Raw genomic sequence first — 141,066 nt, forward strand, 5'->3', positions numbered from 1 at the left:
ATGAGCCTCACCAGCAAGCTTGAGAGAAACACTACGGACTTGGGAGGAGATACACACAAGGGTCTCTTCTGTTACTTGTGCTTTCGAAATAATTACTCTAAAGGTAGGTATTTGAGTGGCAACATACCCCCCAAATCTGAAGACTCGACACAACTGGGTCTGTTTACAGTGGACGCTTGTCACATGACAGTCGCTTTGGACTAGGCCAAGACTGAATTTTAAAAGGTTATATATAAAGAATTGCACTTACATGAAATAATAATGGATGTCTTTATGGGTTTATCTTGAGACAGGGTCTTGCTCTGTCACCTAGGCTGAAGTGGCACAATCATAGGCTCCCTGCAGCCTTGAACTCCCAGGCCCAAGCAAGTTCTCCCTCCTCAGTCTCCCACGTAGCTGGGACGACAGGCACGGACCACCACATCCGGCTAATTTTTTTATTTTTTGTAGGGACGAGGTCTTGCTTTGTTGCCCAGTCTGGTCTCAAACTCCTGAGTGCAAGCGATCCTCCTACCTCAGCCTCCCAAAGTGCTGGGATTACAGACGTGAGCCACTGTGCCCAGGTATCTTGTATGTTTATATAAATACACATGTAAATAAAGGTATAATCTTTTAAAAATGTTTTTTACCTAAAGTGTGTATCAAAAGAGTGAAATAAGAATTTGGATTTTTCACGACAACCTGAAATAATTTAAAGGATCAGAATCTCATTTAAAAAGGCTGTTTTTAAGGAAAAAGCCGAGGATAGCCATCCGGGAAACACAGACTCCAAAGGAATGGGGTCAGTGCTCCAAAGCTAAAAAGTTAAGGTCTCTTTTATACAGGCAGAAAGCAAATTTAGTGGAATCACAGCATTTTCCGTATGAGTCTGGTTTATGAGGAACAGCGATTTGATTAGTTACAGCTTGATGTTTTTTCCTTCCAATTGAAAGACTATATTTAACATTGTGATTTAGACAGTGTAGTTGTCGTGAGGTCCTTGTGTAAGAGAAGAAAGAGGGAAATTATAATGAGGATCAACAGGCGGGAAGGGGTCCTTCCCTGCTGCCCCTGAGTTTTTTATAACATTTTACAAAACGGTGTGTCATGCGCGTCCGTGTGAAGAGATCACCAAACAGGCTTTGCGGGAGCAGTAAAGCTTTTTAATCACCTGGGTGCAGGCGGGCTGAGTCCGAAAAGAGAGTCAGTGAAGGGAGATAAGGGTGGGCCGTTTTACAGGATTTGGGTAGGTAAAGGAAGACCTTCCCACCTCTATACAGTCTGATAATGGACCGGCCTCTACTAGTCAAATCACCCAAGCAGTTTCTCAGGCTCTTGATAGTCAATGGAACCTTCATACCCCTTTACCGTCCTCAGTCTTCAGGAAAGGCAGAACGGACTAATGGTCTTTTAAAAACACACCTCACCCAGCTCAGTACCAACTTAAAAAGGACTGGACAATACTTTTACCACTTGCCCTTCTCAGAATTCAGGCCTGTCCTCGGAATGCTACAGGTTCCAGCCCGTTTGAGCTCCTGTGTGGACACTCCTTTTTATTAGGTCCCAGTCTCATTCCAGACACCAGACCAACTAGACTGCACCCCAAAAACCTTTCATCCCTACTGTCTTCTGTCTAGTCGTACTCCTATTCACCGTTCTCAACCACTCATAAATGCCCTGCTCGTGTTTACACTGTTTCTCCAAAGCCATCAGAGCTGATACACCCTGGTGCTATCCCAAACCGCCACTCTAAATTCCCTCTTAACGTAAATAATATTTGCTGGCAGGGCTATGCTGAGCCTCCTTAGGCACTCTCCAATTAGGTGTCCTAGCCCCTCCCAATTCTTAGTCCTTTAATACCTGTCTTCTTTCCTCTTATTCAGACCTTGTGGCTTCTGTTTAGTTTTTCAATTTATACAAAACCACATCCAGGCCATCACCAATCATTCTATATGACAAATGCTGCTTCTAACAACCCCACAATATCACCCCTTACCACAAAATCTTCCTTCAGCTTAATCTCTCCCACTCTAGGTTCCCACGCCGCCCCTAATCCCGCTTGAAGCAGCCCTGAGAAACATTGCCCATTATCTCTCCATACCGCCCCCCAAAATTTTCGCCACCCCAACACTTCAACACTATTTTGTTTTATGTTTCTTATTAATATAAGGCGGCAAAAATGTCAGGCCTCTGAGCCCAAGCCAAGCCATCGCATCCCCTGTGGCTTGCACGTGTAAGCCCAGATGTAACTGAAGATTCACAAAAGAAGTGAAAATGCCCTGCCCTGCCTTAACTGATGACATTCCACCACAAAAGAAGTGAAAATGGCCGGTCCTTGACTTGAGTGATGACATTACCTTGTGAAATTCCTTTTCCTGGCTCAAAAAGCTCCCCCACGGAGCACCTTGTGACCCCCACTCCTGCTCGCCAGAGAACAACCCCCATTTGACTGGAATTTTCCTTTACCTACCCAAATCCTATAAAACGGCCCCACCCTTATCTCCCTTCTCTGACTCTCTTTTCGGACTCAGCCCGCCTGCACCCAGGTGATTAAAAAGCTTTGTTGCTCACACAAAGCGTGTTTGGTGGTCTCTTCACATGGACACGCATGACACAGTGTAGGCAAAGAAAAAGGATAATCTATAATCAGAGAAACAGAGGTTACAGGTGCCTGTTGCATGACTCAGGCCTCATAATCACATTCCTTTAAGGCTGTAAATAAAATTCCAACAGCTTTGATTTTGAATTATTTTCACACATGTAAAGTGATTAAGTTATGCTATATTTGAAGGAAGATTCCTTTCTGTCACCAAATTATTAACTCTCACTGTAAAAAATACATACCCTTTAGTAATTTTGTTAGAGATGCCTTGAGTAGCCTTGTCCTAATTTTACTTGTTCCTATTTCAAAATGCTACCACAGAGTTCAATTCACCCTTAAAATATAGACCAATCCCAGAAATTAGGTCATTGCAGACGACTCAAACATTTGCTCCCACGTGGCAGGTTGGAAAAAATAAAGAACAAATGTTTAGACTGATAGTATAAAGAAATGTGACTGGGGCTAGTCCACAAAGTTTGAATGCTTTAGAAACAGGCTTCTAACCCTGACAAATGCCTATAAAAGTTGAGTAACAAAGATATTTTAGATGCTTTGCTATCTTAGCTATAGAAGCGGTAAAAGGTCATTCAAATACAAAGACTCAGATCCTAATGGCAATGTTTGGGCTGACCACTACGCTAAAGAAACAAGATCAGCCCATACGAACACTCCTGTGATCTCACCGGTCTTGAGAAATTCAGAGGCTGCTGTTAGCATCAGAACAAGCCCCTGATTTGCAAAAAGGAAATGAGGAAAGTTCTGATGCCTATTACATCTTAGGAGAGGCAGCTGATGTCATCAAAAAGGTGATAGTGGACTCTAACAAAAATTCTTTATGATATTACCCATAATGAGATGCCTGTAAAGATAAATTGGCAACAATATTAAGCCAGGTAATTTTGGAGGTATTGCCAAGAACAGTTACAAAACATCCCCCTGTGAATGAAATCCTGAGAAAACGTTTAAATGTAGACGTGAGCAGGAACTAGAGAGCTTGAAGGCCCTCAGACCCCTCCAGGTGGACTCCATACAAATGCCTTCTGTGGTGGATTATCAATACATTCTGGTTATTGTTTGTTTGTATTCACTGTGGATTGAAAATTTCCCTGCCAAGGCCGGGCGCGGTGGCTCAAGCCTGTAATCCCAGCACTTTGGGAGGCCGAGGCGGGCGGATCACGAGGTCAGGAGATCGAGACCATCCTGGCTAACATGGTGAAACCCCGTCTCTACTAAAAATACAAAAAACTAGCCGGGCGTGGTGGCGGGCGCCTGTAGTCCCAGCTACTCGGAGGCTGAGGCAGGAGAATGGCCTGAACCTGGGAGGCGGAGCTTGCAGTGAGCCGAGATCGCGCCACTGTACTCCAGCCTGGGTGACACAGCGCGAGACTCCGTCTCAAAAACAAAAAAAAAGAAAAAGAAAATTTCCCTGCCAGAGAGTGACAAAAAGGGCTTGATTTTGTTTACCAACCTGGAAAATCCCCACTTACTTCTAATGACAGAGATACTTGTTTTCCAGACCAATGCTGTGGTTGGTTTGTTTGGTCCTGCTGAGTCTCTTGTTGAACTATGATCCCCAGTGTGAAAGGTGGGGCCTGGTGGAGGGGGTAGAGCCCTCATGAATGACTTGGTGCCATTCTCACGGGAGTAAGTGCTCACCCTTAGTTCCCACAAGAACTAGTTGTTGAAAAGAGCTTGGCACCTTCCCCCACCTCCCTCTTCCTCCCTTTCTCACCGTGTGGTCTGCACAGGGCTCTCCTTCGCCTCCACCAGGAGTGCACCCGTCCTGAGGCCCTCAACAGAAGAAGATGCTACGCCATGCTTCCTGTACAGCCTGCAGAACCCCGAACCAAATCAACCTCTTCACACGCCACTCAGCCTCAGGTGTTCCTTGACAGCAACACAAAGGGACTAAAACATACTGTTATTAAGAAACACTGAAGTCGTGCCTTCAATCCAGAGATTTCACTGTCCTTGTTTTCTCCAGTCCTCTAGAAAGACAGAACTAATGGAATTTTTTTTTAGATAGCATACCTCTCAGAAACCTCCAAAATTCTACATCTTAAGAGATTACCATTAGCGTTATAAGATCAACCACCTGTAGGTCCCATGTTGCCTCCTTATGACTTCATAACATGCCACTGTATACAGCTTGAAGCTTCATCCCAGCTTAGATTCTACATGATTGTGTCAGGCCTCTGAGCCAAAGCTAAGCCATCATATCCCCTGTGACCTGCACTTACACATCCAGATGGCCGGTTCCTGCCTTAACTGATGGCATTCCACCACAAAAGAAGTGAAAATGGCCTGTTCCTGCCTTAACTGTTGTCATTACCTTATGAAACTCCTTTTCCTGGCTCATCCTGGCTCAAAAGCTCCCCCACTGAGCACCTTGTGACCCCCACCCCTGCCTGCCAGAGAACAACCCCCTTTGACTGTAATTTCCCTTTACCCACCCAAATCCTACAAAACGACCCCACCCCACCTCCCCCTTCGCTGACTCTCTTCGGACTCAGCTTGCTGCACCTAGGTGATTAAAAAGCTTTATGGCTCACACAAAGCCTGTTTGGTGGTCTCTTCACAAGGACGCGCATGAAATTTGGTGCCGTGACTCGGATGGGGGACCTCCCTTGGGAGATCAACCCCCTGTGCTCCTGCTCTTTGCTCTGTGAGAAAGATCCACCTACGACCTCTAGTCCTCAGACCGACCAGCCCAACGAACATCTCACCGATTTTAAATCGGGTAAGCGGCCTCTTTTTACTCTGTTCTTCAACCTCTCTCTCTATACCTCAACCTTTCTCATTTCAATCTTGGCGCCGCTCTTCAATCTCTCCCTTCTCTTAATTTCAATTCCTTTCATTTTCTGGTAGAGACAAAGGAGACGCATTTTATCTGTGGACCCAAAACTCCGGCGCCGGTCACGGACTCGGGAAAACATTCTTCCCTTGGTGTTTAATCATTGCGGGGACGCCTCTCTGATTATTCACCCACGTTCCATTGGTGTCTGATCTCCACGGGGACGCCTGCTTTGGTTGCTCACCCCGCCTTTCTCCGTGTCTCTCCCTTCTCTTTAAACTTCCCTCCTTCACTATGGGCAACTTTTCACCCTCCATTCCTCCCTCTTCTCCCTGAGCCTGTGTTCTCCAGAACTGAAAACCTCTTCAACTCTCGCCTGACCTAAAATCTAAGTGTCTTATTTTCTTCTCAATGCCGCTTGGCCCCAGTACAAACTCGACAGGGGTTCTAAACAGCCAGAAAACGGCACTTTCAATTTTTCCATCCTACAAGATCTAGATAATTCTTGTCGTAAAATGGGCAAACGGTCTGAGGTGCCCGAGGTCCCGGCATTCTTTTACACGTTGTTCCTTGTTCCCAATGCGACTCCTCCCAAGTCCTCCTTCTTTCCCGCACGCCTGTTCTCTCTGTCCCAACCCCAAGCGTCGCTGAGTCTTTCTAGTCTTCCTTTTCTACAGACCCGTCTGACCTCTCCCCTTCTCCCCAGGCTGCTCCTCGCCAGGCCCAGCCAGGCCCCGGTTCTGCCTCAGCCTCTGCTCCCCCACCCTATAATCTTTGTATCACCTCCTCTCCTCACACCCAGTCTGGTTTCCGTGACTAGCCCTCCCCAACCTGCCCAACAATTTCCTCTTAAAGAGGCGGCTGGAGCTAAAGGCATAGTCAAGGTTAATGCTCCTCTTTTCTTTATCCGACCTCTCCCACATCAGCTGGCATTTAGGCTCTTTTTCATCAAATATAAAAACCCAGCCCAGTTCATGGCCCGCTTCGCAGCAACCCTTAGACGCTTTACCGCCCTAGACCCAGAGGGGCCCGAAGGCCGCCTTATTCTTAATATGCATTTTATCACCCAGTCAGCTCCCAACATTAGGAAAAGCTCCAAAAATTAGATTCCGGCCCTCAAACCCCACAACAGGACTTAATTAACCTCGCCTTCAAGGTGTACAGTAATAGAGTGGAGGCAGCCAAGTAGCAATGTATTTCTGAGTTGAAGTTCCTTGCCTCCACTGTGAGACAAACCCCAGCCACACTCCAGCACACAAGAACTTCCAAACACCTGAACCGCCGCTGCCAGGGCTTCCTCCAGGACCTCCTCCCCCAGGAGCTTGTTTCAAGTGTCGGAAATCTGGCCACGGGGCCAAGGAATGCCCGCAGCCCAGGATTCCTCCTAAGCCGTGTGCCATCTGTGCGGGACCCCACTGAAAACTGGACTATCCAACTGGCCCAAGGCTCTGACTGACTCCTTCCCAGATCTTCTCGGCTTAGCAGCTGAAGACTGACGCTGCCGGATCGCCTCGGAAGCCTCCTGGACCATCAGGGACGCTTTAGGTAACTCTCACAGTGGAGGATAAGTCCGTCCCCTTCTTAATACGGAGGCCGCCCACTCCACATTACCTTCTTCTCAAAGGCCTGTTTCCTTTGCCTCCATAACTGTTGTGGGTATTGACGGCCAGGCTTCCAAACCTCTTAAAACTCCCCAACTCTGTTGCCCAGTTAGACAACACTCTTTTATGCACTCCTTTTTAGTTATCCCACCTGCCTAGCTCCCTTATCAGGCCAAGACATTTTAACTAAATTATCTGCTTCCCTGACTATTCCTAGGCTACAGCCACAGCTCATTGCTGCCTTTTCCACCTGTTCAAAGCCTCCTTCACATCCTCCCCTCGTATCCCCCCACCTTAACCCACAAGTATGGGACACCTCTACCCCTCCTTGGCGACCGATCAATCACCCCTTACCATCCCATTAAAACCTAATCACCCTTACCCCGCTCAACACCAATATCCCATCCCACAGCACAGTTTAAAAGGATTAAAGCCTGTTATCACTTGCCTGCTACAGCATGGCCTTTTAAAGCCTGTAAACTCCCCTTACAATTCCCCCATTTTACCTGTCCTTGAACCAGACAAGGCTTACAGGTTAGTTCAGGATCTGCGCCTTATCAACTAAATTGTCTTGCCTACCCACCCCGTGGTGCCAAACCCATATACTCTCCTATCCTCAATTCCTCCCTCCACAACCCATTATTCTGTTCTGGATCTCAAACATACTTTCTTTATTATTCCTTTGCACCCTTCATCCCAGCCTCTCTTCGCTTTCACTTGGACTGACCCTGACACCCATCAGGCTCAGCAAATTACCTGGGCTGTATGGCCACAAGGCTTCACGGACAGGCCCCACTACTTCAGTCAAGCCCAAATTTCTTCCTCATCTGTTACCTATCTCGGCATAATTCTCATAAATACACACGTGGTCTCCCTGCTGATCGTATCCGGCTAATCTCCCAAACCCCAATCCCTTCTACAAAACAACAACTCTTTTCCTTACTAGGCATGGTTAGTGCAGTCAGAATTCTTACACAAGAGCCAGGACCGCGACCTGTAGCCTTTTTGTCCAAACAACTTGACCTTACTGTTTTAGCCCAGCCCTCATGTCTGCATGCAGCGGCTGCCGCTGCTTTAATACTTTCAGAGGGCCTAAAAATTGCAAACTATGCTCAACTCACTCTCTACAGTTCTCTTAACTTCCAAAATCTATTTTCTTCCTCCCACCTGACACATATACTTTCTGTTCCCCGGCTCCTTCAGCTATACTCACTCTTTGTTGAATCTCCCACAACTACCATTGTTCCTGGCCTGGACTTCAATCTGGCCTCCCACATTATTCCAGATACCACACCTGACCCCCATGACTGTATCTCTCTGAAACACCTGACATTCACCCCATTTCCCCATATTCTTTCGTGTTCCTCACCCTGATCACACTTGGTTTATTGATGGCAGTTCCACCAGGCCTAATCACCACTCACCAGCAAAGGCAGGCTGTGCTATAGTATCTTCCACATCTATCATTGAGGCTACCGCTCTGCCCCCCTCCACTACCTCTCAGCAAGCCGAACTAGTTGCCTTAACTCAGGCCCTCACTCTTGTGAAAGGATTACGTGTCAATATTTATACTGACTCTAAATACGCCTTCCATATCCTGCACCACCATGTTGTTATATGGGCTGAAAGAAGTGTCCTCACTACACAGGTGTCCTCCATCATCATTGCCTCTTTAATAAAAATGCTTCTCAAAGCCGCTTTACTGCCAAAGGAAGCTGGAGTCATTCACTGCAAAGGCCATCAAAAGGCATCAGATCCCATCACTCAAGACAACACTTACGCTGATAACGAAGCTAAAAAAGCAGCTAGTGTTCCAACTTCTATCCCTCACGGCACTTCCTCCTTCTCATCCAGTCACTCCCACCTACTCCCCCACTGAAACTTCCACCTATCAGTCTCTTCCCACACAAGGGGAATGGTTCTTAGACCAAGGAAAATATCTCCTTCCAGCCTCACAGGCCCATTCTATTCTGTCGTCATTTCATAACCTCTTCCATGTAAGTTACAAGCCGCTAGCCCTCCTCTTAAAACCTCTCATTTCCTTTCCATCATGGAAATCTATCCTCAAGGAAATCACTTCTCAGTGTTCCATCTGCTATTCTACTACTCTTCAGGGATTGTTCAGGCCCCTCCCTTTCCTACACATCAAGCTCAAGGATTTGCCCCTGCCCAGGACTGACAAATTGACTTTACTCACATGCCCCGAGTCAGAAAACTAAAATGCCTCTTGGTCTGGGTAGACACTTTCACTGGATGGGTAGAGGGTCTGAGAAGGCCACCGCGGTCATTTCTTCCCTTCTGTCAGACATAATTCCTCGGTTTGGCCTTCCCACCTCTATACAGTCTGATAATGGACCAGTCTTTACTAGTTACATCACCCAAGCAGTTTCTCAGGCTCTTAGTATTCAGTGAAACCTTCATACCCCTTACGGTCCTCAATCTTCGAGAAAAGTAGAATAGAGTAATAGTCTTTTAAAAACACACCTCACCAAGCTCAGCCACCAACTTAAAAAGGACTGGACGATACTTTTACCACTTGCCCTTCTCAGAATTCAGGCCTGTCCGCGGAATGCTACAGGGTACAGCCCATTTGAGCTCCTGTGTAGACGCTCCTTTTTATTAAGCCCCAGTCTCATTCCAGACACCAGACCAACTTGGACTGTGCCCAAAAAAACTAGTCATCCCTACTGTCTTCTATCTAGTCATACTCCTAGTCACTGTTCTCAACTACTCATAAATGCCCTGCTCGTGTTTACACTGCCGGTTTACACTGTGTCTCCAAGCCATCACAGCTGATAGCTCCTGGTGCTATCCCCAAACCGCCACTCTTAACTCCCTCTTAAAGTAAATAAATAATCTTTGCTGGCAATGCTATGCTGAACCTCCTTAGGCGCTCCTAGATGTCCTAGGTCCTCCCAGTTCTTAGTCCTTTAACACCTGTTTTCTCTCCTTCTCTTATTCAGATCTTGTCTCTTCCGTTTAGTTTTTCAATTCATACGAAACTGCATCCAGGCCATCACCAATCATTCTATATGACAAATGCTCCTTCTAATATCCCCACAATATCGCCTCTTACCACAAAATCTTCCTTCAGCCTAATCTCTCTCACTCTAGGTTCCCACGTCGCCCCTAATCCCGCCTGAAGCAGCCCTGAGAAACATCGCCCATTATCTCTCCATACCGCCCCCCAAAAATTTTAGCCACCCCAACACTTCAACACTATTTTATTTTTCCTATTAATATAAGAAGACAGGAATGTCAGGCCTCTGAGCCAAAGCTAAGCCATCACATCCCCTGTGACCTGTGTGTACACATCCAGATGGCCGGTTCCTGCCTTAACTGATGACGTTACCTTGTGAAATTCCTTTTCCTGGCTCATCCTGGCTCAAAAGCTCCCCCACTGAGCACCTTGTGACCCCCCCACCCCTGCCCGCCAGAGAACAACCCCCTTTGACTGTAATTTTCCTTTACCCACCCAAATGCTATAAAACAGCCCCACCCCTATCTCCCTTTGCTGACTCTCTTTTCAAACTCAGCCCGCCTGCACCCAGGTGAAATAAATAGCCTTGTTGCTCACACAAAGCCTGTTTGGTGGTCTCTTCACACGGACGCGCATGACAGATTACATTTTATTTCCAGCTTTATCTCAACATGAACATGAACTGTACAGTGTATCCAAAACACACCCGCCTCTACATGATCTGCAGCTTCTATACAAAAGGCACACAAAGACACGAAATGTATTCCTGTTACAATAATAGGCTCCCCACACACTCCGCACATCAGCGGGACACTACGTCTTATCAGTCCATGTCAGGCTTATATTGGTCTGCCACACGCTCACATATATTCAGAGTGGTTAGATATGTTCAGATATTTACAACAACCACGTATCCAGTAATCCATTCGTTGAAAGAGTACCCAGCGATCCAGCGTAAAATTATCATAGATGAGGGCCGGGCGCGGTGGCTCAAGCCTGTAATCCCAGCACTTTGGGAGGCCGAGACGGGCGGATCGCGAGGTCAGGAGATCGAGACCATCCTAACATGGGCTAACATGGTGAAACCCCGTCTCCACTAAAAAATACAAAAAACTAGCCGGGCGAGGTGGCGGGCGCCTGTAGTCCCAGCTACTCGGGAGGCTGAGGCAGGAGAATGGCATAAGCCCGGGAGGCGGAGCTTGCAGTGAGCTGAGATCCGGCCACTGCACTCCAGCCTGGGCGACAGAGCGAGACTCCGTCTCAAAAAAAAAAAAAAAAAAAAAAAAAAAAAATTATCATAGATGATTCCAAAACCTTCCAGGAGTGATCCTTGATTTGCTCTTCAGGCATACCCTGCAAAATACAGTTCCCACCAAGGGAATAAAACGACTGGAGACAGTGTTCAAAACTCGTTGGTAATTTTAGCTAAAGCCACAAACAAGACCACTCTGCTCTGAAAGTCCAACCGACCAAGTCCATTCGTTAGAGTTATCAAGGACAGTCATATAAGCTTTATTTTATTTTCCTCTTAGCCAGCAAAGGGACAGGTCATGCCACAGCAAATACTTCTTTTTTATACCTAGAAAAACACCACAGGGGAACAGGACAGCTTTGACTATTAGTAAAAGCCCTTGACCTCTAAAGCCAACCCAGCTGGCTTCTGGAACATGCTGCATTACCTGGAGGCGCTCTAGGCCCTTGTCTTGCAGACCGGTTACGAGAACTGACAGTCACTGCGTTTCTCATAACGACCTATAAATGGTCGGCCAGCATCTGTCTGCAGTTTCAGACGCTGCCGCACAACAGTTCTTATGTCATGCGGTTCAACAACTCGCTTTACAACACAGAGGAAAAAGCTGTTAACTCTGGTGTAACTATAGACTGTGTTCAACAGACACTCTTGAACCAGCCTGTCCTCTAAAGCAAGCCCTGACTCCATAGACCCACCCCCCAAATAAGCTCATCACCAAGGCCCACATCCTACAATTGCTACTTGCTAACACCCTCTTATGAGACACCCCAGCTCGCTGTTGTGGGGGCCCCCGTTGCTGCAGGGAGCGACAAGTCCAGCTGCTTTCACTGCAGGCCGTTGCTGCTGCTCTTCCGGGAAAGACGTTGACAATTTGGGTGCACACATGGGCGAAGGGGCATGGAGGGGTGTGGCCTGCGTTCCAGACCTGGCTCTGCCATTTACTGGTCATGGCCCTTGGGCACTCTCTGCCCCTCCCAGAACCTCGGTTTCCCCATATGCAAAACAAACACCCTATCTCAGGAGGATGGTGTGAAGCATGAGGCTGAATAAATAAATGGCAGCACTTCCTATTCTTGTCTGTTACTGTGGTGTTCCAAAGATGTTTCAAGTGTTAAGCCCCTAGAAATGGCAGCTTCCTGATAGGGATGGACCTCATTTGGCAGGGGGCAGAAGGCCACCAATCTGGAGGATCCTGAGCTCCTTGCCATCTCCTGGGGCCCCTCCTCCCACACCCTCATCCATCCCACCCTCACCACTGGGTCCACCACCACCCTGGGCTGCCGTTTGCCTCAGCCCCGCCTCTCAACACACCTGTGGCAGCAACTCCAGGGACAAGGTTCTTAGAGGGACTGGATTTGGACCATTCCTCCCAGCCAGATCTTTTGCAGCAGGGAGAGGAGGATGCATCAGATTCCTATGCCCACAAAGCACCACCTCCTTTTCCAGTTAAGCCAGTGTGGGGCTGCAAGTTTGCATGCATTCAGGATCCTTCTGCAACTTAATTGCTTTGCCCTCAGTCCCCCTCCCACTTCTCCAGAATGCACGCTCCCAGCAGCTTTCACAGACCTGAGCCCTGACGGTGCCTCTTCCACCCAGAACTCCAGAGCCAGCAGGGCTTGCTGCTGCCTAGAAAGGCCTATCGCCGGCCAGGCGGGCGGATCACGAGGTCAGGAGATCGAGACCATCCTGGCTACCACGGTGAAACCCCACCGCTACTAAAAAATACAAAAAATTAGCCGGGCATGGTGGCGGGCGCCTGTAGTCCCAGCTACTCGGGAGGCTGAGGCAGGAGAATGGGGTGAACCCGGGAGGCGGAGCTTGCAGTGAACCGAAATCGTACCACTGCACTCCAGCCTGGGCAACAGAGCGAGACTCCATCTCAAAAAAAAAAAGACCTATTGCCATCATCCCCTTGTCCCTGCTCTATAAATGTCCCTTTGGGAAAAGCGCTCCCATCTCCCTCCTTTGCCACACAGAGAGCACACTGTGCATGCTCTTAGTCAGCCCCTTTTGTAAGAAACGGGAGGTGTCACATCCCCTATAAGCAATACCCCCTCTACGAATGCACTCCCGGACGAAACCATCACGGACCTAAGGAGAGCGTATGGGATCGGGGATCAGCCCCCGGCTCATGGGCTCCCACTGGAGGGGAAGCCTGTAGCTCTGCTTTCAAGAGCGATGTCATGGGAAGCTGTATAGAGAAACTAAAATTTGGCCTTACAGAGCTACGGTGCTGTATGTTTTATCAAATTAGAATCCAGTGTCTTTTAGAGGTGGTGTGAACCTTGGAGACTGCAGGCTGGGGAGGCGCCCCACTGAGCACACCCTGAGTACGAGGGAACCCCGGCCAGCTGGCGTATGGCATTGAACACGGAATGAGGAGATGGCCCAGAACCCACACCAGGCCTCACGCACCAGTCACAGCACAGAGGCCACCAGGGGTCAGTCTAGCAGCATCATACATGAGGAAGACGCTGGTTCTTCTGCTCCGTGGAGAGCACGCCTGCCGTTCACTAGCCCAGCCCATGGCCCACAGGGAAGCAGAACTGACTATTCATGGCCACCAGCCTGTTGCCTCCTCACCTGATGAAAATCAGACCAACACAAAAATTACAGAGAGAAGGAAGAGCCACGACTTCTTAAAAAAACACAGTTGGGCGTCTTCTTGATCAAAGAAAACCTGCTTTAAACTTGCCAAGTGGATTAACAGTTTTCAATCATTTGTTATAAATCCTGTACCAACACATCGATTATAAGGAACTGGTTTTCCCCCAGCCATGACTGAGCTGGGTTGAGCCCATCATCAACATTGTGAATAAATGTTCCTAACGTTGCCCTTGCCCTGTGCTCATAAACTTTCAACAGGTGAGAAACATGGCCCCAGGTGAGATATTTTACACCACACAGACGTGGAGAGTCAGGCGGAGCAGCCACTGCCTGTCACTCTCTCCTTGTGGATTGGGTACAGACCACCCAGTACTTGGGAAATTTCACTGTCAGTGTCTCCCACACTGGGGTTTTAAAATCTAGGCGCTTGGCTCCAAGATGCATTACAAGGACTCATCGTCATTAGTTCCTGGCAAGTGTCTGTATTCGAGTTGGCAGACACGTCCTGCCCAGAGCCTTCCACACTACAAAGCAGCCACCTTCACAACAGATGGCTCGGCCAGTCACCAACAGCTTTACAAAAAAAACCGCCCTCGCGCCAGGACAGGCCAGGTCCAATAGATACTCTTCTGACAGCAGGATTTTTTCACACTGAGGCAAAATTCACATCAAATACATGCACTTTAACCATTTTAGAGTATAAAGCTCACTGCTTTTTAGTATATTCACAATGTTGGGCAACCATCACCACTGTCTCATTCCAGAACATTTCATCCACACTGCCACCTCCCCCACCTCCAAAACCAACTTCCATGCCCATGGGCAGTCACTACCCACTGTCCTGCCCCCAGCCCCTGGCAACCACTATCTACCTTCTGTGTCTCTGGATTTGCCTATATTTAACACTTCATATAAATAGAATCACACAATATGTGGCTTCTTGTGTCTGGATCTGTCACCTAGGTAATGTCTTTGAGGTTAGCGGCTGCTGCGGCATGCATCACGACTTCATTCCTTCTTATGGCTGAATAAGGCTTCCTTGTATGTGTATATCCCACATCTGTCTACTCATCTGTTGATGGACATTTGAGTTACTTCCACTTTTTGGCTGCTATGAATAACGCCACTGTCTACATAATGCCTTCATGTACAAGTTTTTGTGTGAACATATGTTTTCCATTCTCCTGAGTATTACCTAGGAGTAGAATTGCTGGGTCAGATGGTTCATCTATGTTTAAATTTCTTTCTTTTTGTTTTGTTTTGTTTTTTGAGATGGAGTCTCGCTCTGTCTCCCAGGCTGGAGTGCAATGGCCAGATCTCAGCTCACTGCAAGCTCCACCTCCCAGGTTTACGCCATTCTCCTGCCTCAGCCTCCCGAGTAGCTGGGATTACAGGCGCCCGCCACCACGCCCGGCTAATTTTTTGTATTTTTAGTAGAGATGGGGTTTCACTGTGTTAGCCAGGATGGTCTCGATCTCCTGACCTCATGATCCGCCCATCTCGGCCTCCCAAAGTGCTGGGATTATAGGTGTGAGCCACCACGACCAGCCCATCTATGTTTAAATTTCTAAAGAAGTGCCAACCTGTTTTACAAAGCAGCTGCACTTTGTGACATCCCCACCAGTGATGCATGAGTGATCTGATTTCTCCACATCCTCTCCCACACTTGTTTCTGCCCATTTTTCCTTTACCTTTTTTTTCTTTTGAAGTACTATCTCATTTGCTTTTCCCTAGTGATTCATAATGTTGAGAATCTTTTCATGCACTCATTAGTCATTGGTATGTCTTAAAGAAATGTTTGTTCATATCCTTTGTCCATTTTTTACTTAGATTGTCTTTTTATTGTTGATTTACACAAAGGTCTTTATACAGTTTGGATGTTAGATTCTTACGCAATATATGGTTTGCAAGTACTCGGCCCATTCTGTGAGTTCTCTTTTCAATTTCTTGATACACTTTTCTTGTACAAAGAGTTTCAGTTTCATGAAGTCCACCTTCTCTGTTGTTTTCTTTTGTTGCTGGTGCTCTTGTGTCTTAGTCTGTGTGTGCTGCTGTAACAAAATGCCTTAGACTGGGTCATTCATCAACAACAGAAATGCATTGCTCCCAGCTCTGGAGGCTGGAAAAACCAAGATCAAGGCTGCTCCTGTCCGGGTGTGTCACCAGCAAAATCTGCCAAGCCCTTAACCTCCTCTGAAAGTTCTGTTCACCTCCTTGCTGAAGCCAAAACACAAAAACACAGGTCTATAAATTGTGGCATAGACAACGTTGGGTGTGCTTGAGCAAGAGACCTTCTGCTGTATCTTAATCCTCACTGGACTTACAGAGAGTAACTGTATATTTTGTGGCGGTGGTGGGCTTTTTAAGCTATTTTTTAAATTGTAGTAAAACATATTTAACAATATTTGTCATTTTAACTCTTTTTAGGTACACAACCCAGTGTCATCAATTACATTCACAGTGTTGTGCAACCATCACCCCATCTATTTCCGAAATTTTTCCATCACCCCCAATAGAAACTCTGTAAACGTCAATCAATGATTCCTCATTGCCTACTCCCCCCAGCTCCTGGTAACCTCTATCTGCTTCCTGTCTCTATGAATTTGCCTGTTCTAGATATTTCCTGTAAGTGGAATCATACAATATTTGTCCTTTTGTGTCTAGCTTCTTTCACTAGCATATTTTCAAAGTTCCTCCGCGTTGTAGAAAGCAACAGTTTCCCTCTTGTTTCAGCTGGATAATGTTCCATGGAACGTATACGCCTCATTTTGTTCATCCGTTCATCATTTGATGGACATTTGGGTTGTTTCAACCTTTTGGCTATTGTGAACGATGCTGCAATGAACATTGGCTTACTATTCTCTGAGACCTTGTTTGCAATTTGTTGGCGTGTATACTTAAAAGTGGAAGTGCCGGGTCGGATGGTCGGCCCATGTTTAGCCTTGTGGGGAAACATCAAACTGCCTTCCACTGAGGCTGCGCCATCTCACATCCCCGCCCACAGCCTACGAGGGTTCCAACTTCGCCACACCCTCAGCAGCTATAGTTACGGTGTGTGCACTGCACACGGCCATCCTAGGAGGTGTGAGGTGTGACTTGTCACTGCGGTTTTTATTTTCATTTCTCTTACGATTAGTGAGGTTTGCATTTCGTGTGTTTGTTAACCATTTGTATAGCTTCTGTGGAGAAATATTTGTTCGAGTCTTTTGCCCAGTTAATTGGGTTGAATATCTTTTTGCTGTTGGATTGTAGGAATTCTTTGTACATTCTACACTTTAAATCCTTACCAGATAAATGATTTGCAAACATTTTTCCCATTCTCTGGGCTACCCTTTGATGATGTCCTTTAATCTAAAAATTAAAAGGTTTTTTGGCCAGGCACAGTGGCTCATGCCTATAATCCCAGAACTTTGGGAGGTCGAGGCAGGCGGATCACCTGACATCAGGAGTTCGAGACCAGCCTGGCCAACATGGTGAAACCCCATCTCTACTAACAATATGAAAATTAGCTGGTCATGGTGATGGGCGCCTGCAATCCCAGCTACTCAGGAGGCTGAGGCAGGAGAATTGCTTGAGCCTGGGAGGCAGAGGTTGGAGTGAGCCGAAATCACACCACTGCACCCCAGCCTAGGGGACAGAGCGAGACTCCATCTCAAAAAAACAATTAAATAAATAAAAATTAAAAATTAAAATTAAAAGATTTTTATATTGGTCAAGTTCAGTTTATCTATTTTTCTTTTATTGCTTGTGCTTTGAGTGTCATACCTGAGAATCCACTGTGAAATCCAAGAATATTTACCCCTTTGTTTTAAGAGTTTTATGGTTTCGGTTCTTATATTTAATATTTAGGTCATTGATCCACTTTGGTTGGTTTTTGTGTATGTGTGAGGTAGAAGTCTTTTTGTTTGTTTTGTTTATGGAAATCCTTATGCACCATTTGTTGAAGTGATTATTCTTCCCCCCAGTGAACAGACTTAGCAGCTGTGTTGCCTTCCCTGGATCCTTCCACGTTATTCCCTGTCCTCCTTTTCAGACCATGGAAAAGCTCTCCTCCCTGTGGCCCATGAAACCTTTCAGGAATTTGATGGATCAGCTATCACATTCTCCTGGTCCCATCCCCAGTTTGCTTTCCTCCATGGAAAGAAGGAATATTTAATGAGCAGCTACTAAGTGTTAGACGAATGCATTTTTTCACTTCATATCACTACCCAGAAAAGTAAATACAATTATTATCACCATGTGATAAATGAGAAAAATGAGGCTCCCCAAGGTTAAGTAACCTCCCTGAGGTCACACAGCCAGACTGCAGAGTCCAGGGCCTTGTCCATATACCGAGTTAACCTGCCAGTTTTGGTTTTTTTCACTTCCTCCACCAGGACAAAATTTTGAGTTGTTTAGCATGTCTGCAGGGTAGAGGCCATTCTCCCAGCTCACTGAGGAAGAAGGTGTCCAGGGAACGCAGAGCTAGCAATGAGTCAGAGCTGAGGGGAGCACCAGGCCGGGGCCTGCCAAGGAGCAGGAGTGGATAGGGTTTCATTGGGTTCAAATTCTCCCTCCTAGCTGTGTGCACTGGGGCAAGTCAGGCCACCTCCCTGAACTTCCCATGCCTCATCTGTGAAATGTTTACAGATGGTGAAACTGGACTTTCATTCAAGATGGCAGACCAAATACACACAGAAACCATTCTTCAAACACTTAGCAATGACAGGAAAACACCAGGTGCACAAGAGACCACTGCAGAGGTGCCCAGAGACAAGGGTTGAAGCTCCCCACCCCCCACCCATTAGGAGGCTAGTACCAACGCAGAGCCCCCTAATGCATGAAGCCAAGAGCACAGGCTCTCACATACGGCCCTGACCAGGTACACATGCAACAAATATTCTGAAGAGACAGTGGATTCACAACCACTTCATGAAATTTCCACAAACTCCCCAACTGGAAGAATTTACATCTGAGGAAATAGAGAGTAATAGTGCAACCTTAAAAGGACTTTGCAAGAAACATATTAAAAACTCAAACAGAAAAAGAAGGGAATAACAGCCATAAACAAGCAAAGAAGGCTGGGTGCAGTGGCTCATGCCTGTAATCTCAACAATTTGGGAGGCTGAGGCTGGTAAATCACCTGAGGTCAGAAGTTCAAGACCAGCCTGACCAATATGGTGAAACCCCATTCTACTAAAAATACAAAACTTAGCTGGGCATGGTGGTGGGTGCCTGTAATCCCAGCTACCTGGGAGGCTGAGGCAGGAGAATTGCTTGAACCCGGGAGGTGAAGATAGCAGTGAGCCGAGATAGCACCACTGCACTCCAGCCTGGGCAACGAGAGCAAAACTTTATCTCAAAGCAAAAAAATAACAGGAGACTATGAGACAAAAGCAGGCAGATATAAAAAAGAACCAGGAGCTTAGGTGTGAAAAGTATCGTTGCTAGAATTAAACTCCACAGAAGGGAAACTAGAGAGCCAGAGGTGGGAGGGATTTAACAAGGCCACGTAGAATTTTAGTGGCAGCCTTGGAGCCAGAACCAAGGCCTAATTCAGGAGTTTGGTTCCGAGGAGGATGAATGTATGTGGTTTCTTCTCCCTTATGTTTCTTTTCCATTTCTCTCACTGAAATATAAGGTTGGTGCTGAGCTGAACACCACAGCCCCTTCCTAGATGAGAAACAGGCTTCCATGCCTTGATTGGGCAGGGCGGGACAAAGGGTTTCACCTCAAGATGGAGAGCTAACAACCTCACTCCTCTAGAACGTGAATTAAACAGAACCTTAATGTCTACAGAAGAGTTTGTTAAATGAAGCCCAGAAAAGCTGCCAGTAGAGTTGCCTCTTACATAGTGGCCATGGGATAGTGATAGTAGGCATGCTGGGTTTGTAACTTAAGTCCTCAGAGCCTCGGTTTCCTCAACTGTAAAATGGGCTCCAGAGTCCCCACCCCAGGCAGATGTTTTGAGAATTAAACAGGAAGTTGTGTGTTCGAGGCACACAGCACATCAGAGTTGCCCCCCACAAATACCTTCCTGGGGCTTCACAGCCCTCTAATCTGAGCTCAGAGATACCCTCGACAAGGACAAAGCTATGGGCACGTGGGACCCCAGCCTCCAACAGAGAAGAGAGAAATTTGAAACCCTGAAGGGACAAAAGGTGATGGAAGCAGAACAGGAAACTGATTCACCACGTCCTCACCCATGTGGCCACAGGGCAGCCCACGCCCTTGGCCTTTTGCTCAGAGCAGAGGATGGGGCCTGAGAAGAGGCGAGCTCTGTCCTGGGTGTGAGGACAGCAAGAGGTGGCATCTGTCAAGCCGGCGCACATCTGAAAACTGTTCAACTTCGCCACTCACAAGAGAAATGCTAATTTGTCTTCATTTACACAATGAGATATTGTTCCCACCTAAAATTCAAAAATGTTTTTAAAATGGTAAAACTCAATGCTAGAAAGCCATGGACCTGGTAGATGGGGATGTTAGTTGCTTCCTGGCCAAGCAATCAGGAAATATGAACCAAAGAGGATGTGACTCGCCTCCCATCTTGATCACCGCACCAGGCCTCCTGTTTTCCTCCCATGTCCAAACTCAGCCTTCCAGCCCCACAAAACCTCTGTTTCCAGAAGGACATTCTCTCCCACTACACACCATTCCTGCTCCCTGGGATACTTTCCTTACCTCGTCCCCAACCAGTGTCACTCACCCTTCAGAACTCAGCTAAGGCGTGCCCTCCTACAGGAAGCCCACCAGATTGGCCCCTCTCAGCTGGCTCAGGAGCTTCTCTGGACCTCCAGGGCCCAGTGGGCTGCCACCATGCCAGTGGTTATCACCCTGGGCCCGTGGGCCTCATAACACACGCGTCTGGAATAGGCACATGATTGATAGAGGAGGAGTGAGGTATCTGGAGGAAGGGGTATGGTCTTGGAATGGTGAAGGGAATGGGGGTCCAGGTTGGTGTCAACAGTTGGAACACCTTTCTGAGAATTGTAACTCACTTACCAGCCCAGGCTGTCTTGAGAGGTAATGGATGAGCTGCCCATCACAGGAGGTGTGCAAGCAGTGATCAGAAACTGCGTCCCTCAGTCCCTCTCCTTCGTACCCCGGGAGCCTGGGCGGGGAGGTTTCCCAGCGGACATCAGCCAGCAGGACAGGAAGTTTCCTAGTGGATATCACCGGAGGGGACGGGAGCTTTCCTAGAGCACATCACCCGGGGTGGCGGGGAGGGGAGGACGGGGAACTTTCTAGGCAGCGGCAGCAGTGAATGCAGAGGCCCAGAGGGAGGGCGAAGGGGCTTGGTCAGAGCCGCCAGGAGAAAAGATCCTGCAAGCACCTTGCAGGGGAGTGCTGGGAGGGAAACTGAAGTAGGGCTTGCAGGACTGAAATAATGTCCTCTGGAATGTGTCTAGACTTGCTGGCTCCTTGCTTCTAGCCCTCCTAGGCTCCTAGATCGATTGTATTCCCATTATCTCAAGTAGCAGAACATGTTCCCTATAAATGCTAAACCATCACAGCTGTAAATCATGCGCTGAATGCAACGTGTCCTTTTGACCTCCACATTCTCACCACCTGTTTCTTTGTGGGATTATCAATAATACCGTGGGCTCCCAGAGCGCAGGGCCTTGGCAGCCTCCAGGATCGCGACGGCCCCCTGGTGTCCTATCTTTATCTCTCAGGCTTTTTCTCAATTCTTTGACTCTGCCAGACTTTGTCACCCTCACGACCTGGCGTTGGGTCTGCTCACCCCAACAGGGGACAGGAATGGGGACCTGGAGGTGAGGGCCTGAGGTCGTGCTGCTGGCAGAAAAGGAGCTGTCCAGAGGTGAGGCAGGAGGTGAGGGCAGGATTGACCCGAGCTGGCCCCGGCCTGGGGGAACATCGCCTTCTGGAGGGTGCTTGGCGGAACTGCACCCTCTTTCATTGGTTCCTCACCAGACATTTCTGGGGGGTCCGTTAGCGTCCCCAGTGTACTTGACACCTAGAGGACCATTTTTTAATGCCTCCTTCTTATAAAATAAAATTACTTTCAGCAAGAATGATGACATGAAACAAATAATAATGATGACCATAAAAGAAAGTCACAATTTATTTGCCGTCCGATATATTTTACATAATAATGTAAGTCATTGTTCAGCGACTCACGAGTGAATTTTAATAAAACGGAACTGTCTGCAAACCAGATGATTTAAGCAACCACTAAATTAACTGATGTAATTTTTCTTCATTCATTATTTTTTAAAACAATTTTAAAAGAATGTTTGCATTTTGGTATTTTTCAAATTCAGTAATAGTTTATGTGGGAGCTAATACGTGCATCTACCAAGGAAAAACGGTATCTCTCAGGATTTGCGAGGCACCCCTGGGGTGGTGAAGACCCCATCTGGATGGGGGAGGGGGGTTAGCATCGGTTAAAATCGCTCCAGGTGATCCGAACGTGCACCTGGCATGGAGCACACCCGTCTCCACACAGGCAGGGGAGCTGGGCTCAGCCGGGCACGCAGCCCTTGGGCCCACACCCACCTGGCCTCAGGTTCCCCACTCCACCCCAGCCCCTCACTCACATGAAGGTGCCCCTAGGGTGGAGAGTGGGACCCAGCTCCGTCTTCCCGGGGGTCCCTTCCAGGCTCAGTCCACACAAGAACAGTCACCTCCCTGCACTGTTCATAACCCACTTCTCCCCTGGCACCTACCCTCACCCCGGAAAAGATGACGGCACTCAGACAAGAGGGAAGTTGAGTTTATTCTGGTTATCTACACCTGACCACCGAGGACACCCAGGCTCCAGGGTCAGGGCCCAGAGGAAGGCATCCGTGTAAGCAACACCCTCAGCTCAGGGCCCTCCGGGAGCCACCAGCCCAGGCTGCACGGCCCCACCCGCCTGGGCCTCCCTGCTCCGCAGCCAGAGAGGACAGGGGCCAGGCAGGGGATACAAGGCCAGCACGGCCTGAGACGCCCCTACCACAGCCCAGCTGTGTGTGGAGACAACCAAGCAGGGCTCAGCCGGGCTGCAGGGCCTGGGGTGGGGCTGAGGCAGAGGAAGAGCCGGCGTGGAGGGCTGCAGGCCCTGGGCGGTGGGAGCTCAGGCACAGGCAGCCTCGGCCTTCTGTGCGCAGCCCGGGGACCCCTCTGCTTTACTGGCCAGGCTGTAGTAACAGGCCCGCATGCGCTGCTCCACGGTCAGGAAGTCGGGGCGATCCTCCCACCTGTGGGGGTGGGGTACATCCAGGCTGCTGACCACACCCCCAGGACCCAGCTTCACTACAGGGTGGCCATGCACAGTGCTTGGCTGAGGTAGACTTTCGGGGCTCAGAGAGTCAGCAGGGCTGTTGGGGTGGTGGGACGTTGGGTGGTGGAGAGGCCTCTGGGGTGTGAGAGCATTGGGCGATGCCACACAGCCTAAGAGGCAGAGCTGCCCACACACAGGGTGCTGGGATGACCCTCTACTGAGCGTTAACCAGTGACGACTCAGGGGACTGAGTGGACTTGGTGTCAGAGTGGCAGCTATTGACCATGGGGACCTGGGATACAGAAAGCTAATGCTTTGCGCGTGCACCCAGGGCCAGGGTATCAGTGGGCTGGGCGAGGGCTTAGACGAGAGGGAGTGTGAGGCTGGTGAGCAGCAGAAGCCTGGAGCATGGCAGTGGGTCTGGCCAGTGGGGAGCTGCAGTATTAAGGGTACTGAGCATGGGGTATCCATGGACTGTGTTGGGGTGCTAGGTGCTAGCCTCTTTGGCTACTGGGGTGTGGTACCCTGGGTGTTTCCTGATGGAGGTCGAATTAACACGTGTCACAGGAGGGTAGACCGGCCAGAGAGGGTGTTTATCTGTTGGGCTGCTTGGGTATTTGGGTGTCAGTGTCCTAAGTGCTGGCCAGTGGGGAGTCATGCATTAGAGTGTCCACACGTTGCACGGGCAGTCTAGGGCGTCTGCTTGTTTGGGTGTGTGTTGCCTGTTGTCTGATGGGAAGTTGGGATATTGATGGTGTTAGGAGTTGAGATGTTTGAAGGTTGGGCTTCCACCAGGCAGAGGTAGGGGCTGGAACAGATGAGAATTTGGTACCTGAGTGCTCGCCTGTCTAGTAGCTGGGTGCTGCATGCTGGCTGGTGGGGACTGGAGTGGTGGGTACTGGAGAACCGTCTCATGCCCCGAGTGTCAGTGTCATAGGTTGAGTAGCAGAGTATGGATGTGTTTGTGTGTTGCAGGGTCCATGTGTTGAGTGATGACTGAGGTTTTAGATGCTGAGGCACAGGCCCACAGGTGGGGTGGCAGGGCAGGGCACACTGGAGCAGGACAGCAAACCCCGGTGTGTCAGAGAGCTGGGTGGGGGGTTGGGGGTGGCTGCAAGGGCCATGAACTGGGTGAAGGGCTTTGGGTGGGATGGCATTATGTCGACATCAACTCATCCGGCACCAGGACGTCCCAGGGGTCAGCCCAGCCGGGTCCCCACCCCACCGGCACTCACTTGTAGATCCAGCAGTCGCTCATGAGTTCGTACAGTTCAGGCGGACACTCTGATGGGCACTCCATCCGCTTGCCCTGCTCGATGAAGGCCATGACCTCCGGCCCTTTCATCTTCTGCTCAAACCAGGGCCGACACACCTGTGAGTGACCAGGGTCCTCCTCCTCCTCCCCCTCCCCACCGCACCGCCCACCCGCCTCTGCCCGCGCCTGCCTTGTAGGGCTTCTGGCCGTAGGACAAGGCCTCCCACATGGTGACCCCATAGCTCCAGACGTCGCTGCGGCTGGAGAACTTGCGGAAGTTGATGCACTCGGGTGCGTACCACTTGAGCGGCCACTTCCCTGCTGAGCGGGCCTGGGGAGGGGGAGATGCTGCCGGGTCAGGGCTCGGGGACCCTCTACCCACCCAGCCTGTCCACGCAGGCATCACAGGGCAGAGGCTCACGGTGTAATAACTGTCATCGGCGCCCAGTGCTTTGGAGAGGCCGAAATCGCTGATCTTGGCGTAGTGCCGGTTAACCAGCAGGACGTTGCGGGCCGCCAGGTCACGGTGCACGAAGTTCTTCTCCTCCAGGTACTTCATCCCCATGGACACCTGGTGCAGCAGCTCGGCCACATTGCTCACGGGGATCTCCTCCCTGGGGTGGCGGGGAAGGCGGGGTCAGCTGGGAGACCAGCCAAGTTCCCAGGGGCAAAGCACGCTTCTCTGACCCAGCTGGGCATGAGCCAGGTGACCATGTGTTCAAAAACGCTTATTGAGTACCCGCTGGGGACACAGCGGTGAACAAAACAGGCAAAAACTCTGCCTTCATCCAGTCTCGAGGTTTTAGGGATCACCCACACGCCATGACTCCCAAGTCTAGACCTCTGCCTGCACCCCTGACGTGCTGAGGTCTCACGGGCATCTCAAAGATAATGTGGCCTGATTGTCCCCGTCCCCACGTGCACACCCACGTGGCTCCTCCACTGTCCCCTCCAGCAGCTCCTCTTTCTCTCACACCCAATCTGTCAGCAAACCCTGGCAGTTCTGCCATCAGGATCTCCCCAAAACCCACCGCACTCCTCGCCTCTGCCTCTGCCACCAGGAGGCAGCCACGGCACCACTCACCTGGACCCCCAGGCAGGAACCGTCAGGTCCGCCCAGGCCCTTGTTCCCTCCTCACTGTCTCCCACTGTCTCCTCCTCGCTGCCCCTGAGCCAGGTCCTTCCCACACATGCATGCGTGCGGGTGTGTGTCCACCATGCCCAGGCCGAGCCCGGGCCCCACCCACCCGATGGCTGGGCCCACCCGGTGCTGGTGCTCACTTCTTGCCGGCCAGGAACTTGTGCAGCGGCCCGCTGCCAGCCATCTCCATGACCAGCATGAGGGCCTCAGCCTGGCAGACGCCAATGAGCCGCACGATGTAGGGGTTGTCCAACTGGTGCATGATCTGTGCCTCGCGCATCATCTCCTCCGTGTCCGCCTTCTCCGTGCCCTGCTTCAGCACCTTGATGGCCACGTCAATCTGCTTCCTGCTCGACCCGGCCACGGCAGGCGTGTGGGCAAGGGGCACCGGCCCTGCTCGGCCCCACACCCCCACCCACCCATCTCCCTTCTCCCTTGAGTTGTGCGGTAGACAACTGCGGTCGCCACCCAGGTTGGGACCCAGGCGCTCAATGTCCCTGCGGCCGGGAGTGTCTGCTGAGAACAGCTCCCAGCCGGGTTGCTCGCCGGGAACGGCCCATTGCCAAAAGGAATCCAAAGTGACACCTTCCCCAGGGGCAGCCTGTCAGGGGCCAGTGGACTCACGGATCGGGGACCCCACTGCAGCTCCGCTGGGTTGGGTAACTGCAGCTCAGCCACCTCCCCCTGCCCAGGCCTACATCCCACCCCCGTCAGGTGTCCCGAGCTCTCTCAGGGAATCCTCCAGTGTGCAATGTCCTGCCCCAGAGTCTGTTTCCCAGGCAAACTGCTGTGAGACAGACATCCTGGCTCCCACCCCACAACCTGGTGAAGCCGCTCCCCTCTGTCCCCATGCGGCGGAGCCCCCACCACGGCAGGGGCAGCCATACTTGCGCATGCGGTACACGCCTTGGCGCACTGAGCCAAAGTTGCCGCAGCCAAGTTCAATGTCGGCTATGAGGAGGTTATCACGCTTCAGGAAGAGCTTCTTGTCCTTGAGCTCCTCTGGGTCGCTGTAGGGGCTCTCATACACGCTGGTGTCCATGGGCATCGGCCGCGGTTTCTCTGGGGTCGTTACGCGCGCTGGGCACACACAGCCGTACGCTCCCAGGTCAGGGGCAGGGGCGTGGGGAGCAGGGCAGCCTCAGCCCCCACAAGCACCAGCCCCAGACAAGGGTGCCGTCCCTGGAGCACGCACAGGCAGGTGGGTGCCCATGCGTGTTCCTGCACATCCACACGCAGGCACTGGCATACACTCCTGGCCACAGCTGTGGGTGCACCGTGCGGCCACAGGAGGGTGGACTCTAGGGGCAGGTGCATTGGTATCCACGTGGCACCGTTACTGTGCCAGCTGGGGTGTGCATGTGTGTGCATTCGTACGTGTACACCTATGGCCAGACCTGTCCCTGTCTGTGTATGCAGCACACAACCACATTTACAAGGCCTCCGAAGGTGAGCTTCTGGGTGTACATGTAACTATCTTCTCTGCACACACATGTTCAGGTCTGCACCCACCCATGAGACACAGGAGCACCCGCAACATTTTAGGAATATGAGCTCTGGGGTCCATCCTGGGTTCACATCCCGTCCCCACCACTGCCTCACATCCCCGTAGACAGAGCCCTCCCTCTCTCATCTGTAAAGTGAGGGTAATCACCATAGACACTTCATAAGGCATGTCAGGAGGGCTCGGTGGCTCATACACACAGTGACCTCGGAACGTGACTGACACGTAGTAGGCGCTCAACAAACGTGTGTCTGGGGAGCCCCAGGCTGGGCCAGGTATGCTCCCTGCACGTCAGTACACACTGGGACGTACCTGCGCACAGGCAGGCATGATGGGCATGCGCATGTGTGTCACAGGGGTTAACCAAGCCAACTGCCACAGCCTGGCCCGGCCCAGCCCACGGCGTCCCCGTGAAACCCCACATCCCTGACAGGGACCCTGCTGTCGGCTTGGCATGAGCCCCAACCCACACCCCACCTCTGCCCGCTCACCTGGCTCAGGGGTGTATCCATCTGAGTTGAGGGTGTCGATCCGTCTCTGAGGCTAAAGGCCACAGAGTCAGCAAGGCCTGAGCTGGGGACATCCATCCCCTCTCAGGAGACCCATGTCCACTGAGGACTCCCAGAGACAGTGGCGAGACAGCCTCTTCTGCTCCACAGGCACCCCAGCCTCCACCCCAGCCTCCCCCACAGCCACCCCCCAGCTCCATCCCCAAGGCCACACTCCAGGTGCCCCCAACTCACGTGAGTGAACGTGGATGGGTGGGCTGGGAGCGTGGGAGCAGCAGCCCCTGGGGGAGCAGAAGGGCCAGTGAGGGCTGGGGGCCAGGTCTCCTGCCGCCCCGCCCACCGCCCACCCGCCCGCTGCAGGCACCTGAGGCGCTGCTGGCGCTGCTGTTGGGACAGGCCTCCTTCAGGCAGTAGATGAGCCCGTCTGCCTTCAGCTTCAGATACTCCACCAGCTGCAGGGAGCAGGCAGCTGGCAGAGGCTCCTCTCCTCCCCAGAGCCCGGCACCCCATGGGATCACACCATCCCCCAGAACAAGCTGCACGGGCGGCCTACCTGCCAGAGCGTGTCAAACTTGGTGCCCTCGGGAATGCAGTACTTGCCCGCCTTGTCTTGGCTGATGAGGTAGTGGTACACCGTCTTCCCATAGATGAGGGACAGGGCATACGTGCCCTGCTCCTTCCGCGGCCTCAGCCTGGCAGGGGAAGGGAAGGGATGTAACCCCTAGAGCCACCTGGGGGCCTCCTACCGTGCCCCGGTTCCCCCCACACACACCCTATGGGCTCCACACCCAGGAGCCTTGCAGAGAAGCTGCAGGGATTGGGGAAGCCAGGCCAGGCCCCCATCGCCTCCAGATCTGCTGATGATGGGCTAAGCGGCAGAGGGCGGGGGAGGGGCCATGACTGTGTTCCCAGGAAAATGCACAGTCCTCCAAGAGCCAAGAGATGGCCATTCACAGGGAATACCTGACCATCTGCAGTGGACACTCAGCCATGGAGGAGGGGGACACCCATCCACTGGGGAACACCTGGTCCCCCGTGGCTGAACACTTGGCCATCCATGGCCACTTGCCATCCACAGGGAGAGAGCCATCCACAGGCACTCATTGAGGGTACACTTGGCCACACAGTCAGCCAACCATGGGGGGCACTTGGTCTTCTATGACAGACACAGAGCCTTCAACAGGTGGACCTAGCACCATTCTCCTGGGGAGAGAAAGCCTTTTCCACCTAGACCCACACAGGTACAGGTAGGTGCAGCTTCATGACCAGCTCACAGGGCACCCTGTGCAAATCAGAACAAGTCACTTTCTCATCACAAGACTGACCAGTTCCATAACAGATGGACCTTTCCTAGAATGAGACCCTCAATTGCTTTCTGCTGGAATTTTGTCACAATAAATATATAAATCTTCCATGTCTGTGATGGGAATTGAGCCCCTCAAAGGTGGTGTGCTTGTGGGGTAAGAAACTGTCCCCCCATCCCCTCCAGCCCTGGGTACACACACATCCCGCATACACACAGACCAACTTAGTATCAGACACTGGCGCCTCGCATGAAGCCCCACAGTGACACCAGTCAGCATCCCCCACAAAACAGTTTTGTCTGGGGTCACTGGCACAAGCCTCTACTGCAGGATCAAGTGTAGCTTTCCAGTGAGGAGGGAGGGCAGCTGGCCCCAGGGAAGCTGTGGAGGGCAAAAGCAGCCAACTCCTGACCTCAGGGATTGCACTGCCCTACAGAAGAGCCCTTGGGATGGCCTGTGAGCTGCACCCTCCAAGGTGCAAATTCTCAGACCGGGCCTGGCCCTGCCTGCGGGTGTTCATTCACTGGACAAGACTTTACGGACTGCGGACCACAGGCCAGGCACTGTTCTGAGTGCAGGGATACGGCAGTGAGCAAGGCAGCCGTGGGCCCACCTTGCAATGAGGCCCCTCCTTAGGAAATGTCCCCTGAGTGAAGCAGAGAGGTCCAGCTGTGACCATCCCCTCCATTCCTGGACAGCATGTTCCCCAAAGAACAGCGCAGTGAAGGGTGGGGCAGTTCCCAGGCTAGCCCACAACAGTCTGGAGACAATGTGGAGAGATGGGAAATCAAGGCAGGGGGCAATGAGGGCACACAAAAGGGCAAGGAAGAGAAACCTGCCACAAATTAGGAAACAAACGTCCCACAGAGACATGAGGCTGGGACAGCAGATGCAACGCCATCACGTGAAACCCCACAGTGACACCAGTCAACATCTCCCACAAAACATTTCTATTTTGAGTCACTGGCACAAGCTCCTGTTAAGTGCAGCTTTCCAGTGAGGAGGGAGGGCTGTTGGCCCTGGGGGTCTCGGAGCTGTGGCAGTCAGAGGCAGCTGGCAGGCTGGCCGGGAGGTGATGGTCTCCAGGGACTGTGAGAAGTGAAAACACCTCCTAAGGGTCACAACCTGAAGTTTTAAACTGACAACGAAGACTCGATGCCAAGTCACTCTCCAACAAACAGCAAACCTCCCCTCCCATCTCCCCTCCTCTGTCTCTTTCTTTGTTTTTTGTTTTTGTTTTTGTTTTTGTTTTTGGTTTGTTTGTTTGTTTTTGAGATGGAGTCTCGCTCCACCGCCTGGGCTGGAGTACCGTGGCGCGATCTCGGCTCATTGCAAGCTCTGCCTCCCAGGTTCTGAGTAGCTGGGACTACAGGCGCCTGCCACCACACCCAGCTAATTTTTTGTATTTTTAGTAGAGATGGGGTTTCACCGTGTTAGCCAGGATGGTCTTGATCTCCTGACCTCGTGATCCGCCCACCTTGGCCTCCTAAAGTGCTGGGATTACAGGCGTGAGCCACCGTGTCCGGCCCTCCGTCTGTCTCTTTCATTCTTTCTTCTGGAACTAATAATTTCCTCCCTGTTTATTTAAACTTCCGTGTGGAATATTGGAGACAAACAGCCACAATATTAGGGAGCTCTTCGCATCAATAGGTGGGGTCTCCTCCTCTGTCTCCTGAATCAGGGTTTGACCATGTGCCTTGCTAACAGGACATTAGCAAACATCACACAAGCAGAGACTTGAAAAGTAGTTGAGCATTGAGGTTGGCCTGCCCTCACTTGCTTTTCCTGGCAGCTCTCCAAACACCATGGGAATGTGTCCAAGCTAGCCTGCTAGAGAAGGCCCATGGAGGAGAACCAAGGTGCCCCACATGAGTGGCCAATAGCCATTCATGTGAGTGAGGCCATCCCAGAGACCATCCAGCTCCAGCCAATCTTCCAGCTGGCTGTGGCCACATGAGTAAGCTCAAAAACCCAGCAGAAGAGGCACCCAGCTGAACTTAGCCCAAATTACCAAGCAAACCAGCCAAATTGACATGTAAAACAAGAGTGAATAAATGACTGGTGTTCGTTTGTTTGAGACAGAGTTTTGCTCTTGTTGCCCAGGCTGGAGTGCAATGGTACGATCTTGGCTTACTGCAACCTCCACCTCCCGGATTCAAGCAATTCTCCTGCCTCAGCCTCCCGAGTAGCTGGGATCACAGGCATTCACCATCATACCCAGCTAATTTTTGCATTTTTAGTAGAGACAAGGTTTCACCATGTTGGCCAGGCTGGTCTCAAGCTCCTGACCTTAGGTGATCTGCCCGTCTCAGCCTCCCAAAGTGTTGAGATTACAGGTGTGAGCCACCACACCCAGCTGTAAATGACCATTGTTTTAAGCCACTACGTTTCAGGGTGTGAATACAGCACATTGTTACACAGGAAATGCTAACCAATACACTCTTTGGAAAGAGACACATGAGTTCATAAAGAGCAGCCGCAAATTCCCAGATAATAACCACACAGGCTAAGACATTGGTGTTATCACCACATATATTTCAGTACCATAAGTTCTACTTTATTTACCAAAAAAAAAAAAATGCTAGATAGTGGCAGTTCTTGGTTCTTGCAGTTGGAACTTGCACTTAAGCCAGAAGTACAGGCTAAAAAATCAACTTGTATCTCTGCTCTTAAAATAATACGCAGAACCTTTAAGAGCTGCATCTGTCTCTGGTTCATGATTGTAAAACAAAAGAGCTACCATTTATTTATTAAGATATTGGTTCTAAATTCTTCACATATTTGTCCTATAATCACAGCACTCCCCACAAAGTAGGTAATATTGTTATCTCCATTTTGCAGATGAAGAAACTGAGGCACAAGATTATGTATCTTGCCTAAACTGCAGAGTTGGTAAGAGGTGGGAAGTGGAGCCAGGATTCAAATGCATTTCTGACTGTGCAGTTAATTGCTACCTAGGACTAACACCCAGCTCTGTCACAGATTATCTGTGAAACCCTGAATAAACTGCTAATCCTCGCTGGGCTTCAGTTTCCTTATGTATAAAATGAGATAACTGGTCTAAATCATAACTTCTTGGCCTGAAACGGGTTCGAAGGACGAGGTTCAGGACCAACCATGATCTTGTATAACTGTCTGCAAAGTCCTTGAGGTGAATATGTTTTGGGGGATTGTGAAAGGGGCAGTCAGTAGGATTCCAAAGAGGTCTGCGCTCCAGGAGAGGATAAGAAACACTTGACAGGCCAGGCGTGGTGGCTCATGCCTGTAATCCCAGCACTTTGGGAGGCCGAGGTGGGCGGATCACCTGAGGCCAGGAGTTTGAGACCAGCCTGGCCAACATGGCAAAACCCTGTCTCTACAAAAAACACAAAAATTAGCCGGGCGTGGTGGTGCACGCCTGTGGTCCCAGCTACTCAGGTAAGCTGAGGCAGGAGAATCACTGAACCCGGGGGACAGAGGTTGCAGTGAGCTGAGATTGCACCAGTGCACTCCAGTCTGGGTGACAGAGCAAGACTCCGTCTCAAAAAAAGAAACACTGGACAGTGTACTCTCTTAAAGGCCCTTTCCAGGGCAAGTTTCTTTTCAAGTCAAATCAGCCGATTCCATAAAATGATGCCAATAACACAGAAACAGGCCAGCGTTGGCAGCGCACAGGCTTGGGTACGATTCCATCCGTTCTTCGGCAACTATGAACTGTGCTCAACGGTAAGCATGGTCCTGGTCTTCACTCCAGGCCTGAGTGGCACGTGTCTTTCTCTCACACCCTGAGCCCTGAGAAAGCTGTTATAGACTTCAGGAACCGCAAGAAGAAGCTCTCACAGTTTCTGTCCAAAGCGTGCCTTGCCTAATTTTCCAGGAGCTGGGTTCCTTGTAGCTGCTTCTGGTCTCTTGACATTTACCCAGAATGGTCACTGTCCCTCATACCACTGTGCCAGCTGTTTCTGGACCTCACTGCCAGCCATAGGCTCTATGTCATGCCCAGATGCTGGGCATCTCTCCTTCCTAGCCACACCTTCCCACCTCCAACGCTGGTCCTATTTGCCTGGGAGACTGCACGCCAGTTTGACGTGCAATGCACAGACAGCTGCTTAAAGCTGTTGACCCTGGCTCTCCTGAGACTCCTCTAATCTCAGTAGACTGGTTAACTCTAAGCCTGTCATGAGCTCTGCTGTGTTACACAAAAAGTGTTTGAACTTTTCCTTCGGGCAGTGAAACCTTTGCCACACAATACTGTATATGGAAGCCTAAGATAGCAAACTGATCAAAGCCGAGCTGCTGTTGTCATTCAAGTGGAATGGGGGCCCGAATCCCACCTGTTCAATCCTCCGCTCACTCTCCCACCCCCTAGAATCCTCTGTCACTCTCAGGAGGCTTTAGGGAATCTGGGGGAAATTTTTAAGCCATTACAGTGGCAGAATCATGACCTGTATGTGTGTGTGTGAGTGCAGGATGAAGAAGAGAGATGGGGGCGGGGAGGGAAAGAGAATAAGAAAGGAAAACTAAGAAGAGAGGCAGAGACTGCGGGGATGAAAAGCTACATTGGGGATGTAGGGGGAAACCAGAGTAGAAACTCAGATTATAAAATCAAAGACAGATGAATTTACATTTTATGAAGGAGAAAGCAGAGACGGGAGGAAAGAATCAGTTACATCAATAGGAAGGGCTTAGAGCCTTCTTTGTGTCCAGCCTGGGGAGAGCCCCTGGGCTCTCAGGCACCTGGGGTAGCATGTCTGGACGAGGGGGATATGAGCATGTGAGATGTGTGAGCTAATGTTAGTAACCTCTTGGTGAGGGTCACACCTGGGGTGGGGTGATGTAACATCTAGAGAAAGGTGGGTAACACCTGGACCAGCCATCACCATGTACTGCAAGACGGAGCCCTCCAGATGCAGCCCCTGCCCTCAGGCTGACAGTCCAAAAGAAAAGAGGGACAGCCCCCAACACCCATGTTCACAATGCCCATACCTTCATGACAACCCCCTTGGTCCAATCCTACAACCAACCTTTTGCAAAAATGGCTCCCTGCATTCCTCTCCCTTAGGGAGTCCCTTCCCTACAGTGACTTTGGTTTTGGTCGTGTGACTTGCTTTGGCCAATAAGACATCGGTGACATTACAGAAACAAAGGCTTGAACTTGCCCTCTCCTCTCTGACTGATCTTGGGAACCCTGTGCCACCACCACACGAACAAGCCCCAGCTCCTTGCTGGATGATGACTCCACTGGGCCAGCTCATCCCCATCACCCAGGTGACACTGAGCCAATGGCCAGTCGTGTGAGTGTAACCATCCCAGCCTATTCAGGACCAGCCTAGATGACCCAAACCAGAACTGCTTAGTTAGCTCACAGAATCGGGAAGAGTAATAACTGTCATTTTGAGCCAATAAATCTTAGGGATGTTTGTTACGTAGCAAAAGCTAACTGATACAAATGCAAAGGTTTCCTCTTAAACAGCCCTGTCCTGAGCTGTTCAGAAGTTGTGCCATTATCTGCAACATGTATCTAAGATAATAATCTAAGATAATACTCAAGAAGTTGAGTATTATCTGCAACATGTATCTAAGAATTCCCTCAGAAACTTTGGAAACTCCACTCCAATTTACAGCCTAAATCTGAATCTGTATGGCAGGGTAAAAAGAGTTGTTCTATCAGCCCACAACAGAATCTTGGAGAGGGAGCTGCATCTTGCGAAGAAGCCTGCAAGCAATCTACAGAAACTTCACATGGGTGAGGAAAATCAAGGGATGTGGTCATTTCCTCCAAGTGGGTTGACCTCAGGAGAGGAAACAGCCCTGGGGGAAGCAGGTGACCCGAGGGATCTGCCGGGCAGGGGCTCAGGCCAAGAAGCACTCATGAGAAGGAAGGCCCAGGAATTGTCCCCACAGATTTCTTGGGGGAAAACACTGGGCTTCCTGAGGTCATGGGAAAGAGGCAGCACCAGTTTCTCTGTATTCTGAGGCCGGAGTGACCTCAGCTGCACCTGGACACCATCTGTTATAGAAAAGATCCCGTGTCCAAACCAGAAAGCAACAGCCCCAGCAGGGCTGTTGAACACTCAGAGTTTTGAAAAGAGCTTTTGAGAGATTTTTTTCACATTAACAAATTCACAAACAGCCACACGGCCTCAGCTGCGGCTCAGACACGCACGTTCACCCACATATAAAAGCTAACATTTACCACATTTTTCCTATGTCAGTTACCATCCTCTCGCTTCACACGTACTAATTCATGTAATCCTCCTAGAGGACCCCGGGGGGAGGTACCGCTGTCAGCCACAGGACAGTTAGAGGGGGCTGCTTCATCACTCTCCCGGGGATCCCACCTCACTTGGAGGAAAAGTTGAAGTCCCTGCCTCCCCTCCACCTCCTCCCATTCTCCCCTCACTCAGGCAGCTCCAGGCACATGGCAATGTTTCCGGAACACACGAGGTAGACTCCTGCTTCCTGATCTTTGCACCAGCCATTGCTTTTCCAGGAACACCCTTCCCCCTGAAAGCTGCACAGCTCACTCCTCAGCTTCTTTCCCTTACTCAAAAGTCACCTTCTCAGGAAGGCCTTTTCCGACCACCTAATCTCAAATTGCGACCCCTCCCCACCTGCACACATGGCACTGACTACCATCTGACAGGGTCTCTATTTTACTGATTCCTTTTCTTGTCCACTTGCCCCATGAAGACAGGTACTGTGTCTGTTTGGCTCATTGCCATGTCCTCAGTGCCTGATACACAGTAGGTATGCAGTAAATATTTGTTGATTGAAGGAGGGGAAACAGGCAGACAAATAAGGTCTGCTACTTGCCCAAGGGCCACAGCCAGCAGGTGGCAGAAGCGGGATTCCAAGCCAGGCCAAGGGACCCACTCTGGAGGCTTTCCTGGTTACTGCCTCTACCTCCCCATGCGCAAGCTCCTTTGCACATCAAAAACGCACAACCCACTTGCACACGGGAGCACAGGCACACCCTCACGGCCCACCTGCACGCTCACGTCTGCCCCAGTCCCCAGGATCCCTGCCAACGAGCCCCAGTCCTCACCACACCCAAACCCCGGGCCCCACATACAGGAACTTGCCGTCGGTCTGGGTCCCAGAGTAAAGTTTGCGCTCGGCCTCCTCACGCGTCAGGCTGCTGTGGTACCAGGGCATCCGCTCGTGGGCCGTCGTAGCAATAAGTTTCTCCACCTGCGGTGCCTGGCTGATGATGGCCTGCTCCAGGGCCTCGCCCTATAAAAGGAAAGTCGAGGAGGTCTGTAGGTGCGGCCTAGTGCTCGCCACAGGAACCCCCTTCCGGGAGCCCCGTCCCAGAGGACTCCCCACCCCACCTCACCCAGGCGTCCCTAGCGCGTGTTATGAAGGTTGTCAAGGACCACTTCCTTGCCACCTCCATGGTCCCCTCCCCAGTCCAGCTAGGGAGGAACCACCCCCACCTTGCAGCACGGCCCCAGGCGTCTCTCCAGCTTGAAGATCTAATTCAGGTGGTTGTGCACGGTGGCGTCACTCAGGCTGTGCAAGACTACAGCCCATCTTCCCGGACAGCCGCCCTACCCTAAGGGCTCACCCTGGCCCCGCGCACCCTCCTCTCAGCCCCGCCCCCAGTCCAAGCCTCGCCTTCGCCCGGCCCAGTGCATCCCTCCACCTTCCCATCTGGCACAGTGGCGCACCATAGCATCGCTCAGCCTGCGGAAGGCGACCGCCACCACGGAGCCCCTACCTCTGAGGCCTCCTTTGAGATTCTTCCCCAACCAGTGCCCCACCTCTCCAGCTTCCAAAGGGGACTGAATGGGGAAGACGACCTTTTCCTCCCTCCTATCCCCCAAAACCCCGGACTGCCCCGCTCGGGCCACGCCTCTCCAGACCCCGCGCCCCAGGCCGCGCTCTCACCTCCAGCTTCCAGGTCTGGCGCACGTAGTCGCGCACCATGGCGTCGCGCAGGCAGTCGAAGACGCCCGGCTGCGGCTCCAGGCCCGACGGTCGGTTGCACGGCTTACGCAGGTTGCAGGGCAGCCCGTCGGGGTCGCGCGAGTAGAACTCGCAGAGCTCGGCCGGTCCGCAGTGAGCCTTGCCGCCCGCGATGGCGTAGGTGCCGTTGAGCTGGCGCTCGATGGGAAAGTGGTGGAAGCGCACGTCGTGCACGAGCGACAGCACATAGCCGCCCAGCGAGCGCAGGCACTGGCGCAGCAGGAAGAGCCCGTCCGCCATGCCCGCCAGCTTCAGGTGCTCCTCGGCCTCGGAGCGCGAGATGCTGCCGTAGAAGAAGGGCAGGTGCGCCGCGGGGTCTGGCATCGCCCCTGGGCCTCCCCAAACCTGCGGATTCACAGAGGGTCGGAGGCACATCAGGGCCTTCCTGAACCCGGTGCGTGGGGCCCAGAGACGGCGCAAGAGACTCCGCGTGGAGGGCATCAGTGCCGCAGGCTGAGCGCGCCAAGGGGCAGAGCCTGCTCTGTGCCCGTCAACCTGGAGAGAAGCCGCAGCCTGCTGGGCACAGCTCCAGAAGCCCCAAACCCCCCTCTGACTTTCCAGAGACATTATGTGGACACTCAGGCACGCCAGCTGGTCCCCAAGCACCAACACCGGTACCCATCCCTTCGTGTCCCAACTACGTGCTGAATTCTTGTGTTTCAGGCCCAGTGCTGGGGATATGCACGCTCGAGGCAGACAGGGTCCCACCCCGCCCTCCCGAATGCAACACTATGGAGGGAGAGCCTGAGATAAACTGAGAACGAAACAAAAACAATCATTACAGACTGAGGTCGGCATTACAAAGGAAAAAAGTGGAGTGACATTAAGAGAGAGAGGAGGTGGCTCTCGCTAGGACGGTCACCTTCTCCGAGGAGCTAGCATTTGAGTGGAGATCTGAAGGAGGAGCCAACTTTTCAAAAGGCGCGCGGGACAGCGCATCAGACAGAGGGGACGGCATGCACAGAAGCCGTGAGGCCGCACCCAGCTTTGTTCACCCAAGGGCCCTACCTCTCAGCCTCCCGTGTCCCTTCCACTGACCCTTTCCCCTCGGCCTTAGCAGGCCCCCCTCGCCTTGTCCTCTGCCTTCCTTGGCAAGTTTCTACAGAACATATGCTAATTTGAATATCCATCCCTAGGGGACTGGTTAAATACATTAGGGTTTAATCTCAAAGTGAACTTTGATACAGCTATTAAACAAAACGTGAACTTTGATACAGCTATTAAACAAACAAAACGTGTGATTGAGGGGAGGAGGAATTAAGGCTATTTAGACAGATGGACATCTGGTAAGGCAGATAACTTAAAATTGCCTGCCCTCACCTTTCTGGGGTGATGGTGACGTCCTGTATATTCACAGGGCTTGGGTTACACAAGTGTCTGATCTTGCCACAACTAAGAGAACGTACACTTAAGATGTGTTCATTTAATTGTATTTGCCTCCCTCAATTAAAAAAGAAACATAAAATATTGAACCCTAGGTAACAATCTGTGTGCAGAAATGTTTAGGAGTGATGGGAACTGAGGACTGTAATCTAGTTTGAGAGCACCCCCCAAAATAACACTGATGGACGGACACACAGAGCGAGAGGGACGGATAAAAGGTTAGACAGCCAGAGAGACACAGTTGACTCCTGTTGTTCTCCACAGTTCTGTAAAGTCAACGCAAACACTGAACTAGCAAATAGAGAACTATCCGTCCTAGGGGAAATGTAGAGTTAGATTCTTAGGAGCCTCTGTTTACATTTTCATCAACTGATCAAGACATAACCTTGTTTTTTTGCGAGTTTCTGCTTAAAGGCACCTTATTTAATATACCTGGTTGATTCACTAACATTGAACACTTAGCCAACAGCACTCTAACGATAAGCTTATCTGACATGTTTTCTCCGTAAGGCACACACAGCCTTCTGGCCCTTAGGAATGCTAGACAGCATCTCGGCACTATGGTTAGGGGCCACATGAACCAGTGAAATCACCAACAAAAAGCACAAACATTCAAAATGTGTGAGGCCGGATGCGGCGGCTCATGCCTGTCATCCAGCACTTTGGGAGGCTGAGGCGGGTGGATCACTTGAGGTCAGGAGTTCCAGACAAGCCTGGCTAACATGGTGAAACCCTGTCTCCACTAAAAATACAAAACATTAGCCAGAGGTGGTGGCGGGCACCTGTAATCCCAGCTCCTTGGGACGCTGAGGCAGGAGAACCTCTTGAACCCAGGAGGTGGAGGTTGAAATGAGCCGAGATCAGGCCACTGCACTCCAGCCTGGGCAACAAGCGCGAAACTCTGTCTTTAAAAAGATAAAATAGGCCACGCACGGAGGCTCACGCCTGTAATCCCAGCACTTTGGGAGGCCAAGGCGGGTGGATCACAAGGTCAGGCATTGGAGACCATCCTGGCCAACATAGTGAAACTCCATCTCTACTAAAAATACAAAAAATTAGCCGGGCGTGGTGGCGGGCACATGTAATCCCAGCTACTCAGGAGGCTGAAGCAGAATTGCTTGAACCTGGGAGGCAGAGGGTTGCAGTGAGCTGAGATCACGCCACTGCCACTGCACTCCAGCCCAGGCGACAGTGCGAGACTCCAATCTCAAAAAAAAAAAAAAAAAAAAAAAAAAAAACACATAAAATAAAAAAACAAAATATGTGGCACCACCAAATATAACATGAAAAAGATTAGCCAGGTGCGGTGGCTTACGCCTCTAATCCCAGCACTTTGGGAGGCCGAGGCGGGCAGATCACAAGGTCAGGAGATGGAGACCATCCTGGCTAACATGGTGAAACCCTGTCTCTAAAAATACAAAAACAGCTGTATGTGGTGGCAGGTTCTGCAGTCCCAGCTACTTGGGAGGCCGAGGCAGGAGAATGGTGGTAAACCCAGGAGGTGGAGCCTGCAGTGAGCTGAGATCACGCATTGCACTCCAGCCTGGTGATACAAGCACTGGGCCTCAAAAGAAAAAAAAAAAAGAACATGAAAAAGACACTTGTCTGCAGCATGAGAGCATTTGCCTTGTGCATCCTCAGTGGGAACATATGTATCGAGTGACTCATATTTTTGCCACTCTATGTCTGAGAATGACCACAAAAGTGCCACGTTGGTTTTAGGGTTTCAAATAATTGTTAACAAGTAGGAGAATTCACAAATAAGAACTTCACAAACAGTGTTGATCAACTGTATGTGATAAAACAATTATAGCAAATCATTAACTGTTGAATCTAGCAGGTGAGTTATTGGTGTACAGTTAATTCTATTTTCTGCATATTGGTAAGTTTTCATAGAATGTTGGGAAAAAATACCTCTCCATAGCGGTTATGAGGTGTTTCTCTACTAAGAGAGGCCCAGCAAGGCTACTCAGGCATAAGTTTGCACTGGAGAAGTGACCTTGGCCGCCCTTCTTAGTTATGCAAATGGAACCAAGGGGTAAAATGAATGCTTTTGTGAATCAGGAGAGGCTCCCTCTGCCCGGGGTGTCCAGGGATGGGCTCTGGAGCTGAAAGGAAGGTACTGGAATGGGAATCAAGTGAGGTCTGGGTCAGAGTAGCTGGAGGAGGGGCCAGGATCTGCATTGTAACACGATTAATTGTGATGGTGAGGTTGGGAGGGCCAAGCTTGAGGGGGGTCCTGGACAGGTGGGTGTTCCAGAGATTCATAAGGGACTGCATTTGTGGCTCCACCTGGAGAAACAGGTCACCATTCCACAAGAGTGTTTTTAAAAAGTCATGAAGTGGCTGGGTGAAGTGGCTCACGCTTGTAATCCCAGCACTTTGGGAGACCAAGGCAGGTGGATCACATGGGGCCAGTAGTTTGAGACCAGCCTGGCCAACATGGTGCAACCCCGTCTCCATTAAAATACAAAAATTAAGGGCTGGGCGTGGTGACTCACACCTGTAATCCCAGCACTTTGGGAGGCTGAGGCGAGCGGATCACGAGGTCAGGAGATCAAGACCATCCTGGCTAACACAGTGAAACCCTGTCTCTACTAAAAAAAAAAAAAAGAAATTAGCCAGGCGTGGTGGCGGGCGCCTGTATTCCCAGCTATTCAGGAGGCTGAGGCAGGAGAAAGGCGTTAACCCGGGAGGCAGAGCTTGCAGCCAAGATGGTGCCACTGCACTCCAGCCTGGGTGACAGAGCAAGACTCCATCTCAAATAAATAAATTAAATTAAATACAAAAATTAACCAGGCGTGGTGGCGGGCACCACGCTACTCAGGAGGTTGAGGCAGGAGAATCGCGTGAACCCAGGGGGTGGAGGTTGCAGTGAGCTGAGATCATACTACCTCACTCCGGCCTGGGCAACAGAGCAAAACTCCATCTCAAAAAAAAGAAAAAAAAAGTCATGAGGGCTCCTAGGTATTCACTCTAAAGAAATGGAAATTTGCATTCACACAAAAACCTACCCAGGAACCTTTATAGCAGTTCTAGCCACAATTGCCAAAAATTAGGAATAACTTAAATGTTTCCCAGCAGATGAATGAGATACACCGTGGGACATGCCTACCGTGGAATTCTACTGGCAGTAAGTGGAACGACATACGGAGACACACGATTCCACGGATACATCGCAAAGGCCTCTGGCTGTGTGAGAGAAGCCAGGCTCCAAGGGCTACAAACTGTGATTCCACACACAAGTGCAGGGATGGAAAACGCACCAGGGGATGCTTGGTGCTGGGGGTTGGGGAAGGAGTGATGACAGAGGGCAGGAGGGAATTCGGGGGAACAGTCTGTATCTTGATTGATGTGGTAGTCTCTGGGCTATATGCATTTGTCAAATCTCAGAATTTTTCACTAAAATGATATAAAAATTTTATTGTATGTAACTTATACCCCAAATTTTGATGAAGGGGGAAAGGAATTGGAAGATACAAACACAATGGACACTAAAAATGCTAATGAAAATAGGAAAAGTGATTGAGGGCTGTCTACACTCCCAACCCTATGTCCCTGACTCCCAGCCTTCTCAGCCAGACCCACGGTCTGCACCCACCCCCTAGGCTGTTCTCCAGCACTGATAGCACCCCTGGCAGTCTGTGTGCACCACACAAGCACTCTGTGACCTCCTCAATCCTGGGTCCCCTGAGTGGCCGACACCAATGACTCCTCCCTCCTGCCTGAGCCTCATAGACCTCTCTGGTCCTTCACAACCCCGTGGCTTGCCTCCACCCTCTGACCATCCTGCTCACTGTCCCCTTACTTGGGTCATCCTGTCAGTAGCCATACATGCTGCCACACCCACGTCTCCCGGAGCCCAGATCTCTCGCCTGACTGAGGTCGGTTGGTGCTGGCATCATTTCCTTTGATCTCCACCAACTGTTTCCATTAATACAACCAACTAAGATCCAGATGGCACGCTCATGCTGCCTGTGGCTGGCTGAACCCCACAGTCCATTTCCACAGAGCTGAGCTCCACAGTCTGCAAGTTGCTCCTTGGCAATTCTTCCCCCAGGCCTCCCTTGCTCAAGACCCTACTGTCTACTGCATTGGATCTACCCAGCCCGCTGCCCCAGCTGAACTGTGCTACTTGCTTTCCTTCAAAGGACGTTCATACTTTTGTCCACACAGCACCCTCCACCTAGTGCACCCTTCCGTCTCCCCTCCGTCTTCTCCAGCCCAGCCAGCCCTTCCTTGAAGACTCCTAGAGTCACTCCCACAAAGCATGAGGAGGACGCAGGATGAGGCAGCAAACAGGGCTTGTCCAAGGACCATGGGTGCAGGGTAGCAAAGCTGGTCTCCGGCGCCGGAAGCTGTGGCAGGAAACTGTCGCCAACACAGTTTGAGAAGCTCCTCCCCACGTGGCCACAGGTGCAGCCTGGGTAGCTGGAAGCAGGTTAGGGCAGAAGAGGAGATGAGGGAGGCTAGGCGCCCAGCCCAGGGCTGCCATCCGTGACCTGAGGCTAAGGAGTCCCAGAGGCAGGCTCTCTTCCTGTGCATCTCGGCTGCATCCCAGCGTCGCTGTCCCACGGCCCACGAGGACAACCGTAGTCACAAGCACCACCCACAGCAGGCAGGTCGGGTGGTGGCGGCTCCTCTTCCACCCCTGGGGCCTTTCTGGACTGTCCTCACTAGTAAAACATGGGGCCCAAGTTCCCAGGGACCCCATGGCCAGAGATGCTGGGGAGGCCAGAGAAGGTGGGCAGAGGTGGCAGAGATGAAAAGTCCGGGGGCAAGAGGGGAGAGCATTTGCCACGCAGTGGTTAGCCAGAGTGTCTGCTGTCAGTGAGCTGCACCGATCTACAGCTCCCCGGGATGACCCCAGACCCCAGGCAGGGGATCACATGTTTCTGTTCTCAGCTGTGTCCCTGCAGACTCGCGGCCCTCCCAGGAGACACCCACCCTGAGACTCACCCCGGCCCTCGTCCTGCCTGGGCCACCCCAACGGGCAGGACTTGGGTTAGGAGCCCCACCCTCAGTCCCCAGTGAGCCTGTTCATCCCCCAAGCCTGGCCTACGGCTCTCCCTAGGCTGACCCCAGCCAGCTTCCTCTTGAGCTCACAGTTCAGGATCCCAGCAGGATCCCAGCAGAAAGATCACAGCAGAGCAGCCACGGGGCACCTGCCCCACGCTCACAGTCCAGGCCCTGAGAGGACGATGGGAGGAAGCCTTGGAGCCTGGTCGGAAGGACCTGCCTGGAACCCCACCATTCACCCGGCCTCCTTGAGTAAAGGCCTAGAACCCCACCATTCACCTGGCCTCCTGGGGTAAAGGCCTGGAACCCCACCATTCACCGGCCTCCTGGGGCAAAGGCCTGGCACCCCCCATTCACCCGGCCTCCTGGGGTAAAGGCCTGGAACTCCACCATTCACCCGGCCTCCCGGGGTAGAGTCCTGGAACCCCCCCATTCACCTGGCCTCCTGGGGTAGAGTCCTGGACCCCCCCATTCACCTGGCCTCTGGGGTAAAGGCCTGGAACTCCCCATTCACCTGGCCTCCTGGGGTAAAGGCCTGGCACCCCACCATTCACCCGGCCTCCTGGGGTAAAGGCAGTGCTAGATTACAGCTGTTGCGGAGAGATCAGATTCCCCAAACATGCTTCAAAGGAAAAAAGAGTCAAGGGGTCAAATACAGTTTCAAATGCTGTGAAAAGCACATTAAAGGCTCCGAGAAGACCACATGGAAGGACCCCTTTCAGCGTCACTTAATTCCCACACCTATTCAACAAAGCTATGAAGGTCTACTGTCTCACAGGACATTCTCTGGGCATCAAAAGCCCCCATTACATGCCCATCGTCAGAGCAGAGCTATCACGCCGAAGCCACAGGACCTGGTGGGAGCGGGCAGGAGCAGCACGAGCTCCATATGTCCCCTCAGCCAGAGGCTCCACGTCCCGCCAGCCAGAGGCTCCGCATGTCACCCCAGCCAGAGGCTCCGTGTGTCCCCCCAGCCAGAGGCTTGACATGTCCCCACCCAAGGCACTGCTGGAACGGGGCCCCGGTCCCCTACTGCCCCCACCTCCTCCTACTGCCCCCCCACCATGCTGTTCCCACACCCACTCCTGGCTCTCTCTCTCTGAACCCCCAGTCCTTGCCTGAGACCCTAAGTCCCTCTGAAGTCGTGTTTCCTGCTCCTTAATCCCCAAGATGTGCTTGGGCTGCCTGTGCCTACCAACAGAGGCAGCATAGGCACTGGTCATCAGCAGATGCCAGCTTGGTGGCACCATGAGCCACACAGCAGCAGTTAGCCATGGCGACAGGCTCCTCCTTCATATGTCTTTCCTGACTGCAGGGATCGGATTCAAACCATGGGATCGTGGAGCCACCACATGGTCACGGTGCAGCCTGAGCAGCGAGTGAAGCTCGCCAGACCTCTGGAAAGCAGGGCCAGTGAAGGTGCCCAGCCCTGGGGCTGCAGGGACTCCCTGGGGTGAGACTTGCTGGCCCCCTGTCATGCCATCACATCCTCCTCTTCTCTGCTGGAAGCCCTCTAGGCTCCCACCTCACTTGGGGTGAAAATGCAAGTCCTCAGGGTGGCCCCCAAGGCCCTTCATGATGTCTGTCACCCCCCGTCACCCGCTCCCCTCCAGTCACACGGGCATCCTCGTGTTATTCCTTCAGGTTCCTTGGACAAACCAGGCATGGTGCAGCCTCAGGGCCTTTGTACTGTCTGTTCCCTCTGCTTGGACACTCTTCCCCCAACACCTTCCACTTTATTCAGGTCTCTGCCTAAGTCACCTCCTCCAGGAGGCCTTCCCTGACCTCCCTCTCTAAAATAGCCTCTCCTCTCTCTAGACCTGACCCAACTTTATGGTTCTTCGCCACCTAAAAGATGACATTGTATCAACTTGGTGACACAGTACCTTTGTCCCTGCCAGAATGTAAGCACCATGGGAGTGGAGACTGTCTCGTTCCCCTACCTATACCAGCACAGCACAGAGTAGGTGCTCAATATACCAGGTGCCTACAAAGGTCTGCAGTCCGCTGGGGGGGGTGGGGACGCCTCTGAACACCCGTGGAACCTGACACCTGGGGTGGTCTAGGTGCTGCAGCCTCGGAGAGTATATAGGAACTGTGGAGTCCAAAGCCCAACGCCACCCAGAGCTAGTGAGGATAATGAGGGTTTTAGCGAGACGTTTCTCCACACCTGTATGTGCCAGGCACTGCGGATACAGTCAGTCTCTTTATCCTCCCGAGAGCCCTGGGAGGGAAGCACAGAGAGATGCGGTGACTGGGAGGGAAGCACAGAGAGATGCGGTGACTGGGAGGGAAGCACTCACACAGCTGGTGAGTGGCGGAGCCAGAACGTGAAGCCAGGCCCCCAGGCTCCAGAGTGTGCACATCAACACCCCCGCCAACACTGCCAGGGCAGCGGGGCCGAGGCTGGAGGGCCGGTGAGAAGAGGGAAAGCAAGCTCCGGATTCAGCAGGAGGCACCTTCACAGGGGGCACTTTAGGAGTCCCTGACCCTGATCTGTCAGCAAAGCATTATTAAGCACCTCCTGTCTGCCTGCTGTTCTAACCAAGACGAGAATCATGAATCATCTCGAGCTGCTCCCCTCATGAACCCCTGTTCTTCCTGTCGGGGATCCTTCCTACCCGGGACACGTTTCCCAGCCTCTCGCCAACTGTCAGGAACCAAGCACCTGCCAGGTGCCCATATCTGCATGTGCATTTAACAGATGCACAAACTGAGGTCAGAGAGGCCGAGCAACTTGCCAAGAACACACAGTAGTTATGCAGAACCCAGGGTTTTGCTCTTTCTCTCCCCAGGTCTTCCTCTAACCTGAGCTCGGCTACAAGTGGCTCAAGCCTGCCCTGGACCCGTCCCAGGAATGACAGCATTCTGCCGATGGAGCTCACGGCCCTGGTGAACAGCCCCCTTATCTTCACAGGGCCTGGGGACTAGAGTGCACTTGCGCTTTCTCTGGAGCTTTCTCTGCTTCCGGGAGCCAAGGATGCAGCCAGACAGGGCCCAGCAGGAGCCCAGGAACCAAGCAGGCCTCGCTGTGTCCCCTGAACAGCCCGGCTCGGCCAAGCCTCTGGAGGGGGAGCTGCTTCCCTCAGCATGGCCACACGCCCTGTCTGCCTCCATCTCCAGCCGGTCACCATCCAGCCCAGTCCTCCAGCCCTCCTGGTCCTCCCAGCAGCCTCCTGACTCCCGGTTAATATTCTGTCCTCCTCCTCCAGACACAGCCCACCATGCAGACGGTGGCCAGGTGCCACTCCACCCAGGCACCACTTACTTGGGGTCGTACAGGTGGATGTCCAAGCAAACAGGCCACTTGTGGGGTCTCTGGTCCCAACGCCAACGGAGAGCCAGTTCTGGGTGAAGAATCAGGACTTACAAAGCCAGTCTGGATTTCCCTGCAGGCTGAGCCCCCAGCCTGAGAGGGAGGCCCTGCCGCTCACACTCTCCGCACACGCTCTGGGGGAGGACGTCACACCCCGCCAGGGTTTCTCACTCATGGATGGGGCGTTCACCCGCTGCCAGGTCTCCCAGAACCCCCTGGGGTGGCCCTGGTGGCAGGACACGGGCAGACGGCCCGAGGACAGTCACTCACCTGAATGCCCCAGCAGCAGCTCTGAGGCCCACGGTGGGCCAGGCCTGGCCGGAAGGCCTGGTGTCTGCTGAGCTCCAACAAGCAGGCTTGTCTGAAACTAACCTATTTCCTGGATGCGAAGACAGGAAAGGGGGCTGTGTTTGATGTTTACATCAAAGTCACAAAGTGCTGTGCTCAAGGAAAATCACAGGCCACGTGCGCCAGGGAGGAAGAGGGCATTTCCGGGGCCCAGCACTGCCTGCCCAGCTGCAGGATGGGACTGAGAGATGGGGATGAGGCTAAGCAAAGGCAGGGGTTCAGGAAGGACGACTCCAGCAGGACTCGTCAGACGGAAGGAAGCCTGCGTACCTGGAACGGGAGGGTAGGCAGCAGTGGTGGGAGGGAGGGGAGTCCCAGGGCTCATGGAAACTAGAATGCCCCATTTTCCCCTCAAAGGGGCGCCTCCCTGGGGCCTGCACCAGCCAGACGACCCAGAGGAGTGGTTTATTTATTCCACAGGCAGGTTAGAGCTGGAGGGAGGAGAAACCCACTGAGTCAGCCCATACCCTGAAGGTTGAGACCCCCTCCTGTGCCAGGTATCTGGACGGCAAGGACAGCCTGCCCTCGCTCTCCGGTAGCTCGCAGGCTTGTGGGGGGCAGCTGGGTCCACAGGGAGCCAGCGGTGGGAGGCTGGAAGCCTGGGCACTGTGTGTCCCCATAGGAGCCCCAGCCCCGCCTGGAGGATGTCAATGCGTTCCAGGAGGAGTCAGCCACCCAGCCGAGACACAGAGCCAGGGCACCCCCAGTGCCAGCCCGGCCCACCGGGGACCTTTCCCACGAAGCTGAATCTGGCTGAGCACCACGCCGCTGTGGCCAACACCTCCTCTTCCTCTTCCTGTCCTCCCTTCCCTCAGCCCGTGCACCCCCCACGACGGTGCCCACCCACCTTTGGGCCTGGGGCCACACCTCACGCACTCTCTCAGAGGGGGGCCTGCAGAGCCACTCTCTCTCGGCTCCATCTCCCCTCTAGTGCCCCAAGGCCTCTGGGAGCCTCTCGCCCACCACCTCCTTGCTTTCTTGGGCACTAGGAGTCGTCACAGCTCTCCTGTCTGTGGGGTCTCAGAGACCTGTGTGGAAATGCCCTGGGCCCACTGTGGAGATGCCTAAAGCTCTTCTTCTTGGGGTCCTGCTGCTCTTGTTAAGTGGGCTTGTGATACCCTACCTTGTTTTAGCCTGAATTGACTCTCCCTTCGCTAAGAGAGCCAGACAGACTCCATCTTGGCTCATTTCATTTGCAGACCTTTACCCATCCTCCTTCCTCAAGGACTTAACTTGTGCAAGCTGACTCCCAGCACATCCAAGAATGCAATTAACTGATAAGATACTGTGGCAAGCTTTATCTGCAGTTCCCAGGAATTCTCCTGGTTAACAGTACCCAGAGCCCCCGTGTTTGTGTCCAGTTGGTAACGCCCAAAGCCCCGTGTCTTTCACCTTGTGATAGATTTAAAGCCCCTGAACCTGGAACTGCTTGCCTTCCTGTAACCATTTATCCTTTTAACTTTTTGCCTGCTTTACTTCTGTAAGATTGTTTTAACTAGACCCTGCCCCCTCCCCTTTCTAAAACAAAGTATACAAGAAAATCAAGCCCCTTCTTCGGGTCTGAGAGAATTTTGAGCACTAACTGTCTCTCGGTCGCCGGCTAATAAAGGACTCCTGAATTCATCTCAAAATGTGGCGTTTCTAACTCGCTCAGTTACAATAGATTCAGCTCCCCAGTCGGCCTAAGGATCCCCTCACGCCCCACCCCATAACCTCCTTCTTGGGGACCTCCTTTCTGGGCCTCTACTATCCTCTGGCCACCTGAATCCCCTTTAGAAAATCTGAGTTCTGACCTCTAAGCTAGGATACTTTTCTCGTACATAGAGCCCCCCTCCAAAATGGTGTTTGCTAGCAGCCTCCGCTTTCCCCAGCGGCATCTTGAAACTCCAGGCGTAGAAAACGTCCCTTCACATCCATGCTGGACACTCATTTCTTGGAGTATTCAGAGAAGACAACCCTGGCGCACTGAAGAGAGGAGAAATTACAGCATCAAATCACATTATACTACAATAATGAGAGTCGCACTCATTATATGCCAGACATTGCTATAGGCACATCACAATTAATAAGTCATTCAACCCATTTTCCAGATAAGGTAAGTAAAGCCCAGAGAGGTTAACTAAGAGATGCCAAGTGGTCAGGTGGGATTGCAGCCCAGGCAGCCTGACCACACCCACATGCTGGTGGACATAAGGGAAGAAAACTTTGGTTGTAAAATATCTCCCCAAAGGGGGCCAGCTCCCCAGAGAGCTGGAAGCTGAGCCAGTCATGGAACAGGGTGCCTCTGTGTGGGTGGGGGACTTCCAGTTTCCAGGGTCTGTGGATCCTGAGAAGAGGATTCCCAGCCTCGGCAAGGCACTGGCCCTATAGCCCTTGAGCCCCCCTGCTTCCTGTCCCGGAGGCTGGTCAGGAAACTACAAAGCCCAGTGCTCAGACATTTCTGAGACTGGGCTACAGATAATCTGAGATTGGCATGCAGATAACGTCCTCTGTTCTGCCCGAGTGGAAGGAGGCAGATGCATCTTCTGAATGTTTACGGTAAAGGGCAAAGATGGAAATGTGGGCTAGGAAAGTTGCGGTGCATTTGCCTCATTGGGTTCGGGTAAACATTCACTCTACTCATGCCAAGAGGCTCTGAAGAAATTCATGACTCACCCCAGTACCCTCAGGTCTTTGCCCACACCTCTTCACCTGCCTGTCTCCTAGTCCTCTTTCAGGTCTCCAATTAAGCATGTTTTCCTCCAGGAACCCTTCCCAATCCGCAGACCAGGCAGGGATGGGGCTTTCTGTCCGTTTCACCTGGAGCTGAGCAGGTCCCATCTGGCTGCACAGTTAAGAGGACAGAGGCCACTGCTAGGAGATGTGCAGCAGGGAGACGGGGTGGAGGCTGCAGCAGGCCCAAGAGGGGTCACACCCCAGCACAATGAGCCTCAAAAGACGACAGCCCCTCCATCCAGGGTCCCTCCTGGATTCCCTCTGGGTGTACAGAAAAATGGTGACTTGTATCTCTTTTCCTTCTCGTTCTTTTCTGATTCTGCCACTTAACCCTGAGGGACCATGAGCACGTTACTTAGCCTCCCTGCGCCTTGGTTTCCTCCCTTAGGAAATGGGGATAATAAGCCCGGCACGGTGGCTCACGCCTGTAATCCCAGCACTTTGGGAGGCCGAGACAGGCGCATCACGAGGTCAGGAGATCGAGACCATCCTGGCTAACACTGTGAAACCCCGTCTCTACTAAAAATACACAAAAAACTAGCCGGGCGAGGTGGCGGCACCTGTAGTCCCAGCTACTCGGGAGGCTGAGGCAGGAGAAGGGCGTGAACCCGGGAGGCGGAGCTTGCAGTGAGCTGAGATCCGGCCACTGCACTCCAGCCTGGGCCACAGAGCGAGATTCCGTCTCAAAAAAAAAAAAAAAAAAAAAAGACTTGAAGGAGATGCAGGAGAAAGCCACAGAGATACTGGGGGAAGAGTAGCATTTTTTTTTTCCAAAAAAAAAAGGGAAATGGGGATAATGGTACCTGACTCATAGGGCTGCTGTGAAAGCGAAAAGAGGCCTAAAGCCAAATGCTCCATTACTGCCCCCACCACGGTCCTCTCTCACCTCTAGGGACTGCGCGCCCCAGCGCGGCAACGAGACTCCCGTGCGCCCTCCAGAGGCAGCTCTCCAGTATTGCAGGCTGCCGAGCACAACTCGGGCCTCCCTGAAGGCTGAACGTGACCACCGCCCTGCCCTGAAATAATAAAAATTAAAATAAAAATGAATCCAGCTGGTTTAAGTCAGAAGAGAACTGCTGGGCCACAGCAGCCACATGCTGTGCTCTCCCCTGGGGGTTTCTCAAATGGATGGCACCTTCGGAAGCCTTCAAACTGCCATGGCACTGCCACCTCCTGAGACCCCCTGGCTGCTTATTTATTCAACACTGAGCACCCGTGCTATGCCAGACTCGTTTCCAGGTACTCTGTTCTATGGATCCGCAGTGAACAGCACATGAAAATCCCTTCCCTCGTGGAGCTGACTTTCTAGTGGGAGAGACAGAGAATGAACAAAATAAGTATTTCATAGAGTATGTCACATGGTTACAGGTGCTAAGGAGTAAAATAAATCAGAAAGGGTAGGCGAGGTCTGTGGGCATGTAATTTTGAGCCAGTCAGGGCATGCCTCGGAGGGGATAACCTGTGAATCAAGACTTGAAGGAGGCCGGGTGCAGTGGTTCACTCCTGTAATCCCAGCCCTTTGGGAGGCGGGCGGATCACGAGGTCAGGAGATCGAGACCATCCTGGCTAACACGGTGAAACCCCGTCTCTACTAAAAATACAAAAAATTAGCCGGGCGTGGTGGTGGCGCCTGTACTCCCAGCTACTCGGGAGGCTGAGGCAGGAGAATGGCGTGAACCCGGGAGGCGGAGCTTGCAGTGAGCCGAGATGGCGCCACTGCACTCCAGCCTGGGCAACAGAGCGAGACTCTGTCTCAGAAAAAAAAAAAAAAAAAAAAAAGACTTGAAGGAGATGCAAGAGAAAGCCACACAAATACTGGGGGAAGAGCAGCATTCCCAACAAATGTCTTAAGCGGGACTGTGGTATCTGTGAGGTGGGCACTGTCTTGTTCTCAGCTGTGGCCCCAGCAACTGGAGTGGTACCAAGCACAACAGCACTCAATAAATATTGCATGGATGGGTGAAAAAATCCCACATATGTGCTTCAGGAACAGCTTGCTCTGGGCTCAACTGATGGCCCCAAGGTTGTTGGCGTCATTCTCAGACAAGGTTTCTTCCTATGGTCCAAGAAAGTGACTCAACTTCAAATCCTATTCAAGGAGCTAGAATCAATTTCTCAGTATTACCGGAAAAACCCCCAACACAGCTCATTGGCTGAGTAGATCACATGTCCATCCCCCAGCCTATCCCTGATGCCAGCGGATGGCACGGGGAAGTGGCTTAGGACCAGGCCACAGGCCCCACCCACAGCACAGTCTGGAAGGAAGGAGTGGCTGGAGGGACAACAGGTGCTGGGTGGGCAAACAAAGCACCAAAGTCTTGCAGAATATTCATAACAGCTTAAATGCATCTATTCCTTTCTATCAAGCACGACTACATGCTGGCCCCAGCTCAGGTACATTTAACGCTCACAACAGCCCCAGCGAGTAGGAGATTAGCCTCATTTTACAGATCTAGGAACTGAGTCCAGGAGGAAACTTAGGCTTGAAATTCCATACCTACTAAGTGGGGAGCCTGGGACCTCCTGGCTCAAAGGGAGCTTGGAGCTTCCATAGGGCTCCACCCTGAAATCCCCTGTGCGATCAGGGTGACTGCTGTCATCAAGCTAGGGACAAGCGGGCCGAACCAACCCTGAGCTACAGCTGCGAGGCTTCACTTAGCGTGAAGGCAAACAGAGCGCAAAGGCAGCCACCTCTTTGATGGAGAAAGGGAAATGGAAATGCTAGCTCAGGGCAGCTCCCAGGGGCCCACAGGCCATGCGGGGACTGTTGGCAGAGGCTGGAGGCACTGATGGGGATTGGTCCTCAAATGCAAGCCCAGGGTGGAGGTAGGAGGCCAGCAGAAGGGTGAGCTGCCTCTCAGGGCTGGGTCCCAACAGGTTGCAATGAGGATGGAGCAAGGGTGCACGTGCAACCTCTTGAGAGCTCAAGGAAAATCTGGTATGCTTGCTGTGCCTGCTGTATGCCCAGGCTGGGGCAACTACATCTCCTTCCAAGCAGAGAGGACCCCAGTCACCTGCTTCCCCACAGCCACCCCACATCCAGCCCAGCACAGGGCCTGGCACCCGAAAGGTGTCTGATAAATGCGTGCTGCTGAACAGACCACCCAATGGCACTGTAAAGAGGGTAAATTGGCCGGGTGTGGTGGCTCACACCTGTAATCCCAGCACTTTGGGAGGCCGAGGTGGGCAGATCATGAGGTCAGGAGATCGAGACCATCCTGGCTAACATAGTGAAACCCCGTCTCTACTAAAAATACAAAAAATTAGCCGGGTGTGGTGGCAGGTGCCTGTAGTCCCAGCTACTCGGGAGGCTGAGGCAGGAGAATGGTGTGAACCTGGGAGGCGGAGCTTGCAGTGAGCTGAGATCAGGCCACTGCACTCCAGTCTGGGCGACACAGCGAGACTCAGTCTCAAGAAAAAAAAAAAGAGTAAATCATCAGCCTCATTGCCAAGAAGAGGAAGCCAAGGCTCTGAGAAGGTCCAGGCAGGACCAGTATTGAAGCCCACCTCCGCAGCACCATGCCTGGGAAACTCCCAGAGTTGTGGGGTCCAGGCAGGCGAATGCCAGGTGTCACAGGCCACACCTCAGTTGCCGACAATCCTCTCCTGGGTCACCTGCCTTGGCCAAGCACTCAGAGACCTTTGGACAGCCGGCAGGTCCTCCGGGGGGACCAGGGCCCCACTCTCCTGGGGAGTCCACTCTCCCCACCTCCCCGCCGGCTTCCATCTGAGAAATGGAAAGGGTGGTGTTCATCTCATAGCAAAGGGGCTGGAGCACAGATGCCAGGGCAGGCTCCAAAGTTAACCCCTAGTGGAGAGCTCCGGGAGGGCCACACGGCAGGGTGTACCTGCCCTCCAGGGCACTGTGCCTGGCATGGGGAGGTGCCCAGTAAGTGCTGACTTGAGCAGAAACCAGTGGGTAAGTTACACCCGTTGTTGATGCTGCTGATGCTGGCGAGGGAGTGGGCTCTCCCCTGCCCCAGCTCTCCACGCAGCCACCCACCCCCCACCCAGTTCTTCTTCCTCACCCTCTTGGAACAAGTGGGCTGAACCGACCACTTGGGGCTCATTCCTGGCCCATCACTACTCCCTCCCCTCACCACTCTCTCCCCTTACCCTCCTCCTTCCAACACCTCCTCCATTCAAATCTCCCACCCACCACATTGTTCCTGCTTCCTCCACTTCCCTCCCCCATTCCTCTCCCTTCCTCATCCCCCTCCACTCCCCCAGCTTATTCTCCCTGCTTCCTCCACCTTATTCTTCCCCACCCCCACCACGGTCCCCGCCTTCCTCCCTTCTCCTATCCCGGCCCTTATCTCTCTCAGCTTACTCTACCCCTTTGTCTCTGCCACCCCATTCCGTCACCCCGCAGCCACCCTCCCCACAGTCCCCCAGTGCTCCCCCTCCACACCCCCTACACCCCCCACACCCTGAGTGCCAGTCCAGGAAGGTCAGGCGGGGGCCCTTCAGGCACAGCTGGGGATTTTGATAACCCTCCTCGGGAAGCACCTAACTGGAGCCTCGTCCCCTCTGCGCAGAGGGCAGCGGCTGCTCGGATAGACAGGAAGGGGTCTGAGCCTCCCAATGACCAGAAAGGCAGAGGCGCATGGCGGGTCCAGTGAGTCCTCACTTAGCTCACCGATAGGTTCTTGGAGACTGCAACTTGAAGTGCAGTAAGGAAACCAATTTTCCCCTAGGCTAATTGCTGTAGACAAGAGGTAAGTTCCTATGGCATATTCCTGGTCACAAAAACATCACCAACCATCTACATAAGGACCCCAAATACTTTAATATTAAACATTAAAATAATTACGAGCTATACATACCTTTAAGAATGATTACTAAAAAATAAATCAGATCATGATTTATCCACTTACCCAGTTCAGGGTGGCAGGGGCCGGAGCCCAGCCCAGCAGCTCAGGACAGCGCAAGGTGGGAACCAGCCCCAGCCGGGACCCCATCCCCTCTCAGGACACATTCACACACACCCAGGCTTACTCACGCTGGGACACTAGACGCGTATGCACCGATAGCTTTGGGATGTAGAAGGAAACGGAGTCCCCAGAGAAAACCCCTGCAGACACGGGGAGAACGTGCAGGCTCCACACAGACAGTGGCCCCAGCTAGGAATTAGGTTTGGTTTTTTTTTTCTTTCTTATCAACATTACAACCAAATGACATTGAAAAAAACTGGCGTAGTGACAGGTGCCTGTAATCCCAGCTACTTAGGAGGCTGAGGCAGGAGAATCGCTTGAACCTGGGAGACGGAGGTTGCAGTGAGGGGAGCTCACACCACTACACTCCAGCCTGGGTGACAGAGTGAGACTGAGTCAGAAAGAGAAAGAAAGAAAGAGAGAAAGAGAGAGAGAGAGAGAAAGAAAGGGAAGGAAAGGAAGGAAAGGAAAGAAAGGGAGAAAGAGAGAGAGAGAGAGGGAGGGAGGAGAGAGAGAGAGAGAAAGAGAGAGAAGGAGAGAGAAAGAAAGAAGAAAGAAAGAAAGAGGGAGAGAAAGAGGGAAAGAAAGAGAAGGAAGGGAGGGAGGGAGGGAGGGAGGGAGGGAGGAAGGAAGGAAGGAAGGAAGGAAGAAGGAAGAAGGAAGGAAGGGAAGGAAGGAAGGAAGGAAGGAAGGAAGGAAGGAAAGAACTTATTACATTAGAGAAGCTTCTGTCCAAATGTCCGAAGCAGTCGGGGGATCCTTGAGAATGAGACAAGCATCTGGACCGGGACTCTTGGTTCTCGAAGGCCCTGATTTGGGAGGTGGGCTGGGTAGGCCTGGGAGCCAGCTCTGTCCAGTACATCAGGCCCTCTGTGGCTACAGCAGGACCAAAGTCCCAAGACCACTAACCGGGCAGTTTTTAACTAATGGCCCGATGTGGTGGAAACAGTTTTTCTAGGGATGGGCGGTTTTTCCATCTTGGTAAAGAACTGCAGAGCCTTTCAGGGCCACCTCGTCTTCACTCCCCATGCAGATAGGTCCAAAGCTCTCAGGCCCTAGTTGGACCGCCTCTGAGCTTGTCCTGACCACCCCTCCCCCTGCCTTTCCTGAGGCCCAGCTCCCAGAGCCCATCCATGAATGGAGAAGGTAGCCTGGAACCCTTCAGACCCAATAGTTGCCCCCAGGAATCTGCGAACCTGCTGACCACAAGCACCCAGGCCATGACCTACGTCCCTTGATTCCCTAAACACACTCTCCCACACCTTGCAGCGGCCCTGGGCCCAGCCCAATCCATCTCATGTACCCTCGAGACTCAAAGTATCAGAGAAAGAGTGCGTGGCCATGTACTCGTTCCCAGGGCTGCCGTAACAAATCGCCACACACTGGGTGGCTTAAAACAGCAAAAATTTATTCTGCCACATTCTGGAGGCCAGAGTCTGAAACTGAGGTGTTAGCAATGCTGGCGAGGATGTGGAGAAAAGGGAAACTCCCATACACTGTTGCTAATGTATGGAACGGACGTTGGTACAACCACTATGGAGAATAGTTTGGAGGTTCCTCAAAAAACTAAAAATAGAGCTACCAGACAATCCAGCAATCCCACTGCTGGGTATCTACTCAAAAGAAAGGAAATCCATGTATCCAAGAGGTAGCTGCACTCTCATGTTTATTGCAGCACTATTCACAATAGCCAAGATCCGGAAACAACCTAACAGTCCCTCAACAGATGAATGGCTGAAGGAAATGTGGTACATTTACACCATGGAGTACTATTCAGCCATTCAAAAAATGGTCATTTGCACCAACATACATAGAACTGGAAGTCATGATGTGGAGTGAAATAAGCCAGGCACAAAAAGGCAAAGTCTGCATGCTCTCATCATTTCTGAGAGCTAAGAATTAAAACAATTGAATTCCTGGAGATTGAGAGTAGAAGGATGATTACCAGAGGCTGGGAAGAGTCGTGGGGGTGGGGGAGAAGTAAGGATGGTTAATAGGTACGAAAAATAAAAGAATGAATAAGACCTAGTATTTGATAGCAGAGTAGGGTGACCACAGTCAATAATAATTTAATTGTACCTTAAAAATAATTAAAAGAATATAATTAGATTGTTTATAACATGAAGGATAAATGCTCCAGGTGTTGAATACTCCATTCACCCTGACATGGTAATTATGCATGGCATGCCTGTATCAAAATACCTCATGTACCTCATAAACGCATACACCTGCTATGTACCCACAAAAAGTGAAAAAAATCTCTTAGTACTCTACATATCCTCCTACTAATTCTGTTTCTCTCATGGGATGCTGACTGATACAAATTTTGGTACTAGAAGACAGGAACAGAATCTTTTTTTTTTTTTTTTTTTTTTTTTAGAGACAGAGTCTTGCTCTGTCACCCAGACTGGAGTGCAGTGGCCGGATCTCAGCTCACTGCAAGCTCCGCCTCCCAGGTTCACGCCATTCTCCTGCCTCAGCCTCCTGAGTAGCTGGGACTACAGGCGCCCGCCACCTCTCCCGGCTAGTTTTTTGTATTTTTTTTAGTAGAGACGGGGTTTCACCGTGTTAGCCAGGATGGTCTCAATCTCCTGACCTCGTGATCCGCCCGTCTCGGCCTCCCAAAGTGCTGGGATTACAGGCTTGAGCCACCGCGCCTGGCCAGGAACAGAATCTTAAATCTATTTCCAGTGGCCAAGGGGGCATTTAGGTACTCCATAGCATGATGTGGCAATAGAGATATACAAAATATTACCATTGGATACTCTCAATCAAACACATATAAAAGGCAAGGTTCTGGGTGCCCATGTGTTTGATGACACCTGAGAACATTTTAGTTAAACTGAGGAGTATAATAAATATTCACTGGTTGCTGGAGAAAGTGGGGAAAGAAAGGGATGAGTTTAGGCTTTCACTTTCCCAGCTTAAACTCTGCATAAATGAACTAAAAGCTTCTATGGGCTGGGCGCAGAGGCTCACGCCTGTAATCCCAGCACTTTGGGAAGCCGAGGTGGGTGGATCACGTGAGGCCACAAGTTTGAGAGCAGCCTGGCCAACATGGTGAAACTCCATCTCTACTAAAAATACAAAAATTAGCTGGGTGTGATGGCAGGCACCTATAATCCCAGCTACTCAGGAGGCTGAGACAGGAGAATCGCTTGAACCCGGGAGGCAGAGGTTGCAGTGAGCCAAGATCACACCACTGCACTCCAGCCTGGGCAACAGAGTGAAACTCTGTCTCAAAAAAAAAAAAAAAAAAAATTGGGAGGCCGAGGTGGGCAGATCACGACGAGGTCAAGAGATCGGGACCATCCTGGCCAACATGGTGAAACCCTGTCTCTACTAAAAATACAAAAATTAGCTGGGCGTGGTGGCATGCACCTGTAGTCTCAGCTACTCGGGAGGCTGAGGCAGGAGAACTGCTTGAACCCGGGAGGTGGAGGTCACAGTGAGCCAAGATCACGCCACTGCACTCCAGCCTGGCGACACAGTGAGACTCTGTCAAAAAAAGAAAAAAAAAAAAGAGAAAAGAAAGAAAAGAAAGAGAGAAAGAGAGAAAGAGAGAAAGGAAGAAAGGAAGAAAGGAAAGAAAGGAAAGAAAGGAAAGAAAGAAAGAAAGAAAGAAAGAAAGAAAGAAAGAAAGAAAGAAAGAAAGAAAGAGAAAGAAAAAGAGAAAAACTCCTATGTCAGTCCTGAAAGAAATCCTTATCTCCTGTAGCTGCAGGGCTGAGATTTCTGAACACCAAACCCAAAGCGACTGAATTGCAATGCACCTGAATGCCTAGCCTTGCAGACTGGTCTTGTGTTAAAGTGACAGAACTGACCGAAAATGAATGGTATCCTAAAAAACTGGAATGGGGACATATGGGAAGATCCCAGTGAAGTTGGGGGTATCAAACCCCTAAATTCTGCTGAGTCTTGTTTGCCAGCAGAAGTAGCCCTTCCACCCTCTCTGAGGAGGTTAACCCTGATTTTTCTGTAGAACCCTGTAATGGCCTCTCCTAAGGTCCTCTAACAAGACCCCACCAATTCTCCTCAGGACCCACTTCTACCACTCCTCTTTGCTTCTAGACCCATAACTAGACTCAAATTCCAGCAGGTCCCAAAGAGTGAGGATAAAGCACCCCATACAACAAAAGGTACACTAAGCACTGAAAGAACTGCATGATTTTTCTAATGTATACTGACGTAAATGTGAGGAATGTGCATAGACATAGATATAAGGATGTGGGGTAATGATGGAAGGAACATGGCATTGTATCAGGCTGCATTTATTGGTATGAGCCCATTGAGCAGAGGTTCTGGGCTCTGTGTTTTAGCTGGAGGGATTAGAAAGGGCTCCATTTGGTTGGTTAGCTGAAACATGAGTCCAAAGATAACCCACAGCAAATGAAGTTGAAATGCCAGAACTCTATTCTTATACTGTAGAGGAAGGGACCCAAAGGCTTAAGGAATCTGGAATATTAGAGTGGATTTATCATGTAAGACCTGCTCACCCACTCTGGAAGGGTCCAAACAATACACCTTTTATCATGACTATGAGAAATAAATTGGTGAGGAGGGCTCCAGAGTCCTTGAGAGCTCTGTAGTAATTCCTTTCTGCAGGTCAGAAATGACGATGGAAACGGCTACCATCAAACTGGGATCCCAAAATGCAATGCAGATAGTTGGATCCCAGGACGGTGAGGTCTGAGTGGCCATACTTATTGTCAAAGGCAAGGTGGATATGGCTGCTGTTATGAACAGTGGTGTCAAAATGTTAGCCAGAATAGTCGAACTCACAGGGACCTTTGGCACTGTCTAGTTCATCATGATGTCCCTAGAAAGGAAGTAGATAAGCAATCTACTAAATTCTGACTTGATCTGTGCAAGCAGAGTTCCATGTTGTGTAATTAGACGTCTAACTTGAATTAGCAAAATAGAGAGTAACAGTCCCTCAATTATTTCCCAGACATGAGCTAGGTTATATACCCCAAACCCATTAAATGATGAGGAGGTTGGATCTCCTTGAGGAAGAGCCCTACTACACTGTCAAAAATGTACACTGTTCATCTTTCTCTCAGTCGTCCCCAAGGGGACCTGTGGCCACTTACCACGGTGACTGTGCATTGAGGAAAGTCATCCTGGTAAGTGGCCATACGTATGGCCAATGGAATTCACTTGTAGGAAATCAAAGGGCTCCAAGAGCAGGCATTCAGGGTGTTCATCGCCCTGATCTCTCCCTGTTGAGTGGTTCCAATGTGTCCCTGCTCCTCCACCAAAGGTTACAGCCTGTCAGAGGCTCTTGAGTTCTCTAGATTTTCGTACCTGCCCCTCCCCTAATGGCATCAGCTCCCGCTCCTGCTCACTCCAGGTGCCTCACCACTCTTCATCAGTTTCCCTTAACCCTGATCACAGCTTTATAAATAACCCCACTTCAGCCAGGTGCGGTGGCTCATGCCTGTAATCCCAGCACTTTGGGAGGCCGAGGCAGGAGGATCATGCGGTCAGGAGATCGAGACCATCCTGGCTAATATGGTGAAACCCCATCTCTACTAAAAATACAAAAATTATCTAGGCATGGTGGCACGTAGCTGTCACCCCAACTACTCAGGAGGCTGAGGCAGGAGAACCACTGGAACCCAGAGACAGAGGTTGCAGCGAGCCAAGATTGCGCCGCTGCACTCTAGCGTGGGTGACAGAGCGAGACTCCAACTCAATAAATAAATAAATAAATAACCCCACTTCATGACACTCTCAATTACCCCATTTCTTCTTCCTGGTCATGCAAGCAGGAAATCACCTCGTGGGGAGCTTCCACAATTCTTAGCAGTTTCTTTGTAGATACAAAACTTTCTATACTCCCACCTCCCATAAAAGCTGTTTAGTGTGGTTGTGTTCACACCCTGGACTGTGATCTTGCTCGGGACAGAATGCATATCTGGGTCACTCTTAAGTTTCCTCATTGTATTTTGATATTGTCAGCATGTGAGGTGGTCTATTAATATCTGTTCCATGAATGACTGAATAAATGAATCAATGCTTTATTAAATGATAAGTCCATAGTCTGTTGGGTTCGCCGACGCCGGCCATCGGTGCCATGTTGCCACAGGTGTCCTGTGGCAAAGCAGTTTTTCTTGGTCCATTCAAATTGGGACGGGAAGCAGACGTTTTTGTAGAATACACCTCCCCGGGCAGAAATGGAATTGCCTCCCTGTGGTGTGTGGATGGAGAATGTCCTCGCATCGTGGTTTGAAGTCCTGGTTTGACTGCCCCGCGACCTGGCTTAGACACAGGAGCTGCTCTTCAACTGTTTCTCTTTTTTTGTATATTTTGTGAAATTTTTTTCTTCAGAATTTTGCCACCATGTCTTTCCATTCATTATAAAAATATTATATGTCGTGTTTGCCGGAGGAGATCTAAAACAAACAATAAAAACCACGGTGCTCAGCTCAGTGCACAGGAGCTCCTGCCATCTGCTCGCTGGGCAGTGGTGGAGGCTGGCGCTTTCCAGGGTGAGGATACTGCTTCCCATCAGTAGGGTTTGTCATCTGTGAAATTCTTTTTACCTCTGGGCAGCACAGAGCCTCTGGGAAACTCTCTTCCCCCCACTTTCTCTTAACTAACTCAGGCCATCCACAGCTTTGACTGGTCCCTATGGGATGGGGCCACAGTTCTAACCACTTCTGCATCTCAAGGGGCATGGAGGGAAAATGGCAGGTCCAATGGATGAGCCTTGGTAGGAAGAGGATGCTGGAGGTGGGGATGGGGGGAAGGTGGCCTGAATGGATCACCAGTCCCAGGAACCTTGGCATGGAGGAAAAGCAATGCCACTCTTGTGGGAAAATTCAAACCCTGCTACCTCTGGAGTCAGAGGGTGGGTAGCGGTGGGGACGGACACTTCCCCTCATCACACGCCTCCACTCCATTGCTCTAGGGGCAAGCAGAGCGTTCAGCCCGGTGTTGGGCAGGACCTGAGGGACTGTGGGGAGCTGCTCTTCCTTCTGCGGTCAGGAATACGTGTCCCCGGGGATGCGGCAAGAAGCACATAATCTCAAAATGCAGCTATGCGTACACATCACCGTGCAAACCATTTGCTTTCTAGTGCCTGCTCATGGTGAGTGCCCCTGTGCCTGAGCCCCCGCATCTAGAGGCCTAACCAAAATATTTAACAACTGGTGTAGACAGGCACTGACCGGTCAAAATGACCGCCACTGAAGCACAGCCTTGGAGGGCCACGGCTGTGCCAGGCACTAACCCTTCATTTGCAGGAGGACGGAGAAGATCAGGAGGTCAGTGGGAAGCTCAGGGAAGGCTTTCAGTATTCTAACAAGCAGGGCAGCTGTGTCCGTGTGAATGAGCTGATATCAGCCCTGCTCTCACTCTCCTTCGTGGCTTCAGCCCTCCTCGCCCCTTAGATTTGTGTTTTTCCTTTCTTTTATAAATCCATATTTCTATTTACCAATCTTTCAGCCAGAGCCCTCAATATGGGGACAGGTCTGGCCTAACTGCAGTGGCCTTGAGAGGCAACCCTGGCCCACCCAGGGATCCCCAAACCCGGCTGTGTATCAGAATCACCCAGGCTGTGCCTAAAAGCCATGGCCCAGGTCCTGTGTGCTTTGACAGAGCAGGCCAGGGGATGCTGAAGCACAACCAGGCTTGCAGCTTCTGCCCTCCTCCTAAACCGGATCAGCAGGAAGCCCTGGGGGCAGCGTGAGTTCAAACACCCGCAGGTTCTTGGAAGGAAGGCCATGCCGGCACTACTCACGATGGCCGTTTCTTCCTGATGTATGAGGCCAAACCAAGCAGCAACAGCACGGTGGCCGTGAGGATGACCACCCCTGAGATGGCGGCGATGATGGTGTTCCTCTGCAGGAAATGCAGAAGCTGCCTGCAGGGCATAGTCCTAAAGTGAGCATCTAAATGAGAAGACACAGTGCAGAGTGAACAGAGATCCCCGCTGGGCCACCCACCACCAGGACTAAACCTTCAAGGGACACTTGTTCATTCCATTCATAACAGAATAAAAACCTTGGCGTCTTAGCCACTCGTTCCAGAAGTCCTCTTGGGAAGGAACTGGCTGTTTGGGGAAATGCATTCATCTGCTATTTGGTGATAAGATGAGATGCTTTTGGGAGGTGGAGATGAGACACTGAGGGTATGGGCTGGCACGCAACAAAGCAACCAGACATAAAGTTCCACAGACCAGTTTGTAAGAGGTAAAGAGAAGAACAGAGGAGAGTTCAAGTGGGTGAGAGGAGGTGGGGGCACTAGAGGAGGTTGAGAAATCCTACTGCAAAGGCTTTGAAGAACAATGGAGGCAAATATTCCGTTTGCAGCTTTTCATAGGTAGTGATAGAACCTCTTCTCTGCTGCCCCTCCTCTGCCCCCTGGCCTCAGGAAGTGGTACTGCATACACAGTCCGCCTCGTGGGTGTAGGTTTGGGGGACCTCACGTCTGCACCAGCACGAGGCAAACACAACGCCACGGATGATCCTGAACTCCTGAGCCCCTCTGAGGACTTACAGAAACTGTGAGAGTGGATGGGAATACCGCTGAGCACAGGCTGGGGAAAACAGGGCAGTCTTGGCTAGATCTCAAAGCAAGGAGATCTCAGCCCACATCAGCATCCATTTATAATGTGACCAAAAAAGAAAACGACATCAGGGAAATCGGGCATGGAGGTAGGATCCCAGGTATCAGCTGGTTTCATGTGGAGAGCTGTCCAGGGCAGCCAGTGATGTAGACACGGGGAGTGCTGAGCAAGGGTCTTCTTGGTGATGGGGAGAAAACAGGGCATGTCCAGCCTCCCACCTTCAGCTCTGCTATGCCAAGGGGCAGCGTGTCCAGCAGCTCAAAGGCTCTGCTGCAATAATTCGGCATTTAGTTTCTAAGCATTAGGAAGTGACAACCAGGTATAATTTTGACAGGGAGTGGCAGTGTGGAGGGGTGTACTGCGCTTGGTGCCAGCATGGGTAAGTTTCTGCCCACTCTAAACAGGTCTGGGCTCAGGGATGAGCCAGGGTGAAGCCCTGGCTGTGCAGAAACAATATAAAAGTAGCATCTTTTTGGAAGAGTGGTGAAATTCCTGGAGTTCGGTTGTTTGTTTGTTTGTTGTTTTTTAGATGGAGTCTCGCTCTTATTGCCCAGGCTGGAGTGCACTGGTGTGATCTCAGCTCACTGCAGCCTCCACCTCCTGGGTTCAAGTGATTCTTGAACTGCCTCAGCCTCCCGAGTAGCTGGGATTACAGGCACCTGCCACCACGCCCAGCTAATTTATTCTTTTGTATTTTTAGTAGAGACGGGGTTTTACCATGTTGGCCAGGGTAGTCTCGAACTCCTGGCCTCAGGTGATCCGCCTACCTTGACCTCCCAAAGTGCTGGGATTACAGGCGTGAGCCACCATGCCCAGCCTCTGGAGTTGGTTTAATTCATAAATTTTAACTGCAGATTGTATTCACGGCAGATTTATTTCACTTTTGCGGGTGAACTAAAGGTGTCAGTTAAAATACCATGAAAGGCAAAAGACACATTCAGAAGTTGTCTGTATTTAAGCATCATACTTGGTTTATACCATATAGGTTCCCACCTGGTTTAGCTGCCCCTTGAAGTGTTTCTTTATCTACAGTAGTTAACTGCTCTCTTAAATCCCTGTCGAACAGAGAGGATTCTTTAAACCTCTTCTCCTCTGAAAGGTGATCTACAAAAGATAAAATGTGTTCATCTACAAACAATCACGGCCTGTGATTAGTTCAGCATTTATGAGAAAAGTAGCTTCTTCTAGACTCAAAGTGAGGAGTTAGGGAGGATTTGGGGGAAAAGTCTAAATAAAGCCTACAGAACCTCAGTGTTTTGCTGTTTTTTTGTTTCCGTTTACTTTTTAAAAAATCTAACAAATTCCTGGGCAACCCACCCACAGCTGAGGCAGCATTTCTTACACTTAAGTGTGCATCTGAATCACACTGGGAGGGCTTTTGAAAACACAGATTCCCAGGCGCCACCCCAGAGTTTCTGATTCCGTAGGTCTGGGGTAGGCCTGGGAATGTGCATGTCTCACAGATCCTGAAAGATGCTGCTTCTGTGGGTAGAGGACCACGCTTAGAGGACCCAAGTGAGAATCTCTCTAAGCCCCAACCTACTTCTCCACTTGCATAAAATAGAGATAAAAAGACCTACCTCACAGACTGTATAATGTTCATAAAAATAATTTTGAAACCACAAAGTACTATAAAAATTTTATTGAGTTGCAAGGACAAGAGAGGAAAATTAACCACACTGAAATACTCAGGTATTGGTAGACGGATTGCAGAATAGTTTAATAGGAAGAAGACAGTTGAAAATGAGAAATATGGCCGGGCGCGGCGGTTCACGCCTGTAATCCCAGCACTTTGGGAGGCCAAGGAGGGCGGATCACAAGGTCAGGAGATCCAGACCATCCTGGCTAACACGGTGAAACCCCGTCTCTACTAAAAATACAAAAAATTAGCTGGGCATGGTGGCCGGTGCCTGTAGTCCCAGCTACTCGGGAGGCTGAGGCAGGAGAATGGCGTGAACCCGGGAGGCGGAGCTTGCAGTGAGCGGAGATCGCGCCACTGCACTCCAGCCTGGAGGACAGAGCAAGACTCCGTCTCAAAAAAAAAAAAGAAAAGAAAATGAGAAATATTTGCATCCTAGCTTTGCCCTTTGGTGCCTGACTCGTTGGCATATGGGACCTGTCAAAGGGCCTGAGTTTAGCTTGGAGAAAATTGGGAGGCCAGCATGGCCTGCCTGTCTTTGCCAGATGCAGGATGGCCTGGGAAGAGGCTGAGAGATGTTTGGAGAAGCTCTGGGGAACAAACTAGAACCAATGGGTAGGCGCTCCAGGGAAATCTGTTTGGACTGTTTAGCGGTTAGAAAGTGAGCTATCAAGGAGGGAATGGGAAAGGATGAGAAGTAATGAATCTCACACCCTAGAAGACTTCAAAGCAGGCTGGAGCCCCCAGCCCCAGATGGGAGACCTCCAAGGGCTGGAAGGGGGGCAGGGCAGCTTTGGATGAGCTTGGTAAATCTTCCTTGGCCTCGTTCACAGAGAGAGAGAGAATTGTCGCAATAAGTGTTTGCGGCCAGACTGGGGAACATAGCAAGACCTCATGTCTACTAAAAACTAAAAAAATAGAAAAATTAGCCAGGCATGGTGGCACACACCTGTAGTCCCAGTTACTAGAAAGGCTGAGATAGGCAGATGGCTTGAACTCGGGAGATCAAGGCTGCAGAGAGCTATAATCACACTACTACACTCCAGCCCAGATAACAGAGCGGGACCCTGTCTCAAAAGAATAATAAAATAAAACAAAATAATAAAATAAAATAACAGAAAATTATCACAATATGATTAAGACTACCATGTGGGTGTCTGATAACAGTCTCATGAAGTTCTAGTTATTCCTGAAAAAAAGAGAGAAATGTGTTCCTTCTTCAACTTGGCTTAGAAAAGAGAGAAAACTCCCACTTTAATAAGACCGATAATTAACTTGACTTTTGAAATGCAACATGTCAAATTGGAATCCAGGGACTAACAGCCGCAGACAGAAAGCCCTGGCGAGCATCGAGTTATCCACTAGGGGGCGCGCTCGGCGTGCTCTTCCACAGAGCTGTAGCCATGGTAGACCTGACACGGGAACATATTTTCACTCTTTCTCTACCGGAGGCAAAAGACAACAGAATTAAGAGCCACTGCCTATTCTTATCGTCAGTATGGACGAAGTTTTCATTTACCTAAGGTTCTGTGAAGAGTCTGAAGGCGTCTTTTACGTTTGATGGGTTGCGTTTGATCAATTGTTGTATTATTTTTTTTGTGGGAAAAAACAAGCACAATTATCAAATTTTTAACCAACACAGTTTCATTTCCAGACTTCTTTTCAACTTCACAGCTATTAACTATGACAGGAGCAGCCACCCATTACAAGAGCAATTCTCCCGTCCTTCCATGCTGTAGGCTCAACCCAAGCTGCCAATCAAGCATGTGCTGGGCTTGGTGAAAACCTTCTTAAAGGAGTGCAGAACCAAGAAAGTTTGACTTTGTGCTCAAGGAAAAGTTGAAGTCTTACATCTTCGTAATTCTCTGTGTTTTGGAGACTCTAACATTGATGTGAGCCTTTGGTTACAAGTTAACAGCACAGGCCGGGCGCGGTGGCTCAAGCCTGTAATCCCAGCACTTTGGGAGGCCGAGATGGGCGGATCACGAGGTCAGGAGATCGAGACCATCCTGGCTAACACGGTGAAACCCCGTCTCTACTAAGAAATACAAAAAATAGCCGGGCGAGGTGGCGGGCGCCTGTAGTCCCAGCTACTCGGGAGGCTGAGGCCGGAGAATGGCGTGAACCCGGGAGGCGGAGCTTGCAGTGAGCTGAGATCCGGCCACTGCACTCCAGCTCAGGTGACAGAGCGAGACTCCGTCTCAAAAAAAAAAAAAAAAAAAAAAAAAACAAGTTAACAGCACGTTATTGCTAGGACTGATGCTACATTCCATTCAGTGGACATAAGATCATCGACAGCTACAGCTGCTGTCCACAGACCTGGGCACACCTTTTACAAGACACTTCACTTCTCAGAATGGTCATTTCCCCACTCCTCCTCCTATCAAGATGTTTTTGACCATTGATTTTTTTTTTTTTTTTTTTTTTGAGACGGAGTCTCACTCTGTCCCCCAGGCTGGAGTGCAGTGGCACCATCTCGGCTCAACGCAACCTCCGCCTCCCAGGTTCAAGCGATTTTCCTACCTCAGCCTCCTGAGTAGCTGCGATTACAGGGATACACTACCACGCCCAGCTAACATTTGTATTTTTAGTAGAGATGAGGTTTCACCATGTTGGTCAGGCTGATCTCGAACTCCTGACCTCAGTTGATCCACCTGCCTCGGCCTCCCAAAGTGCTGGGATTACAGGCGTGAGCCACCGCACCCAGCCTTTTTTTCTCTTTCTTTTCTTTTCTTTTTTTTTTTTTTTTTGAATGGTCATTGCTGCCAAGGAGGAGGTGCAAACAGTGTGGTCTGGAATTTACTGTCCCTGCGGAGTAGCCTGAGAGCAGCTCCCACCCTCTGAAGATGGATCTGATCAGCCCTCTCAGCTGGCAGACGTGAGCTTTGTCACTGCCTGCGGGTTCTTCTCAGCCCTCTTCTTCCCTCACTCTTCCTACTTGGAAAAACCCTATTAAGGAGATCAGCCTCTTGTTCTCCCAGAACTCTGTGCAAATACAACGTAAGCACTTTTTAAAGACCTTCAGTGTTAGCCTGTTTATATCTAACAGTTATTTATTGATTCGACTGACTCTCCTAAGAGCTGTGGGGAGCTCTTGGAGGACAAGAATGCCTCACTGAGTACTAGCTTCCAGCACAGTACCTCCCGCTGGGTAGGAGAGATCAGTAGTCAGGTCTTGAGTGAGAGAATGAATCTGGAAGAATCTTGACTGTAACCTCATGAGGGACTCTGAGCCAGAACCACTCTGCTAAACCTGTCTTGCTAGCTAAGACTGCCGGGCACGGTGGCACGCGCCTGTAATCCCAGTTACTCGGGAGGCTGAGACAGGAGAATCGCTTGAACTTGGGAGGCAGAGGTTGCAATGAGCTGAGATTGTGCCACTGCACTCCAGCCTGGATGACAGAGTGAGACTCCATCTCAAAAAAAAAAAAAAGAAAAGAAAAGAAAAAAAATGTTGTCCTGGTTCCTCCTGAAGGAAAAATAAAGATTTGAAAGTAAAAGTATGTGAAAGCAATTGACTGAAGAAACAGTTTTAGAAATCAAAAGATCAAGCTAGATAGTAGGCTTTCTATTCCCCAAGCATATCATTTAATTTTACTTGAACAATGATTATTCAGGGGTGAAGGTAAATTATTCAGGGGCGTTTTCTTATTCAAGGGTGAAGGTACATTATTCAGGGGCAGAGGTATCTTGGCACTGTAATATACATACCTGGGCAGACCACACCTAACATTTGCAAAACCAGCACAATAATTTTAATAGGTTAACAAATGGTACTAGGAAAACAGGATATCCACATGCGAAATAATAAAGTTAGATCCTTATCCAACACCGTAAACAAAAATTAACTCACAGTGGATCAAAGACCTCAAAGTAATGCCTAAAACTATAAAAACTTTTAGAGGAAAACAGAGGGCAGAAACTTCATGACATTGGATTCGGAAATTATTTCTTGGGTTTGATACCAAAGTCACAGGCCACCAAAGAAAAAATGGACAAATTGGACTTTAAGCAAATTTTAAAATTTTGTGCATCAAAAGACGGTGTCAACAGAATAAAAAGGTACCCCACCCAGAATGGGAGAAAACATTTGCAAATTGTTTATCTGGTAAGCGAATGATACCCAGATTACAGAGAGAACTCCTGACACCCAACAAAATACAAAAATACAAACAACTGATTCAAAAATAGGCAAAGAACTTGAATAGACATTTTTCCAAAGAAGATATACAAATGGCAAATAGAACTTCAAAGGATGCTCAACATCAGTAATCATTAGGGAATTGCAAATCAAAACTACAATGAAATACCGCCTCATATCCTTTAGGATGGCTACTATCAAAAAAACAGAAAATAGGCTGGGTGCGGCCACTCACGCCTGTAATCCTAGCACTTTGGGAAGCCAAGGCAGGTGGAATACCTGAGGTTGGGAGTTCAAGGCCAGCCTGGCCAACATGGTGAATTCCCATCTCTACTAAAAAATATTAAAAATTAGCCAGGTGCAGTGGCACGCACCTGTAGTTCCAGCTACTTGGGAGGCTTGGGAGGCTGAAGCAGGAGAATCACTTGAAACTGGGAGGCGGAGGCTGCAGTGAACTGAGATCAATTGTGCCACTGCATTCTAGCCTGGGCAACAAACAAAAAGAAAATAACACGTGTTGGCAAGGATGGGGAGAAACTGAAACCTTGTGTGCTGTTGGTAGGAATGTAAAATGGTACTGCCATGATGGGAAACAGTATGGCAGTTCCTCAGAAAATTAAAACCAAAATCACCATATCATCCAGCAATTTCACTTCTGAGTATGTGCCCAAAATAACTGAAAGCAAGGTCTCAAAGAATTATTTGTACATCCATGTTCATAACAGGATTATTCACAAGGCTAAAATGTGGAAGCAACCCAAATATCCATCAAGGCATAAGTGAGTAAACAAAACATGGTAGAGACACACAACGGAATATTACTCAGCTTCAAAAAGAAAGAACATTCTGAAATATGCCACAACATGGATGAATCTTGAGGACATTATGCAAAATCAAATGTCAGTAACAAAAAGACAAATACTGTATGATTGCACTTACGTGAGATATTTAGAGTAGTCAAAATCACAGAAAGTAGAACGGTGGTTGCCAGGGGATGCAGAGATGGGGGAATGCATGGTTATTATTTAACGCATATAGAGTTTTGGTTTTATAAGATGAAAAGAGTTCTGGAGATGAATGTTGGTGATGGTTGTACATTATGAATATATTTAATACCACTGAACTGTGCCCTCAAAAATGGTTAAGATAGTAAAATTTCATATTATGTGTATTCTATAACAATTTTTAAAAATTGAAAATACAAATGGAGAAACACCTACTATATGTATCAATAATTAAAAGTTATAAATCATGGCTCAGTCTACATATCTATACAAGGACCTACTGCTTTCTTGGTGGCTAAAGGAACCCCAAGGCTCCTTCCCAGTCCCCTGCCAGTCTGAGTGACAACACAGATGTGCTGAAGCAGGGAAAAAGCTGGGCCCAAGCCCAAGATTCCTGAGCAGTGACTGGACTCTCCAAGCCTCCCTATGACCAAGTAGAATTTATTCTAGGAATGCAAGGTTGGTTTGACATTAGGAAATTCATTATTATCATATATATAATCTTAATAGACTTAAGGAAAAGAATCATATGATTAGTTCCAAAAATTCAACACCCACCTATTCCTGATTTTTCAAATACTCAAGCAAATATGTGATAACAAATGTTAGTAAGGATGTGAAGAAGTGGGAACTCTTGCAAATATTGGTGGGAATGTAAAACAGTGCAGCTGCTATGGAAACCATATGGAGGTTCCTCAAAAAATTAAAGATAGATTTACCATATGACCCCACAATCCCACTTCTAGATACATATCCTAAAGAATTGAAAACAGGATCTTGGAGATATTTGCATACCCATATTCATTGCAGCTTTTTTTTTTTTTTTTTTTTGAGACAGAGTCTCCCTCTGTCGCCCAGGCTGGAGTGCAGTGGCCGGATCTCAGCTCACTGCAAGCTCCGCCTCCCAGGTTCACGCCAATCTCCTGCCTCAGCCTCCCGAGTAGCTGGGACTACAGGCACCCGCCACCTCGCCCGGCTAGTTTTTTGTATTTTTTTTAGTAGAGACGGGGTTTCACCATGTTAGCCAGGATGGTCTTGATCTCCTGACCTCGTGATCTGCCCGTCTTGGCCTCCCAAAGTGCTGGGATTACAGGCTTGAGCCACCGCACCCAGCCAATTGCAGCATTATTTACAATAACCAAGATATGACAGCAACCCAAGTGTCCAACAATAGATAAATGGATAAAGAAAATATGGTATATACATACAATAGAATATTATTCAGCTTAAAAAGAAAGGAAATTCTGTCATATGCTACAACATGGATCAACCTTGAGGACATTATACTGTGTGAACTAAACCAATCACAAAAAGACAAATACCGTATGATTCAACTTACATGAGATATCTAAAGTAACTCAACTCATAGAAACAGAAAAAAATACCCAAAAGTATTTTTTGGACAGATTATCATTTTCAGTATAAATATATGTATCCGTATATATTTACATGTATGTGTGTAGATGGAAGGATAGATATACAGATAGATAATCTCTTATTCATATTAGTCCTATAACCAGACTCTTAATCAGGAAACTCAAGAGGCATTTTCTCCAAGAGCAAGAACAAAGCAGGATGCCCACTGTATCTCCAGCAACCACTCAAGATTAACCTAGAGGTATTAGCAATCCAATTAAACACGATAAATAAATCAGGTAGAGGCATAACAATAGGTAAAGATGTAAAACTGACTGGGCATGGTGGCTCATACCTGTAATCCCAGCACTTTGGGAGGCCAAGGAGGGCAGATCACCTGAGGTCAGGAGTTGGAGGCCAGCCTGGCCAACATGGTGAAATCCTGTCTCTGATAAAAATTCAAAAATTAGCCGGGCATGGTGGCGCATGCTTGTAGTCCCAGCTACTCAGGAGGCTGAGGCAGGAGGATCGCTTGAACCTGGGAGACAGAGGTTGCAGTGAGCTGAGATCATGCCACTGCACTCCAGCCTGGGCAACAGAGTGAGACTCCATCTCAAAAAAAAAAAAAAAAAAAGAAGAAGAAGAAGTAAAACTATCTATGTAACAGTATATGTAGAATTGAATAAGGCAATAGGACATAAAATTCATATCCAAAAAGCAAGCCTTCCTATTCCCAAACATTAAGTAGGTAGAAGGTATAATGATAGAGAAACCCCCTCTCTTACAATAGCAACATAGAAAATTAAGTGACTTAGAAATAAACTTAAGAAGATACATGTAAAAATCTATGTAAGGAAAACTTTAACACACACTGAAAATAAACTTGAAGAACTGGAAAGGCATTCCCATTTCTAGCATAGGATGACCTAACATCTGTTTTCCCAAAGTGAATACTGTCGTATAAATTTGATGCAATGCCAATCAGAATACCAAAAGCCTTTGGATGAAGTTAGACAAGTTGATGCTAAAGTTCACATGGAAAAACAAACATGCAAAAATAGCCAGGAAGACAATGAAAAAACAAAAACTGCAAAAGGGGAACTAGTCCGACAAGACATGGAAACATACTGTTTTCAGGCGCGGTGGCTCACGCCTGTAATCCCAGCAAGGAGTTTCGCTCTTGTTGCCCAGGCTGGAGTGCAGTGCCGCGATCTCAGCTCCCTGCAATCTCTGCCTCCCGGGTTCAAGAGATTCTCCTGCCTCAGCCTCCCGAGTAGCTGGTCTCGAACTCCTGACTTCAGGGGAGCCACATCGCCCGGCCAGGAATAAGGATTTTTAATCAGCTCTTCCCATTCCCTAGCCCCTACCTCTGGCTGATGCACGGTGCGGCCCGGGAACCCCTGGCGAGGTTCATAATCCTGCACCCAGGGAAAACCACGTATTTCCCAGCTCGGACAGTGACCTATTTGGCCTGGTTTTTTTCTTTTAAATCTTTTAAGTCTTTCTAGGGGAGAAATGCTTCATGGATTCTAGCTGCTCATCCTGTCTTCGGAGCCAGTCTCCCTCCAGCATGATCAGATCGCTCAGATGAGCCTCTGCTCCTGGCTGGAGGCAGCGCTTTCCCACACTCCTGAGGAGAAGGGGAGAATCCCTCTGGGGCAGCACCTCCCGAATGTGCTCAGCCCCTGCCCAGCGCCACCACCCCAGAGGGGAAAGGACCCGCCCCAGTCAGTTTGGGAGGAGGCACCAGCTGTGTGCCCTGCTCCCTCTCCCTCCTGGCTAGCATCTGTCTGCCTGCAGAGAATAAACATTCTGATCTGCTCCTCCTTGCTGTACATATCACAGAAGCAGACTCGCACAGGGGGGGATCTGGGGAAACCATGGGTATCCAAAACCTTACCAGTGATTCGGGAACTCTTTCTAATTCAGGGTGAAGCACCCACGTTGTGCAGCCAAGTACAGGTGTTTCTCTACAAGAGAGTCTGAGCACCATCTGCCAGACCCTCAGCTCTGAACTCAGGTCAGGTAAGAGGAAAAAGAGGGGCCGCCCAGTGGCTCACGCCTGTAATCCCTGCACGTCTGTAATCCGAGCACACCTGTAATCCCAGCGTGCCTGCAGTCCCGAAGCGGCCTGATCCCCAGGCGTACCAGTCAGGCATTATGCCAGTCAACAGCGTACCTTGATCCAGGCGTATGATCCTGCCGTATAATGATCCCGAAAGCGCGTATACTGATCCCGGCCTGCAGTCGGCCGGCCTGCAGTACTCAGCATTGCCGCAGTCCCAGCGGCCTGCAGTCTGGCGCCTGATCCTGCGCCTGTATGATCCTCTTTGTACTGATCCCGAAGTATGATCGGCAGCCTGATCCCAGCAGCGTATAATGATCCCCAGGCCCGTACCTGTGATCAGCGCGCCTGTGATCCCGGTGCCGCAGTCAGCGCGCCTGTGATCCCGGTGGACGCAATGATCCTGTGCGCCTGTGATCCCAGCGCATGCACCAGTCCCGGCAAGCCCGCCGCAGTCCCAGGCGGCCTGCAGTCCCGAAGCCAATCCCAGCGCCTGCAATCCCAGCGGGCCTGCAATCCCAACCGCCTGCACAGCCACCAAGCCTGCAATCCCAGCGGGCCTGCAATCCCAGCACGCCTGCAATCCCAGCGCCTGCAATCACAGCGCCTGCAATCCCTGCACGCCTGTAATCCCTGCACGCCTGTAATCCCTGCGCGCCTGTAATCCCAGCGCGCCTGCAATCCCAGCACCTTGGGAGGCCGAGGCGGGCGGGTCACGAGGTCAGGAGATCCAGACCATCCTGGCGAACACGATGAAAACCTGTCTCTACTTAAAAATACAAAAAATTAGCCAGGCGCGGTGGCGGGCGCCCATAGTCACAGCTACTTGGAAGGCTGAGGCAGGAGAATGGCGTGAACCTGGGAGGGGAAGCTTGCGGTGAGCCGAGATTGTGCCGCCGCACTTCAGCCTGGGTGACAGAGCGAGACTCCATGGAAAAAAAAAAGGATGGGGGGGGAGAAGAACGACGACTTATCGACCCTCAATTCCAATGTTATGCATTTGCATTTACCTTTATCGGGAATTTTGTCCACACTGCCAAGGAAATATTCTGGTCCAGGAGAATTCCAAGCAACACTGGTTGCTTTGATAAGACACATAAAAAAAAAAAAAAGAAGAAGAAAAAGGATCTTCATCAGTACACATTTGCAAGCACCTTGGGCCCATATTTTGTATTCCGTTTTTTGTTTTTTTGTCTTTTGAGACAGAGTCTCGCTGTCACCCAGGCTGGAGTGCAGTGGCACGACTCCACCTCCCGGGTCCAAGTGATTCTCATGTCTCAGCCTCCCAAGTAGCCGGGTCTACAGGCATGTGCCACCACACCCAGTTAATTTTTTGTATGTTTAGTAGAGACAGGGTTTCGCCATGTTGGTCAGGCTGGTCTCGAACTCCTGACCTCAAGTGATCCACTCACCTCGGCCTCCCAAAGTGCTGGGATTACAGGCGTGAGCCACCGCGCCTGATCTTATTTTCCATTTCTAAGTTGAAATGCTAATATAGAACTCAACTTGTAAGAGCAAATGTGTGTTTGAAAGTGAATGCCTTGATGTAGAGAGCGGGGCCGCCTCACTGCCGACTGCAGAGGTGCCCAGGCAGTTGTCCTGACTACCCTCACGGAGACTACCCTCAGGAACTGGGGCGCAAACATCTGCAGAATACCAACACAGTGCCCATTCCCCCTCCCTGCCTGGGGCACTTGCACCCACAGCTGGCAGATTTCCAGTACACTATTCTATCCTTATTATTGTGAGCAGATACCTATCTTAATTCCCAACGTGCTAAATGTTTCCCCTAATATGAAGCTGCTTTTTGGGAAAGCGTGCGCTCTTCACATGTGTCATTTCTCTGGATGTGCCTAAGCTAGTCATTTTTTAGTCTTGTTTTATCATCCACTGAATGGGGTATTAATGACTGCACTAACTCTCTCAAACCACATTGTGCACTTAGGATTCGTGTGTTGGGTTGAAAGTTATAATGCTGCTAGGGGCTCCTGTTGTTGGGAACGGGGAACCCCGCTTGCAGATCAGGTTTCTGTCCTCTGAATACCTCCAGGGTGGCAGAACCTGCCGAACATCAAGGATCACCCCAAAATACAGGGATAGTCACGCTTCGGAGCACAGACTCCACAGCGGGGGGAAGGTTACAGAGAGGATTTCAGACAGTTGTTTCCTTCCTGTCTCCATTTGGCTTTGCCCCGCCAGCAGCAGTTGGTTTAGAGACTGCTAGGATGATAACGGCACATTGAAGACAACACATAGGCCTACAGAAATGTGTGCACTTACTGTGTTAACGGCATACACTTGCCTTTTCTCATGTCTGTCTTTGTAATGGATCGGACTGCTGTTGTTTCGCTAAATGACGGGTCATATGGAACCTTGGGAAACACCTGCAGTAGAATTTCATCTCCAGTGAAGCAAACAAAGGCACGTTAATGGCAGCAATGCAGGACTGGTATCTTTTGCTCTGTAAGTATCTAAAGCAGTCTATGAATATAGTGACTACAGGACGCAAACTCCACGGATATAGGACGCTATTCCCTAAAATGCCTTGTCTTGGGAAGGAAAACTCCAATTACTGAAATCATTTCCAGAAAACTGTGATTGTCTGAGATATCCTGGGCAGTAAACACTGCACGCTATAGATATATGGCCTCAGCTCTCCCGATACTTCGTGCCCTAATAATTCTTCTTGTTTCCGTTGTCATTCTGATGCACCTTTGAGGCTGTTCGCAAGATGACTCTTAAAAATAGGGTAAAGTTTGTGGGGGCATAGATGAATCAGAACAGATTCTATAAGCTGGGAAAACTCTCTGTTTATAAAACTGTTGCTAATCCATGAGGGTACATTTTTGAAACGTATTAAGTTCTCTTTCCCTTTTAAGTTCTCAGGCTTCTGGCTTCCCTGGGAAGCAGAAGTTTTACCTTCCCTTCCAGGCTTTCCCTGCTAAGACACAGAAAACAGTCCTCACAAACCCCACTCATCCTGTATTTATTCTCGGTGCATTTCTGGGGCTGCTGGTTCTCGGTGGTTTTCACTCGCTCGACGTAACAGGAGCTCACCACAGAGACACCAGAAAATTAACCATGAGGGTCACCAGGACAATGAGGAGCTGCTCTCACCACCCCTCCTTGAGGACCATGGGGACCTACGAGTCCCTGGAAATGCTGCCCAGAGGGAACTGCAGAGTTGAGCCGTGGCCTCCAATGCCAAGGCCCACCTGGCGGGAGCTGGGCCGGTCAGTGGGCTCTTGAGGGGTGATGGGAGCTTCCCAAATCCCCAACTCTTCTCCCATCTTCAGGTGCAATCACCCGCCTCCTACACATACGGGGCCACGTTCAGAGACACCGGGGTCACCTGGGAGGCCGAGAACAAGGCCTTTGCCTCCTAGACAGCAGGTGCTGAGGGCACAGCGAGAGGGACTGCAAGTGCTACCTGCATCTGCTCATTCATCCCTCCTGGTCACCTGCCAGGCAGTGGTCTATGCAGACTGCCCGAGGCCTCTGTGATGGCTCCATGGGGAGGAACAGGCCCAGCACTCCTGACACGGACAGCTGCCGGAACGGAGACCCACTGGGTGTCGAGAGATCTGCTCCCTTGCGAGCAGGAATGAACAGGCATCGCTCTGTGATCCGAATGCCTCCTAACCCGGGGGGAAGCATCAGTGCCACTGTCCCGGTTGCTCCTGCTCACACCTAAGGCGACCCTCAACCTTCGCTCCCGACGCACAGCCCAGGCACCCTCAGGGGAGACTTCACTGGCATTTGCACAGCTTCCTTCAGCAGACAGCTGTGGTTCGGAACCCTTTCCTCCGTCTCAGCTCTCTGCTAAAGAGGACTTTCCTGGGCCTTGGCTTTAGCTCTGTGGTGGTGGTGGTGGTGGTGGTAAAATACACTTAACATGAAATTTCCATTTCTACTATTTATTTAGAGACAAAGTCTCGCTGTGTCACCCAAGCTGAACTGCTGTGCTATAATCATAGCTCACTGAAGCCTTGAACTCTTGGCCTCAAGCGATCCTCCCGCCTCAGCCTCCTGAGTAGCTGAGACTATAGGCATGTGTCACCACACTCGGCTCATTTTTTAAGTTTTTGTAGGAACAGGGTCTCACTATGTTACCTAGGCTGGTCTGGAACTCCTGGCCTCAAGTGAGCCTCCCACCTCAGCCTTGCAAATTGTTGAAATTACAGGCATGAGCCACAATGCCTGGCCCATTTTCACTCTATTTAAGTGTACGATTTAAGGGCATTCAAAACATTCACAGTGTTGTGTAAACATCACCGCTATTTATTTTCAGAACTCCAGGCTGGAGTGCAGTAGTGCAGTCTCAGCTCACTGCAACCTCTGCCCGCCAGGCTCAAATGTCCTCCCACCTCAGGCTCCCAACTAGCTGGAACTACAGGCTCATGCCACCACACCCAGCTAATTTTGTAAAAAATTTTTAGTAGAGACGGGGTTTCACCATGTTGGTCAGGCTGGTCTTGAACTTCTAACCTCAAGCAATCCACTTGCCTTGGCCTCCCAAAGTGCTGAGATTGAGGCACTTGGCCTCCAGAACTTCTTTTTTTTTTTTTTTTTTGAGACAGAGTCTCGCTCTGTCGCCCAGGCTGGAGTGCAGTGGCGTGATCTCCACTCACTGCAAGCTCCGCCTCCCGGGTTCACGCCATTCTCCTGCCTCAGCCTCCCAAGTAGCTGGGACTACAGGCGCCCGCCACCGCGCCCGGCTAATTTTTGTATTTTTAGTAGATACGGGGTTTCACCATGTTAGCCAGGATGGGCTCAATCTCCTGACCTCGTGATCTGCCCATCTCGGCCTCCCAAAGTGCTGGGATTACAGCCGTGAGCCACTGCACCCGGACCAGAACTTTTAAATCAACTGAAACGGGGAGGCACAGTGGCTCACGCCTGTAATCCCAGCACTTTGGGAGGCTGAGGCAGGCAGAGCATGAGGTCAGGAGTTCGAGACCAGCCTGACCAACATGGTGAAACCCCATCTCTACTAAAAATACAAAAAATTAGCCAGGCATGGTAGCACATGCCTGTAATCCCAGCTACTGAGGAGGCTGAGACAAGAGAATCACTTGAACCAGGGAGGCAGAGGTTGCAGTGAGCCGATATTGCACCATTGCATTCTAGCCTGGGTAACAGGGCGAGACTCCATCTCAAAAAAAAAAAAAAAAAAAAATCAACTGAAACAGAAACTCTATACCCATTGCTATGGTTTAAATGTGTCCTCAAATTTCATGTGCTGGAAATTTGATTTCCAATGTGGTGGTCATGTTAGGAGGTAGGGCCTAGTGGAGGTGTTTGGGTCATGGAAATTGTGCCCTCATCAAGATATGGTTATCACAGGAATGGGTTAGTTATCACAAGAGTGCATACCATGTAAAAGGACAAATTAGGCCCTCCCTTGCTCTGTCTTTCACCCTCTATGGCATTTCTGCTTTCTGCCATGGGATGATGATACAGCAAGAAGGTTCTTGCCAGATGCTGGCCTCTCAGTCTTGGACTTCCCAGCCTTCAGAATTGTAAGCCAATAAATTTCAATTTATTACAAATTACCCAGCCTGTGATATTCCATTATAACAGCACAAAATGGACATGTAGCAGCTGCACCATCTTACCTTCCCACCAGCAATGTATGAGGGTCTCAGTTTCCTTCATCCTCACCAACATTTGTTATTTTTCTTAAAAAAAAAAAAAAAAAAAAAAAAAAAGCCATTCTGACTGGGCATGGTGGCTCACACCTGTAATCCCAGCACTTTCAGAGGCCAAGGTGGGTAGATCACCTGAGGTCAGGAGTTCGTGACCAGCCTGGCCCACATGGCAAAACCCCATCTCTACTAAAAATGCAAAAATTAGCCAGGTTTGGTGGCAGGCACTATAATCTCAGCTACTAGGGAGGCCGAGGCAGGAGAATTGCTTGAACTTGGGAGGTGGAGGTTGCAGTAATCCGAGATCGCACCATTGCGCTCCAGCCTGGGTGACAGAGCAAGACTTTGTCTCAAAAAAAGAAAAAAAAGGCTGGACATGGTGGCTCACGCCTGTAATCTCAGCACTTTGGGAGGCCAAGGGGGGCGGATCACAAGGTCAGGAGATCGAGACCACCCGGCTAACACATAGACGGGGTTTCACAGTGAAACCCCGTCTCTACTACAAATACAAAAAATTAGCCGGGCTTGGTGACGGGCGCCTGTAGTCCCAGCTACTCGGGAGGCTGAGGCAGGAGAATGGCGTGAACCCAGGAGGTGGAGCTTGCAGTGAGCCGAGATCCGGCCACTGCACTCCAGCCTGGGCAACAGAGCGAGACTCTGTCTCAAAAAAAAAAAAAAAAAAAGCCATTCTAAGAAGTGTGAATAGTGGTAATTTGCATTTGCCTAATGACTAATGATGTTGAGCATCTTTTTATGTGTTTATTAGCCATTTGTGTATCTTCTTTGGAAAATGGCTATTCAAGTTATTTGCCCATTTTTGGAGTGGGTTGTTTGTTTTGTTGTTGTTAAGTTACAGGAGTTTCCTGTGTCTTCTGGATATTGATCCCTCATCCAGATATGTGATTTGCCAATATTTTCTCTCATTCTGTGGGAGAAATGCCTTTGATATACAACAGTTTCTAATTTTGACGACGTCCAATTTAGCTATTTTTTTCTCTTTTTGCCTGCTTTTGGTGTCAAACTTAAAACACCACATGCCTAATTCAAGGTCATGAAGATTTTCACCTATGGTTACTTCTAAGAGACTAGTAGTTTTTGCTCATAAATTTAGATCATTGACCCACTTTGAATTTTTGTATATGGTATAAGGTAATGAGCTAGCTTCATTCTTTTGCCTGTGACCTTCCAGTTTTCCCAGGACCATTTGTTGAAGAGACTGTTATTTCCACTCTGTTGGCTTTGACACCCTTGTTGAAAATCAATTGACTGGCTGGGCACAATGGCTCACGCCTGCAATCCCAGCACTTTGGGAGGCCAAGGCGGGCAAATCATGAGGTCAGGAGATCGAGACCATCCTGGCTAACACAGTGAAACCCCGTCTCTACTAAAATTACAAAAAATTAGCCAGGCATGGTGGCGGGTGCCTGTAGTCCCAGCTACTCGGGAGGCTGAGGCAGGAGAATGGCATGAACCCAGGAGGCAGAGCTTGCAGTGAGCTGAGATCGCATCACTGTAATCCAGCCTGAGTGACAGAGCGAGACTCTGTCTCAAAAAAATAAAATAAAATAAAAATAAGCTGGGCATGGTGGCGGGTACCTGTAATCCCAGCTACTCAGGAGGCTGAGGCAAGATAATTGCTTGAACTGGGATCCAGGAGATGAAGGTTGCAGTGAGCCAAGATCACGCCACTGCACTCCAGCCTGGGTGACAGAGTGAGACTCCATCTCAAAAAAAAAAAAAAAAGAAAAGAAAATCAACTGACCGTAGACATATGCATTTCTTTATAAACTTTCTATTCTACTCTATTGGTTTATATGATTAGCCTTATACTAGTATCACACTGTTTGGATAACTGGGCTTTGTAGCAAGTTTTCAAATGAGAAAGTGAAATTCCTCCAACTTTTTTCTTCTTTTTCAGGACTATTTTTGCTGTTTGGCGCATTTGAAATTCCATATGAATCTTATGGTGATTTTTCTCTTGCTGGGAAAAAAGCCCTTGAGATTTTGATAGGGATTATATTGAATGTGCAGATCACTCTGGGTAACTTCGACATCTTTTTTTTTTTTTTTTTTTAAATAGTTACCAGGTCTTACTGTGCTGCCCAGGCTGGATCTCAAACACCTGGGCTCAAGTGATCCTCTTGCCTCAGCCTCCCAAGTGCTAAAATTACAGGTGTGAGCCACCATGCCAGGTCAATTTTGACATCTTAACAATATTAAGTTTTTCAGTCCATGAACATGAGATTCTTTGTCTATTTTCTTTCATCAATTCTTTGTAGTTTTCAGTATCGGTATAAGTCTTTCACTTTCTTGGCTAAATTTATCTCTAATTATTTTATTGTTTTTTGATATAATTGTAAATGGAATTAATTGTTCTCCTATCTTGTTTGGATTATTAGTGTATATATTGTTAGTGTATAAAAACACAACTGCACAACTGATTTTTGTGTGTTCAATTTGTACCCCATAACTTTGCTAAATTCATTTACTGGTTCTAACATGTGTGTGTGTGTGTGTGTGTGTGTGTGGAGTCTATACGGTTTTCAACATATAAGATCAAGTCATCTGCAACCAGAGACTTCTTCCTTTCCAATTTGGATGCCTCATTTCTTTTTCTTGCCTAATGACTCTGGCTATGACTTCCAGTACTGTATTGAATAGAATTGGTGAGAGCAGGCATCCTTGCCCTGTTCCTGATCTTTGAGGAAAGCTTTCAGTCTTTCACCATTGAGCATGATATCATCGGTGGGTTTTTCAAACAGGCCTTTATTATGTTGTGGTAGTTTCCTTCTGTTTCTAGTTTGTTGAGTTTTTTTTTTTTTTTTTTAATCATGAAAGAGTGTTGAAATTTGTCAAATACTGTATCTGCATCAATTGAAATGATAGTTTTCCTCCTTCATTATATTAATGTGGTATATTACAGTGATTTTTATTACGTTCAACCATCCTTCTGTTCCAGAAATAAATCCTTCTTGGTCTGGTGAATAGTTCTTTTAATAGGCTATTGGATTTGGTTAGCTAATGTTCTGTTGAGGATTTTTCTGTTTACAAGAGACATTTGTTTTTAGTCTTCCTGTAGTGACTTTGTCTGCCTTTGGTATCAGGGCCATACTGGCCTCTTAGAGTAAGCTAGGAAGTGTTTCTTCCTCTTCAGCTTCTTGGAAGAGTTTGAGGACTGGTGTTAGCTCTATTTATAGCTTTTGCAGATTTTGCCAGAGAACACATCTAATTCTAGACTTTCTTCGTTGGAAAGTTTTGATTACTGATTCATTCTCCTTACTTGTTATGTGTCTATTCAGATTTTCTTATTTCTTCTGGAGTCAATTTTGCAAGTTCATGGGCTTCCAGGAATCTCAAAATTTCATCTAGGTCTTCCAATTTGTGAGCATACAAATGTTCATATTCTTCTCTCATTAAATCCTTTCTATTTCCAGAAAATCAGTAGTAATATTCCCACTCTAATTTCTGAATTAATAATGGGTCCTCTTCTTTCTTTGCCAATCTAGCTAGAAGTCTGTCAATTTCGTTGGTGTTTTTAAGCAACTAATTTTGGGTTTCATCAGTTCTCTTCTATTTTCTGTTATTTCACTTCTTTCCTCTGTAGACTTTACTATTTCCTTCTTTCTTCTGGCTTTCAACTTAATATGCTGTTCTTTTTCTAGTTCCTTTAGGTGTACAATCAGGTTATTTATTTAAGACCCCCCCGCTTTTTTTTTTTTGAGACGGAGTCTTTCACTGTTGCCCAGGCTGGAGTGCAGTGGCGCCATCTCGGCTCACTGCAAGCTCCGCCTCCTGGGTTCACACCATTCTCCTGACTCAGCCTCCTGAGTAGCTGGGATTACAGGCATGTACCACCATGCTCAGCTAATTTTTGTATTTTAGTAAAGACGGGGTTTCACCGTGTTGGCCAGGCTGGTCTTGAACTCCTGAGCTTAAGTGATCTGCCCGCCTCAGCCTCCCAAAGTGCTGGGCTTACAGGCATGGGCCACCAGGCCCGGCCATTTTGCTGTTTGTTGTGTATATGTGTGTTGTGTTTTCGGTCATTTAGGGGTTTGTTTTGTGTGTGTTTTCTTTTGCTCCTCATTCCCCCATTACTGCTTTTTTTTTTTTAAGTTGGTTCTTTATAATGTTCCATTTGACTCTTTCTTTTTCTTTTTTCTTTTCTTTTTTTTTTTTTTTTTTTTTGAGATAGAGTATCGCTCTTGTTGCCCAGGCTGGAGTGCAATGGCATGATCTCAGCTCATGGCAACCTCCGCCTCCCAGGTTCAAGCAATTCTCCTGCCTCAGGCTCCCAAGTAGCTGGGATTACAGACACCTGCCACCACACCCGGCTAATTTTTGTATTTTTAGTAGAGACAGGGTTTCATCATGTTGGCCAGGCTGGTCTCAAACTCCTGCCCTCAGGTGATCCCCCCACCTCAGCCTCCCAAAGGGCTGGGATTACAGGCATGAGCCACCCTGCATGGCTTCAACTCTTTTACTCTTTTATTCCATCTTTTTTAAGTTATTATTTACTGGTTACCTTGGAAACACCGAAACTGGTTAAGTTAAAATTTGTTTAGCCGGGCGCGGTGGCTCAAGCCTGTAATCCCAGCACTTTGGGAGGCCGAGACGGGTGGATCACGAGGTCAGGAGATGGAGACCATCCCGGCTAACCAGTGAAACCCCATCTCTACTAAAAAATACAAAAAACTAGCTGGGCGAGGTGGTGGGCGCCTGTAGTCCCAGCTACTTGGGAGGCTGAGGCAGGAGAATGGCGTGAACCCGGGAGGCAGAGCTTGCAGAGAGTTGAGATCTGGCCACTGCACTCCAGCCTGGGCAACAGAGCGAGACTCCGTCTCAAAAAAAAAAAAAACAATTGTTTAAACTTAAACACCTAGTTATCTTAAATTTATAACAACCTAGTTTGCATGGTATCAACTTAGTTTCAATAGTATACAAATACTCTGCACATATATATCTCTATTCCCTTCCCTTTATATTGTTGTTATTACAGAATCTATCCTTATACATTGTAAGACCATTAACAGATGTGTAATTATTATTTCATGCATTCGCCTTTTAAATAATATTTTTAAAAGGCAGAAGTTATAGATGAAACCTAAAGTACAATAAGACTTTTAGAACTGGTAGTTACCTTTGCCAGCATTTTTTTTTCTTATGTCTTCAAGTGACTGTCAAACGTCCCTTCATTTCAGCCTGAAGGGCTCTCTTTGCCATTTCTCATAAGGCGGGTCTCTCAGCTTTTGTTTATCTGAAAATGTTCTATTTCTCTTTTATTCTGGAAAGATAATTTTGTCAGATAACTATTGCTTGACGGTATTTTTCTTTTTTTTTTTCAAGAAAGGATCTCACTCCCATCACCCAGGGTGGAATGCAGTGGCACAATCTCAGCTCACTGCAGCCTGGGCTTCCCAGGCTCAGGTGATCCTCCCACTTCAGTTTGTTGAATAGCTGGGACTACAGGTGTGCACCATCACACCCAACTAATTTTTTTTTTTTTTTCTGTATTTTTAGTAGAGACAGGGTTTTGCCATATTGCCCAGGCTGGTCTTGAATTCCTGGGCTCATGTGATCTGCCCACATCGGCCTCCCAAAGTGCTGGGATTACAGGAATGAGCCACCATGCCCTGCTGATTACATTATTTTTCTTTCAGAACTTTGAATGTGCCATCCTGCCTTCTACCCTCTGTGGTTGTTGAGGAGAAATGAGTGGTGAATTTTACTGAGGGTTCCTTTTATGCTATGAGTCACTTCTCTGTTACTGCTTTCAAGATTCCCTTTGTGTATGGATTTTGACAATTTGATGATAACGTGTTTCACTGTGAATCTCTGAGTATTGTGCTTGGAGTTCATCGAGCAACTTGAATGTGCATATTCATGTCTTTCAACATATTCAAGAAGTTTGGAGCCATTCTTTATTCGAACATTCTCTTCGGGTCTCTCTCTCTGTCTTCTCCTTCTGAGATTCCCATAATGTATATTTTAGTATGCCTGATGATGCTCCACAAGTCCCACATGTTCTACTCATTTTCTCTTTTTTTTTTTTCTTTCTGCATCTCAGCCTGGATACTTTCAATGTCTTATTTTCAAGAGTGCTGATCCTTTCTTTTTTTTTTTTTTTTTTTTTTTTTCGAGACAGAGTCTTGCTCTGTTGCCCAGGCTGGAGTGTAGTGGCGCCATCTTGGCTCACTGCAAGCTCCGCCTCCCAGGTTCATGCTGTTCTCCTGCCTCAGCCTCCCGAGTAGCTGGGACTACAGGTGCCCACCACCACACCCGGCTAATTTTTTGTATTTTTAGTAGAGACAGGATTTCACCATGTTAGCCAGGATGGTCTCAATCTCCTGACCTCGTGATCTACCTGCCTTGGCCTCCTAAAGTTCTGGGATTAATGGGCATGAGCCAAGTATTCATTTATTATACTTTTCAGCTCCAGAATTTTTTTGGCTCTTTTCAAGAATTTCTATCTCTTTATTGATATTATTTATATATTGTTTTCCTGATTTCCTTATTTGTTAATGATCTCCTTTAAGTTCAGTGAACATTTGAAGACAGTTGATTTAACATCTTGTATAGTAATTTTAATTCCCAGGTTTCCTCAGGAACCAGTTCTGCCAAATTCCTTTTTCCTGTGAATGAGCCATCCTTTCCTGTTTCTTTGTATGTTTTATAATTTTATGTTGAGAGATGGACATTCTGTGTATTACATTTTAATAACTCTGGAAACCTAATCGTCTCTTTCAGTGATTGTTGATTTTTGCTTATTGAAGGCTGAAGCAATTTTTTTGTAACTTTTCCAAACTAGTTTTGCAAAGTGTGTAGTTCTTGTTGTGAGAATGCTGAATTTTCTGTTTTCTTATATCTGAAGTTAGCCAACGACCTGACAAAAGTTTCCTTAAGTGTCTATCTCCAAAAAGAGAAAAACAAAAAACCTTATTTCCTTAAATCCCCTCAACAGGGTTGCTTGGAAGCCTCTTCAGCCCACAGAGTTTTTTAACTGGCATTTAACAATGCCAGTTAAAACAATGGTCAGTCTTAGTGTTAGCCCCTTGGTGTTCTAAAATAGCAACCAGCAATCAAATACACAACCTGAGTTTTAGAAGACAGGTCTCTATTGCCCACCCTGGCACCAGCAATCCTTGCTAGGAATGTGGCACTGCTCTCCACACTGCTGCCTGTCACAGGGCTTGGGAAGGGAGGATGGTAGCCACTACCCGAAATGCTGAAATTTGGCAACCTCTTCATCAGGCTCACTCTTGGACACTGCAAGTGTTCTACTAGACGCCAATATTTCATAGCTACTTAACGTAGTTTTGCCAGCTAAATTGTTGTTTTGGTAAAGGGACAGATTCCTGGAGCTCCCCACCCCACCACTTTCCATCTGGGGCTTCGTTTTTCTCAAATAGTAAATGAGAAGCTTGGAGAAGATGAATGAGTCACAGCCTAGAATCACCTGAAGGGCTTTAAAACCTAGTGATGCAAAGGTCTCACCCCACCTCACATAAATGATCACTGAACATGAAATAAGACATCTCTCTCTCTCTTTTTTTTTTAATAGACAGTATAGCTCTGCTGCCCAGGCTGGAGTACAGTGGCACAATCATAGCTCATGGCAGCCTCAAACTCCTGGGCTCAAAAGATCCTCCCACTAAGGGAGGAGACCACCCCTCATATTGTCTTATGCCCAATTTCTGCCTCCAAAGAAAGAAAAAGTCAAAACTAAAAGGCAGAAATGAAAGCAGACAGCCCGGCACCGCACCCTGCGCCTGGTAGTTAAAGATCAACCCCTGACCTAATCAGTTATGTTATCTATAGATCACAGATATTGTATAGAAATGCACTGTGAAAATCCCTGTCCTGTTTTGTTCCCATCTAATTACCGGTGCCTGCAGCCCCCAGTCACGTACCCCCTGCTTGCTCAATCAGTCACGACCCTCTCGCACGCACCCCCTGAGAGTTGTGAGCCCTTAAAAGGGACAGGAATTGTTCACTCGGGGAGCTCGGCTCTTGAGACAGGAGTCTTGCCAATGCCCCCGGCCGAATAAACCCCTTCCTTCTGTAACTCGGTGTCTGAGGAGTTTTGTCTGTGGCTCGTCCTGCTTCACCACCTCAGCCTCCCGAGTAGCTGGGACCACAGGCACAAGCCACCACACTTGGCTAATTTGTCACGTGTCGGGGGAGTTGTTTTAGCGGTTTTTGGTATGTTGCTCAGGCTGGTCCCGAACTTCTGCCCTCCAGCAATCCTCTCGCCTTGACCTCCCAAAGCCCTGGGATCATACGTATGAGGCACCGCGCCCGGCCAAGGGGTGTCTCTTTTTATCCTTTTTCTTTTTTTCTTTTTTTTGAGATGGAGCCTTGCTCTGTCACCCAGGCTGGAGTGCAGCGGCGTGATCTCAGCGCCCTGTAAGTTCCACCTCCTGGGTTCAAGCAATTATCCTGCCTCAGCCTCCCAAGTAGCTGGGATAACAGGCGCCTGCCACCACGCCCGGCTGATTTTTGTATTTTTAGTAGAGACGGGGTTTCACCATGTTGGCCAGGCTGGTCTCGAACTCCTGACCTCAGGTGATCCTCCCACCTCAGCCTCCCAAAGTGCTGGGACTACAGGCCTGAGTCACCGCGCCCGGCCGGGGTGTCTCTTTTAAACAGTCTCCCCAGGGTATTCTCACACTACCAGATGCTCCTGCTCCAGAGATCACTTTTTGAGGAGCAGGATCCTTTCCAGGTGTTTATTTTCCACGTTGGGCTTAATTTATTGAGGTTTTGACTCATGGAGAAACAGATTCTAGCCTCAAGGCAAAGCAGCTGCTTTCCCCTCAAGGCAGCAGGAACAGGCTACTTGAGTGACAACCCGGGACAAGCATGCAAGCAGGTAACTCTTCAAACACAGGCTAAAGGGCTTCATGGCAGGAGGCTACTTACCAAATATTTTAGCCAAATGTTCCTCTCGTTCCTTTGAACCTGATGCAAATACAGCATCGTTCAAGCTCTTTGGTTGGGAATAGCCTATGGGAAAATAAACCATGGCTGTGATTAAGTCTTTCATTGGATCTGCAGGTATTCCCTTTAAACTGATACTCTTCTGCACGGCATTTTGAGGGCAGCATCATGCACTTGGCCTGAACCCACCTGTTCTGAGTGTCACAGAGCAGTCATGAAGTGTCTGCAAGCATCTGAAGTTCCAACACAACACCAGGGGCTAAGCTCACTTTCACATGGTCTCTTGACAGACAATATGCATAAGCATTGAGAGATTTGTGCACAGGGCAGGATTAACTCTATGGGAAAACTGGTAGAAAGGCCTACATGGTGTATGCCAAACGATTTCAAGCACAATCACTTTGATCCAATAAATGACATGTGGACAGTTCTCTGTTCAGAAGACAGTGATGAATCATTAAGAAAAGATATACTTAATCAGGCAAGCACTTTGCTAAAAATGTGTTCCTAGTGGCCGGGCGCGGTGGCTCACGCCTGTAATCCCAGCACTTTGGGAGGCCGAGGCGGGTGGGTCATGAGGTCAGGAGATCGAGACCACCCTGGCTAACACGGGGAAACCCCGTCTCTACTAAAAATACAAAAAAAGAGCCGGGCGTGGTGGCGGCGCCTGTAGTCCCAGCTACTCAGAGGCGGAGGCAGGAGAATGGCGTGAACCCAGGAGGCGGAGCTTGCAGTGAGCCGAGATGGCGCCACTGCACTCCAGCCTGGGCGACAGAGCGAAACTCCGTCTTAAAAAAAAAAAAAAAAAGTATTCCTCATAATGTATCAGCCAAGGGAGCATCATAAAACATGATTCAGGGCAAGCTACTGAGATTATGCAGTGAAATATTCATATCTTTTCTCAAAGGCTTATGGAATGCATTGGCAGAGTGATTAGTTACTAAACTGCTTTACTGAGAGTCTTATAATTCACGGCACACAAAGCTGGTTTATTCTGATAACTAATTACTCGTTGTTACTTTTCTTCCTAATTCACATGATGTCCACCTTCCAGGGTTTCTCTTTTCTTCATGTGATTTGGGGTTAATATGCATTATTTTTGCATACGTGGCCAGCTGCTTCCTCTCAGCATTAGCACTGGAGCATCAGTGCTGGAGGAGAAATCAGCTCTGCTTCTCCGGGCAAATATTTTACAGAGGATGGGGCAGAATGACGGCAGGGGTGACAGGGAGGGATGTAGGAAGACACTGTTCTTCCAAGTCAGTGACTTGGGCACTCATGGGCAGTGACCTATAAAGTGCTGGTGAATAGCTTTATAGCTCACAGCTCCTGTTACAAGGAACAGTGAACCCCACTTGCAAGCCAGGCTTCTGTCCTCTGCACAGCCTCCACAGTGGCAGAACGTGCCTGACACTGCATATCAGGGATCACCCCAAAATACAGGGATATCCACACTGAAGCCTATAGACTCCCATATTGGGAGGAAGATTGTAGAGGGGATTTCAGAGAGTTCTTCACATCTCAGTTTGGCTTTGCCCCCCACCACCCCAGTAGTTAATTTAAGGAACGCTAAAATGCTAGCATCACACATTTGAGATAACACAGAGGTCTGCAGAGGTGCGTACCCATATCAGGTTACCGACATGTACTTGCTTTTTTGTGTGTTTCTCTTTGTAATGGATCTGACTGCTATTCTTGTTTCATCAAATGATGGGTCATACGGAGCCTTGGAAAACACTTGCAGCAGAATTTCATCTGCAGTGAAGTAAACAAAGGCATGTTAATACCAGCAATAGTTTGCTAAGTACCTAAAGCAGACGATGAATACAACGAATGCATGACACAAACTCAATGGATATTGGACATTATAGGGAAGGAAACTCCAACTACCTAAATCACTTGCAGAACATTTTAATGGCAGGAGACATTCAGGGTAGCAAACATTGCCCACTAAAGATATATGACCCCAATCCATGATACTCCAGTGCCTCATCTCCTCTTCCTGCTGTCAGTCCGCTGGGGAGGCCCCCTGGAAGGATATCACAGAGAAGCGGTCTTTCCCAGCCTCCTGCGCCAAAGCCACAGTGGCCGGCCTCCCCAGATCATTGCTACAGTGACAGAAGGAAAAAAAAACACTCTTTGTTTAAGCCACTGTATCAGCCAGGAGCCTTCTTGTGACTTTCGCAGCCAGGTGCATCTTTTTTTTTTTTTTTGAGACAGAGTCTCAGCTCTGTCGCCTCCAGGCTGGGAGTGCAGCTATCTCAGCTCGGGCAGCCTCTGGCTCCTGGTTCATGCCATTCTCCTGCCTCAGCCCGAGAGCAGCTGGGACTACAGGCTCAGCCACTCCCTCACCAAGCAATTTTTGTATTTTAGTAGAGACACGGTTTCCCCACCGCAGCTAGCCAGGGCTGGCTCCTCGATCTCCTGACCTCATGATCTTCCCACCTCAGCCTCCCAAAGTGCTGGGATTACAAGCGTGAGCCATCGCGCCTGGCCCAGGCGCATTCTTAACTGGTACAGCAACTATGGCACCACACGGACTGCCCTCACCGGGATGATCTTGACCACTCACTTTTATGACCCATTACTGTACAGAGGAACCAAGCCCACGCCCCTAAAGATCACAATGCTCCTGGAGACTGGACTAGAGAAGAAGACTTCAGATCATTCACACAAGCTTTCAACCAGCCTTATCTCTGCACAGACACAGGACGAGGTGCTGGGGGTTCAAGGAGGAAGGTGACCTGGTGTGTGGTGTGCCTCCCCAAGCCATCTAGATAGTGGGAGAGGCAGAAGTATACACAGATATAACCAGACACGACACAGTCACACAGAACTACAAAGCAAGGGCCAGGGAAGACAGGAGGGGAAGAAAACCAGCTGGGCCTGGCTGGGCGCGGTGGCTCAAGCCTGTAATCCCAGCACTTTGGGAGGCCGAGATGGGCGGATCACGAGGTCAGGAGATCGAGACCATCCTGGCTAACACAGTGAAACCCCGTCTCTACTAAAAATACAAAAACCTAGCCGGGCGAGGTGGCAGGCGCCTGTAGTCCCAGCTACTCGGGAGGCTGAGGCAGGAGAATGGCGGGAACCCGGGAGGCGGAGCTTGCAGTGAGCTGAGATCCGGCCCCTGCACTCCAGCCTGGGCGACAGAGCGAGAATCTGTCTAAAAAAAAAAAAAAAAAAAAAAAGAAAACCAGCTCGGCCCACAGCAGCCAGAACACAGGTACACGGCTAAGCAGCCCTCCGGAGGAAGGGGGCCCTGCTGGTGAGGCTGGGTTCTGGATTCAGTTGACCACAGTATTTACTGAGACCCAAGGTCACTCCTGTTCACTGACATTCGATGTCTCTGTCAACTCCCTTCACCAACAATTGGGTGCTCATGATCTCACTCCAGCCCTGGTGGGCCAGTGTGTGACACGTAAGACACCTGGAAACAGCCTCTAGGAAACACTAACTCATGAGCTACAGCATCATGAAAAGCCCTTGAAGCAGTCATTGAAGGGGTGCTGCAGACCGGCCACAGCCCACACCAAGATCACACGTGACTCACACCCTCCACCCCACCCTTCGTGCCACTGAAGAAGGGTGGGGAGCAAGGAGCCTGACCCCAGCCCTTCCTGGGACGCGACTGCCAGGATCTGACAGACCCAAAGGGGAAAGCCGTCTTCAGAGAGTTTTGAAGCCTGTGTCCAAATGTTCTGTATGAAAACTGCACCCATGGCTGGGCGAAGTGGCTCAAGCCTGTAATCCCAGCACTTTGGGAGGCCGAGACGGGCGGATTACGAGGTCAGGAGACCGAGACCATCCTGGCTAACACGGTGAAACCCCGTCTCTACTAAAAATACAAAAAACTAGCCGGGCGTGGTGGTGGCGCCTGTAGTCCCAGCTACTCAGGAGGCTGAGGCAGGAGAATGGCGTGAACCCGGGAGGCGGAGCTTGCGGTGAGCCGAGATTGCGCCACTGCACTCCAGCCTGGGGCACAGCGCGAGACTCCGTCTCAAAAAAAAAAAAAAAAAAAAAAAACTGCACCCACAAAAACAGGGGTGGGAGCCACGGGGGCAGAAACAAAGCAGAACGGATTCTATAAGCTCGGAAAGCTCTTTCTTTGGAAAACTGTTGCTGATCCATGAGGGTACATTTTTGAAATATATTAAGTTCTCAGGCTTCTGGCTTTCCTGGGAAGCAGAAGTTTTACCTTCCCTTCCAGGCTTTCCCTGCTAAGACACAGAAAACAGTCCTCACAAACCCCACTCATCCTGTATTTATTCTCGGTGCATTTCTGGGGCTGCTGGTTCTCGGTGGTTTTCACTCGCTCGACGTAACAGGAGCTCACCACAGAGACACCAGAAAATGAACCATGAGGGTCACCAGGACAATGAGGAGCTGCTCTCACCACCCCTCCTTGAGGACCATGGGGACCTACGAGTCCCTGGAAATGCTGCCCAGAGGGAACTGCAGAGTTGAGCCGTGGCCTCCAATGCCAAGGCCCACCTGGCGGGAGCTGGGCCGGTCAGGGGGCTCTTGAGGGGTGATGGGAGCTTCGCAAACCCCCAACTCTTCTCCCATCTTCAGATGCAATCACCCGCCTCCTACACATACGGGGCCACGTTCAGAGACACCGGGGTCACCTGCGAGGCTGAGACAAGGCTTCTGCCTCCTAGACAGCAGGTGCTGAGGGCACAGCGAGGGGGACTGCAAGTGCTACCTGCATCTGCTCATTCATCCCTCCTGGTCACCTGCCAGGCAGCCGTCTATGCAGACTGCCCGAGGCCTCTGTGATGGCTCCATGGGGAGGAGGAAGCCCAGCACTCCTGACACGGACAGCTGCGGGAACGGAGACCCATCGGGTGTCTAGAGATCTGCTCCCTTGCGAGCAGGAATGAACAGGCATCGCTCTGTGATCCGAATGCCTCCTAACCCGGGGGGAAGCATCAGTGCCACTGTCCCGGTTGCTCCTTCTCACACCTAAGGCAACCCTCAACCTTCGCTCCCGATGCACAGCCCAGGCACCCAGTGAAGGAGAGACTTCACTGGCATTTGCACAGCTTCCTTCAGCAGACAGCTGTGGTTCAGAACCCTTTTCTCCGTCTCAGCTCTCTGCTAAGCCTTAGTTTTTCTCATACATTCAATGCAAGGTTTAGAGTGGGGACCAGTGAGTCTCAGCCTAGTGTCCCCTGGAGGATTAGAAAACTACAAATGCGAAGGTCTATCCCCACGCCCCAAAATCTGATGCGGGTTGCATGTGGAATGTCTCAATTGTTAAAAAGAGGATTGTCCCAGGGGTTCTCATACTCAATTAGGGCTGAGAACCCCTGGAGGAGGTTCAGCTCGGCCTTGGGGCCTCAGAGCAGAAACTGGCGAGGCAGGTGTGTCATGGTGTGAGGTGGCATCTGATGCTGCAGACTCAGTGAGCTCCCACGCAGCCCTGCTCTGCTCCACTCATGCTCAGTAGGGTCCTTTTGAGGTGTTTATCGTCTGTTTTGCTTAATTTGTTGAGACTTTGACACGTAGACAAACAGATTCTAGCCTCAAGGAAGAGCACCTGCCTTGCCTTCACAGCAGTGAGAACAGGTTACCTGGGAGATCATGAGGGCCACGCATGCAACTCTTCAAATCCAGCCTGAGGTTCCACAGGAAGGGGGGTAACTCACCAAATATTTTAGCCAAACCTTCATCAGGATTTTTTGAACTTGAGGAAAATTCAGGCCAGGTGCGGTGGCTCACATCTGTAATCCCAGCACTGTGGGAGGTCGAGGTGGGAGGATCACTTGAGGTCAGGAGTTCGAGACCAGCCTGGGGAACATAGGGAGACCCGGACTCTACAAAAAATAAAAAGTAATTATCTGGGCATGGTGCTGTACACCTGTGGTCCCAGTCACTCAGGAAGCTGAGACGGGAGGATCCACTGAGGTCAGGAGTTCGTGACCAGCCTGGCCAACATGATGAAACCCCATCTCTACTAAAAATTGTATTTTAGTAATTACTAATTTACTAGTAATTTACTAATTTAGTAAATTAGCCAGGCATGGTGGCACGCGCCTGTAATCCCAGCAACTTGGGAGGCTGAGGCAGGATAATCGCTTGAACCTGGGAAGCAGGGGTTGCAGTGAGCCGAGATAGCGCCATTGCACTCCAGCCTGGGTGAGAGAGCTATACTCCATCTCAAAAAATTAAAAATTAAAAATTAAATAAAATTAGATAGTGATGTGATGCTTCACACCTGTGTGAGTATAATAAAAACCACTGAATTATATACTTTTTATAGGGTAAATGTGGCCAGATGTGGTGGTTCATGCCTGTAATCCCAGCACTTTGGGAGGCCAAGGTAGGAGGATCACTTGAGCCCTGGAGTTTGAGATCAGCCTGGGCAACATAGTGAGATCCCTATTTCTACAAAAATTTAAAAAATTAGCTGGGTGTGGTGGTTCATGCCTGTGGTCCCAACTACTGGGGAGGCTGAAGGGAGGATCCTTGGGCCTCGAAGGTGGACGCTGCAATTAGCTGTGATTGTGTCACTGCACTCCAGCCCTGGGTGACAGAGGGAGACCCTGCCTCAAAAATAATAATAATACATAGGAAAATAAAATTAAGGGTGAATTTTATTACATATTATATCTCTATAAAGTTATTACTACTTTTTTTTTGAGACAGGACCCCCCTCTGTTGCCCAAGTTTGAGTGCAGTGGTGTGATCAGAGCTTACTGCAGCCTCAACTTTTTTTTTTTTTTTTCGAGACGGAGTCTCGCTCTGTCGCCCAAGCTGGAGTGCAGTGGCGCGATCCTGGCTCACTGCAAGCTCTGCCTCCTGGGTTCACGCCATTCTCCTGCCTCAGCCTCCCGAGTAGCTGGAACTATAGGCGCCCGCCACCGCGCCCGGCTCATTTTTTGTATTTTTAGTAGAGACAGGGTTTCACCATGGTCTCGATCTCCTGACCTTGTGATCCGCCCGCCTCGGCCTCCCAAAGTGCTGGGATTACAGGCGTGAGCCACCGCGCCCGGCCAGCCTCAACTTTTTGGGCTCAAGTGATCCTCCCACCTCAGCCTCCCTAGTAGCTGGGACCACAGGCACACACCACCATGCATGGCTAATTTTTTAATGTTTTATACAGACAGGCTCTCATTTTGTCGCCTAGGCTTGTTGCAAACTCCGGAGCTCAAGGGATCCTCCTGCCTTGGCCTCCTAAAGTGCTGGGGTTACAGGACTGAGTCACTGTACCTGGCCAGATGCTGTTTTTTTTTTTTTTTTTGAGACAGAGTCTCGTTCTGTCACCCAAGCTGGAGTGCAGTGGCGCAATCTCTGCTCACTGCAAGCTCCGCCTCCAGAGTTCACACCATTCTCTTGCCTCAGCCTCCCGAGTAGCTGGGACAACAGGCGCCCGCCACCACGCTCACCTATTTTTTTGTATTTTTAGTAGAGACGGGGTTTCACCGTGTTAGCCAGGATGGTCTCGATCTCCTGACCTCGTGATCCACCCGCCTTGGCCTCCCCAAGTGCTGGGGTTACAGGCGTGAGCCGCCGCGCCCGGCCGCACATGGTGGTTCTTTATACTAATCTTTCTACTTTTGCAGATGTTTGGAAATTCTTACAATGAAAAGTTAAAATATGGATGTATGCCACCCTCCTATAGAGCTCTGAATTTTGAGATAGCTTCAAAGTTAGGAAAATGTTTTCAGTTACCCCCTTATCCCAAGTAATAAACCCTGAAGGGTAGATTTGGGGAGGTAAAGAAGGTCGAGTAGGTAGAGCATCTGCGCTCCCCACTGTGCGAGGGAACGCCCTCCTCTGCCCCACTTAGGCTGGAGGCGAGGCCCATGTTTCTCTCCAGCTGCCACAGCAACATACCTTGGATCCAGCAGAGCACAAAGAAGAGGGCCATGGCTCTGCTCATCTTTGCCTTAGTCCATGAACCATCAGGGAGAAGCCAGTCTTCTGAAGACCCTTCAGACTCAGCGGCTGTGGACTCCAGGGTACCACGGAACCTGACGGTCTGTGAAGTCACACCCGGAAGTGAGGTGGGGCCTGCTTGCCCGTGAGAAGGGGAAGGGCCTGTGTCTGTGGACAGTGACAGGAGCCATGCTGGTGGCCCTGAAGTGACTGCCTCTCTGCTCACTTCCCTCGGCTCCCTGGTGCCTTCCTCCATCCCGCATGTCCTGAGGGCAACAGGATATTAACCAGGACTCTGAAGTCACAAGTGACAAAAACTCAACTAAATTGGCTGAAGCGAATTGGAAGTAGTTAGAATAGCCAGAAAAATCCTGTGATCAATCAAGACATCACAGCCGGGTGCGGAGGCTCACACCTGTAATCTTTGGAAGGCTGAGGCAGGTGGATCACCTGAGGTCAGGAGTTCCAGACCAGCCTGGCCAACATGGTGAAACCCCATCTCACTAACAAAGTGTTGCTATTTATTGTATTAGGTAAAATTATAACACCAAAATAGCACAGACCAAGTGTTACGCCCATTTTGTTACTCATGTGTCACTATTTCCCTCTATTATATAAGTATTAAACTGTTTTCAAAGGAAAAATCTTTCTATTTTAGTACCTTGTACTACGCTTTTTTCTAGTTTTTTCCCATGTTCATTTTGTACTGGGTCCCACAAATTGTGTAGCCAGCCCTGCCCTTGAGGCTTCATGTTCTCACAGTGTGTGTTCCATGGCTGACACGGCAGATATCTTTTAGCGGTAAAAACTCGCACAAAGAGTTATACAGGGCCAGGCACGGTGGTTCACGCCTGTAATCCCAGCAATCTGGGAGGCCGAGGCAGACAGATCACTTGGGGTCAGGAGTTCAAGACAAGCCTGACCAACACGGTGAAACCCCTTCTCTACTAAAAATACAAACATTAGCCAGGTGTGGTGGCAAGTGTCCACAGTTCCAGCCACTTGGGAGGCTGAGGCAGGAGAATCACTTGCACCTGGGAGGTGAAAGCTGCAGTGAGCCAAGATCACACCACTACCCTCCAGCCTGAGCGACAGAGAGAGACTCTGTCTCAAAAAAGAAAAAATAAAGTAATCTGCATAGAAGTGGACCCGCACAATTCAACCCTGTGTTGTGTAGGAGCTGACTGAATCGTCTCCCAGTTCTGGAGGCTGGAGGTCTGAGATCAAGAAGTCAGAAGCGCTGGTTTTTTCTGAGGCTGTGAGGGAAGTCCCTGTTCCAGGACGTGGTCTCAGATGGCCATCTTCTCCCTGGGCTTGCACGCCATCTTCCCTCCATACACACCTGAGTCCACGTTTCCTCTTCTAAGAGCACAGGATTACATCAGATTAGGGCCTGCCCCAGTTACCTCATTTTAACTTGATTTCCTCTGTAAAGGCCCTATCACCAAATACAGTCACATTCTCAGGTTCGGCAGGGTGGCCAGGACTTCAACATATGAAGAAGAAGGGGCACCACGTAATCTGTAACAGCAGGTCATGGCAGCTGCAGAAATCTCATTCCTCTAAAATACCTTCCAAAACAAAAACAAAATCCAGAACAAAAAATAACAAAAAGAATATGTAAAACAACACAAAACCCACACCCTCACCATAACCAGAAGACAGAAAATGTCCAAATTCCAAATGACCAGTAAGTAGAAAAATAAACGCTAACCTGGGCTCCATCTCTTTTGCTTCTGCCGCTGGCCTTCGCAACGAGGAAACCTGGAGGTTCAAGAGGGTCTAAAATCTCCACCCTGAGTTTGAAAATGCTAAAAGTGTAACCTGGTTGATCAGTACAAATACCCAGGGGTGGGAGTGCCCTGGGGACAGGAGACTGGTGAGATTGCAGTAAAGCAATGGACTCTATCTCTAAAAAAACAACGATGTTTATTCAGGAACAGGCATTGCAATGGGAATAAGCAATGGGAATGGATGTGCTCCACGAGGTAAAGGAAGACATTTTTTAAAGGAAAAATGAAAAGGGTTACATAGGTTGTTATAAGACAATCATCTTCAGGCCGGGTGCGGTGGCTCACGCCTGTAATCCCAGCACTTTGGCAGGCCGAGGCGGGCAGATCACTTGAGGTCAGGAGATCGAGACCATCCTGGCTAACACAGTAAAACCCCATCTCTACTAAAAATACAAAAAATTAGCTGGGTGTGGTGGCGGATGCCTGTAGTCCCAGCACTGTGGGAGGCCGAGGTGGGCGGATCACAAGGTCAGGAGATCGAGACCATCCTGGCTAACATGGTGAAACTCTGTCTCTACTAAAAATACAAAAAATTAGCCGGGCATGGTGGTGGGTGCCTGTAGTCCCAGCTACTCAGGAGGCTGAGGCAGCAGAATGGCGTGAACCCGGGAGGCGGAGCTTGCAGTGAACTGAGATTGGGCCATTGCACTCCAGCCTGGGCAACAGAGAAAGACTGTCTCAATAAAAATAAATAATAAAAAAAAGACGCCTGAAAGTGCCTCATATACTGTTCAGAGACACTCATGCATATAACAGTCTATGCTCGGTGTCTGCTTTCTCTTTGCTTTTACTGAGCAATGTGTCCTGGCATGTCTCATATGAAATTATATAGCACGCTCTCATTATTTTTAATGGCTACACAGTGATCGATTTTATGAATGTATAAACACTAGATGCAAATGAATACATACCGATGATTTCATCTGCATAAAGTTCAGATATGGGCAACACTAATATGTTTTCAAAATTAAGGACAGAGGTCACCTCGGAGGAGGAACAGGTCAGAGACCAAGGGGTAGGAGCTGATGGGTGGCTGTTCCCACTGTTAAGAAAACAGAAGCCGGGCCGGGCGCGGTGGCTCAAGCCTGTAATCCCAGCACTTTGGGAGGCCCGAGAGAGGCAGGGCGGATCACGAGGTGGGAGATGAGACCATCCCATTGCTGCAGTGAAACCCGTCTCTACCTAAAATTACAAAAACTAGCGGGTGAGGGTGGCGAGGAGCCTGTGTCCAGCTACTTCGGAGGCTGAGGCAGAATGGTGAACCGGAGATGAAGGAGCTTGCAGTGAGCGAGATCTGGCCACTGCACTCCAGCCTGGGTGACAGGCAGAGACTCCGCCTCCAAAAAAAAAAAAAAAAAAAGCAAAGAAACTAGGAGACAGGGTGACACCATTTTAAAATCGCTGCATCTTCGCTTCTTCTTTTTGAATATAGTCTGGCTCTGTCACCCCGAAGCTGGAGAATCTAATAGTGTGATCTGGGCTCTGCAGCCTCCATCTCCCAGGCTCAAGCCAACTTCCCCACCTCAGCCTCTCTGGGTAACTGGGACTGAATGCATTCTTTCTGCTGCAAACAATTGCAATAAAGACAGGGTTTTGCCATGTCCAGGCTGGTCTCAAATTCTGGAGCTCAAGCAATCCACCCTTCCCTTGATCACAAGTGCTGGGATTACAGGCATGAGCTACCGCCCATCCCATCTATCTTTTTTTTTTTTTTTTTGAGGCAGTCTCACTCTGTCGCCAAACCCAGTGGCTGGCGATCTCGGCTCACTGCAACCTCCGCCCTCCTGGGTTCAGCGGTCTCCTACCCCAGCCTCCCTGAGTAGCTGGGACTAGAATCATGCCACTGCACAGCCTTCTTGTGTTTGTGGAACAGGGTTTCACTGTGGTGCATGGGATAAGGTCTCGATCTCCTAGCCTAGCGATCTGCACCCTTCTCAAGTCTCCCAAATTGCTGGGATTACAGACTGAGCCACTGTGCGGCCCCCAACTCCATCTTAAAACTATGAGCTGTTTCAACCACCCAGTCCACAATGGCCAATAAGATGCTATGGCTAAAGCAACAGTTTAGTAATGCCTGCAAAGACAAGCTCCCTACGACAACAAAATGTCCAAGATGCTCAATATTGCCTAACAATATATGATTTAAGATAGTTATAGTTACACAAAATTCTTCGCTCCCGCCTGTAATCCCAGCACTTTGGGAGTCAAAGAGTGGGGTGGACTCACTCGAGAGCTCAGGAGTTTTGAGACCAGCCTGGAGGCAACATAGCAAAACCAGTCTCTGCACTAAAACTACAAAAAAATTGGCTGGGCATGGTGGAATTTTTACCTGTGAGGTCCCAGCTACTCGGGGAGGCTGTGAGGCTGTTGGATAGCAGACTGGGAAGTGGAGCTACAGTGGCTGAATCAAACAACTTGGGCAGGAGTGGGAACCCTGTCTCAAAAAAAAAATATATATATATATATATATATATAGAGAGAGAGAGAGAAGTCATGCTTTGATGTATTTATGCATTATTAAAATGCAGGATAACTTTCTTTTAAAATCAAAAAGTGGCAGTGCTCTGTCAGCCCACCCTCATATAGACATAGCTTAGTTTTTACAGAGGTAAGATCCCTATATAAGAAGAGTTTAAAATAAAGGGTGGCGAGGTGGCTCACGCCTGCTTAATCCCAGCTCTCAGGGAGGTGGAGGCTGCAGTGAGCTGAGATCAGGCAACTGCACTCCAGCTTGGGCAACAGGGCGAGACACAGGCAAAAAAAAAAAAGACAAAATAAAATAAAGAGGGTGTGTTCCCCCTCTTGCTTTCTGAGGATGGCCTACTCTGTAACTGAGTAGCTTTCAATAAATAATCACTTCTCACTGTACTCTGCAACTTGCCTTGAATTTCTTCTGGGCAAGATCCAATAACCCGCCCTTGGGGTCTGGATCGGGACCCCTCTTCCAGCAACAATGTTGTTTCTTGAACTCAGCGGTGGTTATACAAGTGTGTCCACATTTTAATCAGTCATTGAAATGTACATGCACACTTGTGATTTCTGCACATTTCCATATAACACTGTGCTTCAATTTTACAGATTTTAAGTTCACAACCCATTGGGAGAGGTATCTCTACAGGGAAATAACTATGGATCCGTTTGGTAAACAAATGTAGAACTCAAGTACCTTGCACTCTTGAAGCAGCTGAATCCAGTGCGCGCAGGGGGCTACCTGCATGCCAATTCCCCGCCCAATAATTTTGGGTAGGTTACCAAAGTGTGAAGACTTTGACTGAAAAATGGGAGTAATAAGACAACTACCTGATATTGTTTTAAGGATTTAATATAACCTATGTAAAGTGGGCAGAAGTGCTCCGCAGGCGCAGAGCAGGTGCTCAAGAAATGCCAGGACCAAAATACCACGAAACTGTGATTTTTATGAGGAAAAGGATCTTTTCTTTAGTGCTCAACGAGGAAATATTATGGGGTCGTGCGCAGTGGCTGACGCCTGTAATCCCAACGCTTTGGAAGGCCTAAGCGGGAGGATTGCTTAATTTCTAGGAGACTAGCCCGGGCAACATAACGAGATCTCGTCTCAAAAAAAAAAAAAAAATTGTTTTAATTAGCTAGCGTTGCGTGGTGGCCGTAAGGTGGCCAATGAGGTTTATGCGAAGCACGATTATTGCTAATTGAAACCTTTTCCCAATACCCCACCGTGACGACTTGCAATATAGTCGGCATTGACAATCTTTAACAGTCTCTACGGAGCCTATTTCAGTAAAAATAAATAAATAAATAGGTAGATAAATAAGTTGAGGGCAGCGGTGCGCGCCTGTAGTCCACCCTTATTGGCTGGCGCGGGAGGATCGCTTGAGCCCAAGGTTTCCAGCTTGGGCGACAGAACAAGACACTTTATCTAGAAAAAAAGAAAACATAAATACTTTGGGCGAAATATCCAGGGCCAGCATCCTTGGAGAGGGCGCTCTCAGGAAGGAGCGTGGCCCGAGGTGCTGGGACGCGGAAAAGACGTCTTCCTGGACCGGTGAATTTTTGCAGCTCCACTGACTCCGGCCGCGCCCGCACACCAGCCCAGCTCCACTTTCTGCCGCCCGCGTCTCCTTTAAGACGGAGCCATGACATCATCCCCCACGCTGCGCAGCCTACCTTGGCAACACCGCGACCACTTTTTTCCGGATGACCTCAATTGGCTGGCCAGCCTCCGGAGGCCCCGCCCCCTGCGCGCTGGCGGCCCCGGGCGCCTGCTGTCAATCGGACCAGGTGGGAGCGGTGATTGGCCGCGGGGCCCGCCCTCCAGGAAGCCCCGCGGGGCTCGCGTAGGCTGCACGCTCGGGGAGGGAGGGGCGCGGCGCCGCGTCGGGAACCGCAGCTGTCCCGGTCCTCCCTCCCGCCCGCCCGCCCGCCCGCCCTCCGGTCCCTCCTGCAGCCCGCCTGCTGGGCAGGGCCGGCGTGGCCCGGCCATGGAGTCCTACGACATCATCGCCAACCAGCCCGTGGTCATCGACAACGTGAGGCCCGGCAGCCAGGGGGAGGGCGGGCGCCCCGCCCCCGGGGGCGCACGCGGCGGCGCAGGGAGAGACCCCCGCCCGCCTCGGCGCGTGCTCCGCTCACTGCTTGGCCGTCGCCGCCGCCGGGCTGCTGGCGTCGCTCCGGGGGCGCGCGCCCACTTGGCCCTGTAAGGCCGGCCATGGGGCGAGCCCCCTTGCCCGCGTTGCAGAGCCCCTTCCCCGACCCCTCCCCGAGCCGGGCGGGGAAGTTCAGGAGAGCTTGAGTGACAGCCGGGAGGGGACGCGCCCCGGACCCTTCTCAGCTGAGAGTGCGGTCCCTGGGCAGATTTCAACCCCAGTCCCTTTCCCCGTCCTTCGGCCCTGGCTCTGGCTGCCTGGCGGAGGTGGGGTGGCATTTGTCCTTTGCACACTGCTGGCTTCATCTTTGGGGCTGCACCCCGAGGCAACAAATGCAGGATACTCTGTCACCCACATGTCCACCACCATCTGGTTTGCCTCTTGGCTACTTTGACTTTCTCCTTAAATGCTCCCTGTGCTGGGCAAACATTTCAAAGCCAGCAGGGCAATGGAGAGTTCATGGCCACTCTTCCCAGTATCAGCAAGCTATTTGGGGTGATCATTTGGAAGCCTCAGAGGAAAGATGTCAGGCGTCCTGTGGTTTTGGCCTTCGGCAGTGGGGCTCGGCTTGCTTTCAGCTACCGTAGGAAGATTTCTGGCCTCGGAGCTGTGATACGGGGAGAAGATAAGGGCTGGGATCTTTGAGTCTGCCCCTAGCTGGGTGTCTGCGTCTGGTGTGCGGGCCTTGGAGTTTTTGGTAATGACTCACTTCTGCTCTTTCTGGGATCTGTCTCCCTCCCACATGACCCCGTGGGGTCCCTGAATGGCTGGCTGTTCTGGAGTACCCACGTGGGCTTCCTGAGTCACAGCAGAGGGTGTTTAATGAGGAGGCTAGCACTGAGCTTGGCGACAGCACACCAGCGGGACGCTGCAGAAAGGAGCAGGTTACCTCCTTTCTTGATGTGCAAATAACTCGTATGGGCTAATCAACAGGCTTCTAAGTTCAAAGGGCTACCACTAGGCCCCTTGGAGATTCCAGCCTCTCCTCTGTAACTTGGAGATGTTTGTTTCTGCTGCAGACTCAGAGGGTTGCGATGAAGAGCGGTGGAGCTGCGTTGAGAAGCTGGCCCCTTCGCTGGGTGGGAGGTTTCTAATTGCCCCGTTCTTTGGGGGATCCTTAAGTCCAGCTGCCAGGTGGGGGCAGCGATAGGAGCAGGTTCTCCTAGTAGTCTCTGGGGAAACCACATGAGGGGAGCTGCCAGTCATCCCATGCACCCGTTGGTCTTCTCCAGCAGGTCCTGTAGGTGGTCCATGTTCCATGCCTTCTGGATTCTTGGGGGAGAGGGAAGCTGTTGAAAAAAAAAAAAAAAAAAAACCCATGCAGAGGGGTTTCTTCTAGCTTTTGGGAGTAGCATGTGCTATGGAATCCTCCTGCTGGAGCCGACCATGAGGTGTGCAGAGGAAGGTGCCCTTCATGGTTTCTCTCTGTATTATTGACATTTTGGGCTAGCTCATTGTTGGTAGTGCAGGCTCACTTGTGCATTGTAGGATGTTTAGCAGCATCCCTGGCCTCTGCCCACTAGATGCTAATAGCATCCCCCACTGCATGTCCCTTCTCCCCAGCTGCCCGACATTGCCAAATGTTGCCAGGGCAGGAGGATACAAAATTGCTCCCAGTCTTGAACCATTGATGTACTTGTAAATGATCCTGGCAGGGTCCCTGGCTTCCTCCTTGGCCTGCCTTGACAGGGCAGCCAGCCGTCTCCATTGCAGGGGACTGGCTTCATCTGGTGGTGCACATGGGCCGTTAAACTTTGTTTTTCCTTGCAGGGTTCGGGGGTGATTAAAGCCGGCTTTGCAGGAGACCAGATTCCCAAATACTGTTTCCCAAACTAGTAAGTGTGGCTCGGGCAGCAGCCTCAGTCCTTCTGTTTATCTTGTGTGAGAACGTTAGCCTTCTGTCACAGCACTCTTTGAAGACAATTTTTGCCCTGACCTGTATGGAAAACACCAAATTTGTGAGGTTGACACTCTTGAGAGAGCACTGAAAGAACAAGACTAAGCGTTCTAGGGTTCCTCTTTGTCTTTGGAGTCTCTCAGTTTGGTCTTGTTGAGCCAGCAAGGAGGAAAAGCAGCCAGTATTTCCCTGGGGATGGGGTGTGGTAGCAGCAGCAAGAATAAAGGGAGACACGTCCAAGGGGAGCCCTAAACGCAGATCAGGAGGAGTGAGGAATTAGATGCACAGCCACCCTTTCCTCCCTGAAGGGGTTTTCTGCTGGACTTGTTTGCAGACTCTAGAAAATGTCTTGTTTCAGTTAAGAGGGGATCCTTTGCCCCGTGTGGTACTGGTGGAGGCGGGAGTAAGAGAGAATTGCAAACCCAGAGAGCCTGGGGTGCCCCTCGCACCCGCCGCGAGCCTATTGGGAAAGTTGCCCTCAGGAGCACGTCTTCCTGGAGGCTTGGGAATGAGTGGCCGAAAGGCAGGAGGCAGCAGGGGGTCCTAGATCCCCCCAGGTGGCAGGGTAGCCGGAGCCCGGCCTGGTCTTGGACAGAGCTAGCGTGGTGCTCCCTGTCAAGCTTCAGCATTCCTTTCTGACTGCGTGGGTATAATTAGAGGTTCCTTTGCCTTTAGTGGTAGATCATCAGATCCTACAGTTTCCAAGAAGTGAATCTCTGATCCCGAAACCCTGGTGGTGGGGTAGGGTGGCATTGACTGAGTGAGAGCAGGGTGCACAAGGGAGCCCCCACCCAGCTTCCTGGGACTGTCCTCCCTCAGTCTGTGGATGGTGACAGCAGCCCTGCCCCACCGAAGTCAGGAGCGTGGGCCGAGTCACTGTGGCTGCAGGAAGCTGACCCTCTACAAGGGCTGGGCCATGGAGGACTGGGTTCTGGTGCTCAGACACGCAACTGTCTGTGCTGACCATGCCTTCCGACCCTAAGCTTCTCATCCTGCCTAGGCCCCCTCTCTAGCCCCAAACCCTATAGGCCCCAGTTCCAACCTGTGCTCCCCCAGCCACATCCTGGTGTTCGGAGGCCAGTACCCTCTGGGCAGCTGTGGTTGGATTTCACTTTTTCTGGACACAAGCTCCACCATGCCCCCTGCCCTCCTTGCTGACGTTATCTGTCCTCACAGTGTCGGGCGGCCCAAGCACATGCGGGTGATGGCTGGAGCCCTGGAGGGGGACCTCTTCATCGGACCAAAAGCAGAGGTAACACCGAGGAGCCTGCCTTTCCCTGGGTGTGGGGTCCTCAGTTGCAGGGGCATGGCATATGTGAGAGACCCGTGTTCTTGAGCCTCTGCTGGTGACCTCCCGGGCACCTCCTCCAGGCTCCGGCTGGGAAGTGCTGTGCAGGGGCACCTTGCCCTGAGATGGGGCCACGGTTCCTCTTCTGGGGAGCATGGGTAGAGCTCATCGTGTCCTGTCTTTTAGAAGCTATTTGAAAGCTACAGAACCAAGAACCAATTAAAAAGTGATACAAGAGTCAGAATCACACACTTGATGTGTGTTCTAATGAGGCCGTGGGGCCTCCTCTCACACTGTAGCCGGGGTGCCCCACCAGGGGACTGCACGGCCTGATCAGACCCTCAGGAGAGCGTGTGTGGGTGTGGGGAGAACAGGAAGCTGAGCTTGGCCAAGGGCAGTTTAGGCGCCTGAGGAGCATTGCCGGGGCGTGGGGCATGCCTGGTTCTGGGCCCAGAAAGGGGAGGCCTGAGCTGGAGGTGCGGAGGTGGGGGTCTCGCAGGTGGGGTCCATAGGAGCCGAGGTGGTGAGAGGAGCTAAGTGAGAAGCTGAGCTCGGTGAGAAGGGCCATGCCTAGGGGGACATGGAAGGGCAGGTGGAAGCAGCACATCAGTGCATGCAGGGGACTGGTGAGGACCGGCCAAAGGGCTGGGGGAAGAGGCACAGGTCAGGGTGCACAGGTGGCCCCGGAGGGGCCATGTTGGGCGGCTGCAAGGCGCCGGCACTGGCAGAGTGTGAGGAGAATGTGGGGGACGTGCCGGCAGCGGGAACGGGGAAGAAGAGGGTCTGCAGATGTTGGGGGATATGCTGCCACCCTCTCCGATCCCCCCAGCCGAAGCTAGCTGGGCTCTGAGAGCCTAAGAAGCTATTAGGCAAGTGAACCCATGCTGAGTTCAGGACCCGCCACAGACCCTGGGACACCCAGTGGGCAGGGGTAGTTCTGGTCAGGGCAGGTGAGGGGCAGCTTCCAGGAGGGTGGAAAGCAGCCAGTGAGCAAGGGTCGGGTGCCACACCCTCTTCCCACCCCGCCAGGAGCACCGGGGGCTGCTGACCATCCGCTACCCCATGGAGCACGGCGTGGTGCGAGACTGGAATGACATGGAACGCATCTGGCAGTACGTCTACTCGAAGGACCAGCTGCAGACCTTCTCAGAGGAGGTGTGACAGCTGCCCCTTCCGCATGCTCCGCATTCTCCTGGCTGTGCCCCTCTCCTCCGCGTCCCTCCTCGCCGGGCTCCCACATTTCCCCTCTGCATTTCTGGAGGGCCTGCTGCCTTTCCGTGCGTGTCTGGGTGCGCATGCATGCCCCGTGGCTGCTAGGCAGAATCTTCCAAAGAGAGCCGGGTCTCCGGAAGAGTAACTGCCAGCAGATAAAGGGATGGTGCCCTCAGGAGGGGTAGGAGGCTGAGCCGCCTGTGCGCCAGCGGGTGGGTGTGGCTCTCTGGAAAGAGCCTTTTAGGGCCTTGCAAGTTGCCTCCTTGCATGCCTACAACCGTCCCACCCTCGCAGCATCCTGTGCTCCTCACGGAGGCCCCGCTCAACCCAAGTAAGAACCGGGAGAAGGCGGCAGAGGTGTTCTTTGAGACCTTCAACGTGCCGGCGCTGTTCATCTCCATGCAGGCTGTGCTCAGTCTGTGAGTGCCCCCTCAGCCTGGCCTCCCTGAGTCCCGTCCTCCCTGTGCCGCCCTCCTGCTCACCATGACCAGGGTCTGACTTCCCTGGAAAAACAGCCCCTTGATGACTCTTCCTCTAGGGAGTCCCTCGTGCCCTTTGTTCCGACTAGATAATGCAGATGTGCCAGGGTTCCTTCCCTGGGTGAGGAGGTCCCCGTGCCTCAGTGGCTGAGGTGAGGGGATGCTGACCTGGTGACAGGTACGCAACGGGACGCACGACAGGAGTGGTTCTAGACTCGGGGGACGGGGTCACTCACGCCGTGCCCATCTATGAGGGCTTTGCCATGCCTCACTCCATCATGCGGGTGGACATTGCCGGCCGCGACGTCTCCCGCTACCTCCGACTCCTGCTGCGCAAGGAAGGGGTTGACTTCCATACCTCGGCTGAGTTTGAGGTTGTCCGGACAATCAAAGAGGTGACGAGGGGCAAGAGGGTGTGGACACGACCTGGGGTGAGGAAAGGGTGGCACCAAGGCACGGGTGTCCCAGGTGCAGCCTTCTGAGGGCTGTGTCCCCGCCCCCGCAGCGAGCCTGCTACCTGTCCATCAACCCGCAGAAGGATGAGGCTCTGGAGACGGAGAAGGTGCAGTACACGTTGCCAGACGGCAGCACGCTCGATGTAAGTGGCCGGGCCTGGCACTGGAGTGGCAGCCAATGCCCAGCCTGGGGGAAGGGGTGCCCAGCTTCTCCGGGAAGCTTGTCTGCCTCAATCTTGTCCACTTAAGGTGGGGCCTGCCCGATTCCGGGCCCCCGAGCTGCTGTTCCAGCCGGACCTTGTAGGGGATGAGAGTGAGGGGCTCCATGAGGTGCTGGCCTTCGCCATACACAAGTCCGACATGGACCTGCGCCGGACACTGTTCGCCAACATCGTGCTCTCGGGTGGCTCCACGCTTTTCAAAGGTACTGTGGCCCGGGAGTTGGTGGTGGTGAGGCGAGGGCAGCTGGACCTTCAGCGAGTGCACCTCCGCCCAGAGCCATTTTCTGTTGGCTTTTTGGTGGTGCTCAGTGAACAAGTTTTTTTTAACAGACCAAGATTTAAAATTAAATTTTGTTTACTCTGAATAGAAGAGAAGTTTACACAAGCTCTAAAGTGTATTGTGAGTGTTGAGCAGGGAGCCCGTGTGGCTTCATCTCACGCTGCCTCTGCGAGGATGCAGGGCCCACAGGCAGCCATGGGGCTGGATCATTTCTCAGCCTTGCCCTTCATCCTGGGAAGAGCTGCTGATAGAAGGCCAGCAGTAGCTGGGGGCCCTGAAGGTTGGGTGTGGGAGCTAGCAGCGTGGAGGCCGGGTATAGACCCCAGGCTCAACCAGCTTTGTGTTCACAGGCTTCGGAGACCGATTACTCAGTGAAGTGAAGAAGCTTGCTCCAAAGGATGTCAAAATCAAGGTGAGGTTACAGAGACTCCCCCTGGGGCGCTGGGGCGCCGGCAGCCTCAGCATGGGGAGGAAGGGTGGGTGCTGCCTCTAGACCTGCTCACTGGCTCGCGTCCACCCAGCCCTGCTCCTCCCAGGGCCCCTGCTACCACTCCCCAGCTGATGCCTTTGCTGTCAGGCTTCAGGACCTGGGGAGGTGACCCCAAGGCTGGGAGGATGGCTTCTGGGTGGGGACCCACAGTGACGTGGCCACTTCCTCCCTCTAGATCTCAGCCCCGCAGGAACGGCTGTACTCCACGTGGATTGGGTGAGGCGGGGCTCAGGGGAGGGCGCTGGGAAGAGACCACCTTACCCTGGATGCTCCTCCCGGGGTTGGCCCAGGCCAGGTGGAGGTGGGTGGATCTCCCTCCCAAATTAGGGAAACGGAACTCTGAGCGCCCAGGAAGGTGGCTGGCTCCCCGACAGGTCCACAGCAACACTATCCCTCCATCCCCACAGCGGCTCCATCCTGGCTTCGCTGGACACTTTTAAGAAGATGTGGGTGTCCAAAAAGGAGTATGAAGAGGATGGCTCCCGTGCTATTCATCGCAAAACCTTCTAGTGCCCGAGGAGGGCGGGGCACATTGGGAGAGGGGGAGGGAGGGCAGCCAGAGCCTTTAACCCTTTTTGGTCTGGGCTCGCATACTTGGCTTAGGGTCCCCTGCATGCCCTGAACCCCTGGGTGGGCGGCACGACAGTGCCCCCCTGCAGCCTTCCCCTCTACACACACACGACACGCACATATGAGTAACATTGAGCTGCATGGACAGGAGCCTTGAGCTGGCGCGTGGGAATTGAGTGCCACGTCGGGCTGTTCTGGGTATCTCCCCCGGCAGGGCCAGCTAGGCCTGTGGTTCCCTGCTCTGACTCTCAGGGCTGCCTCCCCGAGCTCCAGGGCCAGAATGCCTGAATGCCTGTGTAGCCAGTTTGGGGAGTGGGCTGGAGGGGCGTCCAGCAGCTCCTGCTGGTGTGTCAGCACGTCCATTGCCACCTCCTGTTCGTGACCCGACAGGGTGGCACAGCCCCTTCCACACTCTGTCCTGTCTTCCTGGGTAGATGCCCTGGTGGAGGGCTCAGTACTGAATGGTCTTCCGTCCCCAGCCAGGGGGTGCAGCCCAGGGTCAGGCCCTTCGGAGCCAGGGAAGAGGTTGCAAGGTGGCTGGAGCTGCTGCACTCTCCCCTCGGAGCACTTCATCGACTTGCTCCTCCCTCTACCCTTGGCACCCTGGGCGGGAAAGGGTTGATACTCATCATTTATTGAAGGGAAGCCACTTAATAAGGAGTCAGACCTAAAAGGGGGTGGGGGACATTTTCTTCTCTCACCTCACCCAAGAAAGAGGTCGTCACTTTTGCTGTGGCCAGGGCCCCACCTCCCTCTGTCAGATATGTACAATAATTTAACACAGTTGCCTGAAAAAAACTTTTGTAAATCATTGTAGTAATAATTATGGACAAGGCCCAGTGTGTGGCTGTTTTCTTGTGGCTGTCTGTGCTGTTCTTTGCTCTTCCATCCCTGGGGACTTTCAGAGAAAGGACCAGAGCAAATGCAGCATGGCACTGGCTCTAGCTCAGCAGCGTGAGGGTTTCAGTGGTTGGCCGGGCAACGTGGCATGAGAGGCCTCAGGAGGCCGGGCTCTCACCCTGGAGCATATTTCCCTCACCTGTCACCTCCCCTGCTGCAGTCCACCAAGGGAAGCAGAACCAGGCTGCCTTTCTTAAGTGTTTAAGCATCTACAGTGTGTCCAGGATGGTACCGTGTCTTTGGGGCCAGTGGTCAACAAGTTATATCCTTGCCCTAACAAATACGCAGGTCAGGGGAGTAAGAGAGATGGGCCATTTTAGTAAGAGTTGGCGGAGCCGAGGCAATAGGCGTCTAGTCCAACAGGTGGGGCAGGCTGACTTGCAAGGGCCCAGAGGTTAGCCAGGGAGGGGCAGTCATTCCAAGCAGATGTGAGAGCCCAAAGAAGCACCTGGGACTTGGCCGGGCACCGTGGCTCACGCCTGTCATCCCAGCACTTTGGGAGGCCGAGGCAGGTGGATCACAAGGTCAGGAGATTGAGACCATCCTGGCTAATACAGTGAAATCCTGTCTCTACTAAAAAATACAAAAAAAATTAGCCGGGCATGGAGGCAGGCACCTGTAGTCCCAGCTACATGGGAGGCTGAGGCAGGAAAATGGCGTGAACCCCAGAGGCGGAGCTTGCAGTGAGCCTGGGCGACAGAGCAGGACTCCGTATAAAAAAAAAAAAAAAGGCACCTGGGACCAGTGGGGCTAGAGAGGAAGGCAGAGACCCAATGCCCAGTCAGCAGGGAAGGGTCACTGGTCTGTGGCCATTGTGTGAGATGAACCAAAAAGGTGGGTTAAGCTGGTACGTGGAGGATTGTTAGCTGTGTCCTAGGAGATGGGTGGCCAGCGATAGAAGGATGGTGACCAGAGCAGTGTGTTGTAGTCGGTTGGGGTTTGTGGGGGCCAAGGGAGGGCCCAGGACCGAGGAGATGAGGTAAGAGTGGAGAGAGTACTGAGGCCTGTCTGCCAAGGCTGTTTGTGAGGCTTTGTGGTCACAGGGCAATTACGCTTGCACTGGCCCTCAGAGCAGAATTTGCACGGAGAACTCCACGTTAGGGTGCCCTCCAGACCAGTTCTTCCCACAGGGCTCTGTTGGCACCACTGGTTCCCCACCTCCCAGGTTGGAGCCTTATCCGTCGACACCTTCCCTGTCTCTCCCACACAGTCACCAGGTGGTGTGGTTCTCGTGTGGTACTTTTCCCATCGGTCTTTTCTTTTCCAGTACAGCCACTGCCACTGTAGCTTATGACCACAGCTTCGTTCCCTGCCCACCCAATCCATTTGCTCCTGGACCTAAAGCCCAGATAATCTTGGTTCTGACACCTCCTACTCCAAAGTGTCAAGTGGTTCTCCACTGCCTGGTGACGTGAAACAATTGATGTGATGTTGGTAAAACCACCTTCGTGAGCCACATGTTGTGTTTGACTCAGCCCCCTTGAGACCTGTTCCTTCCCTGTTTTAGGCTTACCCCTCATATCCTTTGCCTGCTAGCCTCCAGGCATGCTGTTCTCTCCATGGGAATGACCTTCGCTTGTGCCTGTCAAAATCTTGTCCTTTAAGGCAAAGCCATCCTCTGTACCCCCTCTTCTGGCAGGTTAAAGTGCTCAGACTCTGCCAGCTTCTCACTGTTGGAAAAAGCTACAGAGGAGGAAGGTAGTACAGCTGGAATGAAGCCTGTGTTGGATTAGAGTTGGAAGTAGTATGAACTCATGGTTTTAATATACATACAGATAGATACTGAAATAAACACATCTGTGTGTGACAGCCAGCATTAGAACATATACATGCATTTCCTAGCCCTGTCTGCTGGGAAGGTCTGGAAGCAGTGACACTACAATAGCTATGAGCACATACAGTGTCCAGATCTTGGTTTCTAAATGCCATGCTAGGAAAAAGTTCTTTATTCTGTACTTGTAAATAGTTTAATACCATTAGTGTGAGACTTATGTTCTTTCTTGGTGAGGGAAGATGGGCTCCATTTTCCTCTTTTTTTTTTTTTTTTTTTTTTGAGACGGAGTCTCGCTCTGTCACCCAGGCTGGAGTGCAGTGGCGCCATCCCGGCTCACTACCAGCTCCGCCTCCTGGGTTCATAGCATTCTGGCTCAGCCTCCCGAGTAGCTGGGACTACAGGCACCCACCACCTCGCCTGGCTAATTTTTTTTTTTGTATTTTTAGTAGAGATGGGGTTTCACCATGTTAGCCAGGATGGTCTCTATCTCCTGACCTCGTGATCCACCCGCCTCAGCCTCCCAAAGTGCTGGGATTACGGGGTTACAGGCGTGAGCCACTGCACGCAGCCGATGGGCTCCATTTTCTTTTTTTTTTTTTTGGCAGGGGATGGAATCTTCTCGCTCTGTTTTCCCAGGCTGGAGTGCAGTGGTGCGCTCTCAGCAGTGGCGCGATCTCTGCTCACTGCAAGCTCTGCCTCCCAGGTTCACACCATTCTCCTGCCTCAGCTTCCCGAGTAGCTGGGACTACAGGTGGCCGCCACCATGCCCGGCTAATTTTTTTTTTTTTTTTTTTTTTTTTTTTTTAGTGGAGACGGCGTTTCACCGTGTTAGCCAGGATGGTCTCGATCTCCAGACCTCACGATCCACCCACCTTGGCCTCCCAAAGTGCTGGGATTACAGGCATGAGCCACCGCACCCGGCCGATGGGCTCCATTTTCTAAGCTAAGCTCAGATAGAAGCCACTTCCACCCAAGAGCAAAGGTTTGGTCCTCCTAGTAGGGGACATTACATTTCCCCTGGGACAATTCCCTGGAACAGGGAAAATAATAGATGAGCTTGGAATATTCCGTGGTACCATAAAGTAAGGAAGTGAAAAAGGGACGGGCTTGTCTAAAGGACACAAGAACCAATTAGAAGGAGCACCCAATGCTCAAATCTGTAACGGATGATAAGCCATGGCATAAAATATGTGAGTCATACTCATGCAAATAAGTAACTGAATAAATGTATACATGGGGAAGAAGGGACGGCTCTCACTTATGGTAGAACTCCAGTTGCTGTCAAAGGAATTGTGGAAAAAGAAAGTCACCATTGAGGAAACACCACAGTGATCGTTTTTGCAGGTAAGAATGGAGACAAAAATCAGCGGGCAAAAGTAAAGACATTTGTGTTGTCTCTATCCCTCTACAAGATACTTACTAATTACAAAAGGAGAAATAGTAACTTTATGGTGGAGAAACGTTGATACTACCTCAACCAAATAATCAGAGTATACATCTCCAGTAATAAGTCATTGTCTTTTTCGGTTTTTTTTAGAGACAGGATCTCACTCTGTTGAGGAGGCTGGAGTGGAATGTGGTGGCATGATCACGGCTCACTGCGGCCTCCATCTCCTGGGCTCGAGGGATCCTCCTGCCTCAGCCTCCAAGTTGCTGGGGCTACAGGCAGGCACCACCACACCCCACTAGTTCTTACTTTCTGGAGAGAGTAGGGGTCTCACTGTATTGCCCTGGTGAGTCTTGAACTCCTGGCTTCAAGTACACTGCCTGCCTCAGCCTCCCAAAGCACTGGGATTACAGGCATGAGTCACTGAGCCTGGCCATAAGTCATTGTCTCTTTTTTCTTGGCTTTTTGAGATGGACTCTCTCTCTGTTGCCCAGACTGGAGCGCAGTGGTGAGATCTCAGCTCACTGCAACCTCCACCTCCTGGGCTCAAGCGGTCCTCCTGCCTCAGCCTCCCGAGTATCCGGGATTATAGGCGCTCGCCACCGAACCTGGCTAATTTTTGTATTTTTAGTAGAGACGGGGTTTCACCATGTTGGCCAAGCTGGTCTTGAACTCCTGACCTTAAGTTATCTGCCTGACTCAGCCTCCAAAAGTGCTGGGATTACAGGCGTGAGCCACCAGGACTGGCCATAAGTCATTGTCTCTTGATGATGCACTAAAAGGGGCCTGATTTTGCCTGTGGTATTCTCGCAACACCTCAGTCTAACCAGGAGCAAGCAGCAGGCAAACCCAAACTGAGGGCAGTCTACAAATGAAGAGAGAGTTGTCTTGTTCACAAGTGGCAGGTCATGGGGACAAGGAAATGTGAGACAAGCGCAATGTGAGATCCTGGGGTTGGAAAAAAGACCTTACCAGGAAAGCCAGCAAAATCCCGAAAGGGTCTGCTGGTTAGTCCATAGTACTGCCTCAGTGTTAATTTCCTGGTTTCAATAATTATGCTATGGTAGTGCCAGATGTTAACATTAAGGAAAACTGAGTGAAGGGTAAGTAGGAACTCTGTACTATTTTTTGCAATTTTTCTCTAAGTCTAAAATTATTTTAAAATAGAAAATTGGGCTGGGTGTGGTGGTGCATGCCTGTAATCCCAGCACTTTGGGAGGCTGAGGCAGCAGGATTGTTTGAGCCCAGAATTTCAAGGTTGCAGTGAGCTATGAACACACCACTGCACTCCAGCCTGGGTGACAGAAACCCTGTTTCAAAAATAAATAAAAATGTAAAAGTTGGGGGCGGGGGAAAAAGAGCTCAGGGTCTGGAGCTATGGTCTAGGTTCACAATCTTGCCAGAAGAAATTGCTAGCTGTGTATTCCAGAGCTGTCCCGAGGCTTCCCCGTATCTATTATGGGGATGGTAATAATAGCAACTTCCTCACGGGTTTATTCACAGCCTGGAAGATGAGCCTGGAACATTTTATTCTAGAAAATAAAAAGAAATGCTCAAAGAGGCTGCGCGCGGTGGCTCATGCCTGTAATCCCAACACTTTGGGAGGCCGAGGCAGGCAGATCACGAGGTCAGGAGATCGAGACCATCCTGGCTAACACGGTGAAACCCTGTCTCTACTAAAAATACAAAAAATTCGCCGGGCATGGTGGTGGCGCCTGTAGTCCCAGCTACTCGGGAGGCTGAGGCAGGAGAATGGCGTGAACCTAGGAGGTAGAGCTTGCAGTGAGCTGAGATTGTGCTACTGCACTTCAGCCTGGGTGACAGAGCGAGACTCTGTCTCAAAAACAAAAAACAAAAAACGAAATGCTCAAAGAATGATAGGGGCATGTCAAAAGGCCACAGGAGCCAGCTTGAAGAGGTTCCCACTGGCCAAATTTGGAACAAATTAAACACCAAAATATAAATAATGATAGCCATGGATTATAGTCCACTGAATAAAATAAGAAAGCATGAATCCATACTGATAAGTTGAAAGTTACTGCCTCATAAGATAATAAAGAGCTCAAGCCTGTAATCCCAGCATTTTGGGAGGCTGAGACGGGCAGATCACGAGGTCAAGAGATCGAGACCATCCTGGCTAACACGGTGAAACCCCGTCTCCACTAAAAAAATACAAAAAAACTAGCCAGGCGAGGTGGCAGGTGCCTGTAGTCCCAGCTGCACGGGAGGCTGAGGCAGGAGAATGGCGTGAACCCGGGAGGCGGAGCTTGCAGTGAGCTGAGATCCGGCCACAGCACTCCAGCCTGGGCGACAGAGCGAGACTCCATCTCAAAAAAAAAAAAAAAAAAAAAATAATAATAATAATAAAGAGCAACTTCACAGTGGAGAAGTTTGAGACATTAGCTTCATCGAGTGACGGAAGTGAACCTCCTCAGCAGTGGAAGTCGGCATCACGTGCCTCCCAGGAAGGGTGCAGCATCCCTTGCCCATGATGTGTAACCTGAATCCAGTGTGAAACAGACAAACCCAAGTTGTTGGTATAATTCTCAAAGTGTCAAAGTCGGGATAGTCAAGGAAAGACAGGCACTGTTCCAGATGGAACAACTAAGGGCAGTGCGTGATTCTGAGCGGAGTCCTTTTGCTATAGAAGACATTATTGGAACTTTTAGCAAAACTTGAATGAGTCTGAAGATCAGATGGTAGAAATATACAAATCATACTTTCCTGATTTTGATGGTCATGTTGTGGGTATTAAGAGAATGTCTTCGTAAGAAATACACAAGCGTGTGATGGGGCATCAGAGCACCTTACTTTCAAATGGCCTTGGGAAAAAGTTCTTCATTGTGTACTTGGAGACAGTTTAATACACTTAAGAGTGAGACCTGGCTGGGTGCAGTGGCTCAAGCCTGTAATCCCAGCACTTTGGGAGGCCAAGGCGGGCGGATCACGAGGTCATGAGATTGAGACCATCCTGGCTAACACGGCGAGACCCCGTCTCTACTAAAAAATACAAAAAAACTAGCCGGGCGAGGTGGCAGGCACCTGTAGTCCCAGCTACTAGGGAGGCTGAGGCAGGAGAATGGCGTAAACCCGGGAGGCGGAGCTTGCAGTGAGCTGATATCCAGCCACTGCACTCCAGCCTGGGCAACAGAGCGAGACTCCGTCTCAAAAAAAAAAAAGGGCCTATATTCTTCCTTGGTGAGTGGAGATGGCATCCAGTTTAAGCTGCTAAGTGGCCAGAGGTTCAGATGGAGCCCTCTTCTGCCCAAAAGCCAATGTTTTGTCCTCCTAGTGGGGAACATTATTTGCCCCCTACCACTAGGGCTCCCAGTTACCATGAGGCAAGGCAGCGAGCTACTCCATATGGTTAGCTTGAAGCAGTTCTCAGCCTTGCTGTCGGAAGCACCTGTGGAACTTTACACTTTTTATGCTTGGGTCCTAAGCCAATGTCTGGGTGTGGCCTGGGTACTGGGAGTTGTAAAAGATCCCCAGGTGATTCTAAAGTGTGCTAAATATGAGACTCACTGACTCAGGGATTGGATTTATTCATCTGTGTATTCTTTTCCTACTGGTGCCATAGAAAATTCTCACAAACTTAGTGGCTTAAAATAACACAGTTTATTATCTTACTGTTCCCAAGTCTACTGTGGGTCTCACTAGGCTGAAGTCAAAGTGTCAGCTGGGCTGCGCTCCTTTCTGAAGACTCGAGTATCACTTCCTTGCCCTTCCCAGCTTTTAGAGGTTATTTGCCTTCCTTGACTCGTGGGCCCCTTCCTCCATCTTCAGAGCCACCAACATTGCATTTCTCCGACCATTCTGAGTCACGTCTCTGACTCTCTTCTGCCGCTTCTGTGCTTTTTGGATCCACCTGGATAATCTGGGAGTAACTATTCTAAGATCAGCTGATTAACAACCTGAATTCCATCTGCAGTCTCTACTCCTTCTTGCTATGTGACCTAACATATTCAGATTCTAGGGATTTATGATGTGGACATCTTTGGGGGATCATTATTCTGCCTGCCACTGTCTGCAAATGTACTGGAGATTTTTCTTTCTGCTTGTTTTTTTTGGTTTGAGACAGGGTCTCGCTTTGTTACCCAGGCTGGAGTGCAGTGGCACGGTCATGGCTCACTGAAGCCTCGACCTCCTGGGTTCAAGTGGTCCTTCCACCTCAGTCCCCCAAAGTGTCGGGGTTACAGGCATGAGCCGCCATGCCCAGCCCATTTTTCTTTACAAGTAAATTGGTCAAATTTTTAAAAAGAAAAGCAAAGACTTGGAGATGAGGGAGGGAGAAAACAGATTGGATTAATGATGTGGGGAGTCAAAAGTCCCCCTCAGCAGGGTTTGAGTTGGAAGAGATGTGGACAGGGAAAGGCAGGCCAGCCACACAGGCTTAGTGACAGCAGACTAATCTCATGGGCGTGTAGGGGTTAGATCTCACAGGGGGTTATCTGACAGCTCCCCTTCCCAGAGGAAAGGGTCTCAAATGGCACGTCAGTGCATGGGCATTTCCTGGAAACAGGTCATGAACAAGGATGGAAGTAATAGCTTTGACTACGCCTTCAGGATGGGCAAGATGAGGGGAAGGGGCTTTTCTCTGACTATCAGCTCCCACTGAAATACCTAGTTTGGACCAATTTTGTGAAGATAGTAACTGAAGCCACCTCTGGCTAATCTCCACACAAAATGAAAAGGTATTTCTATTTTGTAGATATGAGGTTTTTGAGATTTTAACTTGTCCCAAGGTGTCACAGGTATGAAGTAGCTGAAGTGGGCTTTTTCGGAATTTCTCCCCTCCCTTATTCCCATGCGTATCTCAAGCATGAAAAAAAACAAAAACAAAAACCACTACATAAATACCTGAAAGTATAGTAAATGTCTACATACCAAATGTCCAGAGTTCAAATTCTTCTCAACTTTTTTTCCTTTATAATTGTTTCCAAATCCAGATCTAAACAAGGCGTGCACGCTGCTGACTGGTATCTCCGTTATCTGTTTCTCCACGTGATCTCCCTACCTTTCCCCCGACTCCTTCCAATTTATTTGAAGAAACATGGTCAGTGATTTCTGAAATCATTCCATATTCTGAATTTTGCTGCTGGTGTCCCCATGAAATCTTTTTTTTTTTTTTTTTTTTTGGGGAGGGGGAGTCTCGCTCTGTCGCCCAGGCTGGAGTGCAGTGGCCGGGTATCAGCTCACTGCAAGCTCTGCCTCCTGGGTTCACGCCATTCTCCTGCCTCAGCCTCCTGAGTAGCTGGGACTATAGGCGCCCGCCACCTCGCCCGGCTAGTTTTTTGTATTTTTTAGTAGAGACGGGGTTTCACCGTGTTAGCCAGGATGGTCTCGATCTCCTGACCTTGTGATCCACCCGTCTCGGCCTCCCAAAGTACTGGGATTACAGGCTTGAGCCACCGCACCTGGCCTCCCCATGAATTCTTACTTTGCACCTGGGTCCCTCAAGACTTCAAAATCCCCAAAACTCTCTTCACAAGGCCACCCTGTCTCTATGATGATACTGTGAGGCCCTACTATCCACTCAGCTCTTTACATATTAAGCACCTCACAAGGTATTTACCTTTTTGTAGTTGTACTTGACCCCTGAGAACATGTCCACAGGGATAGAGCCAAATGATGGAGCCAATATTTTAAGTTCAGTCAGTCTGACTCCTCAGCCCGCCCCCTTCTGTCATACTAGGTGGTCTCATTCATTGCATTACGGGTTGTCAGTCTGTTCTTATTATTAATCTAAGCACTATACACTGGTTACACACTTTCACTAAGTGGATGACAAGCTAGTATTAACAGATAGCTAATCCCAAAATAAGAATATTCCCTGACTCCCAAAGAATACAGGAAAGAAGTAAGACCAGCCATCTATGGGAGAAGGAGCCAATGCAACAGCTAGTCTTTACTGGAAAGAAGAAACTTTACAGCACATTTTGAGTAACTTAGTACAGGCGCTCAGTGTGCCAGCCGGTGGGGCACCAGCCTGTAATGGGCTCCACAGCGGGGGCATCGCTGGGCCTCGCCTTCATGCAGCCAAAACCAGATGACGCTGGTATTGTCCTCTTCACCTAAAAGGGAAAAAAGGTGGTTGAGGGTCATCTAGCCTAAAAAGGCAGGCTTTCAACATGAATTTCTTTTCCTCAGACAACTCTGATACACAAGCAGCCTATGGTTGACATCTTAAGAGATCAGTTCAAGCCCTCCTCTCATTCTTCAGCTGAAGAAATTGAGGCTCTGAGTTCACCTATGAGTAAAATGACCTTGTATTAGGGTCACTGTAAATTCTAACAATTCCCTTGCCTATGCAGAATGCAAAGCAGGGTCCGTTCTGGTAGGTATTCCTAGTGTCTAAAATGATGCCTGGCATAGAAGCAGTACAACAATAAACATTTGCTGGGTGGGTACTCCTTCATGCCGCAATCCCAGTGAGCCAATCTTACTGCTGTGCCGCGCTTCTTTCCAGTAAGGATGAACTATCAGGCATAATGAGGCTTGAGAGGGTCAAGACCCTGACAGAAACTTACCAACATGCACTCACACACTGAAGATCTGAGGCAGCTTATAGACTCCTGTATTGTAGGATATATTAAGCAAGTGGATAAAAAATAGAGGTGAGGTACTTACAGATGCAGCCCACTATTCTCTTGTTGGTGACGGAGGGAACTAAATTAGGGTCTTCCTTGGTGCCTGAAGTTCCCTTTGGGGCCAGTATATTGTATGGGTCCTGGAAAAAAAACAAGAATTGAACCATTATGCCAAATAAGCCCTACCTTTCAGAAGCTCAGGGGACTGTTCCTACAAGCCAAGTTTCCTGGATCAAATATTCCGAGAGAGGAGACTACTATGAACACATCCAAGGCCATATAAGTTCCACAGAAGACACAGAAGGGAGTTTCTCCTTACCAGTCCCTTCCTTGCAGCCAGCATGACCTCCCTCTCCAACCCAGTCGCCTGCTCGTCATCGGTGGGAATACCACCTAAAAGAAGATACGTGAATTACGACGCTGACCGAAGTGACTCACAGAAAAATTACAAACAGAAATGATCAAGGAAAATGTCGCCCTGAAACTTCTGTATAAGTTTTAGTGGGCTCACAAGCTCCTAAAGGCTACTCATATCCATGGTCCCCCAAGAATCACCAAGTCTCGATCGATCCACACAAGCAACAGCACTGGGGGAAGTTTTGTTTTTGTTTTCTTTTTCTTTTTTTTTTTGAGACGGAGTTTTGCTCTTGTTTCCCAGGCTGGAGTGCAATGGCGCGACGTTGGCTCACTGGAACCTCCGCCTCCCGGGTTTAAGCGATTCTCCTGCCTCAGCCTCCCGAGTAGCTGGGATTACAGGCGCGCGCCACCACGCCCGGCTAATTTTTGTATTTTTAGTAAAGACAGGGTTTCACCATGTTGGCCAGGCTGGTCTTGAACTCCTGACCTCAGGTGATCTGCCAGCCTCAGCCTCCCAAAGTGCTGGGATTACAGTTGTGAGCCATCGCGCCTGGCCTAGGAGCTTCTCTTTCTCCAACCACCGAGGCCAATTTGTCGACATTTGTCTAAAGGCACGTAGAACCCACTCGGCTTGAGGTAGGCGCAGGTTTGAAAGGCGGCCGGACCCCTCCCCATCCCGGTGGCAGTCCCAGTCCCTCCCAAGGTCACCCGGCACCTCTGTTTAGGATACTTTCGCAGCGGAGTCAGTTCTGGGGGCGGCAGGAGCAGCGGTCCAGAATTACAGGGAGATGCCTGCAGAACCTGAGGCACTCGGGGCCGTAAGCGGCCACTGGGACCTCGAGAAGCTGCACGGCAAGCCCCGCTTGGCCGCCCTGGGACTACCCTGGGAGGGCAACAGTCTGGTCCCTGGCACGCCCGGCGAGCCGAGTACCTCCAGTTGCCATGGAGCGCACCGCAGCCACGCCACTGGGGCCGCGAACCCTCAGGGCCTGCGCGGCCAGCGCTCCAGCTCCGCGAAGTAACCTTGAAGCCATCGCGTCCTCGACTAGCAGCAGCAGTTCCGGGAACAAGCTGCGGAGACAGGAGGAACTTCCGGGGGCGGGCTTCTTTCTCCTCCCGTTCAGCTTTCCGCTTCCGCCCAGCCCTCGAGCCCGCCCACTCTCACGACGGTGGCGGGGACGGAAACTGCGCATGCCTAGCTCGGCCTCTTCCTGCACCGCGCAGCTGCTGAGGCTTGGGGGCGGGTTTGCTCTTTAGTAAAGCCGGGAGGTGGGAAAGTCGTTTTGGTCCCTGGAGCTCAGCGGCTGCATCACACTGGAGTTCCTACGTGTGTGGCCCGGTAGTCCGTGTTCTGCAAACGTGGAGGCTGCTGATGGAAGTCATGAAGTCCCCGTCTGTCAGGAGACTTAGTGAAACCCAAATGATTTGAATTTAGAAGTGGGCTCCTAAAGATCGCTGCGTTCCTTACTAGGCTGGTCAGTGGCAGGGCTGGTTCTCGTGGCAGGGAGTGAGCCGTCGCGAGCGTGTCGCATTGGATGGGACCTACCTGCAGTCCTGGCCCACTTTCCTGTTATTTAGAGTTGTACTGTGTGTGGGAGGCGCGGAGCTCCCGGCCTGGGGAGGAGAACAGGGCCGGGGGCGGGACCCCCTACCAGGACCAAGGCCCTGGTGATGTGGAAGAAGTGGCCACTCTTTTTCGAGGCTCCCAAGGGAGGAGGAGCAGGAAGGGGAATTGATAATAGGAAATGGAGTCAGAGCCTGCTGTGACTGGAGTTCCTTGTTTGAAACGGAAAACGTCGCCCGTCCATAGCTTGCCGTTGCCGCCAGGCTAAGATGTGCAAATTTCTTGGGGTGAGCTTTAGTCAGTATAGCCCTGTGACAGGCCGGCTGCATGCGGTATCTGAGTTTCCCTACCAGATAGAAAAATCCCGTTCCAGTGGGAATTATGCTCATCATTGAATCTTCAATGAGCAGAAGTCTGGTATATAGTAGGGTCCAGGAATTTTAGTAAATTTACTTCTTGTATAAAATATGCAAAACCAGTTTATAGGGCTTCTCCTGGCCCAGTGAGATCCACTGGAGGCAACTTGGGGAGAATTGAAGGCTCAGGTGCTCCCACCTGTCTCATGCAGGCTATGATATTTTCAAAAGGAGGTGGTGGAGCATTGCTTCACAGGAGCACGTCTGGTCTTCCTGGGTGCCCCCTCCACCAATTAAAAAAAAAAAACCTGTATTCTAAGGCCAAAATTTTTTAAAGATGATTTTTGCTTTGAATGGCTTCACTGTTACTCCCTTCTCCCTCACCTCCACTGCAACCCCTCCAAATTGAATTGGGGAAAAATTCTGAGGAATGTTCCCCAAGGATCTATAGTTAATTTGCAACTGCGGTTAAGGTGTTTGGCAGGAGAAAAAAGCATTGGTCTGGAAAGTAGCTAGTTCAGCCACTTTTTATCCTTTGGGCCACCATTTCTACATCAGTAAAACTGTCGTTCAACTAGGTTAGTATTTCCCAGAGTGTATTCCATGCCATCCAAGTCTCAAGATACCATCTCAAGAAAAAGGACTTGGTCAAGACAGGGAGGTCCTGCATTTGATGACCACCCTTTTGGAGATGGACGCTAGCATAATAAAGGCTCTGATTAGGCTTGCAGCAAAGACCTCTTACTTAATTTACCTGCAGTTTAAGCCAGAGTTTCCCTTCTTAATTGACCACAAAACCCTTTCCTGAGGAACACCTACTAACTTGCCCCTCAGCAAACCAATGAGATACTCAGCTCTGATATGTTATGATTCCCTGCTGTCTGACCAGAAATGGTTTACTCCAGGCTATAAAATGGAAATTGAGTTTAGGCTTCTCATTCTCATAGTAGGCTTGCCTAATAATAGGAAAGTTTTGCAGGCCCTGATCCAACTCAGGAAAACCTCAGCTTCACTCTGGGATTATTTAGATTGTGTGAGTGAGCTCCAAGGTCAGGGCCAGGCTCCCAGGATATCCCCGCTCATCCCCTGCTGCTTCCACCTCCCACCACTCTCCACTCACACCCAGTCCCTCAGGTCTCCTTTGGAAACAGTTGGCTTGGGGAATGGTCTGCCACCTCTGCTCCATCATTGTCTTTACCAGCTCAATAAACTTACTATTATTTTTATAGGATACTTTTTAGTTGTCAAAATAAATGTACATTATAAGTCAAACAGCACAGATATATAAGGAAAAAGCTAGCAGTTTGGGGTTTATTCTTTTTTTCCTTTCCCTATGTCAGCACAACTGACATCTTGGGTTGATAATTCTTTGAGGGAGGTTGTGCATTGTAGGATTTAACCCTATGTTGGCCGGGCGCGGTGCCTCACACCTGTAATCCCAGCATTTTGGGAGGCCGAGGCGGGCAGATCACGAGGTCAGGAGATCGAGACCATCCTGGCTAATACGGTGAAACCCCATCTCTACTAAAAAAATACAAAAAACTAGCCGGGCGAGGTGGCAGGCACCTGTAGTCCCAGCTACTCGGGAGGCTGAGGCAAGAGAATGGTGTAAACCCGGGAGGCGGAGCTTGCAGTGAGCTGAGATCCGGCCACTGCACTCCGGCTCGGGTGACAGAGCGAGACTCCGTCTCAAAAAAAAAAATAATAATAATAATATATTCTGCCAAATTGCTTTCCCAAAGTTTGGAGCAATTCATGCTCCCACCAGTAGGGCATGTGTGGATCAGTCCCCACCACCAAGCCTTTGCAAATTTAGCCCCACTGGATGAAGGAAAAATTAGTGCCCTTAGTGCTGTTGGTGTTTACATTTCAGCTCCTTGACCGCTAAGGCAGTTGAACATCTTTTCAGATGTTTACTGATCACCTGCACTTCCTCAGGGATGTGAATTGGGCTTAACCACTCAGGCACACTATTTAACCTCTTTCTGCCTTAGTTTCATTGTCTTTTTTTTTTTTTTTTTAATTCTTATTATTTTTGTTGTTGAGACTGAATCTTGCTATGTTGCCCAGGTTGGTGTCAAACTTCCGGCCTCAAGCAATCCTCCTGCCTCTGCTTTCCAAAGTGCTAGGATTACAAAGCATGAACCACCACACTGCAGGAGTTTGAGACCAGCTGAGACAACATAGGGAGACCCCCATCTCTACAAAATTTTAAAAATTGGCTGGGCGCGGGTGGCTCACGCCTGTAATCCTAGCACTTTGGGAGGCCAAGCGGGCAGATCACAAGGTCAGGAGTTCAAGACCAGCCTGCCCAATATGGTGAAACTCCGGCTCTACTAAAAATATAAAACATTAGCCGGGCGTGGTGGCAGGCACCTGTAATCCCAGCTACTCAGGAGGCTGAGGCAGAAGAATCACTTGAACCCAAGAGGCCGAGGTTGTAGTGGGCTGAGATCGGGCCACTGCACTCCAGCCTGGGCGACAAGAGCAAAACTCCATCTCAAAAAAAAAAAAAAAAAAAAAAATTAGCCAGGCATGGTGCCACCTGGCTATAGTCCTAGGTGCTCAGGAGGCTGAGGCAGGAGGATCATTTGAGCCGAGGAATTCGAGACTACAATGATCTATGATTGTACCACTGCACTCCAGCCTGGGCAACAGAGCAAGATCCTGTCTCTTAAAAAAAAAAAAAGAGGGTCGGGCACGGTGGCTCATGCCTGTAATCCCAGCGCTTGGGGAGGCTGAGGCAGGCGGATCACCTGAGGTTGAGAGTTCAAGACCAACCTGACCAACACGGAGAAACCCCATCTCTACTAAAAGTACAAAATTAGTCGGGCGTGGTAGCACGTGCCTGTAATCCCAGCTACTCGCGAGTCTGAGGCAGGAGAATCACTTGAACCCAGGAGGCGGAGGTTGTGGTGAGCCAAGATTGCCATTGCACTCTAGCCTGGGCAACAAGAATGAAACTCCATCTCAAAATAAAATAAAATAAAATAACAAAACAAAACTGGTAAAGTATTTGAATAGGCATTTTTCCAAAGAAGACATACAAATGGCCAATAGGGTCGGGCATGGTGGCTGATGCCCATAATCCCAATACTTTGGGAGGCCAAGGCAGATGGATTGCTTGAGGTCAGGAGTTCAAGACCAGTCTGGGCAACATAGGGAAATGCCATCTCTATTTAGGAAAAAAAAAAAAGTTTTTAAATGGCCAATAAGCACATGGAAATATGTTCAACATATTCATCATCAAAAAGCATAAAATCAGGCGGTGGCTCGGCCTGTCCCAGCAGGAGGCCGGCCCGGAGCGGATCACGCGAGGTCAGGAGGTCGAGAGACCATCCTGGCTGGCATGGTGAAACCCGTCTCTACTAAAAAATACAAAAACTAGCGAGGTAGAGGTAAAGCGGGGCGTCTGTAGTCCTTCTCGGGAGAGCTGAGGCAGGAAGAATGGCCGAGAACCGGGGCCGGAGCTTGCAGTGAGCTGAGATCCGGCCACGCCTCCAGCCTGGAAGGCGTGGCGAGACTCCGTCTCAAAAAGCATAAAATCAAATCACACTGAGATACCACTTTATATTTTTATTTTATTTTTGTGCGGGACAGAGGTCTTCTCTGCCCAGGCTGAGTGCAGTGGCTTGGCCCCACTGCTCCGCCTCCCAGTTCACCATTCTCCTCAGCTCCGGTAGCTGAGACCACAGCCACCCCCGTGACACAATGAAGATGGGGAGTTTCACCGTGATGTAGGATCTCTCTGGCCTAAATAGTCCTCCCATCTCAGAGATATTTAAACGAACCACCATGTATCTACCACTTTAAATAAAAAAAGACAGATAACGCCAGGTGCCAGGGCTTATACCTATAATCCAAGCACTTTGAGAGACTCAGGTGGGCAGATGGGTTGTGCCCAGGAGTTTGAGACCAACCTGAGCAAGACCCTGTCTCTACAAAAACTACAAAAATTAGCTGGGTGTGGTGGCTGCACCTGTGGTCACAGCTGCTTGGGAGGCTGAGGTGGGAGGGTCACCTGAGCCCTGGAAGGTTGAGGCTATAGTGGACCATAGTCATGATCACGCCACTGCACTTCAGCCTGGGGGACAGAGTGAGACCCTGTCTCAGAACACAAAACAAAACAAACGATAATAAATGTTCACAAAGATATGGGGGTAATCAGATCCTCATACGCTGCTGATAGAAATATAAAATCGTGCGGCTGTTTGGGAAAACAACTTGGCAACTCTTTAAAAAGTTCGACATTGGCGGGGTGCGGTGGCTCCTGCCTGAAATTCCAGCACTTCGGGAAACCAAGGCGGGTGGATCACGAGGTCAGGAGATCGAGACCATCCTGGCTAGCACAGTGAAACCCTGTCTCTACTGAAAATACAAAAATTAGTCGGGCATGGTGGCAGGTGCCTATAATCTCAGCTACTTGGGAGACTGAGGCAGGAGAATGGTGTGAACCCAGGAGGCGGAGCTTGCAGTGAGCCAAGATCGTGCCACCGCACTCCAGCCTGGGAGATAGAGCGAGACTCCGTCTCAAAAAAAAAAAAAAAAAAAAAAAAAAAAAAAGTTCAACATTAATCTACCATGTGACCCAGCAATTCCACTCCTAGGCATATCCAGGGACAGCACTGAAAATGTCTTCACACAGAAACCTGTACACAAATATTTATAGCAGCATTATTCACAATACCGAAAAGGTGGGAATGACCCAAAGGTTTATCAATTGATGATGAATAGATTAAACAAAACATGAAACAGCCATATAATGGAATATTATTCACCCATATAAAGGAATGAAGTACTGGTATGTGCTACAACATAGATAAGCCTTAAAAACATTACAGTATATCGAAGAAGCCAGACACAAAAGACTACATATTGTAGAGTTCCTTTTATTTTTATATTTTTTAAATTATTTTATTTGAGACAGGATCTTACTTTGTCACCCAGGCTGGAATCCTGCAGCCTCAACTTCCTGGGCGCAAGTAATCCTCCTGCCTCAGCCCCCACAGGTAGTTGGCTACAGGCACGCACCACCACGCCCAGCTACATTTTGTACTTTTTGTACTTTCACCATGTTGCCCAAGCTGGTCTTGAACTCCTGAGCTCAAGCAATCCACCGGCCTGGGCCTCCCAAAGAGTTAGGATTACAGGCACGTGCCACTGCACCCTGCCAAACAGTTCCTTTTATACAAAATGTCTAGAATAGGCAAATTCATAGAGCTACAAAGTAGATTCGTGGTTGCCAGGGCCTGGGGGAGAGGGATGGAGCGTGGTTGCTGATGGGCACAGGCGTTCTCATCTGAGAGTTGAATGCAAAACCTTGTGCATATAATAAAAACCACTGAATTGTACACTTTAAAAGAGTGAATGGTAATGCATATGAATTATATCTCAATTTTAAAAATCAAGCATCAAGCAAGCAAGCAAGGAAGGTTCACCTTGCAGGGTCGTAGTGAGACATGGGAAGGGGCTCTGATGCCTCTGCTGCTCATAGGGGCCTGTGGGTCCACCTTTCTCTCCGCCTAAGTGTGAGTTCCTCAAGGGAAGGACCTCCTAGAACAAACTCGTCTCCTTATCCAAGTGCCTGGCATGGGGCTTAGCGCACAGTAAGTGCTCCATAAACCCCACTGATTGCATGGAGACGATGATGCTATCTTTTTGTAAGCCAAGGGGAAGACATTACAGATTAGCACCAACACCTGGGTGTGCAGTCAAGAAATAAGTGAATGAATCTGCAGAGCTATCGAACACATCCTCTGAATGAACATTTGTCTCCAACAACAGTCCTGCTCCGTGAGCAGAAGATTCAGTGAAGGAACCTTTCAGAAGGTTCCCCTCCAAAAAATGACATCAGAGAACATGAGCTCAAATCATCTCTCTACACATTTTTTTTTAGGAAAAACAAGGGGGCCGGGCGCAGTGGTTCACGCTTGTAATCCCAGCACTTTGGGAGGCCAAGGAGGGCGGATCACGAGGTCAGGAGATCAAGACCATCCTGACTAACACGGTGAAACCCCGTCTCTACTAAAAATACAAAAAAATTAGCCGGACTTGGTGGCAGGCGCCTGTAGTCCCAGCTAGTCGGAAGGCTGAGGGAGGAGAATGGCGTGAACCTGGGAGGCGGAGCTTGCAGTGAGCTGAGATTGCGCCACTGCACTCCAGCCTGGGCGACAGAGTGAGACTCCGTCTCAAAAAAAAAAAAAAAAAAAAAAGACTTCCTCTCAAACTTGGCTTTTGGTCAGTGGGGACCTACAAAGGTTCAATGTGTATATCAAAAGTGGTATTTCTGTTTAGGGCCCATTTACCCTAGCCACAGCATGATGTTTGTTCTCAATGACTACAATGTGTTCAGAGTTTGAAAATCCAAATGTCATAAAAACTTTAAAAGAGATGCAATTCTTGCAGAGTCAAGTGGACTAAAACATTCCTGGTAAAGAGCTTACAGTGGATCATTCATTTGAATTTGAAAAACGTAGAAATGAACCTATCAAACACCAGCAAGCCCTATGGAATAAAACTATTGATGCAATTAAGAGAGCTGAAGAGATTAAACAGAAATGCCAAGCTGGCCAGACGCGGTGGCTCACGCCTGTAATCTCAGCACTCTGGGAGGCTGAGGTGGGTGGATCACCTGAGGTCAGGAGCTCGAGACCAGCCTGACCAACATGGTGAAACCCTGTCTCTACTAAAAATACTAAAATTAGCTGGGTGTGGTGGCACACACCTGTAATCCTGGCTACTCAGGAGGCTGAGGCAGGAGAATCACTTGAACCCAGGAGGCGGAGGTTGCAGGGAGCTGAGATCACACCACTGCACTCCAGCCTGGGTGCCACAGAGATAGACTCTGTCTCAAAAAAAAAAAAAAAAAAAAAGGCAGCCTTAAAACAAAAAATGAGTTCATGTCCTTTGCAGGGACACAGATGAAACTTGAAGCTATTATTCTCTGCAAACTAACACAGGAACAGAAAACTAAACACCATATGTTCTCACTCATAAGTGGGATTTGAACAATGAGAACGCATGGACACAGGGAGGGGAACATCACACACTGGGGCCTGTCGTGGGGTGGGGGGCAAGGGGAGGGAGAGCATTATGACAAATACCTAATGCATGAGAGACTTAAAACCTAGATGACGGGTTGGTAGGTGCACCAAACCACCACGGCACATGTGTACCTGTGTAACAAACCTGCATGTTCTGCACATGTATCCCAGAACTTAAAATAAAAACAAAAGAAACGCCAAGCTAAATGTATAATGAACAGATTGAAGAAAAATAAAGAACTACAGAAAATCCAGGACATCAAAGAAATCAAGCAAAACATTTATTTTATTTGAACTCCTCTTGCAGGCAAAGGAAAGCCGTTGGAAGAGAAAGTGGTACAGCATTTACAACAGGCTGTGGACATGGAAAATGTCTCTTAAAAATCTCACTGTGGGCCGGGCGCGGTGGCTCACGCCAAGGCAGGTGGATCACGAGGTCAGGAGATTGAGACCATCCTGGCTAACACGGTGAAACCCCGTCTCTACTAAAAATACAAAAAATTAGCCGGGCATGGTGGCGGGCGCCTGTAGTCCCAGCTACTCGGGAGGCTGAGGCAGGAGAATGGCATGAACCCAGGAGGCGGAGCTTGCAGTGAGCCGAGATCGCGCCACTGCACTCCAGCCTGGGTGACAGAGCGAGACTCCATCTCAAAAATAAAAAAATTAAAAAATACAAACATTAGCCTGGCGTGGTGGCGAGCACTTGTAATCCCAGCTACTAGGGAGGCTGAGTCAGGAGAATTGCTTGAACCTGGGAGGGGGAGGTTGCAGTGAGCAGAGATCACGCCACTGCACTCAAGCCTGGGCAACAGAGTGAGACTCTGTCTCAAAAAAAAAAAAAAAAAAAGAGAAAATTCTATCAATACAGAAGTGAATTGTGGACATAAAATGGTCATGCCATTTGGATAATGGCCCTAGGCAGCATTTATGTAACAACTCATGACAAAAATTCACAGCTAGTGATATATAAAAGAAAATATTCTTTGCAGTTAAAAAAAAAAAAAAGTGACATATAAGGAAGATAATGAAGACACACATTAGTCATTCATCCCTCCTCCTGGCATCTCAGTTCTGTGCTCAGGGGAGGCATTTCACCCCAAAAGGACTCCTAGGCCCATGAGTAGTGTCTGGAAGTGTTACCTTCACAGATGTTTGTTCTGATTTTATACACTCAATCTACAGGAATAATTTCCTGTTAGACCTCAGCCCCCCATCCTGTGTGGGCTCTTAATATTGGCATGGCTGGGAGGCCAAGGCAGGCAGATCACCTGAGGTCAGGAGTTCCAGATCAGACTGACCAACATGGAGAAACCCTGTCTCTACCAAAAATACAGAAGTAGCCGGGCGTGGTGGTGGGTGCCTGTAATCCCGGGTACTCATGAGGCAAATCACTTGAACGTGGGAGGCGGAGGTTGTGGTGAGCCGAGATTGCACCACTGCACTCCAGCCTGGGTGACAAGAATGAAACTCCGTCTCAAACAAACAAACAAACAAAATTGGCATGGCTTCCAGCGGAGCTCACCTTGACCCCACTCATCTTGTAAATGGGGTCATTCTCTGAGTTACACAGTGGAATCCTTCTCCCGTCTGTCTCATGTCTGTCAGTTCTTCCCCAGCGATAGTCCCTGGAGTGGCCCCTAGTTAAGGGCCTTGACATCCACTCCCACACTCCAATTTTACAACCACCTTCTGCAGGACTCCCTGTTTCCCACCTCTCCCGTCTCTGTTTGGCCTGTTCCTTGAGTTCTGAACCCAAACTGGGTTCTGCCCGGCCCTGTAAGGTCCTCCTCAGGCTGGCTGACACCTAGCAGTCCTGCACTTGCCCAATGATAAGCGACATCTCAGGCCTCAAGCATTCACGCCTTTGCACATTTTATTCCCTTTGCCTTGAATGCTTTTTATCCTCTTGGAGATAAATAGTAAATTCCAAGTCAAATTTCAAGACTTTGGGCAAATGTTACCTTGTCTGAGGTCACTGGACTCTCCCAGGCAGGGTTGCCATCTCGCTTGTGTGTGCTCCTGCAGCCCTCCGGGCACACCTCCTTTGTGGGGTTGAGTACACGGCAGGGTTATTATCTTTTGGCACATGTTTTGGGTCTAGGCAGTGTGGCAGGTGCTCAGCTTTGTTGAATGACTGCATAATGAAGGGTGCATGATACAGGACAATTGTTTCTCCATCTTCTGATATACCTGGTTATTCAAACCTACATCCATTTTGTTACATAATGTCCTTGTATAAAATCACACAGGAGAAATTACTTTTGGAATTGGAAATAAGGAAAAACACGTTATTTCCTTCTACCATAGAACTCTATATTAGAGAGAGAAGCATGGAGTCCTTTGTGTTCCCCACCCCCTTCCCTTCTTCTCTTGCTTCCAAGAAGCTCAGAGCCAGGTTTAATGTTCATTCACAACAATCACATTAGCTTTCCTGAACAAAGTTTGGCTTTTCCTCCTCTTCCTGGTTTGGATTTTCTATCTTTTCTCTAATAACCTTTTTGAAATCGGGCAGTGGAATATGGAGGGGAAGGAATGGGTTCTGCAATCAGAGAAACACACGTTCAAATGGCCCTCACCTCATGGCTGTGCAACTTGAGCAATTTACTTAACCTCTCTGAACCTCTAATTTCCCTTTTATAGGGTGATTATAGGGAATAAGTTAAAATGTATGTACTGTATATAGCACATAGTAGAGGATCAAAACATGATGATTACACAGAGTGGGGCTATAAGTGAATAAAATAATTGAAAGTGTCACTCCAGGCTGACCTCTGGAAGAATAAGCAGCCATTCACATGAGAGGAGTTGGGAAGGAGCAAGCCCAACCTGCAGCCCCTCTCCCCTAAGTCGGTCCCATCACTAGGATCACTATCCAAGGGACCGTTTGAAAGATGCCTTCCTAACTGGGCTGAGAGATCAGCTCACCAGGAGTGGGCACATGTAGCACGTGGTTCCGCAGAGCAGGGCAGAGGGAAGAGAGATCCTAAGAGAAGGAAGAGGAGGAGGAGAAGGGAAGGGATGGAGGGAGAGGAGGAAGAAGAGGAAGAGATTGGGGAGCTCCTTGGCTGGATGTGGCCAGGCCCTGCAAGGGTCCTCTGTGCCGCGGTTGCTGAACTACCTAAAGCAGCCCTGTTTGCCAAAGCTCCCTTTCTGTTCCTTCCAGGGTCTTCTGGGAGGAATGTGGAGGGTCTGAAGGACACAGAGCCTGAACACAGACAAAGAAGTTAGGGCAGTGGAGGCCAGAGACAGTGGCTCACGCCTGAAATCCCAGCACTTTGGGAGGCTGAGGCGGGTGGATCACGAGGTCAGGAGATCGAGACCATCCTGGCTAAGATGGTGAAACCCCGGCTCTACTAAAAATACAAAAAATTAGCCGGGCGTGGTGGCGGGCGCCTATAGTCCCAGCTACTCAGGAGGCTGAGGCAAGAGAATGGCAAGAACCTAGAGACGGAGCTTGCAGTGAGTCGAGATCACGCCACTGCACTCCAGCCTGGGCGACAGAGCAAGATTTTGTCTCAAAAAAAAAAAAAAAAAAAAAAATTAAAACCCACAAGTGTCTTAGAGACCAGTGACAAATATGTTGTGCCCATGTTGTTCAGAAGGGTTCAGGGGAACCTGATGTAATTCGTGATACTGTATTAGGAAGTATGCCTCCCACTAACAGCTCTCCTTCTTCAAATCTAGTCCAGGGATCCTTCCTCAAACCTCTAGAGCTTCTACTCCTTCTCGTGATCCTTCCTCACCAGACTTGGAGTCTTCCGCTGCACCTCTTCCATCTCAACCTGTTCACCCAACACTCCCAGAAGGGCCCAGTCTCGCTAGGACACCCACCAAAGCCAGAAAAGAGGCTACTCCCCCTTAGGGAATTAACTAACAAAGAGGCAGGGACCATTTTAGTTCACATTCTTTTCTCAATGTCAGACTTAGCCCAAAGACTAAGCAGTTACCAGTTGACGTTATGCATTGCAGGGGACAGCAAAGAGGGAACTCTACAACAATAAAAAAAAAAAAAAGATTAATTTAGCAAATGTAACTGCTAAACAGACTGCATCCCTTCCATTTGTAGTAGGGCTCCCATCCCAGAAACTACAGCTCCTGAGCTAGTGCCTGCAGACACACAAACTGAAAGGGAGTGGGCAACTGAACAGAGATATTCATAAGACCCTAATGATGGTGGTGGACCCGAAATTCAAAATTTTTATTTTTATTTTTATTTTTTATTTATTTTTTTTTTGAGACGGAGTCTCACTCTGTCGCCCAGACTGGAGTGCAGTGGCGCGATCTCTGCTCACTGCAAGCTCCGCCTCCCGGGTTCACACCATTCTCCTGCCTCAGCCTCCCAAGTAGCTGGGACTACAGGTGCCCACTACCGCGCCTGGCTAATTTTTGTATTTTTAGTAGAGACGGGGTTTCACCGTGTTAGCCAGGATGGTCTCGATCTCCTGACCTCGTGATCCACCCGTCTCGGCCTCCCGAAGTGCTGGGATTACAGGCATAAGCCACCACGCCTGGCCAAAATTTTTAATACCTCAAGGTCATCAACACAAATCAATCCAAGGGGGTTACACCTAGGAAGGGGCACTCTTACGCTTTGGTCACATGAGCCCTTAAGGGAATAGGCTTAGCTACTACTGCAAAAGCAGACACTAGAGCGAGACCACTTTACTCTATCGATAACCCAGAAGGGAAAATAAGGCCACTTCCATTACTGATGCCAGTACAGAGGAGAGGAAGGTACCCAGGGCAAGACTGGCAGTTACACCTTCCCTAAGTTCCACTGGTACAAAGATTTAAGCACTTACTAGTCTTTATAGATACTTTCATGGGATGGACTGAAACCTACTCCACCAAAACAGAAAAGGCACAAGTGCCTCTTGAAAGAAATCTTTCCCCGATTTGGGTTACCTAAGTCACTCCAAAGCAACAATGGCTCCTCCTTTGTTGCCAAAATAACCCAGCAAGCCACTACCACTCTAGGAGTAAGTGGTCATTTACATGCTTCCTGGAGACCTCCGTCCTCAAGAGAGCCAGAAAAAGCTAATCATAAAGACGACTCTGGTGAAGCTCTGGCAAGAGACCTCCGAGTTCTTATTAAAGGGATTGCCTCTAGCGTTCCTCCAAGTAAGAGCGGCTCCCAAGACCAATCTCCAACCCAGCCCCTTTGAAATATAATATGGTCCTTTTGAGTCTTCACAGAGATGCCTTGTAAAGGCATTAGGAAAATAGACCAGTGGAGATCCTGCCTCTGAGGCAGCTCAAATTCTTCTGGGGACTCATTTTATTAGTCAGTCTGCTCCAGATATTAAGAGAAAGTTACAAAAACTGGCTGTAAGTCCCCAGGCACCAACGAAAGAGCTACTTAATGTAGGCTTCGAGGTCTTCTATAACGAGACAGAGTAGAAGAGGCTAAAAAGTGAAAGAGGGAAGAGGCAAGAGACATACGCCAGGCCTCTGATTATTGGCCCTCGCTATCAGAGAGAACAAGCCACCGTGTCCAGACCAAGCCCCAATCTGGGGACACCTGCTACACTGAAAACCAGGACACTGGCCCCGAAACTGCCAGGCCAAGGAGCAAAATGCCCAAAAGTCCACTCCACCTAGACCATATCCACAGTGCAGAGATGCCAGTCACCAGAAGCGGGACCGTCCCCAACTCCAGAGGGAGAGAGGAGCCTCCAGTTCCCTGATGGCCCTGACTAAAGACCGAGAAGCCCCAAGGCTAACACCGGCTGTCATTCAGTCCCCGTTACCACAGAGGAACCCAGTGACCCTGGACGTGGCAGGTGTAGCTAATTTTCTATTACATACAGGGACCAGCCTGTCAGTCCTTACCTTTTGCCCTTGACCCTAGTAGGCCAAACACTGCACTGCCACAGGAATTGATGAAAAACCCGGACCAGATACTTCACCCAACCTTTTTTTTTTTTTTTTTTGGAGTCTTGCTCTGTCTTTTGTAGAGACGGGGTTTCACCAGGTTGCCCAGGCTGGTCTCAAACTCTTGGACTCAAGGGATCTGCCTTTCTTAGCCTCTGAAAGTGCTGGGATTACAGGTGTGAGTCCCTATGCCCAGCCTAGAGGACAGTTTCCTTTTTTTTTTGAGATGGAGTCTCGTTCTGTCACCCAGGCTGGAGTGCAGTGGCACGATCTCTGCTCATCTGCTCACTGCAAACTCCACCTCCTGGGTTCATGCCATTCTCCTGCCTCAGCCTCCTGAGTAGCTGGGACTACAGGTGCCTGCCACCACACCTGGCTAATTTTTTGTATTTTTAGTAGAGACAGGGTTTCATCATGTTGGCCAGGATGGTCTCGATCTCCTGACCTTGTGATCCTCCTGCCTTGGCCTCCTAAAGTGCTTGGATTACAGGTGTGAGCCACCGCGCCCGGCCACCCAATCTTTAATTTGCAGACTCGAGGACTTGAATGCCTAACTCCCTTGTTGGGGAAAGCTTCCTACCCTCGTCGGGGGCTTCCTTAAAACCAATGAAACCAACTGAATCCCTTCTCATAGGAGCACTCTCAGTAGCCCAGCTGACCAGCATAACACACCACAGTCCAGAGAATCCAGGACATTGCCAGCTGGGTGCATCTGTCTAGGAGAAAAACTGTTTCCCGTACGTTTCCACAGGACTCTTCATCAACAGCTAAAGATCAAAAATCCTTTTGTAAGTCTATAGAAGACCTAACATTCATTCATTTTCAAGAAAAGACACCAACACTCCAAATAAAGAGATTAAGATTACTTTAACGTAAGATAGTCCCATCTCAGGTCTCCTATTTGTAGGAGCTCTTTTTGTTCTTCTGCTTGCTGAATAATGATGTGATGCTTCATTCTGCTACCTTTCATGGGACCTAAAATAGCCATCTTATTACTACTGACCTTTGGTCCTTGCTTTTTAAGCTCCATGTAAAGTCTGTGTCTTCTAGGTTACAATTCCACGTCAGAGTGATAGTTATGCAAGGATTTCAGCTTATCCCAGAGAAGGATATGACCCCTATCATTTTAAATCAAGCAGGAAGAGACTTTTGCGGGCCCTGGTCCTGTCTCAGCATGAAGCAGCTCCAGAAAAAATGACCCAGCCCTCCACAATTCATAAGAACATGGACCCAAAGTCTCCGAGGGGGAAAATGAGGTCGGTTAGATAGGGTGGTCACAGCCTCCTTTAAAGGGGAATGAACTTGCCAGATTGATGGAGAGAACAAACCGCCCACTGGTGCATGAACTACATCCGGCTCCTGGTCAGAACATTCTGCAGCAAAGAGGATGAACAGTAGAAGGGAAAATCCCCAAATTCACACAAGTACAGAAACCCATGATTAGAGTGTCCTTGGAATGACCTATGCTCATTTTAATGCTAAAAAACACACCCCTGGGTTAAGAATTAAAATGCTAATGAGACATGTGACTTGGTGTACTAGCATGCACACGCACATCCGGGAGATCCCGCTACATGCTTAACAGTAACGCCCATTCCCACTCCTTTAAGAATAATTGTGTAAATCTCCCATCAAGGGAAGCTCCTCAATGCCAGACGGAGCGATCTCAACGTACGTGTTTGTGTGTGTGTGTGTGTGTGTTAGAGATGGGGGTTTGCTCTTTGGCTAGGCTGGAACGCAGTGACACGATCTAGGCTCACCGCAACCTCTGCCTACACCTCCCAGGCTCAAGTAATGCTCTCACCTCAGCCTCCCAAGTAGTTGGGGCTGCAGGTAAACACCACCACGCCCGGCTTTTTTTTTTTTTTTTGAGACCGAGTCTTGCTCTGTCGCTCAGGCTGGAGTGCAGTGGTGCGATCTCGGCTCATTGCAACCTCCACCTCCCTGGTTCAAGCAATTCCCCTGCCTCAGCCTCTGGAGCAGCTGGGATTACAGGCGCAGCCAACCACCACACCCGGCTCATTTTTTTGTAATTTTAGTAGAGACGGGGCTTCACCACGTTGGCCAGACTAGTCTGGAACTCCTGACCTCAAGCAATCCACCCTCCTCGGCCTCCGAAAGTGCTGGGATTACCGGCGTGAGCCACCGCGCCCAGCCCATGCCAGGCTAATTTTTGTATTTTTGTATTTTTGGTAGAGACGGGGTCTCGCCATGTCGCCCGGGCAGGTCTCTCACTCCTGGGCTCAAGCAATGGTCCTCTCTCAGCCTCCCAAAGTGCTGGATTATAGGCATGAGGCACCGGGCTGGGCCACTGTCTCACCATCTTGGCAAATGCAGGCCACGAGCGCGCGTGTCCCCGGCCTGCCTGGGTGCAGGAGCTTCTGCCAGCCAGCTCCGCGCACGTGGATGCGCACGTGGAGAGCGGGCAGGAAGAAGGTGCCACGTGAGGGCTAACAGGAAGCGGGTGCCACGTGAGGGCTAACAGGAAGCGGGTGCGCACGTGGCCGCCGAGCTCCCCCTGCTGGCGGTGGCTGCAGGCGGTGGCGGCCGTGCGCGGGCCCCCTGGGTTGGAGCCGGAACTCAATCCCCAGGACCGTATCTTCAGCAAGGTTGGCGGCCCTGGAGTTAGGGACGCAGCTCTTGGGGTCCTCCCACCGCGCCGCCTGGGGAGCCTGCTCCTGCTTTCTTTCCCGGCTAGCCGGCCCCGTCCTCCCAGGCCGTGCGAATTCCCGCCACCCTCCCTCGCCCCCGGCCCCGGAGCCCTGCCCTTCCCGCCCTCCGTGGCCAAGGCTGCCAGGTGCGGGCCTCGCTCCACAACTCAGGAGGCAGGATCGGCGGCTCCATTTTACAGGTGAGGAAACTGAGGCCGAGGAACCGCAGGGGCCCGTGGTGGGCGCTCGGAGAGCCCTCGACTTCCCTGGGACTCCCGGCTGGTCCAGGCCCTGCGGGTCGGTCCCACCGCGTTCAACGGGCTGCTCTGTCGCTTTTCAGGTTCCTGCAACCCCGCGTGGCTCGGGTTCCACGTGAACCGGGCCCTGCTCTCCACAGGCCGGCCTTGATGGGGTGGAACTTTCCTTCGATTGATTTGAGAACTGGTGTATGCTTTGGTTGATGTGGTATGTTTTGTTTTGATTTTTAATGTTCCCCAGAGTGCAAAGGGCAGCTGGTGTTTTCTTTCCGGAAAGGCTTTCTGTTCCCGGCCCCTGCCCAGTTTGATGGATGTGGAGTTTATGACGCTAGAGACCGTTTTACTTTTTTGTGTGTGGGTAGAACTCATCTCCTTTCATGTTTCGAATTGTGAGCTCAGTCCTTGCTGACCGGAGCCGCTGCCCTCGCCAGCATTCCCAGGCTATTAAATATTTGTTTAAAAGGATGGATTTAAAACTTGATGTTAGGAATAAGGCATCTTGAAAAAGCAGTATTCGCAAAAACAGCACCGTTGTAATAGTCTTGAATTCATTTTGGCTCTTTTGACATCAGAACCCAAAGCACGTGGGATTCCGTAATTATTTGGCCTGATAACTACGCTTTAAAACAAATTATTTTTTCTTTTAGTCAGGAAAGTAAAAGAGAAAAAAAAAAAAAATGTTGAAATCTCACTGCGAGGCCGCCAGGGAGGATGAGGGAGGCCGGGAGGGCGGCTGAACGCTAAAGGCTGGGGCTGGGGTTTGCAGGACTTGGGGAGACAGGAGCCCAGGCGGAGGGATGTGCTGGACAGAGGGGTCGCCATCTGTGGGCTGCATTGTAGAGTGAACATGGCCAAGGCAAGGAGTTGAGCAACAAGATATATTTAAGTCCTGAACCTGGAAAGAATGTGAGATGGAGGAGGAACAGGTTCTGGCTGGCGGGTACTGGGCCCCAGGAGGGAAAGAGGGAACAAAGTAAAGTTCAGATGCTAACGCTATGTCCTGTTTGACTGGGGGGCCTTCACATCCCCTCCCACGCTGTCAGGACACGTCCTGTAGGCACTGGAGCAGGTCACACCAACCAGAATGATGGGTTTCCATCCATTCCGGGATGCATTTTTGCTCGCATTTTAACAGCTCTGAAGTTGGGCTGGGTCTCACAGTTTGTGTCTTTTTTTGTGTCATGGTTCATCACTTGGCAACTTTTTGTCAGTCTTAGTGGCACAGAAAGTCACAGTGCCTTAAACCCAGCAGCATCTTAGGGGTGATGAAGGAGTCAGCCATGGCCTGAGTCCAGTAACTGCAGGCAGGACCCAGAGTGGGAGACGCCTCAGCCTGCACCCTTGTGTTATGGAGGTCTTGGTCTTTGAAAGTGCTTGTTTCAAGGCATGTGAGGGAGGGGACTGGCAAAAGCCTGAAACAACAGAGACACAAGTGAAAACCGTGTTACTTTGTGGTTGGGAAAGAGAAGACACAGTTGGCTGCTGCTTCCCCCTTCCAGGTGAAATTGGAATGCTGTATAACCACTGGTAGAAAGCACCTTTGGGCCGGGCGCGGTGGCTCAAGCCTCTAATCCCAGCACTTTGGGAGGCCGAGACGGGCGGATCACGAGGTCAGGAGATCGAGACCACCCTGGCTAATACGGTGAAACCCCGTCTCTATTAAGAAATACAAAAAAAAACTAGCCGGGCGAGGTGGCGGGCGCCTGTAGTCCCAGCTACTCGGGAGGCTGAGGCAGGAGAATGGCGTGAACCCGGGAGGCGGAGCTTGCAGTGAGCTGAGATCCCGCCGCTGCACTCCAGCCTGGGCGACAGAGCGAGACTCCATCTCAAAAAAAAAAAAAAAAAAGAAAGCACCTTTGAGTGAAAGGCGTTTTGCAGCAGCTAGAATCAGCTGCCCACTGAGCAGGCAGCCCTGGCCCAAGAGCCTGATGGACAGCCAGCCAGTCTGAATACGCTGATTGGGCCAGTGAGCCCCAGGCTTTATCATCCCCTGGAGTGTTAGTGAGCCCTGGGTCTATCCCATGACAGAAACCTCCTGCTGCCAGTAAGCTCCTCTGGGGCAGAGACCGCATCTTCCTCATCCTTGAGGTCCCAGTGCTCAGCATACTGCCTGACACATAGGAGATGCTAAATTGGGGTTTGTTGAGCGGGAACTGTATTGAACAGGTGGGGCAAATTGTCTTCCTGGTGGCGGAGTGAAAGTTTTCATGTACCACTTCGGCCGGGCGCGGTGGCTCACACCTGTAATCCCAGCACTTTGGGAGGCCGAAGCGGGTGGATCATGAGGTCAGGAGATGAAGATCAGCCTGGCCAACATGGTGAAACCCCATCGCTAATAAAAATACAAAAAATTAGCTGGGCGCGGTGGCACGTGCCTGTAATCTGAGCTTCTCAGGAGGCTTAGGCGGGAGAATCGCTTGAACCCGGGAGGCAGAGGTTGCAGTGAACCGAGATCGTGCCTTTGCACTCTAGCCTGGACAATAAGTGAAACTGTCTTGGGGAAAAAAAAAGAATATTCATAGCAGATTTATTCATAATACCTTGAAATGAAGTAACCCAAATGCTCATCAACAGCAGAATGGATAAATAAGTAGTAGTTACTCATATGATGAAATATTATATAGTAATAAAAATTACCGAACTGCTACATAAACTACTATTACAGGCATATAGCATGCAACAACATACATGTAGCAGTAGTTCATGTAGCATGTTGCATGCTACATGTGGCTGAATTTCACAGGCATAATGTTGAACAAAATATATGCAAAAGTGTACAAAATTTATGATTTAGCTGGGCGCAATGGCTCACACCTATAATGCCAGTACTTTGTTAGGCCAAGGCGAGCAGATCGCCTGAGCCCAGGAGTTTGAGACCAGCCTGGGCAACACAATGAAACTGTTTCTACAGAAAAATATAAAAATTAGCTGGGCACGGTGGCACATACCTGTAGTCCTAGTTACTCAGGAGGCTGAAGCAGGAGGATTTTTTGACCCCAGGAGGTTGAGGCTGCAGCGAGCTGTGATCACGCCACCCAAGTCTGGGCAGCAGAGCGAGACTGTGTCTCAAAAAAATGTATATACGATTTTACGTATGTGAAGTTCAAGAGCAGGCAAAATAATTGATGGTGATAGAGGCAGAGTAGTGTTACATTTAGGGTTATTAACTGGAGGAGGTACTTCCAGAATGTAAGAAATAAGCAATATCTTGATCTGGGTCATGGTTACCATATGTACGTATATGCATATATATATACACAGACACACATTTATACTAAATGTACATATATGTACATAAAAATCAATCACGCTGAACACTTAAGATTTGTGCATTTAGAGCCAGGCATGGTGGCTCA

The 141,066-nt window shown here is 50.1% G+C and overlaps 4 protein-coding genes and 1 non-coding gene across 12 annotated transcripts; 2 read left to right on the plus strand and 3 right to left on the minus strand.

Moving 5' to 3' along the window:
• Nucleotides 1-21,847: 21,847 nt before the first annotated feature.
• On the minus strand, nt 21,848-47,233 carry LOC101008565 (tyrosine-protein kinase ZAP-70). 3 transcript variants are annotated; one of them, XR_002516780.2, is made up of 16 exons: nt 47,217-47,233; nt 46,672-46,780; nt 46,354-46,432; nt 36,606-37,028; nt 35,788-35,948; nt 27,983-28,121; nt 27,794-27,881; nt 27,664-27,710; nt 27,412-27,463; nt 26,304-26,496; nt 25,557-25,763; nt 24,697-24,889; nt 24,466-24,606; nt 24,256-24,368; nt 23,853-24,073; nt 22,887-22,997 (listed from the first exon to the last, which is right to left on the minus strand). XR_002516780.2 is itself a non-coding variant. In XM_003909004.5 (15 exons), exons 4-15 carry the CDS (start codon nt 37,005-37,007, stop codon nt 22,874-22,876), a joined length of 1,860 nt encoding a protein of 619 aa, XP_003909053.1. In that variant the 5' UTR covers nt 37,008-37,028; nt 46,354-46,432; nt 46,672-46,780; nt 47,217-47,233; the 3' UTR covers nt 21,848-22,873. The 3 variants fall into 3 exon arrangements, 1 of the variants encoding a protein (XP_003909053.1); XR_002516779.2 differs by having other exon boundaries at nt 23,853-24,109; XM_003909004.5 differs by lacking the exon at nt 23,853-24,073 and having other exon boundaries at nt 21,848-22,997.
• Nucleotides 47,234-60,397: 13,164 nt separating this feature from the next.
• C14H2orf92 (chromosome 14 C2orf92 homolog) lies at nt 60,398-96,550 on the minus strand. 5 transcript variants are annotated; one of them, XM_021925073.2, is made up of 9 exons: nt 95,609-96,550; nt 93,418-93,585; nt 89,417-89,518; nt 87,746-87,829; nt 75,481-75,579; nt 74,189-74,260; nt 63,967-64,077; nt 62,146-62,268; nt 60,398-60,796 (listed from the first exon to the last, which is right to left on the minus strand). In XM_021925073.2, the coding sequence occupies exons 1-9, from the start codon at nt 95,904-95,906 to the stop codon at nt 60,759-60,761; spliced, it is 1,095 nt and encodes a 364-aa protein (XP_021780765.2). In that variant the 5' UTR covers nt 95,907-96,550; the 3' UTR covers nt 60,398-60,758. The 5 variants fall into 5 exon arrangements, with proteins under 5 accessions (XP_021780765.2, XP_021780763.2, XP_021780767.2 ...); XM_021925071.2 differs by having other exon boundaries at nt 62,146-62,296; XM_021925075.2 differs by lacking the exon at nt 63,967-64,077.
• Nucleotides 96,551-101,050: 4,500 nt separating this feature from the next.
• Nucleotides 101,051-101,191, plus strand: LOC116270474. The gene has a single exon (XR_004178501.1). It is a non-coding gene; the product is annotated as a U4 spliceosomal RNA (small nuclear RNA).
• Nucleotides 101,192-101,678: 487 nt separating this feature from the next.
• Nucleotides 101,679-109,799, plus strand: ACTR1B (actin related protein 1B). 2 transcript variants are annotated; one of them, XM_003909002.5, is made up of 11 exons: nt 101,679-101,948; nt 103,836-103,900; nt 105,139-105,214; nt 106,280-106,405; nt 106,757-106,881; nt 107,120-107,336; nt 107,447-107,539; nt 107,646-107,820; nt 108,248-108,309; nt 108,563-108,603; nt 108,795-109,799. In XM_003909002.5, the coding sequence occupies exons 1-11, from the start codon at nt 101,901-101,903 to the stop codon at nt 108,895-108,897; spliced, it is 1,131 nt and encodes a 376-aa protein (XP_003909051.1). In that variant the 5' UTR covers nt 101,679-101,900; the 3' UTR covers nt 108,898-109,799. The 2 variants fall into 2 exon arrangements, with proteins under 2 accessions (XP_003909051.1, XP_017803242.1); XM_017947753.3 differs by lacking the exon at nt 101,679-101,948 and adding an exon at nt 102,820-102,949 and having other exon boundaries at nt 108,795-109,790.
• Nucleotides 109,800-118,893: 9,094 nt separating this feature from the next.
• LOC101007148 (cytochrome c oxidase subunit 5B, mitochondrial) lies at nt 118,894-121,420 on the minus strand. The gene is made up of 4 exons (XM_003909001.5): nt 120,897-121,420; nt 119,928-120,001; nt 119,649-119,748; nt 118,894-119,092 (listed from the first exon to the last, which is right to left on the minus strand). The coding sequence occupies exons 1-4, from the start codon at nt 121,156-121,158 to the stop codon at nt 118,980-118,982; spliced, it is 549 nt and encodes a 182-aa protein (XP_003909050.1). The 5' UTR covers nt 121,159-121,420; the 3' UTR covers nt 118,894-118,979.
• Between the last annotated feature and the right edge of the window lie 19,646 nt (nt 121,421-141,066).

Source organism: Papio anubis, chromosome 14, assembly GCF_008728515.1.
Source record: "Papio anubis isolate 15944 chromosome 14, Panubis1.0, whole genome shotgun sequence".
NCBI lineage: Eukaryota > Metazoa > Chordata > Mammalia > Primates > Cercopithecidae > Papio > Papio anubis.

Bases quoted from the DNA above. Each gene is read 5' to 3' on its own strand.
- LOC101007148 (XM_003909001.5), bottom strand. From the start codon at position 121,158: ATGCGCAGTTTCCGTCCCCGCCACCGTCGTGAGAGTGGGCGGGCTCGA. The intron at 120,002-120,896 runs GTACTCGGCTCG...ATCTTCTTTTAG, and splicing joins GCGCTCCATGGCAACTGGAG to GTGGTATTCCCACCGATGAC. The intron at 119,749-119,927 runs GTAAGGAGAAAC...TTTTTTTTCCAG, and splicing joins TGGCTGCAAGGAAGGGACTG to GACCCATACAATATACTGGC.
- ACTR1B (XM_003909002.5), top strand. From the start codon at position 101,901: ATGGAGTCCTACGACATCATCGCCAACCAGCCCGTGGTCATCGACAAC. The intron at 105,215-106,279 runs GTAACACCGAGG...CCACCCCGCCAG, and splicing joins TCATCGGACCAAAAGCAGAG to GAGCACCGGGGGCTGCTGAC. The intron at 108,310-108,562 runs GTGAGGTTACAG...TCCTCCCTCTAG, and splicing joins CAAAGGATGTCAAAATCAAG to ATCTCAGCCCCGCAGGAACG.
- C14H2orf92 (XM_021925071.2), bottom strand. From the start codon at position 95,906: ATGGAGGAAGGCACCAGGGAGCCGAGGGAAGTGAGCAGAGAGGCAGTC. The intron at 93,586-95,608 runs GTATGTTGCTGT...TATTTTTTGTAG, and splicing joins TGTGCTCTGCTGGATCCAAG to AGTCCGGGTCTCCCTATGTT. The intron at 74,261-75,480 runs GCAAGTGTATGC...GTCTTATCAAAG, and splicing joins AAAGACAGACATGAGAAAAG to CAACCAGTGTTGCTTGGAAT.
- LOC101008565 (XM_003909004.5), bottom strand. From the start codon at position 37,007: ATGCCAGACCCCGCGGCGCACCTGCCCTTCTTCTACGGCAGCATCTCG. The intron at 26,497-27,411 runs GTGAGCGGGCAG...GTGTGTGCCCAG, and splicing joins TGGATACACCCCTGAGCCAG to CGCGCGTAACGACCCCAGAG. The intron at 24,369-24,465 runs GCAGGCGCGGGC...TGGTTTGAGCAG, and splicing joins ACGGCCAGAAGCCCTACAAG to AAGATGAAAGGGCCGGAGGT.